The sequence below is a fragment of the Crotalus tigris genome, unplaced genomic scaffold (genome assembly GCF_016545835.1).
Source record: "Crotalus tigris isolate CLP2741 ecotype Arizona unplaced genomic scaffold, ASM1654583v1 scf7180000017735.2152567, whole genome shotgun sequence".
Lineage (NCBI taxonomy): Eukaryota > Metazoa > Chordata > Lepidosauria > Squamata > Viperidae > Crotalus > Crotalus tigris.
In genome coordinates this window covers 2,003,562-2,146,827 of record NW_024096601.1, presented here as the reverse complement: position 1 = coordinate 2,146,827, position 143,266 = coordinate 2,003,562, and the positions used below count along the sequence as shown (strand labels likewise).

At 43.8% G+C, this 143,266-nt stretch overlaps 3 protein-coding genes and 1 long non-coding RNA gene across 9 annotated transcripts; all 4 read left to right on the top strand.

Annotated features, from left to right (window-relative positions):
* The first annotated feature begins 8,114 nt into the window (after positions 1 to 8,114).
* Positions 8,115 to 28,857, top strand: LOC120306404 (tropomodulin-3-like). Of its 2 annotated transcripts, none has more exons than XM_039339604.1 (9): positions 8,115 to 8,348; positions 9,769 to 9,925; positions 18,180 to 18,302; positions 19,158 to 19,247; positions 19,778 to 19,908; positions 20,515 to 20,622; positions 22,325 to 22,468; positions 23,731 to 23,875; positions 27,003 to 28,857. In XM_039339604.1, exons 1-9 carry the CDS (start codon positions 8,223 to 8,225, stop codon positions 27,035 to 27,037), a joined length of 1,059 nt encoding a protein of 352 aa, XP_039195538.1. In that variant the 5' UTR covers positions 8,115 to 8,222; the 3' UTR covers positions 27,038 to 28,857. The 2 variants fall into 2 exon arrangements, with proteins under 2 accessions (XP_039195538.1, XP_039195539.1); XM_039339605.1 differs by lacking the exon at positions 27,003 to 28,857 and adding an exon at positions 25,933 to 26,994.
* A 1,983-nt stretch (positions 28,858 to 30,840) lies between these two features.
* LEO1 (LEO1 homolog, Paf1/RNA polymerase II complex component) lies at positions 30,841 to 47,189 on the top strand. The gene is made up of 12 exons (XM_039339603.1): positions 30,841 to 30,980; positions 32,826 to 33,599; positions 36,108 to 36,212; positions 37,275 to 37,369; positions 37,692 to 37,837; positions 38,289 to 38,373; positions 39,045 to 39,139; positions 39,337 to 39,471; positions 41,392 to 41,527; positions 42,631 to 42,817; positions 44,158 to 44,255; positions 46,918 to 47,189. The coding sequence occupies exons 1-12, from the start codon at positions 30,923 to 30,925 to the stop codon at positions 47,023 to 47,025; spliced, it is 2,022 nt and encodes a 673-aa protein (XP_039195537.1). The 5' UTR covers positions 30,841 to 30,922; the 3' UTR covers positions 47,026 to 47,189.
* Positions 47,190 to 55,435: 8,246 nt separating this feature from the next.
* Positions 55,436 to 86,801, top strand: LOC120306402. 4 transcript variants are annotated; one of them, XR_005556270.1, is made up of 8 exons: positions 55,436 to 55,760; positions 57,640 to 57,779; positions 59,598 to 59,787; positions 59,958 to 60,148; positions 63,653 to 63,727; positions 66,041 to 66,226; positions 67,448 to 67,580; positions 85,631 to 86,801. It is a non-coding gene; the product is annotated as an uncharacterized LOC120306402 (long non-coding RNA). The 4 variants fall into 4 exon arrangements; XR_005556268.1 differs by lacking the exon at positions 85,631 to 86,801 and adding an exon at positions 72,972 to 77,462; XR_005556269.1 differs by lacking the exon at positions 85,631 to 86,801 and adding an exon at positions 69,904 to 70,098.
* A 14,012-nt stretch (positions 86,802 to 100,813) lies between these two features.
* MAPK6 (mitogen-activated protein kinase 6) lies at positions 100,814 to 130,066 on the top strand. 2 transcript variants are annotated; one of them, XM_039339602.1, is made up of 6 exons: positions 100,814 to 101,020; positions 120,482 to 121,741; positions 123,632 to 123,776; positions 124,443 to 124,607; positions 127,044 to 127,245; positions 127,917 to 130,066. In XM_039339602.1, exons 2-6 carry the CDS (start codon positions 121,187 to 121,189, stop codon positions 129,001 to 129,003), a joined length of 2,154 nt encoding a protein of 717 aa, XP_039195536.1. In that variant the 5' UTR covers positions 100,814 to 101,020; positions 120,482 to 121,186; the 3' UTR covers positions 129,004 to 130,066. The 2 variants fall into 2 exon arrangements, with proteins under 2 accessions (XP_039195536.1, XP_039195535.1); XM_039339601.1 differs by lacking the exon at positions 100,814 to 101,020 and adding an exon at positions 114,150 to 114,334.
* Positions 130,067 to 143,266: the final 13,200 nt, after the last annotated feature.

Below are 143,266 nucleotides of genomic sequence, written 5' to 3'. Positions count from 1 at the left end.
TACATTCCACCAGCTGCTGCTTAAACTGTAAGTTTTGGGAGAATCCACCAGGAAAGTAGCGGCCCGCGCGCCGTTAGGCGCGCGAATTATATAACTATATAACTAAAAATCACAAACAGTAGCAGTACATTCAGGGCAAGTGTGTCTGACATCCCCTGTATCTAAGATGTCCGGCTTAGTTCAGTGCAACACCTGCTTTGCAGCCGTCCTTCGCAGTACCCTTTTCAAACTTGGAAACTGTCCTATCTGTAAACAAATCACTAGCCTACAAGGACAGATCATGTACCTAGGGTCTGTAATCCGTGCTCTTCGGGCAGAAATTAGGTGTCCAGTTCAGCCCCTCTACTCTAGTAAGCCTCCCTGCTATCAGCCCCCTTTACCACAAAGATCCTGCAGGAAAAGGGCAGTGCGGACAACCGTGGGATCTGGCAGGGTGAGAGCTGTGAACCATAAACACAAAGCTTTCGCTGTGTCCCTGCACAACAGCTACAGTGCTCTTGCTGACCTTAATAGGGACATTAAGGAGACTGGTAAAGGTATTTGTGAAGATAACTCCAATAAGCAGGGGATTGTGGTCCGAGATGAAGAACTAGATTTTGATAGGGAGAAGTGTGAATCAGGTATTGCACATCAGTCATGCAAGAATAGAAAGGCTCCCAAAAAGAGAAGCTACCTTCTGGTAGGTGATTCACTTATAAGGGATGTAAATTTAGGAAAGGACACAGAGGCTTTGAAAGAGGTCAGGTGTCTTCCAGGTGCTACCGCCAGTAGGGACAAGAAGCGTATTTCTAAAATAATCAAGAATGGCAGCAAGGACTGTGATGTGGAGGCTATTGTACACCTTGGCACTAATGATCTGTCCCAAAAAGATGTACTCTCTGTGCAGAATGATTTCCCGAGCTTGGGGAAGGAACTTAGCAGAATAGGCTGTAGGCTTACTTTCTCAGAGGTTTTACCAGTGTATAAGGAGCAAAACGGAAAAGGCCAGCGCATAGAACAATTCAATATGTGGCTAAAGGAATGGTGTAAAGGGGAAGGCTTTGGATATATTAGTCACGATGTCAGTAGCTGGTCCAATCAAAAGATGTACAAAAGAGATGGATTGCATCCATCAAAAAAAGGGACTGAGTTACTCGGCTATAAATTCACAGATTTTCTGGAGGGAAATTTAAACTAAACAGCGGGGACAGGGAGTTAATTGATACGGAACAACCCTGTCCCCGGCAATTAAAAAACTATAGGGCTATCAGTGCATGTAGCATAGATGTGTGTGTGGACAAGAATACCAACCTTGCTACCAATCAAAATGAAGCCTCTAATAGCGAGTGCCATATAAAGTGCACTAACCAAATAGGTGGTAAGACAATAGGCACCACACAGGTTATGTAGAAAGGAAACACAGGGCCACCCACAAAGGACTCAAATGTTTATACACCAATGCACAAAGTATGAACAGCAAACAGGGTGAACTAGAAATTCAGGTTAATGAGGGCAGATACGATAGTGTTGCCATTACGGAAACATGGTGGGATGAAACTCACACATGGAACACACAGCTAGAGGGATTTAAATTATTTAAAAGAAACAGACCAAATAAAAGAGGAGGTGGAGTTGCTCTCTATATAAGAAATAACTACATCTTCACAGAAATAGAGTACAACAATGATAAAAACTGTCTTGAATGCATTTGGGTCAATATAAAAGGGGGGGAAATGACATTGCCATAGGTGTATACTACAGACCACCCAACCAAACAGAGGAAATAGATGAACTTTTTGCTAGTCAGCTAACTAAGGTATGTAGGAAGCACATCACAATAGTAATGGGGGACTTTAACTACCCTGACATCAACTGGGAGACAAACTCCGCACCAAGTGGAAGATCAAACAGGTTCCTGGCAAACCTAGCAGACAACTTTGTCTCCCAAAAAGTAGAGAAGGGAACTAGGGGATTAGCCATTTTGGATCTAATTCTCACTAACAGAGATGAAATGATAGACGGTGTTGGAGCCATAGGAACCCTGGGAGGAAGTGATCATGCAATATTAGAATTCAACATTATAGAAGCACAACCAATAGAACACAGTCAAACTAGAGTCTTGGACTTCAAGAGAGCTAATTTCAATAAACTTAGAGAGGGCTTGGGAAGGATTCCATGGATGAGAATCCTCAAGGGGAAAACAACTCAAGAAGCTTGGGAAATTTTGAAAAATGAGATAATAAAAGCACAGTCTAGCACAATACCAACAAAGAGGAAAAATAACAGCTCTCAAAAGAAACCAGCATGGCTGCATAAAGAACTCTCTGACAAATTGAAAGATAAAAAGGACAAGTATAGAAAGTGGAAAGAGGGGAACATAACTAAGTCAGAATATCAGCAAATAGCCCGAGCCTGCAAAGATGAAGTGAAGAAAGCCAAGGCTCAAAATGAACTGAGGCTTGCGACCAAAGTCAAAAATAACAAAAAAAGCTTCTTTCAACATGTAAAAAACAAGAAAAAAGTGAAGGAAATGATTGGTCCATTAGTGGGTGGAAGTGGCAAGAAGGTGACAAGCAACAGGGAGAAAGCAGAACTATTTAACTCATTTTTTGCATCTGTCTTTACACAAAGGGAAAAAACAGACCAACCTATCAAAAATAGTGCCACAAAAAACAAAACAGAAACACAAGTTAAGATAGGCAAGAAAATCGTTAGTGAGCACCTGTCCAGCCTAGATGAGTTCAAATCGCCAGGACCAGATGGATTACACCCCAGAGTTCTCAAGGAACTGGCAGATGTGATATCGGAGCCACTGAACTATATTTTTCAAAGATCCTGGAACACAGGGGAACTACCAGAGGACTGGAAAAGAGCTGATGTAGTTCCCATCCTCAAAAAAGGAAAAAAAATGGATCCAGGAAATTACAGACCTATCAGCCTGACCTCAATACCTGGGAAGATCCTGGAAAAGATAATCAAACAACGAATCAACGAACACCTAGAGGCAAACAAAGTCATTACTAAAAGCCAACATGGGTTTGTCAAAAATAGATCATGCCAGACAAATCTTATTGCATTCTTTGACCAAGTGACAAAATTAGTGGATCAGAGGAATGCTGTGGACATAATTTACTTGGACTTCAGTAAGGCATTTGATAAAGTAGATCACAACCTACTACTTGACAAGATAGAAAAATGTGGGGTAGACAGAACCACCACCAGATGGATCCGTAGCTGGCTGACCGGCCGTACTCAGCGAGTGGTCCTCAATGGAACTGCATCTATATGGAGGGAAGTGTGTAGTGGGGTGCCCCAGGGCTCTGTTCTGGGCCCAGTACTCTTCAACATCTTCATCAACGATTTGGATGAAGGGATAGATGGGGAACTCATCAAATTTGCAGATGACACCAAGCTGGCAGGAATAGCCAACACTCCAGAAGACAGGCTTCAGATACAGAAGGATCTGGACAGACTTGAACACTGGGCACTAACTAACAAAATGAAATTCAATGGTGAAAAAAGCAAGGTTCTACATTTAGGCAAGAAAAACCAAATGCACAAGTACAGCATAGGTGGCACCATGCTCAATAGTAGTAACTGTGAGAGGGACCTCGGAGTCCTAGTAGACAATCACCTAAATATGAGCCAGCAGTGTGCTGCAGCTGCCAAAAAGGCCAACACAGTGCTAGGCTGCATTAACAGAGGGATAGAATCAAGATCACGTGAAGTATTAATACCACTCTTCAATGCCTTGGTAAGGCCACACTTGGAATACTGCATCCAGTTTTGGTCACCACGATGTAAAAAAGATGTTGAGACTCTAGAAAGAGTACAGAGAAGAGCAACAAAGATGATTAGGGGACTGGAGGCTAAAACATATAAGGAACGGTTGCTAGAATTGGGTATGTCTAGTTTAACGAAGAGAAGGACAAGGGGGGACATGATAGCAGTATTCCAATATCTCAGGGGCTGCCATAAAGAAGAGGGAATTAAGCTATTTTCCAAAGCACCTGAAGGCAGGACAAGAAGCAACGGGTGGAAACTCATCAAGGAGAGAAGCAACCTAGAACTAAGGAGAAACTTCCTGACAGTGAGAACAATTAATCAGTGGAACAGCTTGCCTCCAGAAGCAGTAAATGCTCCAACACTGGAAGTTTTTAAGAAGAGACTGGACAGCCATTTGTCCGAAATGGTGTAGGGTTTCCTGCCCGAGCAGGGGGTTGGACTAGATGACCTCCAAGGTCCCTTCCAACTTTACTTTACTACTACTAACTCAGTGGATGTCCTGTATTGAAGCTGAGAGGAGAACATTTGTCAGTGTGTTATGTGATCGCTTTCAAGTTGGCTGGGTTTTTTTGTGTTCTTTCACTTAGTGAGCTTGTAAAACATAATAAAATTAAAGTAATGGTGCAAAGAGTCGACCAGTCGCCCAGAAAGCGATGTAAAATAGCATTATTAAGCAAACAAGGTTACAGTTATAAAGAAATTAGAAGAAAAATGGGTGGAAACCTAACCAAAGGTGGCATTTCTACTGTACACTTTTCCCAAAAGGTTTCCCCAATTTTGGCCACTACTGTAGTCTGTATATTCAAAACACTTTTCTTCCAAAATAACATTCAGATGATGCAGCATTCTGGCTTGTTAGTTGACTTCAGCTAAAAAGCCAAGAATAACCAGGAATCTTCTCCCCTTGGGAAGTTTTCTCTGGCTGTCAAACAGTGCTACATCAATCGTTGAAAGAAGAAACATAGCAGGATCACAGATAAAACCTGTTTAAAGCAAACAGACAATATCACAAATCCTTTGTTCATTGCAACAGGGCTCCTTTAAGCATAAAGTAGAAAGTCAAACCTGAAGTGACAATTTACATACCTGTTGAACAGGTTTGCAGGGCGGCCTGCAGGTTTCAAACTGGCTAGGGAAGCAAGCAAGGGAGCATGTTAAAAAGGAACCCCAACCCTCCACGCTACAGTATGTTGCGTTTCCACGTTAATGGATTTAATGGTAATAATCACACAGAGAACTTTGCTGGGCCATGCACAGCGCAGAAGTGAAGAGTTAACTTTTCTACCCTTGAAAGAGTCTAGAGGGAGAAATGAAAACCTCTTAAGATTAGTCTTCCTGAACTACTGGCCCCGTTTCAAGTCTCTGATTGATGGTGGAGAACTGATAAACACTGAAAGCTTTCTTTAGTGAAGGTTCATCTGGAGATGGGTTAGCAGAAGATGTGCCGCTAGAAATAATGATAAAGTGTACATTTTGGGGCACGCTGGCCCGAATTAGCCGCCCCCCCCCCCATTTATTTTCCTGTGAGGTTATTTTCTATTTCAAAAAAGGAGTAGTGGGACCTGACTGGGACATTCAATACCTCTTTAAAGGTATTCGGAATGGGGGAAAAAAACAACACTCCAAGATTGCAACGTGCCTCTCTCGATAACCTGCTCCAGGACTTGAGAACACGCCAGGTCAAAGGGTCCTGGATATGGGCATTTTGTCAACCTGTTTGTTTAGATTTTAAATCAGGAAGGTTGGGGGGTTGCTGCCTTCATCCATCACCTGACAGATAACGTCCACTGTGCAGATGAGGGATTAAAACATTGATTTTTATGCCAGGAATTTGCCTAGGGCAGTGGTGGCGAACCTATGGCACACGTGCCAGAGGTGGCACTCAGAGGCCTGTCTGTGGGCACGCGCGCCATGCCCTGGAGATGGCAACCGTGTCTCTTCAACCAGCCGCCTGCTAACTTGCCGAGGTCCCACATGGCCGAATGTATCCCAGCACAAGGCTGGTTTCCCTCCCTCCATCCCATCCCTCTTGGCCTTGCGTGCTCTCCTTTTCCCAGGAGGACCCACTGCAGCTGTCGGCCGTCCATAATACTTGTAGACAGAAAAGCGAGCCGCACACCTCCAGAAATCTCTTCCTACTTTTTCCGTGGGCCGTCTTCATGCATCTGGATTTCCAGCAGCGAGACTACCTTGTTTACTTGGCAAAACGTGGATTTTTTTTTTTTTTTAAACCACTGCCACCTTGGAGGATGCCTTGGGTTTTTGGTTTTAATTTCCCAATCCTAGCATTTTCTAATGTCGTCCAAGCACTGGGGAATGTTGGGAGTTGAAGTGCAACAGGTCTTAAAATTAGCAAGGTTGAGAAACACTATATGCTAATCAATCTGATTCTGCTTATCCTTCGGTGAGATCAACCAGATGTGCTGTCTGCTCTATTTATAATTAGGCCAGGCTAATTTGGCTTAAAAGTCAGCCTGTAGTACTCCCAACACACTGGTGAGTATTATCAACCCAGTGTGGAGAAACAGGAGAGTCTTAAGGTTGTAGTCAGGCTGGATTGATGCCTATTTATCTAGAAGAAAGGCTTGCGGAGTCTGGCTTAGCAACTGAATTATTTCCAAATGATTTTATCCAGGACGATTTGCAAAGCAAAGCATGCTCTGACTCGTTTGTAGGTGGTTGCGGCTCAGCATGGTGTGGAACTCCACAAAAACAGCCAGCCACCCATTTCTCTGTGTGTTGGGCCAGTAACACCCACACGCCAAAGAGGGAGGAACACGGGGGGGGGGGAGCAGAGGGAGTACATGGCTGGGCTTTGTGGTAGGGCAGTAGCCGTCACGTCTTCTTCTGGAGAACTTCCAAAGCCTCATTCGGTGGAACCAATCAGAGGTGCCAAATTTGCCCACGAGGAACAACTTTGCACGCTGAGCCAGTTCCAGATATAACTGAGCATTTTCTTTAAACTGGCTTAAGACAAAACTCCCGCTAGCAACCCTCGATCAGCGAAGAGAACAGAATTGTTCTTGTGTGTGTCCAACCCATTGTTGAAAGGTCTCTTCCGTGGGGAACGCCCGCCCACCAGTACTGTGATCTTCTGTGATTCTAAAACATAGGCCCTGGTGCTCCAGGGGAGGGGAACACACAAACACACACAATGGGGGCTTGGCACAGGCAGTGCACAGCTTGACAGCTAATGGTGGTGCCATGCCTGTTAACCACAGGAAGCTGTTTTCTTTTGAGATACTGGCTTGAGCTGAACAGTAGGTTCAGGAAGAGGAGAAAAACACTTGTGGGCAAGGGCAGGAAGTCTGGCGGGCTCACTATGTGCAAGATGGGGGTGCTTCCATTTTTTAAGCCATTATATTGCATTGGTCGTTCCTTGATTGGGGTGTTGTTGGTCTAGTGTTAGTCTTCCTATTAATCTCTCCTCATATGTGTGTGTTGCTTGCTGGGGCGGAGGTGTTTTGGTACCAACAGAGATGAACAAGCTAGCATTAAGTCCGGGGTCTCCAACCCTGGCAACTTTAAGACTTGTGGACTTCAACTCCCAGAATTCCTCAGCCAGCAAGGCTGGCTGAAGAATTCTGGGAGTTGGCGTCCACAAGTCTTAAAGTCGCCAGGGTTGGAGACCCCTGCGTGAAGCAACAGCCTACTCAAGGAACCACCAAGAACACTTCCAACAAGGGTGACTAGGCAAACCAGTTGTATATAAAAATAAGAGCAAACCCCCCCACTCCCTTCTAGCACTGATCACATTATGTAGTTGGGTAATGAAACATCTGCAAGAAAACAACCAAGTTCAGACTGCACCAAGATCCCCACAGAACGTGAAGTGTTTTGTGTTGCCCTGAAGAGCACCAGAGTTGATTATGATGTTGACTGGACTTGTGGAGCCAAAGACTTGGCTGGCTCTCCTATACAACATCCGTTTCTCTGTGTGATATTGTGCAGAATCCCTGACTAACATAACAGGAAGTGCAATGAATATTGAGAGAGAGCCAGGTTGGATAAGGTTGATAGGAAACGTGTGCTTTTTAGCAAGAGAACATTCTGGGGTGGCTGAACTAGAAGGCCAACATCTTCTCTGTGGCTGACAGGGGGAATTCTGGGAGTTGAAGTCCCACACCTTAAAGTTTATCAAGGCTGTTCTAGATGCATGTTAATAATGCTTGGGATAAATACATGCCCACCATCCGATAATTGTTGTGCATCGTCTTAAGTTTTGGGAGGCATACTTAACCATCAGCATAGCGTTAAGCAGTTGTAGATAACTTCTCCTGCGCCTTCAGACGAGTTGCTCATATGAATTACACCCAGTTTGTGGAACTTTGCAAAAGGTTCAAGACTATGAGTACATTTATTTTTCCCCTTTCTGTCCTTCCAGTTAAAAACTCAAAGCTAAGACCTTGGTCTTGCTATTAGTTGGTCAAGCTACTGAACGTTGGTCTGCCAGAGTGATGGCACTCCCTTTCCGGAAAGACTTGGACAAATACAGGGAACTTGATGAAGATGAAATTTTGGGCAAGTTGACGGAAGAAGAACTGAAGCAACTGGAAACTGTCCTGGATGACCTTGATCCAGAGGTGCGTACATGTGGCTCCAGTGCTTTGTTAGCATTTCTATAGTGTTTCCAGAGGTTTCTGGATGGAGGAAGGGTTCAAGTGAGGAATCAGCCTAGACTCACTATGTAAGCACAAGAGAGTTAGCTCTGACTTAAATCCCATAGAGCAGGGTTTCCCACCTTGGCAGATTGAAGATGTGTGGACCTCAACTCTCAGATTCCCCATGCTGTCTGGGGGAATTCTGGGACTTGAAGTCCACACGTCTTAAAGTTGCCAAAGTTGAGAAACTCTGCCTTACAGCCTTATCTGCTCTTTCCCAGTGAAAGCTGCCAATCTGGAGAGATTCCTGTATTATGGGCAGAGAACAATGAAGTAGCTAGTTTGAATGTGAGTCTGGTTGTTCGCGCCTGGCAGTTCTGTAAAGCACACGGTAACTTATGGTCTCCTGGCTGTGGTTGAACTACAACGCCCAGCATTTCTCACCATTGGCCCTGTTGTCTGTTGGAAGCGGTGGTTGAGCAACATCTGGAATGGCATTATGTCAGAGCATGCACAGTCTTATTAGGAGTTAAACTGGTCTATATTAAATGATGATTTATCTTACACTAGCTACAATATCATAGACCAGTGGTGGCGAATGTACGGCACAGGTGCCAGAGGCGGCACTCAGAGTCCTCTCTGTGGGCACGCGTGCCATCGCCCTGGTCCTAGGCCTTCAGCTGGGTTTTATAAAACCTTTTCGCTTTAGGCCTCTGCCGCAGTGTACAAAAAAAAAGGTTCAATCACTCAATTTCACCTTCTCGTGGGGAAAAAACAAGATCTTGTCAAGTTGGAATTGATTGATTGAACTTTTTAGTCCCACCCAGTCTGCTGTTACCACCGCAGCCACGCCCACCCAATGGGCCACACCCACCCAATGGGCCACACCCACCCGGCACCCGACGATGCATAAGTGTGTTTTGGGTTGCAGTTTGGGCACTTGGTCTCTAAAAGGTTCGCCATCACTGTCATACACCAAGAACAATATACATACACCTGTTAATATAGCAGTCTCCAACACACAGCAGTTACAGCAGGAAACAGAAGAGAGAGAGAACACATTTGCAGAGCCTTCCCTTTTATACAAGGCTCCTAAAGAGATACAGACCCAGCTGGCCCTTAAAGGGACACAGACCCTGCTGAGTCATTCCCAACATTACATCTTACATCAGCTGGTTAGCTTTTAAATCATTACCGTGACACATTACATTTCATGAATGCCTCTGTCGGCCTGCCAGTGAGAATGGGCAGGAGATATTTCCTCAGCACCAAAGCCTCTGATTCCAATTCCTTCTCATGATACATTTGAGGCTTTATACTGAGCAGCCTCAGAATAAGGCTGGCCCTTTGGTTCACTCCCTGCGGTAGTGCAAGAAGATTCACTCTTCTTTTCATTTCACAGAATGCCTTGTTGCCTGCGGGATTCCGGCAGAAGGACCAGACTTTGAACAAACCCGGTGGGCCTTTTGACCGAGAGAAGCTGCTTTCCTTTTTGGAGAAACAAGCCCTGGAGCAGAAAGACGTCGAGGACGTTGTGCCTTACACGGGAGAAAAGAAAGGTAGTGGCTTCCACTGAGCAACTTGGCTCATCCAAGCTCCGCTTCCTTTCTCTCTGTCCCCACTCGCAGGCTGGATTCATATGCAGGTGGTCCTCACTTTACGACCACAGTTGGGGTCGTAACTTCCATTGCTAAACGAGGCAGTTGTAAAATGAGTCATGCCTGATTGAATGGCCTTTTTTTGCTGTGGTCATTAAGCGAATCAACTTCCTTGGTTGCCTTTGTCAGAAGCCAACTGGGAAGGTCACAAATGACAATCGCGGGATCCCAAGATGCTGCAACCATTGCAAATCCATGCTGGTTGCCGAATTTTGATTCCCATGACTGCGGAGAAGCTGTCGCAGTCATAAGTGTGAGGATCAATCCTGAGTCAACTTTTTTCGGCACCATTGTAATTTTGGTTCTAAGTTGAGGGCTGCCTTTATCAGACTGAGCTATTTTGGGCTTATTAAGCCACCATCAATTGGATGTTCCCCCCCCCCCCATAATTAACAAGCCCGGGGGGGGGCTGAGTTCCCTCAGAATCACACTTAACCTATTTTATTTTATTTTTTTATTTTATTTTATTTTTTATATATATATTTATTTTATTTTTAATATATATATTTATTTTATTATTTTATTTTATATTATTTTATTATTTTATTTTATATTATTTTATTATTTTATTTTTAATTTTAACTTTTATTTTACCACCCACTTATATGCCCAAAGTGTGAAGGCATATTTCATGTTTCTCTTGCCTTCCCTCTCTTGAGTTCTCGGCAGCACAATTCCATCTCCAATTGATTCCCAGAACAACAGCCCTGTGAAGTAGGCTGGGCTGAGAGGAGGGAAGTTCCCTCCTCCTGTCCAATCCCTTCATTCTAGTACAGGGGTCCTCAAACTTGGCCACTTCAAGACTTGTGGACTTCGACTCCCAGAATTCCCCAGCCAGCAAAGGAATTCTGGGAGTTGAAGTCCACAAGTCTTAAAGTAGCCAAGTTTGAGGACCCCTGTTCTAGTAGGGGGAAGGAGTTGTATTAATGTATTTCCCCCAAAATAAGACCCAGCTGGAAAATAAGCTCTGGCCTGATTTTTCAGGGGGCTCGTAATATAAGCCCCACTCCCAAAATAAGCCCCAGTTAAGAACATCAGCCAGACCAGTGGTTCTCAACCTGCGGGTCGGGACCCCATTTGGGGTCGAACGACCATTTCACGGGGGTCGCCAAACAACGCAGTCCGCCATTTTTTTCCCCCTTTTCCTTAGCTGTGCTACTCCCTTTTATTCTATTGGCTTTTGAAAGCCAATAGAATAGGCTCTCTTGAATAGAGTCTAATTTTATTGGCTTTCAAAAGCCAATAGGAATTGTCCAGGCTGTCTCTGCCCTGCTGAGCCCGCCAAAAGTCCCATTCTGCAAACGGTGCTGTACCAGTTGAGTAGTTCTTGACTTACGACCGGTTGGGGGTCGCGGCATTAAAAAGGTTGAGAACCACTGAGCCAGTCGGACATTTAGTACCATATTTCCCCAAATATAAGCCCTAACCGGAAAAATAAACCCTACTTCCTCTTTTGGAACAAAACTAAATATAAGACCCAGTCTTATTTTCAGGGAAACATGGGTAGGGCGAAAGCCCCAGAGGTTCTGAGTGAGGGTTGTGGTAATAGAAAGCCTGCACAATGAGCTTCGCTGGAGTTTAAAAAAAAAAAGAAATGGGCCAAAAAAATCCCCCCATCTTTCCAAAAGATCAACCCTTTTTTTTTTTTTCTTTAAATCCAGCATTGCTACGCAGAGGCTTGACCCTTTTCTCCTCTTGTTCCAGTTTGGGGGAAAGGAACAATGAGCCACTGTTGCCCGCAAAGAGAGCTGATGCAACAGAGTTTCCTTTCACAAGATGGCATTTGTGATGTAAATTTTCACTGAACTGACAAGGGCAGCTTTGTGGCTAAGAGGTCGCTGAGTTCTCAAATGGGTAGTCTGGGAAAAAAAACTGGCCATGACCCCAGTCAGACAACCCTGGTCTGTGTTGGTAAAACTAGGTTAGGTGGACCATGTCTGATGAGAAGGATGGGATGGGATGGGATGGAATAGAATAGAATAGAATAGAATAGAATAGAATAGAATAGAATAGAATAGAATAGAATAGAATAGAATAGAATAGAATAGAATAGAATAGAATAGGGAACGGAACGGAACGGAACAGAACAGAACAGAACAGAACAGAACAGAACAGAGAATGGAATGGAATAGAATAGAATAGAATAGAATAGAATAGAGAATGGAATGGAATAGAATAGAATAAGAGAAGTGGAATGGAATGGAATAAGAGAAGAGAATAGAATAGAAGAATAGAATAGAATAGAATAGAATAGAATAGAATAGAATAGAATAGAATAGAAGCTGGAAGGGACCTTGGAGGTCTTCTAGTCCAGCCCCCTGCTCAAACAGGAGAACCTACACCATCTCAGACAGGTGAATGTCCAGTCTCTTCTTAAAAACCTCCAGTGATGGAGCGCCCACGATTTCTGGAGGCCAGCTGTTCCACTGGTTAATTGTCCCCACTGTCAGGAAGTTTCTTCTTAATTCGAGATTGCTTCTCTCCTTGATCAGTTTCCAACCATTGTTTCTCATCCTTCCATCTGGTGTTTTGGTGAACAACCTGACCCCCCTCTGCCTTGTGGCAGCCCCTCAAATACTAGAATAGTATCATGTGTAACAGCTTCCTCTGTATCTCTGATGGTGCAATTTTGAGATAGGTGTGGTCGCCCAGTGATGCAACTGGTCTGAAGCCGCTTAATCGCTTCCGGCGCTACACGGAGATTTGACTTTGGCTTGGAAAGTTGATGATGGATGGAAGTGCCTTGCTTAACTGCTTCTCATGAAGGGTGCGCCCAGACTCGCCTAAAATGGAAGTGGATCAGTGGTTGCTGCTGTTGACATTAGCTCAGTGGTGCCGTGTCTCCCAAACACACCTTCAACTCCAGCCAATCACTTGTGAACTAATCTTGAGGTCCCCTTTCTCTACCCTGGTGTGACCAGAAGCCTTGGAGTTAATAATAACAACAACAACAACAACAATAAAGTTGGAAGGGGCCTTGGAGGTCATCTAGTCCAACCCCCTGCTCAGGCAGGAAACCCTACACCATTTCAGACAAATGGCTATCTAGTCTTTTCTTAAAAAACTTCCAGTGTTGGAGCATTCACAGCTTCTGGAGGCAGGCTGTTCCACTGGTTAATTGTTCTAACTGTCAGGAAGTTTCTCCTTAGTTCTAGGTTGCTTCTCTCCTTGATGAGTTTCCACCCGTTGCTTCTTGTCCTGCCTTCAGGCGCTTTGGAGAATAGCTTCACTCCCTCTTCAACTCCCATAATTCCTTGGACGGTCAACACCTCAGGATGGCACTGCTGGATGGCATCGTGTTGAATTGTGACCTCTGTATGTGTGTTTCTATAAGGGTTCGTCTCTGTGAACCTCCTTTAACTGGATGAAGAGAGAAGCAACTTAGAATTAAGGAGAAACTTCCTGACAGTGAGGACAATTAACCAGTGGAACAGAAGTTGCCTCCAGAAATCGAGGGCGCCCCATCACTGCAGGTTTTTAAGAAGAGGCTAGTCACTTGTCTGAGATGGTATAGGTTCTCCTGCTTGAGCAGGGGACTGGACTAGAAGACCTCCAAGGTCCCTTCTAGATCTATTCTATTCGACTAATGTCTTTAGGTCAAGGCTAGTGATCTTTCTCAAGGAGAAAATATTCTAGGCATGTTATAAAGCTTTATATGTGCATGCTAATAAAATTAATGCACATGCTAATAAAATAAAAATAAAATAAAGCCAGCCGGCTTGCAGAAGATTCAAACTGCAGCTCCCATTCTCGATCAGTAGCTATATTGGCTGGAAGTGGTGGTCCCAATAGTAGAGAACTACTGGATCCTTATCTCTACAATTGGACAGTAGGGTAGAATATTACAATGGCTTCAGTCTGGGAGTCTAGCTAAACCCTGAATTGACTCGTTGCTGAATTTTATCTCATTTCTGTTTGGGTGGATAATGGGATTTGATTTGAGCTTTGTGCGTTGCATGAAACCAGCCAACTCAGGTTTTTGATGAATATAGAATAGAATAGAATAGAATAGAATAGAATAGAATAGAATAGAATAGAATAGAATAGAATTAGTAGAGTAGAGTAGAATAGAGTAGAGTAGAATAGAATAGAATTAGTAGAGTAGAGTAGAGTAGAGTAGAATGGAATGGAATGGAATGGAATAGAATAGAATAGAATAGAATTAGTAGAGTAGAGTAGAATAGAATAGAATAGAATAGAATTAGTAGAGTAGAGTAGAGTAGAATGGAATGGAATGGAATAGAATAGAATAGAATAGAATAGAATAGAATAGAATAGAATAGAATAGAATAGAATAGAATAGAATAGAATAGAATTAGTAGAGTAGAGTAGAGTAGAGTAGAGTAGAGTAGAATAGAGTAGAGTAGAATAGAATAGAATTTGTAGAGTAGAGTAGAGTAGAATAGAATAGAATAGAATAGAATAGAATAGAATAGAATAGAATAGAATAGAATAGAATAGAGCTGGAAGGGACCTTTGAGGTCTTCTAGTCCAGCCCCCTGCTCAAGCAGGAGAACCTATACTGTCCCAGACAGGTGAATGTCTAGTCCAGGGGTAGGCAACCTTGGCTCTTTTATGACTCGTAGACTTCAACTCCCAGAATTCCTGAGTCAGCCATTCTGGGAGTTGAAGTCCACGAGTCATAAAAGAGCCAAGGTTCCTATCCCTGGTTCCACTGGTTGATTGTCCTCACTGTCAGGAAGTTCCTCCTTAATTCCAGGTTGCTTCTCTCTTTGGTCAGTTTCCAACCATTGTTTCTCGTCCTTCCCTCTGGTGTTTTGGTGAACAACCTGGCCCCCTTCTATTCCTTTGGTTAGACATGGTTTATAGTTCAGCATAATATATGGAACAAACCAGAACACTTGCTTGACAAACCCCAATTAGCACGGGGGGGGGGAGTTTCCCTGGTGCTAATACTTTGGATATCTCTCTTCGTTGCTTTGATGCCCTTCGTTGCACTCAAGCAATCGTCAGTGCACAAACGTTGAGGCAATCTCGATGTATTTTTTTTTTCTGGTTTCCCAGCCGAGCAAAACTGGTTCTCGTTTCTCTGAGCAGCTTCCTCAGTAAATAATAGCAGTGTTCCCAAATTATCATCAAAACGTCCACGGCTTTTGTGAACGCCTGTGCAGATGTGTTCTCTGGGCAATGCTTGTGTGGCTTATGCATCAAGAAGGAAGAATCTGCACGAGCTTTTTGATCGTCTGCCAACTGTTAAGTCATTATTTCCAAAGGCCATAGAGGGTAGGGATTTTTTTTTTTTTTAAAAAAACATCTTTGGAGTCAGTAAACAATAAGCTTCAGATTTTTCCTTAAAGTGTTTGCTCATTACCTGGAAAGGCATCTGAATTTTTCTCTAAAGACAGGCCGAAGCGAGAAGAATCTTGCTAGCTTCGATTAAACAAACTTAGGTTTCAGGTAGGGCTCTTTTTACAGAGGGAGCAGCTCCCTTGCATTCTTAGGAGTTGAGTCACAGCATCTGGAAGAGAACAATAGCCCATCTTGGGTTTGAATCTGGTTCAGATGAGGTTAGCCTGCTGCGCTTCGAAACGAATCGTCCAATCTCCGCAAAAGTTACTTCTAAACAGAGCTGACAAAATATTTTACTCTTTTGTTTACTTTAAAAAAAAATCATAAAGCTTTGCTATTGCTAAGTATTTGTATTTGGAGCCAAGGTGAAAAGCAGGAAAGTCTGATTAATGAACCAATGATGGAGAATGCTTGCTTTGTTCTAGAACAGTGTTTCAGCAAGTTTAAGGTATGTGGACTTTAACTCCCAGAATTAATGGGGGATTCTGGGGAATTCTGGGAGTTGAAGTCCACACATCTTAAGTTGAGATTGTGAAACACTAGGGGTTTTTTTGGGAGGGGTTGTTGTTCAAAATTTAATTTCTTCAATTGTGCCTTGGCCAAGTCTCCTATATTGTTAGCAAAGTGACAGGTGGATTACACATCATTTGGAGCTGACAAAGAATGGGAGGCGAGTGAAATAAACAGCCTGGACGTTTCAGCCTTGAGGGTTTTTCATTTATTTAAATGAAAGTGCCTGGCTGAGGAATTCTGGGAGTTGAAGTCCACAAGTCATAAAAGGGTCAAGTTGGAAGACCCCTGTTTTAAATAAAACCACAGAGACAGTTGCAACACATTTTGTGTAAACTCTGTTTGGCTCCTGTCCTAAAGATACCAATCCTAGATTGATCCCCATGAAATATAGCAGCATGGGTCAAATGCAATCTAGACTGGCACAATTTTTTGTTCACTTGCTCAAAGTGCTGGGGGAAAAAAAATCCTGCCCTGATCATTGATCAATGGCGGTTGATGGCTTGACACGACACAAGCCTCGTGATTCGAGCTAATCATGGTTTATTCAACCAGCTATTTGTGACACTTGTGTGCCACCCAAGGGCTCTTTTTGCCCCTCCCCCCCAAGAAAACCCCAACCTTGGAGTCGCCTTCTGTCTTCCATTAATTGCATTATTGCTGAAATAGATTCCAGATGCTGCAAATGTTTGTTCTGACGTTTCAGCTTAAAATAATAATAATAATCCAGGTTAGAGCTGCCAAGGCTTGTGACGATGTGCAAGTAAATGTAAAAGAAACAGAAACCAGATGTTGAAGGGAGTTAAATAAGGAGAGCCACAGCTGTTTGTGCAATTCTGTTTCCTATTTTGGGCTAGTTTGGTATCGTTTAAAATATCTACATTTTGTCTTCCTGTAGGTGCCTAGACAGATGCCTGAGTACATAGACAAAAATCACTTTTTAGAGGCAACCTATAAGTGTAAACATACATACAGCTAAGTAAAGTAAGATTTAAACACACATAGATATACTTACACTTTATTCTGGGAAGTGTGTATGTGGTATAATGATAGAGTGTGGTATGATTATAGATAGTACAATTATAGAGTTGGAAGAGGCTGTTCAGAAATTCAAAATAAATTGTCCCTCTAACCAAGCACACTCAGTGAACAGGAGAAGCACTATTTTCCTGCGTTGTTGTTTCCACCGTTGACTTATTCTTACCGTTAAACGTATTTATTTCTGCCGCTCTACAATTTAAAACTCTTACTTCTTTTATTTATTTGCATCTGGCCTTTATTATTTTTACAAATAGTGCGAGGCGGCAAACAGATCCCCCCTACCTCCTCCTATTTTCCCCATAACGACAACCCTGTTAGGTGGGGTGGGCTGAGAGAGAGAGAGAAACTGGACGAAAGTCACCCAGCCGGCTTTCATGGCTAAGTTGGGACTTGAATTTCCATCCAAAATCCGGTCTCAAAAGTATTTGGTTGCTGAAGAAACGTTTCCTGGTGCTGATAAGAACGGCATTCCCAAACAGAGGTATCAGGTTACTTCTGCTTTAGAGCCAACTGTTCAGAACAAAGCACTGAGGCCATCCTAAATCAGTGGTTCTTAACCTGGGCGATATTGCCCCCCAGGGGGCGATTTCGTTTTTCAGGGGGGCAATGGAACAAAAAGAGGGCGATATGGGGGCGATGGAGTGAGAAGTTTTGGGGACACTTGAGACTTTTTCATACAGTGAATGGCTGTCTGTCTGTCGTACAAAAACATCAGATCGCTCGCTATTAGTGGATTGAATTGTGTTTTCAAATGTTCCTCCAACCAGCTTCAGTACAGAACGCCGTACATATGTGAATACGCATTGCTTATCTTCATGCGCGTTGCGCAGCAGCCTCTACCCTTTTTATATTTCTTTTTGCGTCTTAAATTTCACTTGTAATTCCATCATTAAATGTTACTGTTTTTCTTTTCGGGCATTTCACTTTCTTGCAATTGAATTTTGTTTTCAGTGGTCAGTACATTTAAGTGTCTTGAATAAATAAGATAATAATGAAATACATGCATCACGAAGTTTGGGAATAAAGTGACGGGTGGCACCAAAATGTTTCATACAGTTGAGATATGGGAAAAAGACTGGAAATAAATTATTTGCATCGATATGTCCTGATGACAATTTTAAAGAAAACAAAAAAAGTGTTTGCATAAATTGAATTATTTCCTATGTTGTGATTGAGAGGTTATGTTGGGGGAGGGGGGCAATGACAACTTCCTCATTGGCTCAAGGGGGCGATTTGTTCAAAAAGGTGAAGAACCACTGTCCTAAATTGTATGTTTTTATCTTCCCTTGAACAGGAAAAGTTTTCATCCCCAAACAGAAACCAGTACAATCTTACACAGAAGAAAAAGTGACGCTTGATCCAGAACTGGAGGAGGCGCTGACCAGCGCCAGTGACACAGAATTGTGTGATCTTGCAGGTCTGTCAGATTTGTGAATGTCTTACAGTGGGAGGGGGCTTTTGTTCGGAGCAGAGGAGTGAGTTGCTTAATTGTTTTGCTTATCGAGGATACAAATGCCGGTATATAAATATTCTTGACGGGATCTGTCCATTTTGCTGCTTGTTGTTGTTAGTTGCGAAGTCATGTCCGACCCATCGCGACCCCATGGACAACGTTCCTCCAGACCTTCCTGTCCTCTACCATCTTCTGGAGTCCATTGAAGCTCACGCCTACTGCTTCAGGGACTCCATCCAGCCACCTCGTTCTCTGTCGTCCCCTTCTTCTATTGTCCTCCATCTTTCCCAGCATTAGGCCCTTCTCCAGTGAGTCCTTCCTTCTCATTAGGTGGCCAAAGTCCTTGAGTTTCAACTTCAGGATCTGGCCTTCTAAAGAGCAGTCAGGGTTGATCTCCTCCGGGACTAACCAGTTTGCTCGCCTTGCAGTCCAGGGGACTCGCAGGAGTCTTCTCCAGCACCATAGTTTAAAGGCCTCAATTCTTTGGCGCTCAGCCTTTCTTATCCTCCAACTTTCACAGCCATACATTGCAACTGGGAAAATCATGGCCTTGACTGTACGTACTTTTGTTGGCAGGGTGACGTCTCTGCTTTTGAATATGCTGTCTAGATTTGCCATAGCTTTTCTCCCCAGGAGCCAGCGTCTTTTAATTTCTTGGCTGCAGTCACCCTCTTCTCTTTCCCTTTTCCTTTCTCACCACTAGCAGAAGTAATCATGGGAAACGGGAAGTTTGATTGCCCCTTTGTGCCTTGTTTAAAGTGAAAGGATAAAGTGCAATAAAGATTTATGCCTTCCCCACCCTCTTTTCTTTAATTCCAGCCATCTTAGGAATGCACAACTTGATAAGCAGCTCTCAGTTTCACGATATTGTGGGAAGCAGCAACGGTGTTGGCAATGAGAGCTTCACAAGTGAGTGTCCACTTTGAAAATCTGAAGATGAAGAGTGCAGCTTTTTGTTGAGCGGGTCAATGCGCTCTCAACACATAGGTGGGGCCAGCCTAAGCAGACGCACAAAACAAGTGTCTGATTAAATTAAATTTGAATGAAAACTCCGTTAATTAAATATGTTTCATAGGGTTACCTCCGTAAACTTAATTAAATTCCCTTTACTGCCTATTTAAAAATTGGATGTCAGCGTTTGGAGAAGTCCCGTTGACTTAACTATTGACAATCTGTCCCAGGATGCGATTTAGAAATTGGTTACCCTGAAAGAAATGTATTATCTTTTAAAATAATTCATTAACTTGCTCTTCACTTTCTGAGTTGGTACGGTAATAATGCAGCGATGCGTGAGCGTGAACAATATGGGTCATATACTACTTTAAAAAGTCCCATTCTGTATTAGTTGTACGAAGATTTGATTTAGCAGGGACTTTACTTGTAACGAAAATATATAATGAGTGTCTGTAATGCATGTTTTTTTTTACCTCTTAATTCAGATGTAGTTAAAGGTGAAAAGATAGTCCCACTCTTTGATGAACCGCCAAATCCCACCAATGTGGAAGACTGTTTGCAGAGGGTTAAAAATAACGATCCTCGCCTTGTTGAAATAAACCTGAACAATATCAAGGTAAGAATTGAGTAGAATGAATAAAACAGCCGTTCTCAACCTTTTTTATAGCCCGCACGCCTATAAGGCTTCTGATATATTCTCGCACCCCTTACAAAATATATGCAGATGTGAATATATGCATATACACCAGGGGTCTTCAAACTCGACCCTTTTATGACTCATGGACCAACTCCCAGAATTCCTCAGCCAGGCACGCTGGCTGAGGAATTCTGGGAGTTGAAGTCCATGAGTCATAAAAGGGCCGAGTTTGAAGACCCCTGACATACGCTATAATTTTGAAACTAAATCCAAGTTTCCACGCCCCCTGGAATATTGTCTCACCCCCAGGGGATGCGAATACCCCCCGGCTGGGAACCCCTGGAGTAAAATATTCCTTTTAGGGCAGAGCATCATAATTATAGAATTCATAGAATTGAAATTTATGAGGGTGATAATGGGGCCATAGTTGCTAGGCTGGTCCTCTGCTGTCATGTGTTGGAAGAGAATATTGGAAGCTGTAAATACACAGATTCTTTGCACCATTTAGAAAAGTAAACAGCACCTTTTACTGTAATAAGAGTTTCAGTCAATATTCACAAGCTTGCCTTTTTGCTTGACTTCCAGAACATTCCCATTCCAACCCTAAAAGAATTTGCCAAAGCCCTGGAAACGAACACCTACGTGAAGAGCTTCAGCCTTGCAGCCACTCGGAGCAATGACCCCGTTGCCGTTGTAAGCAAAGAGGCAAATTTGGCACTCACAACTATGTCTTTATATGAGATCATTGGAGATGGGAGAGAAAGGTCCAGCCCACTCAACAGTTGTTTATGTCTATTTAAACCAGGGGTCTTCAAACTTGGCAACTTTAAAACTTGTGGACTTCAACTCCCAGAATTCCTCAGCCAGCCCTTGCTGGCTGAGGAATTCTGGGAGTTGAAGTCCACAAGTTTTAAAGTTGCCAAGTTTGAAGACCCCTGGTTTAAACACTTAACACTGTTGTGGGTGTTGGATTCCTTGGGGAGTCAACTGTAACTGGTGGTTCAGATCCGATCAGGAGGAGATCCCAGCATGTGGTCCAAGGTACTGTAATGAGCCAGTTCTGTGATTGGTCCTTAAGAAGAGGCTGGCCAAATCTGCTTAAGCTTTCTCCCATTGGTCAGATCCCTCAAGTTGAGGAGTTGTCACGAATGTGAAAGTCTGACTTTTGTTTGGCTTGGACAAAGCTATTTGGTTAATTTCAGACTAATATTTAAACTTAAGAGGCAAGTTAGTAATGTATCACCAAGCCACGGTGGTCACCACAATGTAAAAAAGATGTTGAGACTCTAGAAAGAGTACAGAGAAGAGCAACAAAGATGATTAGGGGACTGGAGGTTAAAACATATAAGGAACAGTTGCTGGAATTGGGTATGTCTAGTTTTATGAAGAGAAGGACGAGGGGGGACAGGATAGCAGTGTTCCAGTATCTCAGGGGCTGCCACAAAGAAGAGGGAGTCAAGCTATTCTCCAAAGCACCTGAAGGCAGGACAAGAATCAACGGATGGAAACTAATCAAGGAGAGAAGCAACCTAGAACTAAGGAGAAACTTCCTGACAGTTAGAACAATTAACCAGTGGAACAACCTGCCTCCAGAAGCGGTGAATGCTCTGTCACCGGAGGTTTTTAAGAAGAGACTGGACAGCCTTTGTGTGAAATGGTATAGGGTTTCCTGCTTGAGCAGGGTGTTGGACTTGATGACCTCCAAGGTCCCTTCCAACTACTACTACTACTACTACTACTACTACTACTACTACTACTTCTTCTTCTTCTTCTTCTTCTTCTTCTTCTTCTTCTTCTTCTTCTTCTTCTTCTTCTTCTTCTTCTTATTATTATTATTATTATTATTATTATTATTATTGTTATTGTTATTGTTATTGTTATTGTTATTGTTATTGTTATTATTATTATCCAATTCTGTAAAGCAGGGCCATTCAGGAAAACAAGGCAATGTTTGAAGTCCCAAAAGGCAACTGGATTGTCTTGTTGTTGTTGTTTCCTTTTCTTGAAAACCTTTTGCTTCTCATCCAAGAAGCTTCTTCAGTTTGGTTCTTCTTCAGCATAACTAAAGAAGCTTCTTGCATGAGAAGCAAAATGTTTTCGAGGGAAGGAAAAAACAACAAGAAGACAATCCAGTTGCCTTTTGGGGAAAGCGCCTTAGGGACCACCATGACCTGGATGATTGAGACTCTCCATTGATGTAACGTTTGAAGGCACCAGGAAGAGAGACATTGCAAATACAGGACAGCCCCAGATATCGCAGTTTTAGCTTTGAGAGATGCCAGCTACGGGCAACTTCTTTCTCTCCTTTGCTATGCAGTATGTAAAGAAGCATGGGTGTTTTCTGCTGTGAATCCAGTCCAGTGTGGACTTCATTGTTGCTTTTTTGTCTCTCGAGGCTTTTGCAGACATGTTGCGAGTGAACCAGACTCTGAACAGCCTCAATGTTGAGTCAAACTTCATCACCGGCGCAGGCATTCTGGCCTTAGTAGAGGCAGTGAAAGAGAATGAAACTTTGACAGAGATCAAAATTGATAACCAGGTAACATCTATATGTCTTTCTTACATAAAGAGGGGTCTAAAAGGTGGGCCAACAAAGCCTTGCTTTAAAACTGAAGCCGGAAGATGCCTATTTTTTGAGAGCTGTTTTCCTGCCTTGTTGCAGGAGAAGTGCTTAGGAAACACAAGCAAGGTGCTGTTCACCAGTCTACTAAAAAAAAGGGGAAGTCTCTTTCCTTCAAGGCTTCGTTGTTGTTGGAATGGGAAGGAGCTAGGAAGTGGACTTTGTCTCCAATCCAAAATGTTCTGGAAGTTTGGGCAAAGGGTTTTGGGTCAGCTGTGGTTTGGCAGATGTAGGAATTGTGCCAAGTTTCAAACGAAGAAGCCCAAAGAATCCTGAAGTGATTTAATGGGGTGTAGAGGGTAAAGTAGATGCCTGGTGCCCCTCTCCCCCTCTTCTCTCGTATGGCCAGCGTGTTTCCTCCTTACTACAAGAGTCGTAGGGCTTCCAGCCTAGGAGATTCCCACTGATCAGCCATCTTGCCTGACTGCCTTCCTAAGTCAATCTTTGTGTAGCCTTCTTTGATGTGTTCAGAGAACACAATATTGCTTCTCTGACGTTACAATGGCCATCCAAGCCACTAGCCCAGGGGTGGGCAACCTTGGCTCTTTTATGACTCATGGACTTCAACTCCCAGAATTCCTGAGCCAGCATGGCTCAGCTTGGAAACCTCTCTCTATCTCCTCAGCATGGCTGGCTCAGGAATTCTGGGAGTTGAAGTCCACAAGTCATAAAAGAGCCAAGGTTGCCTACCCCTGCACTAGCCCCTCTCTTTTCCAACTTTTTCAGAAACATGTTAAGGACAAGGCTGCTTTAGTGAGTCCGCGGTGGTTCCCCCAACGTAACACTGCAAAAAGATACAGCCGCTTTAATGAGATGCTGCCTGCCCTTGAAGTTCTGAATGCTCCAAAGCACTTTTTTGAGTGTTTTTCCACCTAATATGAACCATACTGGTTGGGCCCACACAGTCCTCCAAGCCCAAATCAAACAAACTATACTACGACTCGGCTTGGGGTGCAGGTCTTTGAGCTTAATATGTCATGGTTCCTAACCTTAAAAGATGACTCATTTTGCCCTTGGCAATGAGAACTCTTTGCCATGGAAGCCATGCAGTTTGCTTGAGCCCAGGAAAAAGGATCTCCCAATCCTGACATTGCTTTTACTGATGCATCCCGTCAGCTTCAAACAACTCTCTTGTAACAAACCAGCATTTGTTGATTTCTACCTTGGATGATTTCTGACAGAGGCAGCAGCTCGGGACCCCGGTAGAAATGGAGATAGCCAAGATGCTTGAGGAAAACACCAAGATCCTTAAGTTTGGGTATCACTTCATGCAGCAAGGACCCCGCACCAGAGCAGCAGCCGCGATTACAAAGAACAACGATTTAGGTAAGATAAGCTGTGCCACAAAAGGAAGAAGGACGAGAGCCCCAAAGGTGCTTTTTTTCATGAGGCCATTGGACTTTCTTGTTTTTTCTTTAAAGAAGTTTCGCTTCTCATCCAGGAAGCTTCTTCAGCTCTGACTGGATGGTGGGTGATGGAAGGATTTATATCAGTCAGAATTGAAGAAGCTTCTTGGACGAGAAGCGAAACGTCTTCAAGGAAAAAGAAAAAAGTTCAGTTGCCTCCTGAAAAAGCACCTTTGGGTCAACCGTGACCTGAACGATTGAGAATCTCCATAGACCAGTGGTGGGATTCAGCTGGTTCGCACCACTTCGGCAGAACCGGTAGCTAATTTTTTGTTGCCGGAGCTCAGAATGGATTTCCGGAAGCAGAATCCACAAAGAGAACCCGTTGTTCACTGCCATAGACACTAGAGGGAGCCACTTTGGAGAAAGTGGCATGAAAGGACAGCCGTTGGCAGCCTCTCTGGCTCCCCCTCTGGTTGAGGTGGGAAGGTCCCATTGAGCACCTGCTCTGCAGGCTGGGTTCCAAGTTCACACCTACTCTTCTCCCGTCGATCCGGCTTGAAATCCGGAGCCTATTGTCTATGGCAGGGTAGGCAACCTTGGCTCTTTTATGACTCGTGGACTTTTATGACTCGTGCAGAGGAATTCAATGCACCCACCATACATCAGTGAGGGACACATAATTGCTAAAGATATACAGATCCTTGAAAAAGAGACGTTATGTGTTAATTTAAAAAAAATAACCCCATGTATCCAATTTCCTGCAATGATTTTTATTGTGCTATTGAAAAACAAAACAAAAAAAAAAACACAACAAAGGAAAATGCATCTAAATGCAAACAAGAGCCCAGAAAAAGAAAAAGAAAAACCCAATAAAAAATCCATCTGGAAATTGGTTGTTTCATATTTGGGAAAGATTCCATTTCTTCTGGGGAAGACTCAGCATTTTGGACAATCTACGGAATTTTGTCATCGTTGTTAGTTTTCCCAATCTGGAGTTCTCCTTGTGCAGGGGTAGGCAACCTTGGCTCTTTCATGACTGGTGGACTTCAACTCCCAGAATTCCTGAGCCAGCCATGCTGAGGGGAAAGGAGAGATTTCCAAGCTGAGTCATGCTGGCTCAGGAATTCTGGGAGTTGAAGTCCACGAATCATAAAAGAGCCAAGGTTGCCTACCCCGCCATAAACAATGAGGGTGATACAGAACTTCTTCTCAAGTGAGTCAGCAATAATAAACCACACACATTTTTTAAAAAAATAAATAAATCAGTTTCCCGAATGGCTTTCTTCTTCATTGATTCTTCTTAAATACAATCAAGCAATCAAGGTTTCCCACCCAAAACGAGGTGGAGACTTGGTTTAGTTACTAATAATCCCAATATGAATTTGTCCCAAAGGCACTTTTGCAAAAGCCAACTGGACTTTCTTGGTCATTTCCTTGAAAATATTTCAGATCTGAAGAAGCTTCTTGGACGAGAAGCAAAATGTTTTCAAGGAAAAAAATCCAGTTGGCTTTTGAAAAAAGCAGCTTTGGGACATCCCTGATTGGATGATTGAGAATCTCCATGGATAATATGAATTAGCAAATGCAGAGTCTTTTCACTCTTTTAAGCAAGAGTTTAAGCTAAGCATGGTATCTATTTCAGTGCATTCTGGAAAAACTCAAGATAGACCTATAGATTCATTCCGAAAATACTCCCTTTAGTGTCCTAGTTCAGGTGACATGAAAAATCATGCTTGATGAGAGCATTGAATTACGGCTCACAGCTGTGGCCATAGCAGTGGCATCCTGCAGGCCTGCAGCTTTTCATGCCCATCTCGTTCGAATCTGAGTGAGGACACTGAACTTATTCCACACAACCGTTCTGAACTGGAAAGCAAAATAATCTAAATTTTTTTGTTTGTTTGGGATTTAATGATCAGCTTCTGAGACCCGTTCTGCTCTCCTCCTCTCCCCTCTGCATCTCCCAAATTCCAGGACTGTGGAATCTCTCTAGTACTTTGCTCTTTTTTCCCCCCTTTCTTCTTCCACCTTTAGCCTGGCGCCTGAGAGTAAAAACCTCTGCCGACCTCCTTGCATCTCTTCAGCCCTGAAGCTTCTGAAGGGGTTCTTGCAAATGTCCGCTTGGTATTAAGCGCTAAGGGAGAAAGATCTCTTGAAAAGGTCGCCTGATTGTGTGTCTGCATGCTTCCCTCTCACAAGCCTTGCATGCATTTTTCCTTCTGCTTTTTTCTGTCGTTTGTTCCTGCACAACTCTCCTGTTCAGGGTGCGGTTTCAGCTGCTCCTAGCGTCGTGGTTTTGGCATGGCAGGGCTGTGGAGCATGGGTGGCAGAGTGTACAGATGCAGGAGCTTTCCTGGGGCTTAATAGTACAGTGCCGTTCTCCCAAATCACTGTAAAGGTTTGGTACATTTAATGATGGCGAAGAGGGGAAATAGGAATTCATTGTGAGCTTTTGTTGGTTTTAAATATTAACAGTATTTTTGTTTAAACATTAACGGTGTTTTTGTTTAAAGCTGAACTAAATCTAACTTGGTTTTCTTTGTCCCAACTCCATCCATTTCCTTGTCCTTTTGGGGTATAGTCCTCCCCCCCCCAAATATCCCATTGGTTTTGATTACAAGCAGTCCTCGACATTATGAGTCCATTTGGGAGCAGAATTTCCATTGCTAAGCAAAAGGGGATGGTTAAAAGTGAGTCACACCCATTTTTATGACCTCGAATCCCTGTGGTTGTTAAGTGAATCACACGGTCATTAAGCAAACCCAACTTCCCTCTTGGACTTCGTTTGTCGGAAACCAGCTGGAAAGGATCCAGATGGCGACCACGAGAGCCCAGGACCCCGTGGCCAATACCTACTGGTTGCCAAGCTCCCATATTTCAATGATGTGGCCTTGGGAACGCTGCAGCCGTCGTAAGCGCAAGGATAGGTAGTAGGCTGCTTTTTCAGTGTAACTTCAAACCTTTGCTAAATGAATGGTTACAAGTTTGAGGACTACCTGTGATCCCTCCCTTCTGATGAACGGAACATGATGAGTTCTCACCAAAGTTACCTCTCGCTTTACTCTTTTTTGTCCCTCTGCTCCGTCTCCTCCTCCTTTGGACAGTTCGCAAGCGAAGAGTGGAAGGTGACCAGCCATGAACCCTCCTGGCCGTCAGAAGCACAAAAGAGGAGAGATTCTGGACCTCGGTGAAGGGCGCCCCACTTCCCCTGGGATTCGGCAACCCCAAGATTTTTTTCTTACTTGCATAGAAGGGAAAAGACTGGAATCAGCGTTCCTCTTTTTGTTCATATGGATGAGCGTGTAAATATATATATAAATATATATATATATATATATATATCTTTCTCTCTATATATATATTTGATAAAGTTATATTACTAGTGCTGGTGTCCAATACACGATGTGAAAATCTGCCAGCCCCGTCTGTCCCAAGGCTGATTCCTTTATGTTTCAGGAGTTGGGACCCAAGGATAGATTAATGCCAACTCTAACATGGGTGGCACGGAAGCTGCAGAGTCAACAGCTACTGTTTAAGGGGGCAAATAGTGTCAATTCCCTGAGAGAAACTAATCCGATAGAAATTAGATAAGATAAGCACGGAGGCCTCAAACCCATGTTTTTGTGTGTGTCATGGAGGGAAGTTCTTTCGAAAAACAAAGGGAAATGGTGATTTCAACTACCAGTGATACACGTCGGTAATATTTCTTTCGTTCCCCCATTCTGGCCCACTCGAAATGCTTTTCTGAAGACAGCAATTATTTTTTTTGCTGTAAGAAGATTTAAGGGTGCTTCGGTTGCTGCTTATTTTCCCTCTTCGTGGTGAGCTCAGTTGACAAAATTGGTGCTGGGTGCCTTAAACCTTCCCCACCTGGGCAGCTTATTTCTCTGTGAATTTGCAGAACAGGGTATGTCCTCATTTTGTTCTGTCATGTCCAGACTGTATGTATTTGGATGCTCTATCATGTCCAAACTGTATGTATTTATAGATTTTTTTTTTTCCTACTTCATCAGCTTTGCATTGGGTTCTGCTACTTTGGTATTTAAATATGTGCATGAGAGAGGCAGAGAGAGAAAGAGAGAGAAAATATATTTGTATATATAAATTGCAGCATATCAAACCCTGGCTGCTAAGCTGTAACTCAAACATGCTGGTCCATCAGTGCTTAATAAGCCCTGTTTGTGGGTTGAAAATATCTTGTGACTCAGATTTCCTACAAATTTCACACATTCCAGCCAGCCACAATCTGAGACACTATTGCAGCACACCCTGATGTGTGCCTGCGGCTAGGCTGCTGGGTCAGAGAAAGGTATCCTTTCTGAATTCCCACCATGTCCTGTCACCCCTAGCTGAGCATTAATCCAAAGCTTTGTTGGGAATTCAGATTTTAATTTCCCCAAATGCTTTGGTCATGTTGTGGCATCTTAGGACATTCTCCATGATAAAGCACATTGATGGCTGTTGGAAAGGATCTAACGTGGCAAAGCTCTCTTGGAGCCATCCCATAATAGGCATTATCTCCACTGAGTATGCAAGGAGAATCCTTCATTTTAAAATAATGATATGGCACACCCTGGACTCATTTGCAGCAAAAGGCGAGTTCGGGATTTTAAAAATTTAAGGTTTATTCGAGAACAAGCATAATAGGAAGTGCTGCTCTGTAACTCTCGCTTGCTAACCAGCAAATGCTTACCGTTATGTCCAAATCAAGTTTATGGGAAAGCTATAAATTAGGAATCCCACTGTGTTTCTCGTTCCTATTTCCGCTTGTCAAAAAAAAAACAAAAACCGTATATTTCTTGAACTTACTACAGTTCCAACTTGTTCTTTGGGGACCCCTGGTTCAACTTCAAATGATAAAAAATGTTTTTAAATGATAAAAAAATGTTTGAAAATGATAAACGTGTCTTTTTTTAAAAAATCCTTGCAACAGTTGGAATTAAAGAGATGCTTTCACAAGCTTGGCTACCACTGTAAAATGTTGTCTTGCACTACAACGACCGCTAAAAAAGTCCCTGCTGCTGATTTGCAGCTTGACAATTTCATACTGTGTGGCCATTCTATAGCATAATAGCCCATCAGGCTGGCCTTGGGAAAAGGAGGATGAAGGCAATGAAATAGCAGCAGTAACATAAAATAAGGGCAGTTGTACCCATTTTGTATATAAAATAGGGTTCACAGAGGAAGCACCAGCTTTATATAATGTCAGATCTCTGTTTCCAAAAACATTTTGAAGGACAGTTATATATATATATATATATATATATATATATATATATATATATATATATATATAGATAGAGAGAGAGAGAGAGAGAGAGAGAGAGAGAGAGAGAGAGTTGAGCATGTCCATCCCTGGATGCAACTTTTTTTTTAAAAAAAAAAACTTTTGCAATCTTGAACTTGTGTTCAAGTCTCCTTCATGGCATTATGTGTGCTTGAGTAGTTTTATTTTTTGAATTTCTGGTGCTTTGCTGACATAACCAAACATGAGAGATAATTTTACTGCATGATAGTATATGTCCTTGATATTAGTGTGCAATTTCTGAAACCGGAGAACATTCCATTTTCTTGCCCTTCAATGTGTCTTGGTTTCTACCTGATATAGAGTTAACGTATCATACTCGGATCCTGGGAACAGCCTATTTGACTTCCACATGCCTAATATGATTTCAGTCATGCTCCTGAATCTTTCAGACAGCAAAATGGACATCAATGGATTCATAGTGCATCAGTATACTTAGGAAGGTGCTGAGTTTGGGAGCCTGCCCTATCTTTATTTCCTAGTAAAATATAGGGGGAAAACCCACTTAGGGTTAGTGTTAGGTCCCCATGAACTGGGAGAGCAAAATGGACATTGCCAATGGATTCATAACACATTGATATGTTTAGGAAGGTGTTGAGTTTTGGAGTCCACCCTATGTTTCCTGGTAAAATACATGGGAAAATCTCATTGGGGGACAAACCCACTTAGGGTTAGGTTAGGTCTCCATGAACTGGGAGAGCAAAATGGACATCGCCAATAGATTTTATAAGGTGACCAACCGTCCTCCTTTAGAAAATCCTATCCTCCCTCAAAAAGTGTCCTTCATGTCCTCATTTTTGATATTTGAAGACTAATCTGCAAGGCTTTTTTCTCCTTCATAGAACGCTCAGAACAGCGTTCCAGGACCTTTTTTTGATGTTTTTTTTCAACTTTTGCATGAGCTGTGCTACTCCCACTATTGGCTTTCGAAAGCCAATAGGAATTGCTGCTGAGTGCTCCAAAACACCCGGCTGGCAAACTTTAAACATGCAAATTGTCTGTATTATTGTTGCAATGAAAAAAAATGTTTCTTTTATTTACGATATTTTTTTCTTCAATTTATTTGTGTCCTCCTTTTCATTGTAAAAAAGTTGGGTCACCCTAAGATTCATAAAGTACTGGAGAAATGGGAGAGATTGGTTTTCCCATGCAAATGACCAATGGACAACGTACAAAGAGATTTCATGAAGTTTAGTGTATTGAATTTGTGCCTGTTATCCCATTAACAGCTGAGCTAAAACTCCTTTTCTTTTTATTGAGTCCGTCACGTTCAAGCTAGCGTGAAGGGAAAAAAAAAGTTAATTACGGATGCTTATTTTATATTTCAACACTACTTGGGTGAGTCTATCAATTTATCTCTATGGAAAACGACTTCCTATTGGCCGCTTATCCCAACGAGGAACGTTTTGCCATAGATATATTAAAAGTCAAGAGGTCCATCCCTAAAATAGTGGCAGGCTGGCAAAGCCACCGACCGCCTTTTTTAACCCCTCTCATGGAAACACGAATCCCCACGTCCATCTTTAAGACCAAGACGAAAAGCATTGCGGAACGTCCTGCAGGAATTACAGCGAGGGAGAATAAATCGCTGCGGGTAAAGCCCGCCTCTTCCGCTCACGGGACTGGTCGCGGCCCGGTGACGTCACCAAGCAGCGCCACTTCCGGGATCGCCCAGCGTTGACTCCGCGGTTCTGGCCTGGGAATTGGGCTTCCCTCGACATGGCGGACATGGAGGAGCTCTTCGGGAGCGACGCCGACACGGAACCGGAGCAAAAAGGTGTGTGTGGGGGGGAGTGGGGCGAGGGAGCAGGTCGCGCATGCGCGGGAGCCCTCCCCAATTTGGAAACGCCGCTCGGGAATTGTTCGGGCTTCTCTTGACGTGCACCGGGGCTTGCTTGCTAATAATGATAATAATAATGATAATAAAGTTGGAAGGGACCTTGGAGATCATCTAGTCGAGCCCCCCTGCTCAGGCAGGAAACCCTATACCATTTCAGACAAATGGCTGTCCAGTCTCCTCTTAAAAACTTCCAGTGTTGGAGCATTCACCGCTTCTGTTTCCTTCCTTCCTTCCTTCCTCTGAGCATGTGCAGAGGGCCTTACTAACCCACCTTTCAGGGTTCTGGTTAGCAGGCAACAGTATTAGGCATGTGCTCCTTCTTGAGTTATATTATTAAAAAAAGGCAGAATAAAAATAATAAAATTTGGTATAACGTTGGAAAGTTTTATTGGGAAAATACTGCAATTGTGAAACCAGCCTTTCTGGGGCTGGGAGGGTGTAGTAGGCACATGGGAAATACATTTCTTGCAGGTTTCCCCCCACATTTGTGGCCTTTTCCAGTTGTCCGTTTCCTCCTTTGCCTGTTCAGATATCTAGTAACCCCTCTCCTTTGACCTTGGTTCCGTTTCTTTCTACAGGAGGTCCTCGACTTACGACCGCCACTGGGCCCAAAATTTCTTTTGCTAAGCAAAACATTTGCTAAATGAGTTTTGCCCCATTTTACCACTTTTCTGGCCGCAGTTGTAAAGTGAATCACTGCAGTTGGTAAATTAGTAATACGGTTGTTAACTGAAACTGGTTTGTCCAGATCACATGACCCTGGGACATTGCATCCGTTGTAAATATGAGTCAATCGCCAAGCATCTGAATTTTGACCATGTGCCCACGGGGATGCTGCAGTGGTCACAAGTGTAAAGAACGGTCATACGTCACTTTTTTTCAGTGCCATTGTAGCTTTGGATGGTCACTAAATGAAATGTTACAAGTCGAGGACTACCTGTACTGTGCTGAAACACATCCTGGCATCATTTAATATTAATTTTCTCTATTAATATTTTTCCCCCTTCTGAGAATAGAGCAGTGGTTCTCAACCTTTTTATATGGCGACCCCGGACATAAGCAGGTGGCAGCATGCACGGCACCGCCCCCTGAGCGGCACGCATGCGCGGCACCGCCCCGTGCGCAGTGTGCATGCGTGGGCTGCCCCATGCACCGCCCCATGTGCGGTGCGCATGCGCAGTGCTGCCCCGCGCGCAGCACACATGCGCGGTGCCGTCGCGGCGTGCATGCGCAGTCCGCCCCCTGTGTGCGGCACGCATGCTCGGGCGGCGCCCCCGTGCGTGGTGCGCATGCTCGGCGGCGCCCTGTGCGCGGTGCGCATGCTCGGCGGCGCCCTGTGCGCGGCGCGCATGCTCGGCGGTGCGCGGTGCGCATGCGCGGCACCCCATGCGTGGCGCGCATGTGGTGCCGCCCTGTGCGCGGCGTGCATGCGCGGTGCCGCCCCATGCATGGCATGCATGCGCGGTGCCGTCCCATGCGCGGCGCGCATGCGCGGTGCCGCCCCCATGCACCGCCCCCTGTGCGGCGCGCATGCGCAGCACCGCCCCCTGCGCCGGCTGACAAAAAAACGGCGGATCGCATTGTTTGGCGACCCCCGTGAAATGGTCGTTCGACCCCAAATGGGGTCACGACCCACAGGTTGAGAACCGCTGGAATAGAGTATGCTTTCTTTCAGGCAGAAGGAAGGCAGTAATTGCAAAGTGGTGTTGTTACGTTTGCTTTGGAAGAAATCTGATCCTTGTTCTCTGATTAATACTGTGGTTTTCTCTGTCTTTTGGCTAGACTCTGATTCTGGATCTGACTCAGATTCGGACCGGGAGAACACCGGCTCTGTTAGCAACGTTTCCGGCAGCGAGAGCGACAGAGAGGACGATGCGTTAAAACCCAGCAACAAAGAGTTATTCGGGGAAGACAGCGAGGACGAGGGTGTTTCTCACCACAGCGGCAGCGACAACCAGTCTGAACGATCCTACAATCCTTCTGAAGCCTCGGCGCACTCCGAACACGAGGACAACGAGGACCAGTCGGACATTGAGCAGCACAGCGGCTCAGAACCTCCGCACGACGAGGAAGACGAGGAGGACCGCAGATCGGATGATGGTAGCCATCGCTCCGAGGCTGAAGGGTCCGAGAAAGTCCATTCGGAGGACGAGAAATGGGATAGAGAGGATAAAAGTGATCAGTCCGACGAGGACGAGAAGCTCCAGAATTCAGACGACGAGGAGCAGATTCAGCATTCCGACGACGAAGAGAAAAACTCGGACGATGAGGAGAGGGCACAGATCTCTGACAGCAAGGAGAGGCTGGACCAGTCCGATGATGACGAGGAGAGACCCCAGGTTTCTGACGAGGAGAAGCTTCAGAACTCGGAGGATGAGGAAAGGCCGCGGAATTCCGATGAAGAAAACATGCAGAACTCGGAGGACGAGGAGGAACGGGTGGCACGCTCGGAAGAGGAGAAGCTTCCGAATTCGGACGACGAGAGGCCTCAACATTCAGACGATGAAGAGCGCCATTTGTCCGAGGATGAGGAGGAGGAACGCGAGCACAAATCAGGTAAAAGAGTTGAGGATTCATGGAGAGGTGCGAGGTCTATTTATGACTTAGTCTTGTTGGCTTTCTTTGTTTTTTTTTATAGAGAGTTTTATTTATAAGGTTAAGAAAGGGGTGGGATCGGTATGGGAGTTGGGATTCGGGGTAGGGGACAGGGTTGGGGTTAAAACGGGGATGGGAATGGGGACAACGATGGGATTAGCCCCCATTAACATTTTCACGCTTTAGCAAACAGACTATTGTCCGGGTACATATTTATTTATTTATGAGACTTATATGCCGCTTTAAGTGCAAGCACTCTCTAAGCGGTGTACACCAGTAAGCAATGTATATATATATTTACATTGCCCCCAACAATCTGGGTCCTCATTTTACCTACCCCGGAAGGATGGAAGGCTGAGTCAACCTTGAGCCGGTGAGATTTGAACCGCTGACCTGCTGAACACAGTCAGCTAAAGTGGCCTACAGGACTGCACTCTAACTGCTGCGCCACCTTGGCTCATTCATATGTTCAATAACAATAATTAATATAATAGTAAATAGCTATAGTGAATATAAAAAACAATAGTCATGAATAATATCAGTTAAGCAATACATATCCTTCATCTTAGTAAAATATATTCGCCATTAAATATCACAATCCTTTCTCACTATTTCGTTTTACTAACCATTGATAGAAATTATCTCATGTTTTAAAGTAAACAGTCTTCTTTCTCTTTAATCTCTAAGGCTAATCTATCCATTTCTACACATTCTAAAATTTTCTTAATTATCTCTTCAGGAGGTAGGTTTTCATTTTTCCAATATTGGGCAAATGCTACTCACTGCTGTCAATATATGCAGGATTAAATACTCGTTCTCCTTCTCATACTTAGCTCTTAGTATTCCTAGCAAAAACAATTCTGGTTTAAATTCTATCTGTACTTTAGTCATCTTTTCCAACCATATATAGATGTTGGCTTTCTTTGTTGACCCTGTGAAAGATGGTTTCCCTCACCTCCCATAATTTCTAACCACGCTGTTTTGGAACGATGGAAGTTTTAGCTAAGCAAATCCAAAGGGGTGCATCGGTTGCTCTGTTAATCTTCATTATGCTCAAAATGATGCCAAAAAAAAAAAAAAAATGTAGCTGTTCCCCCAAGCCTTGGATTAGGGCAGTGTTTCTTAACTTCAGCAACTTTTAAGCTCTGAGGACCTCAACTTCCACAATTCCCCAGCGAACTTGGCTGGGAATTGAAGCCCTCACAGCTTAAAAGTTGTTGAGCTTGGAAAAGCGTGTATTAAGTTGAGCTGAGACCCAGAAGAATCTTATCTCTTAAAGTTTATTTATTTATTTATTTATTTATTTATTTATTTATTTATGAGACTCATATACCGCTTTAAGTGCAAGCACTCTCTAAGCGGTGTACACCAGTAAGCAATGTGTGTATATATATATATATATATATATATATATATATATATATATATATATATATATATATATATATATATATTTACATTGCCCCCAACAATCTGGGTCCTCATTTTACCTACCCCGGAAGGATGGCAGGCTGAGTCAATCTTGAGCCGGTGAGATTTGAACCGCTGACCTGCTGAACACAGTCAGCTAAAGTGGCCTGCAGGACTGCACTCTAACTGCTGCGCCACCTCGGCTCATTCTCGTCTGAGCTTTTATTTTTGCTTTATCTTTTTAAATTATTTTCTGCTTTTTAATGGGGTTAGAAGCCATCCAGAGTCTCGTGGAGTTGGGTGGCCTTTAAATTGCATAGATACATAAAATGAACTGTTGACGATGCGGGCATGTTTGTCCTAGGTTAGTGGTGGCGAACCTATGGCACACATGCTAGAGGCGGTACTCGGAGCCCTTTCTGTGGGCACATGCACCCTTGCCCCAGCCCCGGCTCCTCCCATGGCCCCCTCCTCACCAGTAGCCCCCCGGAGGAGAATCGCCCCCGGGCGCGGCCCGCACGAAGCAGCCCAGCCAAGGACATGGTAGCCGGGCTGTGGGGACAAGATTCCGCCCTTGCGCCCCGTCGCGCGCAAATAATGCTGCAGGGCACGGGCGGAGGGTGTGGTCGCCATGGCGCTGCTGTGATCTGTGGCGGGCCGTGGAGATGGTGGGTGGCCCAGCAGGCAGGGTGGAGCGGGGACGGGGGTGGGGGGGATGGTTTTGGGGCACTTGGTCTCTAAATGGTTCGCCATCACTGTCCTAGGTAAATCACGTCACCCTTTGCCACCGTACACGGCATGACAGACTTTGGTTAAGCAAAACTGGCCAGCAGTTTTTCTCAGAGATGAGCATGGCAAAAAGATCCGTGACCTTCAGACCTGCTTCTCGGTCTGCTTTATTTATGTGCCCCCCTCCCAAATTAAGTTTTAGTTTATGTGCAAATATGGGGGGGTGAGGATGCTGATAAATTGTAATCTCTAGCATCTGAGGGCTCCAGCTGGAAAGTTTGGTCCGGGTTGTGTCCCTGGAGAGCTGAAAAAAAAAATCTGCTTTCACAGAATCAGCAAGAGGCAGCGACAGTGAGGATGATATTCCCCAAGCAAGAAGCAAGAAGCAAATTATATCTGATTCCGAAATGGAAAGCGATACGGAAGGACAAAAAAGTAAGCAATGCGGCTTTCCCGTCTTCTGTTTGGATTGCGCTTTGATTTTCAATGGCAAGAGATTCTTCTCCTCCTCCAGTGGCCTAGCCCCAAAACCTCCAGGCTTAGCTGCATGTTTTTAGCCCCCCTTCCCCCCCCCAAGTGCCACAGGTCTGGCTGGAATGTTTCACGGGGCCCTATAGGTGACGTTGAAAGGAGGTTTGATGTTCAAGCATCGAAGGCTTCCTTTAAAGCAGGACTGGCCGCAATTTGTACTGTGGACTGGATCCTTCACCCTGCTCCAATTTCTCTGAATCTGGAGGTTGTTGCAAATAATGTGTAAGGTGTGCCCAGATGGCTACTTCGTTTGGAAGGGAAAGAGAAATTGTGTTAACAGATCTTTTTCAAAACAGTGAATTATTTCCTTCTCAGGTTTCCTCCAAAACAGTGGTTCTCAACCTGTGGGTCGGGACCCCATTTGGGGTCGAACGACCGTTTCACGGGGTCGCCAAACAACGCAGTCCGCCATGTTTTTTCCTCCTTTTCCTTAGCTGTGCTCCTCCCTTTTATTCTCTTGGCTTTTGAAAGCCAATAGAATAGACTCTCTTGAATAGAGTCTAATTCTATTGGCTTTCAAAAACCAATAGAATTGTCCAGGCTGTCTCTGCCCTGCTGAGCCCGCCAAAAGTCCCATTCTGCAAACGGTGCTGCACCAGTTGAGTAGTCCTCGACTTACGACCGGTTGAGTAGTCCTTGACTTACGACCGGTTGGGGGGTCGCGGTATTAAAAAGGTTGAGAACCACTGCTCCAAAGAGATTGTCTCACAAAGCCATATATATATATATCCCACTGAGCCCTTTAAAAGAAAGGATGGCCTTGTGAAGGGGTGTGTGTGTGTGTGTGTATCACTGTTTTGCCCATTTTGTTTACGTAGTTTTGTAGGTGTGCTGACAATGGAACCTTGTTCTAAACCTCCTTCTGACGACTCCCTCTCTGGTTTCATAGACCTCTCTCTTTCTTGTTGCCAGATTTGTCCGTATTTTTCGGTTCTCCTAATTCTTCTGTTTCACCTTCTGCTTAAGATAACAGAGACGCAATGGATTTGTTTGGAGGAGCAGACGATATCTCTTCAGGAAGTGATGGAGAAGACAAACCACCAACGCCGGGGCAGCCTATTGTAAGTAGGGTTGGTATCAGGGTTCCGGCACAGAGAGACGAATTAAAACAGAACTCCGAGGAGACTTTTACTCAAATCAATAATGCCCTGTTAGCATCTCTCCCCTTCAAGGCAAAGGATAGCAAGATAATTCTTTGTGGCTGCCTCACTTCCTAATTTAACAGGAAGCCAGTCTTAACTACCTTCCTCCAGCCAGTATTTTAAGCACGCCATGTAGATCCATCAGTATTCCCAATAAGAGACTGAACGAAGACCTTGGGCACAAATCTATGGACTGTTCAGTACTGATTTGGGCTCTTTCACCCCCCCCCCCCTTGATTAGGATGAGAACGGTTTGAATGAAGGGCAGCCGGAAGACGAGGCTATCCCTGAAACACGCATAGAAGTGGAAATCCCCAAAGTCAACACGGATCTGGGAAACGACCTGTATTTTGTAAAGCTTCCCAACTTCCTCAGTGTGGAACCCAGGTAAAGGAGGGGAAAACCGTAAGCTGAAGCTTGGAAAATGCAGGCAGTCCTTGACTTATGACCACAATCGAGCCGAACATTTCTGTTGTTAAGTGAGACTTTTGTTAAGTGAATTTTGCCCCGTTTTACCTCTTTGCTTGCTACGATTGTTACGCGAATCAGTGCAGTTGTTAAATTAGTGACACGGTTGTTAAGGGAATCCGGCTTCCCCCATTGGCTTGGCTTGTCAGAAGGTTGCAAAAGGGGATCACTTGACATCCCGGGAACGCCGCAACTGTCATAAATACAAACCAGTTGCCAACCGTCTGAATTTTGACCATGGGACCCATGAGGAGGCTGCAACGGTCATAAGTGTGAAAAATGGTCATAAGTCCCTTTTGAGCCTGGTCATTTGCTCCTAGAGTGAGAACTCTTTTGAGTCGATTCGTGCAATCTTCTTCCTGTCTCGCAGGCCTTTTGATCCTCAGTATTACGAGGATGAATTTGAAGACGAGGAGATGCTTGATGAAGAAGGCAGGACAAGATTAAAACTGAAGGTAGGGCTTCAAACTCCGGGCATTCCTGTTCTGTCCCAACCTACGTGAGTCTTTGTTATGCTCACAAAGAGAAGCCCCTCTTCCAAGAAACAGGCAGGAACCGCAAGAATAAAAACCAACCCCTTTTATTATTCACAGACCTGAGTCAGTGTCCAAGGCAAACAAACACAGTTCACAGAAACTCCATCCTCAACACGAACGGTTGCCTTCAACAGCCAGCACCTCCCACACCTTCCCTTTTATTATGCAGCCAAGGCATGGCTTCCTAATGCCTTCTCCTTTGCCTTTGGAGCCGCCCCATTGCATTCCTCTGTCCTATTCGCTTCTCTTTCCTGCGCATTTGTGCATCCGGGATTTGTCCCAGCTGTTCTTCATCACTGCCCAATTCAGACTCCCAGCACAGCTGTGTCTCAGCCTGAACGCGAGTAGAGGGGCCAGGCTCCTAGTCAGACTGCAAGTCTTGGAGCTCCTCAGAGCCTTCCTCTGACTCTGATGTCACTCCAGGCCCCTCCTCCTCCTCTGATTCCTCAGACTCAGCTGCCGGGTCCATTGGCTGGCGAGGAATCACAACAGTTCCTCTTCCCATACTTGCTTGCCTGCCTGCCTGCCTTTATGGACGTGGTCTTGGTGCCTTGACTGCCATCCTCTTGTCTAATTTTGTGCCCTGAAAGGTAGAGAACACAATACGTTGGCGAACTCGCCGAGATGACGAAGGAAACGAGATTCGAGAAAGTAACGCACGGATTGTCAAGTGGTCTGACGGGAGGTAAGCGGAGACTCGAAAATTGCTAATCTGAAAACGGGTTTGGGGAGGTGGAGGGTACAAAAGGTGGTTCTTGAGTGTGATTGCCTTGTATTTTCCCCTTGGTTTCAGTTGTTTGGTCCCGTTAATTGAAGGTGGGGAAAAATTGGGATTGTCTTGAATTGCACCAATTAATTATCCCCCCCCCCTTTTTTTTGAAGCATGTCCTTACATTTGGGGAATGAAGTCTTCGATGTGTACAAAGCACCCCTGCAGGGAGACCACAACCATCTCTTCATCAGACAAGGAACTGGGCTTCAGGGACAGGCCGTCTTCAAGACAAAGTTGACCTTCCGGTAAGCCTGGGAATTGAATTGAGTTGAAGAGTTTAGGAAGGGCTGAGTTGTGCTTGACCTGCAGTCAGATACAGATAGTCCTTGAAACTAACCAAAGAGAGAAGCAACCTAGAACTGAGGAGAAACTTCCTGACAGTGAGAACAATTAACCAGTGGAACAACCTGCCTCCAGAAGCTGTGAATGCTCCAACACTGGGAGTTTTTAAGAAGGAACTGGACGGCCATTTGTCTGAAATGGTATAGGGCAGTGGTGGCGAACCTATGGCACGGGTGCCAGAGGTGGCACTCGGAGCCCTCTCTGTGGGCACATGCACCGTCTCCCCAGCCCCGCCTCCTCCCACAGCCCCCTCCTCACCAGCAGCCGCCCTGGAGGAGAGTTGCCCCTGGGCGCAGCCCACACGAAGCAGTGGAGCCAAGGACATGTAGCTGGCCAATGGGGACAAAACTCCGCCCTTGCGCCCCGTTACGCGCAGATGATGCTGTGGGGCAGGGGTGGAGGCAATGACGCTGATCTGCAAAAAATATCATTTGCCTGTAAGCAAAAACTGGTGGGATCATAAAATAGAGAAAGTCATAGAAAATGATAAAATTAAACTGCTCTGGGACTTCAGAATTCAAACAGACAAGCACCTGCAACATAACACCCCAGACTTAACAATTGTCGATAAGAAAGACAAAAAAGTCTGGATAATGGACGTGGCAGTGCCTGGAGACAACAGAATAGACGAAAAAGAACTGGAGAAGATAACAAAATACAAAGACCTACAAATAGAAATAGAAAGACTGTGGCAAAAGCAAGCAAGGGTAGTACCAATAGTCATAGGCTCCTTGGGTGCAGTCCCAAACAACCGGAGCATCACTTGAACACAATTGGCATTGACAAATTCGCTATTAGTCAGTTGCAAAAAGCGGCCTTATTAGGAACTGCTTCCATCCTGCGACGATATCTGTAATACCATCAAACATCCACATCTGCCTATCCCAGGTCCTGGGTAAGGACTCGATAGGTAGACAAAATGCCAAACCCAGGCTGACTGTGCAATGATCCATAATAATAATAATAATAAGCAAGAACTGGTAAGATCATAAAATAGAGAAAGTCATAGAAAATGATAAAGTTAAACTGCTCTGGGACTTCAGAATTCAAACAGACAAGCACCTGCAACATAACACTCTGGACTTAACAATTGTCAACAAGAAAGACAAAAAAGTCTGGATAGAGGATGTGGCAGTGCCTGGAGACAGCAGAATAGACGAGAAAGAACTGGAGAAGATAACAAAATACAAAACCTACAAATAGAAATAGAAAGACTGTGGCAAAAGCAAGCAAGGGTAGTACCAATAGTCATAAGCTCCTTGGGTGCAATCCCAAAACAACTAGAGCACCACTTGAACACCATCGGCATTGACAAATTCGCTATTAGTCAATTGCAAAAGGCGACCTTACTAGGAACTGCTTCCATCCTGCGACGATACCTGTAATACCATCAAACATCCATATCTGCCTATCCCAGGTCCTGGGTAAGGACTCGATAGGTAGACAAAATGCCAAATCCAGTCTGAACATCTGGCTGACTGTGCGATGATCGACAATAATAATAATAATAAAGTTGGAAGGGACTTTGGAGGCCATCTAGTCCAACCCCCTGCTCAGGCAGGTAACCCTATATCGTTTCGGACAAATGGCTGTCCAGTCTCTTCTTAAAAACTTCCAGTGTTGGAGCATTCACCGCTTCTGGAGGCAGGTTGTTCCACTGGTTAATTGTTCTAACTGTCAGGAAGCTTCTCCAAGCAGTGTGACAATGACAGTCTTGCACTGGTAAGTCGATTCACCCAAATATTTGATGGCGTGTTGCCGTTTTTTCTTTCGAAACGCTCCTTCCCTAAGCAAAGTATTTCCACTGGGTTAATTTGTCGCAGGCCACATTCGACAGACAGCGCCACACACAGAAAGATGACCCTCTCCTTGGCAGACAGATGTTCAAAAACGCAGAAAATCCGTATTCTGCCAATGGCTGGTCGTGATCCAGAGTCCCAACGCACAGAAATGATTAAGGTACGCATGAATCAAACCCCATCCTTGAAACCTCCCTTGCCCTCTCCTCTCTTCTCTAGTCGGACTGTAAATTTAGGCTGGCTTGTCATCAGTTTCTTGGCCTTGCTGCTGATCCGTGACCTCCACCGTGTTAAATTAACCTAAGCTGTCATAGGGTGAAGACCCCTATACCTTGCTGAATATTCTCCTTGTGTCGTGCTGAGTGAGCAACTTCCAAAAATAAAATAAAATAAAGATCTGCTAAATGCATCAATTGATGTATCCCCATGCACCGTTTCCTTGCTTTGCCTGTTCTCTTTCTGTTCTGAAACACAGCCCAGGTAGATTCTCCCTTTATTTTGGGGCTAAGGTGCTGGCCTAGAAACTAGGAGATGGTGAGTTCTACTACTGCCTTAGGCATGAAAGCCAGCTGGGTGACTCTGGGCCAGTCATCTAAAGATGGAGAGTTCTAGTCCCCCTTTAGGCGTGAAAGCTGACTGGAGAACCTTATTTTATTTTATTTTATTTTTAAAATTTATAAGCCGCCCCACTCCCGGAGGACTCTGGGCGACTAACAATAAAAAACACATAAAACATAACAAAACAAACAGCACAAGAACAATCATCCAGGGATCAGGTTTTATAAACCCCAGGCCTGCCAGAAAAGCCAGGTCTTAAGTAGCTTACGGAAGACCAACAGGGTGGGAGCAGTCCTAATCTCCGGGGGGAGCTGATTCCAAAGCGTGGGCGCCATCACAGAGAAGGCCCCCCTCTGCGGCCCCGCCAAATGGCACTGCTTGGCTGACGGGGCCTGAAGGAGGCCCAGCCTGTGGGATCTAACCGGACGAAGGGAACTATGAGGTAGTAGGCGTTCTCGCAAATAGCCTGGCCCTGAGCCATATAGGGCTTTAAAGGTAATCTTGGGCCAATCAGCGGAAGAACTGAGATAAATAAATGAAAAATGAATTTTATTTGCACACTGGTTACTCCTCGTGAGCCAGGGTGGGCTTCAGTTCGGAGACCACCCTGGTTGAGAGTGTTTTTCGTCTGGGCTTGTCCTGATTCAGCCCCCCCAGCACAGAACCCAAGAAAACCACTCTGACTTCTGTTTTTGTCTCCTGCAGAAAGAGGAGGAACGGCTGCGAGCGTCTATTCGTAGGGAATCCCAGCAGAGAAGGATGCGCGAGAAACAACACCAACGGGGTCTGAGTGCCAGTTACTTGGAGCCCGACCGCTACGACGAGGAAGAAGAAGGAGAAGAGGCCATCAGCCTGGCCGCCATCAAGAACAGATACAAAGGCGGGATACGAGGTAGCCTTCTCCAGCTCTCCTCCGGAGTGGTTCCACTCGGTCACTCCCAGTACCTAAACCACTATGGCTGGTCCAGTACCTTGGGAGAGGCACCTAGTTGGGGAAGCTTTGAACTTATCATCGTGGTAACTTTGGTCACCACGATTTAAAAAAGATGTTGAGATTCTAGAAAGAGTACAGAGAAGAGCAACAAAGATGATCAGGGGACTGGAGGCTAAAACATACAAAGAACGTTTGCTGGAATTGGGTATGTCTAGTTTAACGAAGAGAAGGACGAGGGAGGACATGATAGCAGTGTTCCAATATCTCAGGGGCTGCCCCAAAGAAGAGGGAGTCAAGCTATTCTCCAGAGCGCCGGAAGGCAGGACAAGAAGCAACAGGTGGAAACTAATCAAGGAGAGAAGCAACCTGGAACTGAGGAGAAACTTCCTGACAGTTAGAACAATTAACCAGCGGAACAACCTGCCTCCAGAAGTGGTGAATGCTCCAATACTGGAAGTTTTTAAGAAGAAACTGGACAGCCATTTGTCCAAAATGGTATAGGGTTTCCTGCCTGAGCAGGGGATTGGACTAGATGACCTCCAAGGTCCCTTCCAACTTTATTATTATTATTATTATTATTATTATTATTATTATTATTATTATTATTATTATTATTATTATTATTATTGTCGATCATCGCACAGTCAGCCAGATGTTCAGACTGGATTTGGCATTTTGTCTACCTATCGAGTCCTTACCCAGGACCTGGGATAGGCAGATGTGGATGTTTGATGCATTACAGGTATCGTCGCAGGATGGAAGCAGTTCCTAATAAGGCCGCCTTTTGCAATTGACTAATAGCGAATTTGTCAATGCCAGTGGTGTTCAAGTGGTGCTCCAGTTGTTTTGGGATTGCAACAATTATTATTACTACTACTACTAGTATTATTATTATCATCATCATCATCTAATGGCCTGTTGCTCAGTTGGTCATCTGTCAGCTCCTTTAATAGCTGTTTGCCTTTGCAAACACTGCAGCTGGGTTTTATCCTTTTAATTTGTACCCTGCGAGTTCTTTTCACCCCGGCTGTTTGCTTTCCCTTCTTTCTCCTTTTTTTGCACAGCGCAGCCTTTGCTTTTGCTTGTACAAATAAGCTTATCAGTATCGTTGATCCCATTTGCTTGGTGGACATTTTCCACGCTTGGTTGCATAGCGAGGCTCCCCTCCACCCCCACCCCCCCCCACCCCCATCCTTGCTTATTCCAACCTGGTCTTTAATCTCCAGTTTCTGAGCTGCACTTGGGAGTTCTAAGATTTGTTTGGCCTTTTGGTGTGTAATGCGTGTTTTCTCTTCCAGAGGAGCGTGCTCGGATTTATTCATCAGACAGCGATGACGGCTCGGATGAGGAGAAAACACAGAGGTTGCTCAAAGCGAAGAAACTCAACAGTGATGAGGTGAGAGAATCCAGACGAGGCTGGACATCAGCTGATAGTTTCTTCATGGCTGTCGTTATTCTGGGTTGAGATAGAGCAGTGGTTCTCAACCTGTGGGTCGGGACCCCATTTGGGGTCGAACGACCATTTCACGGGGGTCGCCAAACAACGCAGTCCGCCATTTTTTTCCCCCTTTTCCTTAGCTGTGCTACTCCTTTTTATTCTATTGGCTTTTGAAAGCCAATAGAATAGATTCTCTTGAATAGAGTCTAATTCTATTGGCTTTCAAAAGCCAATAGGAATGGTCCAGGCTGTCTCTGCCCTGCTGAGCCCGCCAAAAGTCCCATTCTGCAAACGGTGCTGCACCAGTTGAGTAGTCCTCGACTTACGACTGGTTGGGGGTCGCGGCATTAAAAAGGTTGAGAACCACTGAGGTAGAGCGAAACTTTCATTTAAAAGACAATCTGATGTGTCTGTCCAAATTTGAATTCGGTCCCCCCCTGAAATAACAAGCAAGTATGTTGTTTTTCAAAGTCTTTGTGGACAGTCAAGCTAATTTACTCCATTCCGATTGGGTGAGGAACAAAGCCCGTTTCATGACTTGTGGACTTCAACTCCCAGAATTCTGGCTCAGGTATTCTGGGAGTTGAAGTCCCACAAGTCATCAAGGGGCCATGGTTCCCCACCTCTGATTTAGCTCAACCTGCATCCTTTATAAAAAAAAATAAAGGCAATAAATATGTGTACAGGGAATCCTTGACCTACAATCAGTCCCTTAGTGGCTATTCATAGTTGCAGCACACCTCCCCTGAGTTACTTACGATCTGGATTCCAAGTTCCAACAGCTGCACACGCGTGTGCATGCACACACTGCAGTCGCATAATTGCATTTCTGGTGCTCAGCAACTAGCCGGCATTACAGTGGCTTTGTTTTTTTTTTTGTTTTGTTTTTTTTTTGTTTTGACAAAAACCAGCATTTACCTTTGGTTTCTGACAGAAAAAATACCCATTGCGAACACTGGATTCATTTCCCTAACGACTGTCAGAAAAAAGATAAATTGGACATGGTCAGTTTGTGACCAGTCGAATAGAGTTGGAAGGGACCTTGGAGGTCTTCTAGTCCAGCCCCCCACTCAAGCAGGAGAACCTATACCATCTCAGACAAGTGACTGTCTAGCCCAGGGGTAGGCAACCTTGGCTCTTTTATGACTCGTGGACTTCAACTCCCAGAATTCCTGAGCCAGCATGGCTCAGCTTGGAAACCTCTCCCTTTCCCCTCAGCATGGCTGGCTCAGGAATTCTGGGAGTTGAAGTCCACAAGTCATAAAAGAGCCACGGTTGCCTACCCCTGGTCTAGCCTCTTCTTAAAAATCTCCAGTGATGGAGCGCCCATGATTTCTGGAGGCCAGCTGTTCCACTGGTTGATTGTCCTCACTGTCAGGAAGTTTCTCCTTAATTCCAGGTTGCTTCTCTCTTGGATCAGTTTCCAACTATTGTTTCTCGTCCTGCCCTCTGGTGCTTTGGTGAACCAACTGCCCCCCTCTTCTTTGTGGCAGCCCCTCAAATACTGGCATACTGCTATCATGTCTCCCCTATTTCTTCTTTTCCTTAGACTAGCCAAACCCAAGTCCTGCAGCCGTTCTTTGTATGTTTTAGTCTCCAGGCCTTGGATCATCTTAGTTGCTCATCTCTGAATTTTTTTCCAAACTCTCAACATCTTACAATGACTGACATATAGTTGTAAATTCGGGGTCCCATCGCAGTCATAAGCCGAGGATTACCTCCAATAACCACCCTGACATTTTTCAACAGTTTATACCATTTGCATCTGTATGTGATTCTACAACTGTGGTACACTGATGCAAATGGGGTAAGACCATCAATGACACATAGACCGAAAGACTGTTCTCTTCCCACAATTGGTCCATCCAATCAGCGTTTCATAATACTGTGGCCACGTGAACCACGGCTTTGTTTTGGCCTCTTTCAAGCTATCAAGCTATTCAGTTTGAGTGTTATTCAAATCCACCACAGGGTGGTGCTTCAGCATTAAAAAAAAAAAAAAACACAACCCATAGCATATGTGACACAAATATTGTGGTCCATCCAGACACTTGTGTGTTTTTATAAGAATCTCCTTTTAATCACAACTCATCATTGATTGCTTAAAAATTATTTAGAAGGGTTATGTTTTGGGAGACCAGTTACAGTGGGAAAACCTTTGAATTTTTCAAGATTTTCCTAAGAACCTAGAAGAAATGTGTCTGGAAGGCAACCATCTCTATTAAGATCAGGAGAATAACTCAGCCCTGGCTCAACTTGTGAAATTACTGTCATTATTCAGAATATATACCTATTTAGAGCTGTAAGCAGTTAATAACACTAATTGCCAAGTTACTTCACCCTGAGGATCTTGTATTTAATTAGAAACAGTTTTCCCACTCTGAAGAATACATTTCACTTTTTCAGTGTTTTAATATCCTGTAGCCTATTTTCTATCTTCGGCGTGTGTGAATTTAATAGTTCTGATGTTCACACACAAGTGATTCTTTTTCATTTCCCGCTAAAGAGAATGTTCGCACACAAATATTTGTTCCAGGATACTTTAAGGAAATAGATTTAGGAGGAACTTCATCCCCAGATCCTGCCTTGTGTTTTGAAATTTCTTTCTTTTTAATTCCAGGAGGGTGAGCCTTCCGGTAAGAGAAAAGCTGAAGATGACGAAAAGGCCAGCAAGAAACAGAAGAAATATGTGATCAGCGATGAGGAAGATGAAGATGAGGAGATGTAATAGGCATGGACTTTGAACATTGGTGATAGGGTGGTTTTTTAAAAAAAAAAAAATAGAGACTATATTGTTCTTTTCCAACCATGATGTAAGTAGATTCCATGAAGATTGGGGTGGGGGCGACATTTGTATTAATGATATTAATGTGAATAAAACTTTTTGTGGGATTTTTTTTTTTTAATGTGGTGGGATTGGTGTGTATGTTTGGTGACCAATTTGGGGGCCTGTGCCTCTTGCATTGTCTAGCACAGGGCTTTTCAACCAGTGGTACGGGTACCCCCTGTGGTACATTGGCACCTGGCAGGTGGTACGCAACCATCCTAGAAAAGTGGTAGCGGGGGAGGGGAATGAGCTGAACCGGTGGCAGCACCGCACAAGCCTGAGCGAGAGACGGCTGGAGCTGCAGGGCTGTCAGGGCTCAGCAGAAGCGGCAGGATCAGTGCCTCTTTCCAGATCGGCGCTTCTTCGGGGCTGTCAGGGCTCAGTGGAAGCACCAGGATCAGCGCCAGGCTCCAGCTGCAGCTTGGAGCTGATCCTGGTGCTTCTGCTGAGCCCTGAAGAAGCACCAATCAGCTGGAAAGCAGCACTGATCCTGGTGCTTCTGCTGAGCCCTGAAGAAGCGCCGATCAGCTGGAATGTTGCAGCCTCTCCAGGGTCTTGTGATTTACATTCAGATGCTTGGCAACTGATTCATATTTATGACGGTCACAGGGTCATGTGAAATGACAAAAACCTGCTGCAACCACCCAGCAGACAGGAATAAAAACCAAACACCCCCACTCCACCCCTGCTGCCAATCCTCAACAGAAATGCTCACAACAATGAAAACCTCGGACAGGAGGAAGAGCGCCACCAGGCGGGCAGGCAGGTGTCTTGCTCGGCTGTGCCTTGGGGGGGGCACTTTTTTCAGTGCCATTGTAACTTTGAACAGTCACTAAGCGAACTGTTGTAAGTCGAGGACTATCTGTACTTTATCACTTTTTTTTTTTTTTGGTCATCAAGTTTTTGACACCTTGCTAGGCGACTGGTGGTACTCGGATGTTGCCATATCCTAAAAGTGGCACAATGGGTGAAAAGGTTGAAAAGCCCTGGTCTAGCATAGCACAACCAGGATGGGCAGACTCCGTTGCCTGTACCCAGAAAAAAACGTCCAGAGATGTTTTTGACGTTCTGGTCACCTTGGGCAAAGACGGGTGGTACCTGTGGGCTCTCCAGCTTCAGTCAGGATATTTGTTGATTGGGGATGATGGAACATAGAAAACCTGATAGGAGTTTGAGGATTGTCAGAAGAATGGGAGAAAGGAAAGGCATCAAGCAATCATTGGACCAGGATGGTATAAGGCAGGGGTCTTCAAACTTGGGCCTTTTATGACTTGTGGACTTCAACTCCCAGAATTTTTCATGCTGGCTGAGGAATTCTGGGAGTTGAAGTCCACAAGTCATAAAAGGGCCAAGTTTGAAGACCCTTGGTGTAAGGTGTCCTGCCTTGAGCAGAGGATTGGACTAGAAGACCTGAGGTCCTCTCCAGCCCTATGATTCTGTGTTCTAACTGTGTAGCAGTGAAGGGATAACGACTCCCCTTGGAGTTGTTTTTTTTTAAAAAAGCATCATCGCCTGTCTGACCACAAAGAATTGGTATGTATTGCAAAGCCATCTTCTCACCCTTCCCCTGTATTAAACCATTATTCTCAGCGCCTTCATCGCTTAGGGCCAAACCACAGTCATTTTCCTGTGGGGTTTTCTCAGTTCCCCAGTAGCCTATCCAAAACCTGGCTTTTTCTCTACCCTTCCTCTTCTTCTTTTCCCTTTTCTTTTCATTTGGGGGCCAAAGTTAGATGGACACGTTCGCCCGTCTAATTGACTCCCAACTTGTGAGCAATTAAGATCCACGAGAAAGTCCTTGTGACTTTTCCCGGTGTCATTGCACAGCCATTGGGAAAGTCATGGGTTCCCTTAGGTTTTTCTTTTTTTTCCCTTTCTTAAAACGTTTTTAAAAAGTGCTCTGTAACTTGCTAGGAGTTTGACTTGGTAATGTGATGAATAGAGTGACTTCAGAAGGGATGTGAATTCTCTTCCTTTTCTCCAGATTTATCAACTCTTACCAGTTTGGGGTTGTTGTTGTTGTTTTTTTAATGGGACAGCTCATATAAACCTTACCCTAAACCAGTGATGGCGAACCTTTTAGAGACCGAGTGCCCAAACTGCAACCCAAAACCCACTTATGTATTGTTGGGTGCTGGGTGGGCGTGACCCATTCAGTGTGGGTGTGGCCTATTGGGTAGGCATGGCTGTGGTGGTAAAGGCAGACTGGGTGGGACTAAAAAGTTCAATCAATCAATTCCAACTTTGCGAGATCTTTTTCCTAGGAGAAGTTGAAATTGATTGATTGAACCTTTTTTTTTTTTTTTTGTACACGGCGGCGGAGGTCTAAAGCGAAAAGGTTTTATAAAACCCAGCTAAAGGCCTAGGACTGGGGCGACGGCGTGCGTGCCCACAGAGAGGGCTCTGCGTTCTGCCTCTGGCACCCATGCCATAAGTTCACCACCACGGCCCTAAGCTAATGTTTCTCCACCTCAGCAAGTTTTAAGATATGTGGACTGTAACTCTCATGCAGGCTGGAGAACTCTGGGAGTTGAAGTCCACATATCTTAAAGGTGTTAAGCTTGAGATGCCCTAATAAAACGTCTCAAATCCTTCTGTGCCCTGTTCAGTGTGAGTACAAACACCTCTATTTTGGGAGCTGCCTTTGCTATCTTCCAAAACATACTGACCTCAATTTTTTTCTGCTCTGGGTTTGAACTGTTCAGAGTCATTGGTTCAGGGAGGGTTGATCACTCTTAACTGTTAAGGATTGGTCGCAAAGTTGCTTCTTTCTCACCATCGCAACTGCAAATGGTCACTAAACCAGGCAGTCGCTAAACAAGGACTATCTGTATTTAAAACATGTTTATTCTTCCCAACCAGAAAACCTTCAGGAGCAGCGTGCGTACAACGTCTGAAAAGTCCATTTACGGGACACCACGCGGAACGAAAGAGGAGGCAGGAAAGGAAATACAGGTTTGCAAACCAGTTCTTAAGAGGTAACTACCATGATTCAGTTTACAGCTGAAAACTCTGCTGGAAATGAAAAGGGCCAATCGTTCCAAAGGGCTGGTGGATTGACCTTGTGGCTGTGTTGCCTCCCTTGGCTGCTCTTAGGTACAGTTGAAGGAAGAAGTAGATGGAGGGGGTCTTCCTGTAGTAGAGGAAGAGCTGGAGGGAGAAGACAACCTATCCTTCACTGGGGATCAAGTGCCAGGGAGATCAGGAGATCCAGGCTGTTCAAATGTATATAAAGATTTATTGAAAACTTAAGCTCTCTACAGTAGTGGTTCTCAACCTGTAGGTCGGGACCCCATTTGGGGTCGAACAACCATTTCACGGGGGTCGCCAAACAACGCAGTCCGCCATTTTTTTCCCCCCTTTTCCTTAGCTGTGCTACTCCCTTTTATTCTATTGGCTTTTGAAAGCCAATAGAATAGACTCTCTTGAATAGAGTCTAATTCTATTGGCTTTCAAAAGCCAATAGGAATTGTCCAAGTTGTCTCTGCCCTGCTGAGCCCGCCAAAAGTCCCATTCTGCAAACGGTGCTGCACCAGTTGAGTAGTCCTCGACTTAAGACCGGTTAAGTAGTCCTCGACTTACGACCGGTTGGGGGGTCGCGGCATTAAAAAGGTTGAGAACCACTGCTCTACAGGAATTTGAACTACTATCGGCAAGGGGAATTAACAGGAGTTAAGACTAGAAAGGCATTCAAGGTGGGCTGGATTTAGATCTCTTGTGAGCGCGCAGGGATTCATGATTGATGATGCATTTGACCCCCTCCCTCAGGCTCAGCCTGGTCGTCTCCTACACTGGGCTTATCCAGCGTTTTTCCTTATTACAGATCCCACCTTTCCTGCAAGGAGCTGAGTTTTGACATCAGTTCATCTCTCTCCCTGCCTTTATTTGACATTGCAATCCGGCTTCTCTTCTGTCTTTCCGCAGGGCATTCCTGCTGTTGTGTTGTAGCTTGTTTTGGTTCCCCCCCCCCCAAAAAAAACTCTTCCATTAAAGCAGGGCAAAGGTGATGTGATAGGACGGGAATGTGGCAGATTATCAAGATGTGTTTCTATCAGGTTTTGAAGTACAATGCCTAGATGAGTGTCGTAAACCTCAAGGTCACTTCCTTAAGATTCTGAAACCTGTCCTGTAATGTCCCAGACATCGAAAGGGGAAGTCAGCTCACTTTAAAACAGCTCTTATGTTCCCATTCAATGTTCTCCAGCTTTGCGGTGAATGTTCTCCAGCTATGGCTGTGAAAGTTTGACCATAAGAAAGGCTGAGCGCAAAAGAATTGAGGCCTTTGAACTATGGTGCTGGAGAAGACTCCTGCGAGTCCCTTGGACTGCAAGGTGTTCAAACCAGTCAGTCCTAGAAGAGATCAACCCCGACTGCTCTTTAGAAGGCCAGATCCTGAAGTTGAAACTCAAATACTTTGGCTACCTAATGAGAAGGAAGGACTCACTGGAGAAGGGCCTAATGCTGGGAAAGATTGAGGGCAATAGAAGAAGGGGACGACAGAGAATGAGATGGCTGGATGGAGTCACTGAAGCAGTAGGTGTGAATTTAAATGGACTCCAGAAGATGGTAGAGGACAGGAAGACCTGGAGGAACGTTGTCCATGGGGTCGCGATGGGTCGGACACGACTTCGCAATTAACAACAACAACAACAAGCTTTGCGGTGGAACAAACCTCAGCTGAACCTCTTTGACGTTTGCAGATGAGTCTTGGAACAATTCTGATCTCCATCACAAAGCATCACGATTGGCCGGCAGAGCCCTGTTAATCCAGATAGATCCTGGATCCAGGCTGGGGACACAGCAGCCTTGCATTGTCATTAACAATAGGCATACACACATACACACACACAAAAAAACCCTCTTTTTTCAATCTGGAGCTGTTACAAATTGTCTGTTTGGCAAACTCTCCCTAATAGACGCTTCTGTTGATTTCTTTATTTTGTTTTGTTTTGCTTTCCTTTGAGATTGAACTGAAAGTTTCCTTGAAAAGGAACCCAGGGTTGAACTTGGCCACCCTCTTAATTCATTGTGATTTCATGAGATTATATAAGAATCTGCTTCCCCCCCTCCCCCCCTTTCAGAAGGTGCCCTTTATGGGGGGGGGGGAGAAATGAAGCTGTTTTCAGAACAAGCAATGCCCTGAACCCTTTGCTCCTTTCTTTGTGCTGTAAGTAGGCCACAGATAACTAAGCAGTTCTCTGAAAATGGAGAATGTTAATTGCCTAGCAATTTGGGGTTATGCATACTTTCCAGGGGCTTAATTTAATTGTTGCAAAACTATACTTTGAGGCATTGGGAATTTCAGGTTTGAGATATGCCTGTATGAAAATAGCATTAGGGATAAGGGGGAGGGAGGGAGGGGCAGTCAGTCTAGACTGCATAAACCCTGTGTGGAAACTTTACACATGACGCGTCCAGTGTTTAGGTTGGGGAAAGGCTGGTTGAGCAATACGGATTCTGACTGGCAAAAATCGATATTGCCGCCTGGCAGAGTTCACAGAAGTTCTCGACTTCAGCTGCAGCAGCTTTTCAGTGTTAAGATTTATTTATTTATTTATGAGACTTATATACTGCTTTAAGTGCATGCACTCTCTAAGCCAGTGGTTCTCAACCTGTGGGTCGGGACCCCATTTGGGGTTGAATGACCATTTCACGGGGGTCGCCAAACAACGCAGTCCGCCATTTTTTCCCCCTTTTCCTTAGCTGTGCTGCTCCCTTTTATTCTATTGGCTTTTGAAAGCCAATAGAATAGACTCTCTTGAATAGAGTCTAATTCTATTGGCTTTCAAAAGCCAATAGGAATTGTCCAGGTTGTCTCTGCCCTGCTGAGCCCGCCAAAAGTCCCGTTCTGCATACGGTGCTGCACCACTTGAGTAGTCCTTGACTTACGACCGGTTGAGTAGTCCTCGACTTACGACCGGTTGGGGGTCACGGCATTAAAAAGGTTGAGAACCACTGCTCTAAGCGGTGTACACCAGTATATATATATATTTACATTGCCCCCAGCAGTCTGGGTCCTCATTTTACCTACCCCGGAAGGATGGAAGGCTGAGTCAACCTTAAGCCGGTGAGATTTGAACCGATGACCTGCTGAACACAGTCAGCTAAAGTGGCCTGCAGGACTGCACTGCTGCGCCACCTCGGCACACAGACAAACAAGCACACAGACAGTCCTCAAGTTCCCACCGCAACCGAGCCCAGGCTTATTATGTTGCGAAGAGAAACATTTGTTAACTGAGTTTGCCCCCCATTTTACGACTCCCCTTGCCACCGGGGCTAAGGGAATCACGCCGTTTGTTAAGTTAGTAGCACGATTGTTAAGTGGATCCGGCTTCCCCATCGACTTTGCTTGTCAGAAGGTCGCAAAAGGGGATCACATGACACACACACAAACCCCGGGACTCTGCAATCGTCCTAAATAGAAACCGGTTACCAAACATCTGGATTTTGACCATGTGACCGTGGGTTTCTTGCAAGGGCTGTGTGAAAAACGGTCATAGGTTGCAACTCTGAACGGTCACTAAATGAACTGTTGAGGACTACCTGTATTAAGGGAGAGAGAGGCGGGATGGAGAACACATGAGACTTAGTGGTTCCGGGCAAAGACTCTTAGCCAACACAGTGCTAGGCTGCATTAACAGAGGGATAGAATCAAGATCACGTGAAGTATTAATACCACTCTTCAATGCCTTGGTAAGGCCACCCTTGGAATACTGCATCTAGTTTTGGTCACCACGATGTAAAAAAGATGCTGAGACTCTAGAAAGAGCACAGAGAAGAGCAACAAAGAGGATCAGGGGACTGGAGGCCAAAACATATAAGGAACGGTTGCTGGAATTGGGTATATCTAGTTTAATGAAGAGAAGGACGAGGGGGGACATGAAAGCAGCCTTTCAGTATCTCAAGGGCTGCCCCAAATAAGAGGGAGTCAAGCTATTTTCCAAAGCACCTGAAGGCAGGATAAGATGCAACGGATGGAAACTAGTCAAGGAGAGAAGCAGCCTAGAACTAAGGAGAAACTTCCTGACAGTGAGAACAATTAACCAGTGGAACAACCTGCCTCCAGAAGTGGAGAATGCTCCAACACTGGAAGTTTTTAAGAAGAGACTGGACAGCCATTTGTCCAAAATGGTATAGGGTTTCCTGCCTGAGCAGGGGATTGGACTAGATGACCTCCAAGGTCCCTTCCAACTTTATTATTATTATTATTATTAACCCTTCCATCATACATCCGTCACCAACCAGACAGGATCCTGAAATCTCTGCATGTCAGCAAGTTTGACCTCCGTGCAAAGCTTCAGAGCATGTTGTGCTTCAACAATCCTTCAAACTGCCACGCGTGGAAAACAACTTGGAGGTCCTGCATCTCAAGAACAAACAAGGGGCTCCTTTTCTTCATCTTGTGTACTTAGACAACCTTATTTGCCACTTCAAGTGTTTTCAAAGTTGGCAGCTTTGCTGGCTGGAAAATTTCTGCCGTTGAGATCTTTACATCTCCAAGTTGCCCAGTTTGAAAAATCCTGATCCAATATATACTTCTGATGCTGCCACTGAGATTAGTAACCATTGGTGGCCTGGATGTCTATTTAAAATGGTGGCCAACACCAGAGCTGAGAGTAAGAAGTTCCAGAATTTAAATAGGTGTTGTTTAAATTAAGGGAGCAGAGCTGAAATCTTCATTGCTGAAGTATGCATCATGCAAGGAAGTACTCTGCTTTTATCAATCCTGAATCTCCCCACGGTTAGCTTCTATGGGTAACTGAGTTTAAATATTGCAAGGAAGGAAGAAAAAAAAAATTATTATACACACCTGGTTTTGTGTCTTCACTTAACCCACCTTTTCAGTGAAAGTCCCAAATGCTGCAATCTTTCCTCTTCAAGAGTCTGTGGGTGTACAGCGGCAAGGTTGCTGATTGGGCAATATTGGAAGAAGGACTCTTTGCCTACTTTAGAAGAATGGTTTCTTAAAGTTTCTTATTTATCCGAAATGGCAAAAATTTCGACTTATCTGAAAGATCAACCACAAGAGAAATATATTTTGGTGTGGAAAAGATGGGTGAATTTTATACAGAACAAATATGAGATTAGAAAGTATTATTTAGCTTTTGAATAATCTATGTTTAAGGGTAATGGTTAGAATCTTTGCTTTTATGTATTGGAGTTAAAGTATTTAAAATTTTGTTTTTGGGATGTATGTATAATTGTTTGATGTTCATTTAAGTTGTATGTTTTTTGTTGTTTTTAACCCTGTATTCAGCTCTGGGAAGTAGGGGAGAGGGTGATGGGGGGGTGGGAGGGGGGGAGTATTTTGTTGTAAAGTTTTAAAAACTTTCAATTAAAAAAAAAAGAGTCTGTGGGTGTGAGTGTGGGTGTGTGAGAGACAGAGAGAGAGAGTGAAAGACTGTGTGTGTGTATCTTAACCACTTCATCACTTTGGTTGTCCTTTAGTGTGATTAACTGTAAATTTTCTCTGGTTTCCTAGACTTGCTTGGCAAACGAGGGGATGCCTGTTTATAAGGTGGAGATAAAAAGACAGCAGAAAAGAAGACATTTCCAGGATGCAAACAGAAGCCTCTCCTTCAACGCCTGCCTCCAGTTCCCCTCGTTTACCCTCCTAATCTGGTCTGCTATTCAGAGTTACGTTGCTGCTAAAAGCAGAGGTCCAATCTAGTTATGGCTAATGAATCCTGACCTCCAAAGGCTACTGCTTTGTCTTTTTAAGCCATTGAAGCAAATGAGCATGACCTCATGGCAGCAACTACGGTTCCCTGACCGGGGTGGGAGGGCTGAAAACCTCACTCCTATCTGAAGCTCGCTTGGCAGGGTCCAAAGCGAGCAGAACTCGGTGATCTGAATAACAGGAGAAGCAAAGTTGTTCGAAATGACCCAGTTAGGCACTGTTGTTTTTGACGTTCCTGACTGATTTCGTGGAACATTCTGTGCAAAAATGGAAGGAGGTAAAGAGAGAAGAAGGGAGGGGGAAACACAGAACATTCCCCATAACAAGTAACTCTTGAGGATGAACACTTTGCTGCAGTCCAATGAATACATGATGGACTTGAAAGATCTGCCTAAGACAGGGTTTCTCAACCTTGACAATTTTAAGGCATGTGGACGTCAACTCCCAGAATTCCACAGCCAGCAATGCTGGCTGTGGAATTCTGGGAGTTGACGTCCACATGCCTTAAAATTGTCAAGATTGAGAAACACTGGCCTAAGATATGGACAGAAAAGCAAACCAGAAACCAGCTAAGCTTCTTTCACCAAAAGAAGAGCTCTGACAGTCCTTGAATTTGAGCAGTTGTGTTCTGTTTAGATCAGGAGTGTCCGATCCTGGCCACTTGGACACCTGTGGACTTCAACTCCCAGAATTCCTGAGCCAGCATGGAGATGTATCATGGCCGGCTGGGGAATTCTGGGAATTGAAGTCCACAAATCTTAAAAGTTGCCAAAGTTGGACATCCCTGGATTACAATGTCACAGTAGCATGATATCCTTGAGGTGTTTTCCTCCAGAAACTCAGCCTTTGCCGAAATCTCTCGATGCAATCACACCTCAGAAATGCTGCTGACTATTGAAAGGGACTAAAATGTGTAAATCGGTTGTTGCGTAGCTATTGCTAGGTTGCACTTTGACCTTTAACAGTTCCCTGGACATCGTAGGAGATGGCCACATCTAGCTTATTCATGGTTGAGCTAATCTTCACCTCTGCAAGACTGTTTGGTTACAGAGATATTGAAATAACTGATTTCTCCACTTTACTTTTCCTTGAAGACGTGTCGCTTCTCACCCAAGAAGCTTCTTCAGTTCTTCAAGGAAAAACAAAGCCCAGTTGTCATGGGACAACCATGACCTGGATGACTGAGAACCTTCTCAGACATTGCCTTCACCACCAAGAAGCTCTGGCATTACAGGCTTCCTGAACTGAACCTAAGGCCTAAACTGAAGCTCAAATAAAGTACATTTCTTTCTTGTCCATAAAAAACAGACAGTTTCTTGATCTAAAGAATGATTGACATGGTCATTAATGTAGCTCCTCTAGTTGTTAATTGACATGGATGGATGGATGGATGGATGGATGGGTGGGTGGGTGGGTGGATGGATGGATGGATGGATGGTCAGACAGAGACAGACATAGATGGATGGATGGATGGATAGATAGATAGATAGATAGATAGATAGATAGATAGATAGATAGATAGAAAGAAGTGTTAGACTGTTTCTTGAAGATGCCTTTTGAGGGAACATCAAAGGGAGACAATGAACAAAATTAAATAAAAACTTAAAAACTCCAGGACATGAATGAGATGTCCTAGCATCCAAGTGCAGATGCTCTTAGTTGTCCCTCCGTTCTTCCGGTCACCAGTTCAGAAAGCAAACCGAGGACCGGACATAGTTCCACATCTACTTATGGAACATGAAACACAGACACAACAATATTTGTGAACTTGGAAATGGGAGGGATTTAGAAGTGTCCAGCCATCTTTTTAACTTGGCTCTTTGCCTTCATTTCAGGGTGGCACTTTCTGGTTTGTTGACCTCAGAGCTCAAGAGTAGAGAAGGTCTTCACCAAGTCTACCTTCACGGATGGCTGTGCCACACACCAGCTTAAGCTCGGGTCACCCCCGAGAGCAAAACCATTTCAAATGCCAGAGGTGTTTGGATCGCTGGGAGGCAACCGGCTGTACCTTGCTTTTGACCTTTGAATGACAAGAACAACTCCAAGCTTAACACAAATAAATATTGGAGGGGCTTGTTTTTCTTGCCTGCTTAGTCAACTGCCTTCAGTTCTCTCTTTCTTTCTATCTTTCTTTCTTTCTCTCTCTCTCTCTCCTTTTCTCTCTCCTCTCTCTTTTCTCTCACTTCTCTCTCCTCTCTCTCCTCTCTTTTCTCTTTCCTCTCTTTTTTCTCTCTTCTCACTCTCTCTTTCTCTTTCCTCTCTCTCTTTTCTCTCTCCTCTCTTTTTTCTCTTCTCCCTCTCTCTTTCTCTTTCCTCTCTCTTTTTTCTCTCTTCTCCCTCTCTCTTTCCTCTCTTTTTTCTCCTCTCTCTTTCTCTCTCTTTTCTCTCTCCTCTCTTTTCTCTCTCTCTTCTCTCTTCTCTCTCTCTTTTTTCTCCTCTCCTCTCTCTCTCTTTTCTCTCTCCTGTCTCTCTCTCTCCCTCCCTCTCCCCCCCCCCTCTCTCTCCAGTTACAAGGAAGAAAAATGCTTTATGTAACAAGCTACTGGGGCCTTAAAGACATAAGCTTTAGTTGAGCAGGATGTTAATCCATTTGCTAATAAGCATGCTTGGCCTTTTTCATGTCCGATGTTTTGGGTGACATTTAGATTACAGCAGAAAGCAGCACCAAACGAAAATAAGGGATATTTGACTGAAAATAGTGAATTGCTAAATGAACAAAAAGCTTTAGTTGTAATTTAAAAAAACAAAAACCACTAGCCTTTGATTTAAAAGGGATAGTACTTTCCTTGTGAATAAATCGGTCTGACATTTTCTCTTAATACCACTTCAGTTTTATGTAGAATGAAAGAGAAATAATATTGCTCTTAGTACATTTGATCGTGCACTCCAATTCAGTCTCATGATTCCGATAAATTTTAATAAAGATGATGATGATGATACCTGGTTGACATCTAGGATGCTGGTAGCAACCCGTGTCAACCATCAGCACCAGCCAATTTGAATGTTCAGTTGACTGAGGTTCATGTCTAATGAATAATAATAATAAGCTAGAACTAAGGAGAAACTTCCTGACAGTTAGAACAATTAACCAGTGGAACAACCTGCCTCCAGAAGCGGTGAATGCTCCAACACTGGAAGTTTTTAAGAAGAGAGTGGACGGCCATTTGTCCGAAATGGTATAGGGCTTCCTGCCTGAGCAGGGGGTTGGACTAGATGATCTCCAAGGTCCCTTCCAACTTAATAATAATAATAATAATAATAATAATAAAGTTGGAAGGGATCTTGGAGGTCTTCTAGTCCAACGCCCTGCTCAGGCAGGAAGCCCTATACCATTTCAGACAAAGGGCTGCCCAGATGCTCCTGCCTTGAGAAACAGCTAATTTCAAATCAGCTTTACTAGTTGCATGCTGTACCAATTCTACTATTTATCAGCGGCCATTTAGAAAACTCACCAGATTAAGAACGGTAGCTGAATCTTGATGGGGACAGGAAAAAAAAAATAACTTGCAGAAGGGAACAGTGTTCCATCGCCCCCACCTTCTTGCCAGAACCAATGAAGCTTCTCGGATAAGAAGCGAAACGTCTTCTTCAAGAAAAAAACAATCCCATTGCTTTTTTTATTTTATTTTTTTAAAGGCACCTTTGAGACAACCATGGATGACTGGCAATCTCCACAGAGCTTTATCCCTATCCTTATACCGTAGGATGTTTGTTTTCCAACTTTGTGGGAAAATTTGCCAGTGCCAACTCTTGAAGATGGTTATCCTGCTTCTTAATCTCCTTTCCCCTCTAGGCAAAACCAGCTCCTCTTCCTTTGCTCATCGCAACGGGATTGCATTTGATCGTCGCTTTTCCTGCCTTTGGATAAGCTCCCATTTCTCTTCTCGTACCCCGGGGATGTGCCCACTATCGGGAAATCGCTTCGCCTAGAAGTGAAAAAATGCTGCACGGAGTGTTTTCACTCGCCAGTTTATCTTGCCCAGGTTTGTGTTGTTATTCTGACTGCCCTGTCTTCTGTTTCTTTCCTTTTTACAAGATACCTTCCATAGGTTTAGGCCTGTCCGTCTTTTTATTAGATACGATGCAGAGAAGTATATGTAACACTTGACTGCAAATGTTTACTGATCACGATTGCTGTTTAAAATGTTTTTAGGCAACCGGTCGGACGAAACCCTCCCACGGAGACTTGCATTGCCAAATTAAAACATGAACAAAATCAGAATGAAATCTGGAACACCCTGAAAGGAAATAAGCTCCCCCAAATAGCAACACTCCAGCTGAAACTCCTGTGAACAACAGGAAGTTCTTCTCTGCATATCCTGTTTGCGGAATTTTTAGATGCGGGTAGGTGGTGATTAAGAGAAACCCCACTTTCCATCACCTAAATTGTCCGAGGCCCAGCGATAACAACACGAGAAAGGGCTCTTCTCCAGGGTAGTACAGGGGGTCCTCTGCCTACGACCACAACTGAGCCCCAAATTTCTGTTGTTAAGTGAGACATTTGTTAAGTGAGTTGTTTGCCATATTCTGCGACTTTCCTGCTGTTGTTAAGTTAGTAAGAAGGTTGTGCAGTGAATCTGCCCCCCCCACTGACTTGGCTTGTCCAAAGGTCATAAAGGGGGATCACAGGACCCCCCCCAAGATACCACAACTGTCATAAATACGAGTCAGTTGCCCAGTGTCTGAATATTGATCATATGACCTTCGGGATGCTGCAACGGTCGTAAGTGTGAAAAAGGGTCATGTCCCTTTTTTCAGTGATGCTGTAACTTTGGTCACTAAATAGACAGTTGTAAGTCGAGGACTACCTATGTCTTCTTAGATACCCCTTGCACCAGGATTGTAACGCCCCAAATGCCTTCTTTCTTTCCTGTGTTCTTAACAATCTTGGTACGACCATCACATCTTTACGAACTGACTCTGAACGTGCGTTGCGGGTTTTAATTTTGGACTCTTCAGTCGGTCGATTGGAGGATTGCCCTCTTGTAGACGTCGAGGAGAGGATGTTATTGCTGCTTTTTCTGTGGCAACAGAAAACTGCATCTACCCTATTGGGGGTTGTACCCCAAACCTTTGAGATTATCACCTGAGACCCAAAGGATACCTTCTGGGGGCAGGAAGGGAACAGGCTGAATCTGATGGTTTTATTCTTGTGAAAGACTGTGGAGGATAAATAATAGCGTGATGGGTATTATTATGAAATTTGTATGAAGGCTGATGGCCCCACCCAGCTACTAGGAATATTTAGAGGAGGGTGAAATTGCCAAACCCCATGAATGCCTTGAGGCAAAGAGCAAAATAAAATTAACTTTCAGGTGGAACTCGGAAATGCTTTCCATGCAGTGCGAAAGAGTCATGTTGCCTGCTGCCGCTGTGTCAGCAAAGCCTCCAGATACACAGGGATGGATCCGTGTGCTTAAAAAAATAATATAGGTCAGTCACGGCAAACCTTTTAGAGACCAAGTGCCCAAAGTGCAACCCAAAACCCACTTATGTATTGTCGGGTGCCAGGTGGGCGTGGCCCATTGGGTGGGCATGGCCCATTGGGTGGGCATCGCTGCAGTGGTAACGGCAGACTGGGTGGGACTAAAAAGTTCAATCAATCAATTCCAACTTTGTGAGATCTTTTTTTCCCCCGCGAGAAGTTGAAATTGACTGATTGAACCTTTTTTTTTTTTTTACACACGGCGGCGGAGGCCTAAAGCGAAAAGGTTTTATAAAACCCAGCTGAAGGCCTAGGACTGGGGCGACGGTGCGCGTGCCCACAGAGAGGGCTCTGAGTGCCGCCTCTGGCACCCGTGCCATAGGTTCGCCACTACAGATATAAGTTTTCTCGGCTGGGAGTTAACCAGTCTTCCTTCTTCCCTTTTAAAACTTTCCAGTCTAGGCCTGCTGTAAAAACTTACCTACAGGTGGTTCTTGACCCACAACCATAACTGAGCCCAAAGGTTCCTTTGCTAAGCAAGTCAGTTGTTAAGTGAGTTTTGCTCCATTTTACGACCTTTCTTGGCTCCGCTGTTAAGTGAATCACTGCAGTCGTTAATTAGTAATGGGGTTGTGAAATGAATCTGGCTTCCCCATTGACTCAGCTTGTCAGAAAGTCGCAAAAGAGGATCACGTGACCCTGGGACACGGCAACCGTCATCAATGTCTGAATTTTGATCTCGTGGCCCTGGGGATGCTGCAACCGTTGTAAGCATGAAAAACGATAAGAAGTCATTTTTTTCCTGTGCTGTTGTAACATTGAACGGACATTAAAAGAATGGCTGTAACTCAAGGACTCTCTGTATAGCAGGGGTCCCCAATCTTGGCCACTTTATGACTTGTGGGCTTCAACTCCCAAAATTCCTCAGCACTTGGAATACTGCATCCAGTTTTGGTCACCATGATGTAAAAAATATGTTGAGACTCTAGAAAGAGTGCAGAGAAGAGCAACAAAGATGATTAGGGGACTGGAGGCTAAAACATATAAGGAACGGTTGCTGGAATTGGGTATGTCTAGTTTAACGAAGAGAAGGATGAGGGAGGACATGATAGCAGTTTTCCAGTATCTCAGGGGCTGCCACAAAGAAGAGGGAGTCAAGCTGTTCTCCAAAGCGCTTGAAGGCAGGACTAGAAGCAGCGGATGGAAACTCATCAAGGAGAGAAGCAACCTAGAACTAAGGAGAAACTTCCTGACAGTTAGAACAATGAACCAGTGGAACAACCTGCCTCCAGAAGCAGTGAATGCTCCAACGCTGGAAGTTTTTAAGAAGAGAATGGACAGCCATTTGTCTGAAATGGTATAGGGTTTCCTGCCTGAGCAGGGGGTTAGACTAGATGACCTCCAAGGTCCCTTCCAACTTTATTATTATTATTTCATTTTACGAGCAACAGTCATCATTCTATAAATTAGGATACCTTCACCATGTCATATAGCCTTCTAGGCACTAGAAGATGTTTCTGTGCACCTGATGGTATCCACAGACCACACACTGGGGAGAAACTGAGGCCTGTCGTCTGTAGATTAGGATGTACATTCACACGCTTCTTCTATTCCTTTAGGAATCTTTCTGTTTGGGGATTATTTTTCCCCGAGAAGTATTCCATCAGCTGGCACTTCTCCAAGCTGAATCTCTTTTGATTTCTTCCCACCTGTCTAGCCACTGGGAACGGTGTCTTCTTTACCTGCCCCCCTATCTCATAAGAGAATAGGTATTTTCTTTATTTTCTGGGGATGAATACAGAAGAGAAAAAAAATGTCCCAAGAGGAAGGCTGGTCCACCTGCCAACTGTCCTGGAGATATCATGATATGTTTGCCCTTCACTCTTCAGGATGTCTGTGATGTTCTTCAGATATCTAGGATAGTCTTTTACTAGACAGTACTGTCTAGACTATAATTCCTACTATACCTAGCCAGTTGTAAGAGAAGAGCGGGCAGAGCTGAGTGGCTGAGTTAAACAAGTCATCAGCCTAGTATTGTTACATTTCCACAAATGGTCTAAGTCAGGGGTCCCCAATCCCTGATCCGTGGACCGGTACCGGGCCACAGCGTGCCAGAAACTGGTCCGCACAAACAAGCAAAGCCCCATCTGTGGGATGCAGGCAACACACAAAACCACACACTCTCCGATCCGTGGAAAAACCTCTCTCCACAGAACTGGTCCCTGGTGTCCTCTGGTCTAAGTCCAACTCCTCGTGAATTTAATTGGCCCTTATCTAGTGCCAATTTAGTACTGAACTTTTGTTGATTAAAATTCTTGTATATAGCTCGAGCAAAAATCTTCTGAACTGTAACTTATACGGTCCTGATTCTCTGTGCCTGACAAAGCATCAGTATAACATTGTCTTTGTATACTGATTTGTAGGTGAATGTTTGTGGAGATGGCGTGTGACGCAGAGGCTGAAGCCAACAATAAGAATAGCTGTCCTCCAATCTTTCAGTAAGTTCATTGCAGTGGCACAGTTTGAACAGGGAGCGTCCTGATACAAGGATTTTCCCGTCTTTTCAGATTTATGAGTCTAGTCTGCCTTTTCTCTAAATACATTAAAGGTCAGCAATTTGGTGGAAAATGCTGATTTTCAGGAGCATGATTTTATTCGAGAGGATTACCACAAATAATGCATGAAATTCCAATAGGATTAACTCATCTATGTTATTCACACAAACAAAAGTTGATTTTTTAAAAAGGCAAAGAACTCCGTACCTACCAAAGAGAACATATCCCCACATCCCCAGTGGTCTTCGTAGGTACAAGAAAACCTTTTTTTTTTTACACAAGTGAAAAAAAAAATGGTTCCACCATTTACATCCATGGATAAGACATCACCAATAGATTTGTAGTGCATCGGTATGGTAAGGAAAGTTCTGATTTTTCAAGAGTGCCTTATCCAAGTTTCCTGGCAAAACACATGGGAAAATCCCATTGGGGGCCAAATCCATTTAGGATTAGGGTTAAGTCCCCATGAATTCAGACAGCAAAACAGACAGCGGCAATTGATTCGTAGTGCATCGGTATGGTAGGGAGACCTCTGACTTTTCGCTGCCTTATCCATGTGTCCTGGGAAAATACATGGGAAATATATGCATTGGGGTTCACTTGGTCCCTGTAGATGGTCGGGCTATGTTTACAGAATCATAGACTTGGAGAGAACCTCAAAAGTCATTCAGTTCAATCCTTTGCTCAGTGCTGGAATTCAGTATCCCCAATTAGATGGCTATCCAGTCTTTCATGAAAGTGCCCAGCCAACGGGAGTCAACCCCTTTGATATTAGCTCCATTGTTGCTGCCATTAAGATGCTTTTCTTTACTTCCCATTGAAATCTGCCTTCCTGTAAGTTGAGGCCATTATTCTATATCCTGCCCCTCAATCTTGACTGAGGTTGCGATGCTGTTTAATTATAACACGGAACAGAGAGAAACTTGGGGAGATTTTCAAGTACCTATACGCCAAGGCATCTGAAGGCAAAATAAGAAACAACAGATGGAAACTAGTCAAGGGGAGAAGCAATCTAGAACTAAGGATAAATTTCCTGGCAGAACAATAATTCAGTGGAACGACTTGCCTCCAGACGTTGTGGGTGCTCCATCACTGGAGGTTTAAAAGAAGAGATTGGACATCCATTTGTCTGAAATGGTGTAGGATCTTCTGCTTGAGTGGGGGTTGGACTAGAAGACCTCCACGTTCCCTTCCAACTCTGTTATTCTGTTAAAGATAGAATAGAGTTGAACTTGAAAAAACTTTCAAGATTGACGTAAGTTCTTTAAGATAGGACAGGTCAAGAAACAGACACTAGAGCAGTGGTTCTCAACCTATAGGTCGCAACCCCATTTGGGGTCGATCGACCATTTCACGGGGGTCGCCAAGCAAGGCTGTCCGCCATTTTTTTCCCCTTTTCCGGCGGATGCCTTACCACCCTTGGGCTGGGCCAGCTGCTCCGTCTCTGCCACTTGCCAGCTACGCCTCGGCCGGCGCAGGGGGCGGCACCATGCAGGCGTGGCGCTCCCGGGCAGGGAAAGTCCTCGACTTACGACTGGTTGGGTAGTCCTCGATTTACGACCGGTTTAGTCCTCGATGTACGACTGGTTTAGTCCTCGACTTATGACCGGTTAGGGTTGCGGCATTAAAAAGGTTGAGAACCTCTGCACTAGAGGGATTATTACTCTAGTAACAGAATCTTCCCATCCTATACTGAGAGGAAAAGACAGGCCCAAATTCAACCATGAGTTCCCGTGGTTGAGGATGGATTTCAAGGGAGTAGGTCCCCTTTGTTTCAAGTTACGCTGTTGGGAAATCTACGTAAGTGGATGATCTATTATTCTATGCCTATTGTACTGTCCTTATAATGGGCAGCTTCAAAGCCCCAACTCTTCCTTCTTTTTTTTTTAAAAAAAAGTTTTTTATTTGTAGTACAATTAAAACAAAAATGGACAAGCGTGACATTCCAGAGTAAGTATTCCTAACAGTTTGTTTCTCGTGGTACAAAAACATAATACATCATTCTTAACCTCTATATAAGCCTCATCCTTTTATGTAATACAATTAAATATACAATTATATGTACAGTTTTATATATATATATTTCAATCCTATCATTAACTTGAGATCCGAGCAGTTCTCCTTAATTCATACCAACGGTAAAATTTGTCCCAGATTTTGAAGTATTTGAGTTCTGCCTTGTCCTTCATAATCATTGTAAGCCTGTCCATCTCAGCACATGAAAGGATTTTATACAGGATCTCTTCCTTCTTATAGACCTTCTCTTTACATTCACATTTGGACCTGACAGCTGGAATTGGCAGCCTTTCCCAGCCTCCACACAAATAAAGGGGTATCGGAAAGAGACGTGATGGACTCTAAAGCTTGCAAATGAAACTTTTAACAGATCGGCTTTAAATGGATCTTGGGTGCTCAGCTGAAATTACAGGGCAAGATACAAAGGTAAAATTACTTCCGTGCCAGAAGCTGGTGTGTGAGAATGCGAGATGAGAGGAAGAGCTTCACTGTAAGAATGAACTCCCCCCCCCCCCAAACGCGCCTTTCCCTTTTCTGCCTTTATGAATCTATTTACTTAAACAAATAGAAACTTTAAGAGGCAAGAGAATTTGCAATGCAAAGCAACCTAGAGCTATCCAAAGGCAGTTCCCCCTGAAATTGAATGTTTGCAAATCCATAATGACTATGACATAATGACAAAGGAGGGCAGGGCAGAAAAGTCTTCACGTCTGAGAAAAACCTGTATCTGAAGCTCCTTCTTTGTGGCCAAATTCAATTGTTGACGAACAAATGAGCTGATAAAGAGATGGGCTGTTTATCTAGGAATCTTTCCCTGTTCTCTACGGCAGGGATCCCCAACCTGTGGGCTGTGGCCCATTATCAGGCCGTGGCCTCCTGGCCACCGGGCCACGGAACAAGCTAGCCCAGGGGTAGGCAACTTTGGAGAGCTAAGGTTGCCTACCCCTGGGCTAGCCAGTGCGCGCACATATGTGCGTATACTCAACTGTACTCGTGCTAGCGCAGCGGTTCTCAACGTTTGTGTGACGGCGACCCCCGTCACACAAACGTTCTGCGCATGCGTGGCGCGGCGCGCATGCGCGGTGGCGCCCCCATGCGCAGCGCGCATGCATGGCGCCACCCCCTCAGGAGAGAAAATGATGGATCGCCTTCTTTGGCGACCCCCGAAAAATGGTTGATCGACCCCAAATGGGGTCGCGACCCATAGGTTGAGAACCGCTGTGCTAGCGCCACCATTGGTACGAAAAATAGGTGTCACATACCAAAATCGGGCACCGTGCAGTGAAAATGCGGCACCGCGTAGTAAAAACGGGACGGTGCTAGCACCCGTGCAGCAAAATGGGTTGGTGCTAGCGAGTGTCACGCAGGCGCTAGCACTGCCCCGTTTGTGTCACGCGTGCTCACGGCCCCGTTTGTGTCTGTGTGTGTGCACACGTGCCTAAATGCTTCCCCCTCCCTTTTTCCCTGGTCTGCCAATTGAGAAAGGTTGGAGACCTCTGCTGTATGGCATCTTTCCAGAAGATCGATCTTCACTTCTGCCGTAACAGGCCCACCATTGTTGGGACCTATCCAAGTATCATCAAAAATCTACAGGAATAGCATACCCGCGATCAGTAGGGAAAACACCTCATTTCTCTCTTAATCCAGGTCTTGAGATCACAGTGGAAGGACCAGTTCTGCTGTTGGGTGACGATCCCAGAGTTGATGGAGCTCCCACTGAAAAGGCTCTGTTGTGGAAAACAGCTAAGGGTGATTGCCTTTTGACAATAATAAAGCACAGGTAAAGCTTTCCCCTTTCCAGTCATGTCCAACTGTTGGGGGTGGTGCTCATCTCGTCTTAGTCGAGGGAGCCAGCATTGTCCAAGGACACTTCTGATGTCAGGTGGCCAGCAGGACTACAGTAGTGGCCAAAATTGTGGAAACCTTTTGGGAAAAGTGTACAGTAGACATGCCGCCTTTGGCCAAGTTTCCACCCATTTTTCTTCTAATTTCTTTATAATGTAGCCCTGTTCACTTAACAATACTATTTTACATCGCTTTCTGGGCAACCAGTCAACTCTTTGCACGATTACTTTAATTTTATTACATTTTACAAGCTCACTCAATGAAAGAACACCAAAAAAACCCCCAACCAACTTGATAGCGATCACATAGCACACTGACAAATGTCCTCCACTCAGCTTCAATACATGACATCAATAACTGAATCCTACTGTGATCTGATTGGCTCATTGCCAAAACAAGAGGACATCCAATTGGCTCTCTAAACACTCACGCTCATTGGCTACAATCAGATGAAGGAAAGCTACCTGAGATCAACCAAAGCAAGTTGTGCTTCCTTTTTCTGGTTATTTGGCTATAACGTTTCATAGAATACAGTACAGATCATTGAACAAACTTTGTTGCATTACATTCTTGATTAAATTATCTTTCCATGGATATATAATTTTATGGTACTACTCCAAAAAAAAGGGGGGTGTTACTACCCATCAAACCTCAAAAACACACTTTTCCCAAAAGGTTTCCACACTTTTGGCCCTACTATATACATTAGGGATGCATAGACCCCGTTACTTCCCACTGAAGTGATACTTATTTATCTACTTGCATTTGCAGACTTTCATGTGGGCAGGAACTGAGAAAGGAACAGGAGCTCGCTCTGTCCCGCAGTACTCGGGTCTCAAACTGTCAGCTTTCCAGTTGACAAGCTCAACATGTTTAACCCCTGAGCCATCATGCCCCTTTTGGCAATAATAGCAAACTTTCTTTGCAAGTTGGGTCTTTCCAAACTTCACATGAAGTTTGAAGACTGCAGTTAACCCAAGCTCCATGTTTGATGGGATGGGGCTTAGCAAAGGACTTTCCAGCACCAGAGTTATTTGTCAGTGGTGGACTGCAGTTCAGATGGAGCCTATAAAGAGGTGAGGGGCAAGTTATTGACCACAGTTTCATCAATGGGCCTCTTTGTGAGAATACACAGCTAGCATGGTAGCCCCATGGAGCAAGTGTGTTGCTTAGTTTCACATTAAAATTGCATTTTTCTGAGGTTTTCGCGGGTGTTTGTATGTAGGTCTTTGGTTATTCGGGTTTCCTCCCGCGTCAAATTGGAAGTGTCTTGGCGACGTTTTGACGAAGTCTCATTCGTCATCTTCAGGCTGGTGTCTTCGGTTTCGTGCTTCTAGGAGCAATGTGTGATCGTATATATATTTGCTGTATCATGAGTGTTTGAACAAGACTGGGCAAACAGACATAAATTTCAATCTATAGTTTCAAAGTTCAGGAAGTTTTTTTTCAGGCAGCTCTAGTTAATCATCCAAGAGCAACGTCATGTTTGGTAATTTCCTAGTAAATATCCTCTATTTCTCAATTGCCTATGGCAAACATAGTATGGTTTCTGTTGGAGGAGGAGAACCGGGTTAGTCTGTGATAGCAAAATAATAACACCGAAACTGGAAGGTGCATCTAATGAAGGGAGTTGTGCCCCAGGAAGGCTTATGTCTTTCAATAAAATTTGTTAGTTAATATGAACGGGTGAAAATTTAATTATTTAGTCTACAGCCCTGCAGGAGTGAGCAAAAGGAAAGAAAAGGCCATCTGGGCTTGTTTAGAAGTCCTTGGTGACCAGCTTTGTTAACTCTCTCGATAGTCCTGATTTCTATCTGCCTGAACATGTTAAAGGTTAAACCAGGCGCCAAGCAACTAACCTTGATCTCCCTAAATTACATAACATACCAGAACTTGGTGGATTGAGCTGGCCCGGATCTACAAAATCTCGCCTGCCTTAACCTGGTCTATATGATTAACTTTATCTAGATCTAACCAGTAAAGCTTGTTTCTCTTTTGGGCTGCGGATTACAGGTCAGTGATTACATTCTTTAAGGTTCAAATCACTGAACTTTAAAAACAAATGGATATAATCAGGGAGAATTTTTTTTTCCATTTTAAATCTGCAGATTTTTCCAAGAGCATTCAGAAATAGAATTTCTAGCTGCAACCCTTATCTGATCGTAATTTGTTTTGATGGAAATAACGTTTCTTTCATTTAAAAGAATGAGGCCTTTCTTGAGGCACAACAAACTGGCATTATTATGCATTTTTCTTAGGTACTTATTCTTTGGGGCTACCATTTTTTCCTAGCTACATTCCCGTGGCTGTTGCAACAACCTAACACTGATATAATATATACGTAAGTAAATATATATTATACGTAAGTAAACACCCTGCCAACAAAAGTGTGTATAGTCCAGGCCATGGTTTTCCCAGTTGCAATGTATGGCTGTGAAAGTTGGACCATAAGAAAGGCTGAGCGCCAAAGAATTGAGGCCTTTGAACTATGGTGCTGGAGAAGACTCCTGCGAGTCCCATGGACTGCAAGGCGTTCAAACCGGTCAGTCCTAGAAGAGATCAACCCCGACTGCTCTTTAGAAGGCCAGATCCTGAAGTTGAAACTCAAATACTTTGGCCACCTAATGAGAAGGAAGGACTCACTGGAGAAGAGCCTGATGCTGGGAAAGATTGAGGGCAATAGAAGAAGGGGACGACAGAGAATGAGATGGCTGGATGGAGTCACTGAAGCAGTAGGTGTGAACTTAAATGGATTCCAGAAGATGGTAGAGGACAGGAAGACCTGGAGGAACATTGTCCATGGGGTCGCGATGGGTCGGACACGACTTCGCAATTAACAACAACAACAACAAACAGTGCCTTGCTTACTTTTGGTCAAGCTGCTGTGTAAGGACAAAAAATAATAGCAGGTTAAGCAGTTGGAAGGGACCAAGCCCAACCCCTTGCTCAGGCAGGAAACACTGTACCATTTCAGATAAATGGCTGTCCAATCTTTTCTTGAAAACCTCCAGTGTTGGAGCACCCACAACTTCTGGAGGCAAGCTGTTCCACTAGTTAATTGTTAATTTCTTCTTAGTTCTAGACTGCTTCTCTCTTTGATTAGTTTCCATCCATTTTTTTTTCCTGCCTTCAGGTGCTTTGGAGAATAGGTTGACCCCCCTCCTCTTTGTGGCAATCCCTCAAATATTGAAGCACTGCTATCATGTCACCCCAAGTCCTTTTCATTAAAGTGGACATACCTAATTCCTGCAACAGTTCTTCATATGTTTTAGCCTTCCTTCCCCTCAGCACCTTGTCTCAACATCATTCCTGCAGGAATGAAACTTTTTTTATTGAGATATTTAACAAGATAAGAAGGGGGTTCTGAATTTCTAGACATGGTTTGTTGCTCCAAAGAGGAGATCTTCAGCAAGTACCGTCATCCTTTGGGACAAAGAGTTGAGCCATGACACAGAGTAAATAACTTGATTAAGTTGGGACTCTGGAATATTCTTCTACTGATGTGCGTAAAAAAAATTATGCGGCATCTCCATATGCTTAGCAACCATTATGATGTCCCTCAGCATGAAGCTGGCACCCTCAGCGCATCCTGATCTTCCAGTGTTGCTAATGAATAGGTCGTTTGCCAGTCCCCTGAGCTGGCAGGCCCAACAGAAGGGATCCGCGTTGAATCCCTGCCACACAATTCTCATTAATGAAGGTTATGTAAACTCCTTGTTTACTTCTGCCAAAGGGGACACTCAACTTTCGGTGGTGGGTGGCAGCTTACTAATGAATGCCTCTCCAAGCTGAGAAAGATATTTAACAATGGGTCTAACATAGAGGGATGACTCTGTGATCGTCTGGGTTATGAAACAGGTGAGCAGCTAAATCTGCCCCAAATCCTAACCAAGTTTGAATGAAAGGATGGTTAAAAAAATCTTCATCATCTAGAAAGAGTGCAGAGAAGAGCAACAACGATGATCAGGGGAATGGAGGCTAAAACATACAAAGAACGTTTGCTGGAATTGGGAATGTCTAGTTTAATGAAGAGAAGGACGAGGGGGGACAGGATAGCAGTGTTCCAATATTTCAGGGGCTGCCACAAAGAAGAGGGAGTCAAGCTATTCTCCAAAGTGCCTGAAGGCAGGACAAGAAGCAATGGATGGAAACTAAGCAAGGAGAGAAGCAACCTAGAAATTTCCTGACAGTGAGGACAATTGACCAGTGGAACAACCTCCTTCCAGAAGCTGTGAATGCTCCAATACTGGACGTTTCTAAGAAGAGACTGGACAACCATTTGTCTGAAATGGCATAGTGTTTCCTGCCTGAGCAGGGGGTTAGACTAGGTGACCTCCAAGATCCCTTCCAACTCTATTATTATCATTATTATTATTATTATTATTATTATCATCATCATTATCATCATCATGTCCTGTGCAAAACACATTGGGCAGCAAGTGTTTTCTAGCGCTTTCAATCATTTGCAACGTTTTTGGCATTAATAATCAAGATCTTGCTTGAGTGTTTGGCGCCAGGTTTTCCAAGGCCACCCTTGTTTTCTCTTTCCTCCACGTATGGTGGAGTTGTGCCCTTCAAAGTCTTAGCCTCCAACTTTTTAAGTAGAGAAATATTAGTAGCCTCCCTTAGAAACACCAGCTAGGAAGATTAGGAAGATTCGGCGTCCAATAAAGCAAGAAACCACTGAGTTAGAGAAATCTGGTCCACGTTGACCGGCCAAGGATCCTTGTAGGATGGGATCAAGGACATTTTTTGCACGTTATAGAGATGCCAAGGCTTCTGTCCTAGGAACGTAGTTCGGATCAACTAGAGGCAGAATATCAATGTCTGCCTGGGAATTCAAGCGGCCGCGGGAGTTGGGATGAAAAGAGAACAAGGTCCAGAAACAGTTCTGTAGCAGCTTGCCTTGCAAGCAGGCAAGGATTGGTCCCTTAATTCCCCCACTTTCACGAAGCTATGGAGAAAGGAGCTTGAAAGGGAAAGTAGAAATCTAGGTGAAAGGCAGAGCAAGAGGCAATCCATGGTGGAACGAGTTGGTTGGAATCCTGAACATGATAGCATCTTTGAAGGGGGGGGGGGAGGAGAAAGACATTGTAAATATTTATCACAAGGCTTGTTGCAAGTTCTTATCAGTGGATTATGGCCCTTTCATCCAGACATTGTGATATTAGTTTTATATACCAGGCGGGGAAAAAACAGGTCTTGGAGTGGGAGGGGGAATCCTTGTGTACTGTTTCCAGGGCCTTTCGGTGGATCATTTTGCCTTGCAGAGAATCAGGAACTGCAATGTGCCTTAATTCTGTATTCTGTTCACCTCCCTGGCCAGCATCACCTACCGACACTTGTCAGTTGAGCTGAGTTTGCAAGTTGCTACACAGGGCTGGCTGGCACAGGCTGGAATGTGAGCTGCTTCCCCAAGACTGTCAGCCAAGCCTGCTACAGAGCTGGAGGACTCAGAGCACATTGAAAAACAGCAATGAAGCAAGGACTTTGTGTCTTGAGAACAGTCCATAACCGGAGTCACGCCTTGACTTCTACCCCCCCCCCCCGGTGCTATTTGGCTTTGGGGTAGCGTGATGCCACTGTGGTTTGAAAGTTGTGATTTATGACTTGGCACCTTATGTGAACTCAACCAAAGATCCTTTATTCAACCCATCAAGAGCAAACCCTGGCTTCATTCTGTGTGTAAACTCAACATTCATATCTCACACACTAAGGGTAATCTGTCCGTCTGAATCTTCTTTCCTTCCTTAGGTGGCAGGCCTGCATGAATTAATAGATTTGCCAGGGTCATGGGTTATTTTGCTCCTGTTAGCAAGCCACTTAAATGACTTTCCAACAGCTGCTTGAATAGCCCATAAAATGTACCTCCTACCGACAGATGCATAGACCCCTTGTGTAGATTTACGTGGAAATAGTCAAGATGGCAGCCATCATGATCTGATTGAAATCTTTTTTTATATGCAGAACACACACACACACAAATTCAACTGTGGCTGTCTTCTTGACCTGTTTTCCTCCCCACCTCATGCCATGGATGGTCCTACACTGGATGATCAAATTTAGGGGTAGGAGAAGCTTCAGAATCCTGCTCTGAGCATGGAGCCAGCTCCCAAACCCAGCTGCAAGGCAGATGTTTCAGTAGCTACACATCCAGCCAAAGTTCAAACACGGCCGTTGTCCTCCTGGCATAGGATGCTTGGAATGTGACATCTATTGGACCTCTGCCTGCTTCTCAGCTGTAGAAGCCCAAATCTTCTGGTAGAAGGTGCTCCTCTGCAGTGAAAATGGGAAGGTGCATGAAAGTACGTTAAAGGTGTTGGCAGGTCAGGTAAGGTAAAACCTGTCTTTGCAATTTGAATGGGAATTATAATTGCTTTGGAATCGCTTGCTATATTCAGCCAGGAATTGTTGGCACTGAACCACGTGGGGAATGGAGCAAAGGGAAGGCCAGGTCATGCCCTGATCCAATTTCACTCAAAACTCATCACCTGGGCAAGTTTTCTGAGGCCAAACAGATTTAAGTTCTCAGAATCCATTGCCATCCAGGCAGTATTTGTTAAGAAAAAAAATAGTCTATACAAATATGGCTTATTGAACCACAATGCAGAGGGTTCAGAGAATATGCTAAACCATGGTTGGCCAACCATGGGGCTGGGCTCAATTCTAGACAGAAGCAAACCAACGGAGTCATGACAGAAGCAAACCAACGGAGTCATGGGTTAGTGTGATGTGTGAAGACAACCAATACAATCTTAGTTTGTCATAGCAGGTTCTTTCAAGCCAGTCCTGTGAATGGTCAGCCATGATTTATAGCTTTGTGTTGGGTGAATCCAGGTCAGTTGGGCTCAATGCACAAACCATAGTTAAGTGAACCAAAGCTAAGTGAGTTATCTGAAAGTTGCAGGGATGAACTAAGGTTCAGGCTTGCCTGATCTGGCATCCTTCAGGTTGGACTCCAAATTTAGAACGTCAGAGCATAGAACCCCAGAGTTGGAAAGGATCTGGGAGGTCATCTAGCCCAACTCAAGCAGGAGATCCTATACCATTTCAGACAAATGGCTGTCCAGTCTCACAATAGCTGCCAAATGTTCACTCTTGACAAGGAGTGTCCCGTACCAAACAGCATCCTTTTGATTTTGGCACATTATGCTAAGCACAAAATTGGTATTACGACCATAGTTTTGGCGGATTTGGCATCGCGGTTAAAAACTGCCTGCCCTTGGACGTGCCCCAAGAGTCTCTGGTGGAGAAAAGAGTATTTTCTGCTTCCTTGTTTTTTGTTCTTGAGGAAACATTCACTTTCTGAAGAACTAGCCACCAGATCATTGAATGCTTCTCGGCCCTTGTTAGACTCTCCACCCGGGCCACGGTTGCTAAGCAGCTGTTAGCCAAACATCCAAAGTCAATATGTACTATCTCTCTGACGTCAGCTGAGTTAAAGATTATTTCAAATAAAGTTGCTGTGTGTATTAAAGGCTTTTCCTGTGTGTGCAACTTGCCAGCCATTGTCCATATTTTGGAGACTCCAGCCTTGCCCAGTCAGATGTCCTCTGCATTGTCCATCCTTCCCAAACAGGAGGGCCAACGTCCTGGGAGTAGCTATCCCTCACCACTCACCAACTGGGACGGCTAAACCTCACCAGGTTTATGCTGCTTATGTGTAGAATTATAAGTGTTCCACTAAGACAGGGGTAGACAACCTTGGCTCTTTTTTTATGACTCATGGACTTCAACTCCCAGAATTCCTGAGCCAGCATGGCTCAGCTTGGAAACCTCTCCCTTTCCCCTCAGCATAGCTAGCTCAGGAATTCTGGGAGTTGAGGTCCACGAGTCATGAAAGAGCCAAGGTTGCCTACCCCTGCACAAGGAGAACTCCAGATTGGGAAAACTAATGACGACGACAAAATTTCCTAAATTGTCCAAAATGCTGAGTCTTCCCCAGAAGAAATGGAATCTTTCCCAAATTGGAAACAACCAATTTCCAGATGGATTTTTTTTAATTGGGTTTTCTTTTTCTGTTTCTGGGCTCTTGTTTGCATTTAGATGCATTTTCCTTTTGTGTGTGTGTGTTTAGTTTTGTTTTGTTTTTCAATAGCACAATAAAAATAACTGCAGGAAATTGGATACATAGGTTTTTTTTTTTTTAAATTAACACATAACATCTCTTTTTTAAGGATTTGTATATCTTTAGCAATTATGTATCCCTCACCGATGTATGGTGGGTGCACTGAATCCCTCTGCATTATTATTTATTTAGGTATTCCATTCAGAACTTGGTTTTTTTTCCAGGTGCTGTCTGGGAGTTTCTCTCCACCACCACCCCCCCACTTTATCTCACAATATCTCTTTGTTTTCAATCCCAGTTTAAGGCCTTAATCTTTGTACTCATCTCCTGCTTTAAAAAACAACAACAACAGACCAACACAATCTTACAGTATTTAATTCATTTTACAAAGCCCTGTACGTTACTAAGAGCAATCTGCGTGCTTAGCAAGATCCTTCCTTGTGGTCAGACGGGGGTCAAACCAGCTTTTTCATGTCTGAAAATAATTAACCTTTCTTCCTCCTCTAAATTTTCAAAAACGTGGGCAGAGTTTGCCCAGTTTCAGCCCGATGTGGCTTTCCTTTTTTTTTTTTTTTACGGCTTAAAGGACGAGCACCTGCAGCGAAGGTTTATGACTGGAAAAACCATTTAACACTACGAACTCTCTTGAAATCCGATGGTTTAGTTGGTCAATTGTTAATGCAACAACCCCTTGGGGGCTTGGAATTTGCTTCTTGCAAATCAGTAAGGGTGTTTACCCTCTGGTAACACTGTGACCTTTCGGGGCACTGACCTAGTACAGAAATAAAATTTGGTTCACCTTGTCACAACTCAATGGCGCAACTTACTTACGCTATTTGCACAGACTGGGTGTCAGGTGATTCAATCCCAGCTCAGCTGAGCAAGATTAGAGAAGGTGGCCAGGCCAGGCCAGGAGAAAATCTACCCTGCTGGCAAAAGCAGAGCCCAGCCAAACACCCTTACCACCTACAACCGGTTGCAAACTTTCCTCTTAGGTTAATTAACTCACCCCACCTCTCTCCTCCATCAATAGGATTTTTTCATTTCACCCTCCCCCCCTCCAGCTGCTTCTCCTGGGGCTACACTTTGCTAACAATCAATGTTTGGTGATTTCCAAACAGAGATAAAATTCCAGGGCCTGTTTGGGACCGAGAGAGTCCTCCTATCTCCCCCCCCCCACCATAATGTAAAACAACAATGAAGGTGTTTCATGCATAAAGGTCACACGGCCGGGCGGTGTGAAACAAGCCTACTGTATTGCATTCTTTTCTTTTTCCTATTTGTCTCCCCCCCCATCTCTTAAAAACAACACAAAACGTGACACATCAAGCTATTTACACAAGAGTCCATTGGAAAATACGCCCCACCTGGACAATTAAAATCTACAAGGGAACAAGAGGAAACATGTATGTGTTTTTTGTTGTTGTTATCATGATTGCTTTTTGCATCACTGTGGTTTGGTGAAGAGAGCAGTGTCGGGAAGAAAAAGGATCTGTGCGTTAAAAGTGACTTTCAAAAGTTCGGACAGACCCACCTGGCCATTTGTGAGGGGTTGTGGGATCGTAACTCTCGTTATAGCTACTGTGGTAGCTTGGGGATAATGGGGAGTGTAATCCAAAGCATGGGGGGGGGCGAGAAGATTTCAGAAGGCGCCAGCTGCATGACAGGAATGAAACTCAAATACTTTGGCCACCTAATGAGAAGGAAGGACTCACTGGAGAAGGGCCTAATGCTGGGAAAGATTGAGAGCAATAGAAGAATGGGACGACAGAGAATGAAATGGCTGGATGGAGTCACTGAAGCAGTAGGTGTGAACTTAAATGGACTCCAGAAGATGGTAGAGGACAGGAAGACCTGGAGGAACGTTGTCCATGAGGTCGCGATGGGTCGGACACGACTTCGCAATTAACAACAACAAAAGATTATTTTTTTTATCCCACCTTTATTATTTTTATAAATACCTCAAGGTGGTGAACTCCTTTCTCCTCCTAGTTACCCCACAACAACAATCCTGTGAGGTGGGTTAGGCTGAGAGTGAGTAATTGACTCAAAGTCACCCAACTGGATTTCATGCCTAAGGCGGGACTTGTCCTCACTGTCTCCTGGTGATTAGTTCAAAATCACCCCGCTGGTTTTCATGCCTAAAATGGGATTAGAACTCACAATTTCCCACTTCCTAGTCTGGTGCTTTACCCTCCTAGACCAAACTGCTATATTGGCACACCATTCCAGGATGAATAGTGTCGAATTCTGGGGTTCCCTCTCTCTTCTGGTTCTCAAGGCATGTAGAACAACAATTTGTCATTTGAGGCGTTTTGAACCATTCTGGATACCCAGGATGTGTTCAGGAGTGTCCAGAAGCAAACTCTGGACAGATTGCTCTGTGTGGCAATCCAAGCTTTGCCACACTCAAATGCTGTAGGAAGGCCATCTTTCTTGAAAAGACTTCCAGTTGGGGTTCTACAAAAAGGGGGTGGGAGACTTCTCTTGGGATTCCATGGCTGTCATCTTGCAGATTTTGACCACCACTTCACATGCCCCTAATCCCAGTATCTTCCAGGGGCCTGTGGTTGTTTTTCTTCCTTTAAGTTGTTGAATTTTACAAAACAACACAATGAAGATCAATTGGCATTACCCTGGCGTTTCTGGCTTTGAAAATGCACAGACACACCAGATCTTAACAAACTTTGCTGGGAGGCAACAGATCCATCTAATCTCCACCCGTTTTGTTCTTCTTTCATTCCTTGTTTACTCATCATTGGCTCAGCCTGACACACACTGGGTGCTTCTTTTCAACCACCCATCAGCCTATTTACTGCTGAAAAATCAAGATGACCTTTTCTGACTTATCAGGAGGGAATAGATTTCTTCCAAGCACCCCATTCCAGGAATATTTGCTTTGATTCTCAGTATTTTAAAAAAGGGGCCCGGACAGGTTGCCTTATCTCTGTGGTCTTTATCTGGCTGGGATACTAATGGACCTTCGTTCTATCCCACCCATCCAGTCTCTATGTTCTTTCTTTTCTCCCCTCTGGGATTCATTCCTCTGCCTGTTGTTACTCTAAAACGAACTGGGTGGTTCCCAAAACAGTTATTATTACCTTGCAGCAATTTCAAAATTGCCATCTCTGCTAGGAAGGCTCACGAGTCAAGAGCTTGGTGCTCTTCAGCTTTTAGTGGTCCACAACTCGGTGAGAATGGATGGAGGGGCAGGATGGATTCTGTGAAAAGATGCATAACATAGGAAGCTAAAGGTGGGATGATGGAAGAAGGACTTCTTGATAAAATTTATTTACTTTTATTTATTCAACACCGCCCAACCGCCCAACTAATGGTGATTCTGGGCACCTTACAATGCAGAATTAAATGGTGGCATTCACTGCCCGCAGATGTTCCACTGGCCACCAAAAAAAAAAGAATTGGATGACTTTGCGGAGAACGTTGTGTTATTTCTCCTCCCAAATCACTTTTCTTTAAAAAATACTAGAGAACATAAATTTAAGGAACCAATCCAGTTGTGAACCAAAGACCCACATGTGACATAATCGCAATGTGACATGGAGGGGTTTTTTTTGTGCTGATGCTTAACAGCTGAAATTCTAAATGTCTACAGGACACCAGATTTTCTTCCCTTTGTGTTGCCATATGGAAATCAATTTCTCCAAAACTGAGCACTCCTAACAGAAGAGAATATCTGTAGCTCATGGCTGAACTGTGGAGTTCTTGATGTTTTCTGAGCTTGGTTGTTTGCTTGCAGATGTTTCATTACTCAACTATGTAACCTCACTGATACAAACACTAATGAGTGTGGACTTTGCTCCCTGACTATACACAGCAGCTTGCCCTGCGGTTTTGGTGGGGATGGGGGTTTCTTCTTGATTGTTTGTCTAGTGTTAATCCCTGCTTATCTGGGTGTTGGCTACTGGGGAGCAAACAAACAATTGAGCTCAGGGAAGACCAAGGACTCCACACTTTTCTAAACAAGCACTTATTGCAATGGGATTCTTTATGACTTGGATGAAGGCTCTTCCCCACCTCAGATACTTCTTCCCACGTGATCCATCTCTCAGAGGGTAGTCATTCACAGTTGAAGATGAATGAAGTATGGAATTATGGAATTGGGTATGTCTAGTTTAACAAAGACGAGGGGGGACATGATAGCAGTCTTCCAATATCTCAGGGGCTGCCCCAAAGAAGAGGCAGTCAAGCTATTCTCCAAAGCGCCTGAAGGCAGGACAAGAAGCAACGGATGGAAACTAATCAAGGAGAGAAGCAACCTAGAACTAAGGAGAAACTTCCTGACAGGTAGAACAATTAACCAGTGGAACAACCTGCCTCCAGAAGCGGTGAATGCTCCAACACTGGAAATTTTTAAGAAAAGACTGGACAGCCGTTTGTCTGAAATGGTGTAAGTTTTCCTGCCTGACAGGGTTGGACTTGATGACCTCCAAGGTCCCTTTCAACTTTATTACTATTACTAAGTTTTCTTCCATTAATTCCTTGCTCTTCTTTGAAAGGTAGATATGTCTAATGCTACTGAGCACAGATATTCTATATACCTTTCTTATCAAACATCCTTTCTTCTTCTCAGCCTCGTTAGATGTAGGGAAACATGTGAGAGAGTATCTATGATAGCCACAAGCTGTCTATTCCCAGATAATTGTGTTCGTGTGTGTCATCAGCATATGATTGTACCATATTTTTTTGAATAGCCATGTTGGCTGCTTTGTGAATCCTGAGAAAATGCAGACAACATTCTCGTGGACAGAGAAACTGACACATTCCTAAATAAAATGAATTTAGTCATAACCGTCATCTTTTGTGCAGCTTCAGGGTGAGTCACCATGGCCAAGACAGGACTTTTTCACAGTGGGATAATTTCTTTGCAAATTGCTAATTGTGGCTTTCAGTGAGTCAGGCTCGCTCTTGTCTGTTCATGATGGATGTGGGGGCATTTCCTGTCTCAACTCCCAACTCCCTTTTTCTCCACTTGGCAAACTCCACATGAAGAATGGCAAGAGTCCTCATCCTCAAACGTGATACTGCTGAAGAACATCTGCAGGGCAGCAGGACACCTTGGGTGTCAAAACAGATGTTCACATCTCCCTTGCAATGTCTTTGGACCAGACTAGATGAAGTATGGTAAAAGTTGCTGCAGCTGGCTGGTTCAAATTTCAAACTCCACTGACTCATCCCTAGCTTTCAAGCTCACTCGCTGATGTCAAAAAATTGGAAGCAAAGCCAGCTTCCCAAAGGAATAAAGCTTCAGTACAAAAGGAAATCCAGAGTGGGAAGCCGCACAGGAAATGAGCTCGCCAAAGCGGAATAAAATATGGACATAATTTATCATGCCAACAGGATGTCCCATAAAACCAATCGCAAAGTTCAAAAGACACGAGCATTAAAGAAAAACCCGGGTCAGAAAGTGTCAAATTCACCAGTCATCAGATCAATTATCCTTGCTGCTGGTCCATCAAATTATATCTGAGACAAAGAAAATAATAATTATGAATTTATGAGGATTCCTTAAGAGCAAATATCTGCTGTCTGAGAAGGTAATTTTGCTCTTCCCAAGAGTAGGGCTGGCCTTGGAACACCAAAGGACCAAGAGAGCAACAGAGTTTCTTGGTCTTCATACTTCCTTATTTATTTATTTATTAAGTGGATATGCAAAAAAAAAAAAAAAAGCCCCCCCCCCCAAATAGCGCTTCAATAGACAAAAATCCTAGTTGTGAACAGTTTGTGCTTCTAAATAAATCCTGAAACATTTAGTCCTCGTTGACAGATCTACATATGTAACATAATCTATGGCATTCTGCTGATTAAAATAGCAACATCAAACACCAAGGACTGTAGATAATTTTCCCAGTCCAATTTTTACAAAATGGGGAGATCTTTGACTTGAGCGGCTACATTTACAGTGAGAGAAACTCCCTATCCTGCCTTGGCTTCAAAAGTCAGAATAAGTTGAGAAAAACATCTCTCTCTGTGCGGTCTCTTTGACTGTATTTTGTACAACCCAGGGTTGCCCAATTTTGCACGATGGTGGGCCCGGCATCCCATTTAAAGTCCCATTCCTTTTGCAGGTGCATTGTTGAAACATCTGCAGAAAGGGTAGGACTTCACCCAGGACTTTGGAGATTTGGACACCCCTGTTCCGATGACCCTGTCAAGCACCAGGACAATCAGGAGATCTATATATTTCCCATGGGTATAAAGATTTATTGCAAACTTAAGCTCTCTACAAGAATCTGAACAACTAACAGGCAAGAGAAATTAGCGGGAGATAAGAGTCAACGGAATTCAAGGTGGACTGGACTTAAATCTCCTGTGGGTGCGAAGGGAGTCATGGCTGATGATAAGTTTGACTCAACCTGGTCATTTCCTACAGTCCCTGGTTCAACCTCTCAGCTAAGGGATGAGCAATTTTATTTTATAGCCCTTGAAGATGGGCTGAAACAAAGGTGGGCTGCTGTTGTGTAATTTTAGGGTTGGATATGTTAGTCTGGTAGATGATTCTTCTTTATAAAGCCATATCAGGAGGAGCTTCCCATATCTTTAACTTATTCAAGTTAAAGATATGGGAGGTTCCTCCTGATAATTTGGTTGACTGGAAACCCGAGCACTACTTCTAAAGTTTTATTGTGATAATGCCACTGGCTGATGATACCCATTCCTAAAATTGTGGCTCCAGTTCTGAAGCCTAGAAACCATTTAGTTGTTCCTCTTGGTTTTACACAGTAAGAACTAGATGATTTAGTATTGTGCTGTTAAAATCATGTGGGTTCTGCGTGAATACTCTTAGATACCTCTTGGGTACTTACTGAGATGTTAAGGCCTTGGTAAGACCATACTTGGAATACTGCATCCAGTTTTGGTCACCACAATATAAAAAAAATGTGGAGACTCTAGAAAGAGTGCAGAGAAGACAACAAAGATGATTAGGGGGCTGGAAGCTAAAACATATGAAGAAGAGTTGCAGGAATTGGATATATCTAGTGTAGTGAAAAGAAGGACTGGGATGTCATGATAGCAGTGTTCCAATATTTGAGGGGCTGCCACAGAGAAGAAGGGATCAACTTATTTTCCAAACACCAGAAAGCAAAACAAGAAGCAATGGTTGGAAACTAGCCGAGGAAAGACCCAACCTTCAATTTTCTAACAGTGAGAACAATAAACCAGTAGAACAGTTTGCCTTCAGAAGTTGTGGGTGCTCCGTCCCTGGAGGCTTTTAAAAAGAGACTGGACAGTCATTTGTCTGAAATGTTATAGGGTCTCTTGTTTGAGCAGGGGGTTGGACTAGAAGACCTCCAAGGTCCCTTCCATCTCTGCTCTTCTTGAGATAAATGATGTTCATTCAAACATCATCTTCCTTGCCTGCCCTGCTCAAAGTTTTGACCTGTAATAAAAAGTGACCTGCAATCTTTCAATGGTCCTTCTTTCTTTGATAAGCCTTTGCAATTGCTACCTTGGCCTGAGGGCATTGGTTGATGGAATTGGGCATGTCTAGTTTAACGAAGAGAAGGACGAGGGGGGACATGATAGCAGTCTTCCAATATCTCAGGGGCTGCCCCAAAGAAGAGGGAGTCAATCTATCCTCCAAAGCGCCTGAAGGCAGGACAAGAAGCAATGGATGGAATCTAACCAAAGAGAGAAGCAACCTAGAACTAAGGAGAAATTTTGTGATAGTTAGAACAATTAATCAGTGGAACAACCCACCTCCAGAAGCGGTGAATGCTCCAACACTGAAAGTTTTTAAGAAGAGACTGGACAGCCATTTGTCCGAAATGTTATGGGGCTACCTGCCTGAGCAGAGGGTTGAACTTGATGACCTCCAAGGTCCCTTCCAATTTTATTATTATTATTATCATCCCCAGAAAAAGCAATGGCACATCTTTTTCAATTCCTGCCCCCAAAACTTGCAGGAATGGAGGTTTCCAGTGAGAGGAACTCAACTGCAAAAAAAATGATTTTCCTTCTACCACCTGATCAAACAAGTTGTATTTAGGCAATGTGTGAAGATGACAGAGCCTGGCTGTTGAATGATCCATAAAGGGAAGCGGAAACCCCATTTTCCCTGTTCAAGTTTGCATCCTGTTGCCTTAAGGAAAAACATTCATTCATTCATTCACTAATGGGCTGTTGGAAGTTATGGAGAGCTCCCTGGACGACCAACCATCGCAGACACAAATAAATGCCAGGGAAAAATTGAATAGATGAAATGCTTGCAATTCCCTCATCCATTCCGGGGGAAACATGTTCCCGTCATTTCAGACAACAATTTCAACAATTGTAACCTGGCTATGTGCGTTTCAAAGGGGGGGGGGAATTCAGTTGCACAAGGCAGACAGAATATTCCTTCTGCTTTCTAGCACGCCATTAGAGCAGTGGTTCTCAACCTTTTTAATGCCGCGACCCCCAACCGGTCGTAAGTCGAGGACTACTCAACCGGTTGTAAGTCGAGGACTACTCAACTGGTGCAGCCCCGTTTGCAGAATCGGACTTTTGGCGGGCTCGGCAGGGCAGAGACAGCCTGGACAATTCCTATTGGCTTTTGAAAGCCAATAGAATTAGACTCTATTCAAGAGAGTCTATTCTATTGGCTTTCAAACGCCAATAGAATAAAAGGGAGTAGCACAGCTAAGGAAAAGGGGGGGGGGGAATGGCGGACTGCGTTGTTTGGCGACCCCCGTGAAATGGTCGTTCGACCCCAAATGGGGTCCCGACCCACAGGTTGAAAACCACTGCATTAGAGGAACACATAAGGCAAACATGTCTGCAAGGTTAAACTAAAATTGCATACTTAGAGCACCTCGTAATGCAAGCCACGTTCTTCCTTGCTAGCAAGGAGTTAGATTTCTCTTAAAATTCCATACGGATGTTTTTTAAAAAAAGTCATCTATGGCAGGGCTTTTCAAACTTTTCACCCATTGTACCACTTTTAGGATATGGCAACATCCGAGTACCACCAGTCGCCTAGCAAGGTGTCAAAAACTTGATGACCAAAAAAAAAAAAGGAAAAAAGTGATAAAGTACAGGTAGTCCTCGACTTACAACAGTTTGCTTAGTGACTGTTCAAAGTTACAATGGCACTGAAAAAAGTGCCCCCCCAAGCCACAGCCGAGCAAGACACCTGTCTGCCCGCCCGGCGGCGCTCTTCCTCCTGTCCGAAGTGCCCAACCCCCAGTCCATGAACCGGTACCGGACCACGGCATGCCAGCAACCAGTCTGCACAAGCAAGCAAAGCCCCATCCGCAAGATGCAGGCAGCATACCAAACCACGCACCCTCCGGTCTGCGGAAAAACCTCTCTCGACATAAGTGGTCCCTAGTGCCCAAAAGGTTGGGGACCTCTGATTTATGATCCTCTGAACCATCTGCTAAAATAGGTTCTGTCCCCAGCCCTGAAGCATCTCTCAAAGCATCCATTAGCATCGGTCTTGATCTGGGCAAATATTCAAGAGAGATCAAAAAACAGATTCGTCCGGAAATCTTTTTTTCTTAACACAATTTCGCCGATGTCACATCTCCTACGAAAGCCTTCAAACGAAGTGTACAGGTAGTCCTTGACTTAACGACCGCAATTGAGCCCAACAAAATTTCTGTTGTTAAATGAGACAGTTAAATGAGTTTTGTCCCATTTTAAGACCTTTCTTGCCACAATTGTTAAGTGAATTTGGCTTCCCCAATGACTTTGCTTGTCAGAGGTTCGCCAAAAGAGGATCACAGGACCACAGGAAACAGCACCGTCATAAATATGAGTTAGTTGCCAAGGGTCTGAATATTGATTACCTGACCATGGGGATGCTGAAATGGTCATAAGTGTGAAAAATGGTCATAAGTCACTCTTTTCATGCTGTTGTAACTTTGAACCATCATTAAACGAACAATGGTAACTTGAGGACTGTCTTTTATTAGATGCTGGTGCCTCCAAGATCTGGCTTTGATCCTTTGGCTTAGCCTGGGGCTGCCATATATTTCTTCCTGCTGTAGAAGGAGAATGAAGATACGTTGAGGACATTTCATCCTGGATTTGGTTCTCTGCAGCCTCCAGGTACATTTAGCCCATCTTTCAATGTAAGCTTGCTTTGGATGGCTTCCACCCTTGGGCCAAATTTGGACCTCTTCCCATCCAGCATCCAGCTGACAGGCAGCCGGAGGGATGGAGGGATGGAATCTCTAGACTATGTACATAATTTATTTTCCAAATCCCGTTGTGTTGAGAAGAATAAAAACCAGCTCACGTCAATCCTATGAAAAGACCCTGAGAAGTTCTCCACCCTCCTGTTCTGAAGGAACTAGGAGCTGGCAAATGACCCACACAAGCACACGAATTGTTCATTAGTGATTCTTTCAGTTTGTAGTTACAGCTGCAACATCCACACCTACGGAAGAGCTGGAGGAAGCACGTAGGTGTGAGAATATATGTGTCGTGTGGAGGGACAAAAACAAAGGTTTCCTGAAGTTCCTTGAAGGAGCAGAGGTCCACACCACGTGTCCTCCTTCCTCCTTTTGTTCTGAGATGGGCTCCTAGGAATTATTTTGTTGGAGGCATTCTGGACTCAGGCAGAAATATTCCTATCCGTATTGTACCCGGTGGACAGATTGATTGTCTGCAAGGAGTTGAATTTGTCTTCTCCCACCCTTCTGTGGAGGTCTTGGATACTGTTTTCATCTCATAACTCACATGGAAATTTAGCCTTCAACTGCTACTACTACCATTAACACAAAGAGCAATTGTATTAGCAATAGACGTGTCCACAGGAAAGGGTCAAAAGAATCAACTTGGTGACCCCAACTTTGCAACTGAAGCTCTGCCCCCTTTATGGTGCACTGTAATGAACAAAAAAGTAGGGGGGGGGCCTTTGATCCCATCATTGTTGCTGCCATGGACGACCTGATTAGTTAGTAATACCTTGTTGTATTTATGGATATTGATTTACAGAATACAGAATAACAGAGGTGGAAGGGAGCTTGGAGGTTACCACCTACTTGAATAGGAGACCCTGTAGCATTCCAGACAAATGGCTGTCCAGTCATTTCTTAACCTCCAGTGATGGAGCATCCACAATTTCTGAAGGGAAGCCATTCTACTAATTAATTGTTCTCACTGTCAAGAAATTTCTCCTTAATTCTGGGTTGTTTCTCTCTTTGTTAAGCTTCCACCCTTTACTTCTTGTCTTGCCCTCAGGTGCTTTGGAAAATAGGTTGACTCCCTCCTCTCTGTGACAGCCTCTCAAATATTGAGAAGACTGCTCTCATATCACTGCTATCCTTCTCTTTTTTAGTTCTAAGTTCATTCTTCTCTTTTGCAAGGAATCAAATGTATTTCTAACCCTCTTGTATGGCTTCAAGGCTGACCCCGTGGACAAGGATTCCTAGAGAGGGCCTGTCCTTTCCTGCCTTCCCAGGTGCTAGATCAGATTTCCCAAGATGTCTTCTAGATAGAATGGACGTCTACTCTCAACACTTCTTTGGTGGCTCTGCTCAGAAATTATGGGAGTGGCCTTTATAGCATCTTCATCCGAGCCCTCATGGTACCACAGTTACCATCATGGTGCTGTGGACAGACTGTGTATTCCGTTGAGAATGTCTGATGCTATGAAAATGCTTAAAGTCACTAGTGAGAATCCGAGATCACGATACCCGAAGGCCGTTGGATTTGGGCAAGATGTGTGAGATTGACATGTGTCTTTGAAGAGCTGGAAAGTGTGTTTGGTTGTGGCTCCTTGGAGAGATATTTTGGAATGTGTTCATTCTTGCTGCGATTCAAGGCTGCTGCTTCCCATCATGTGAAAACGAAATGTTTCTATTCTGCCAGCAATTAATCCATGTGTGAATATCAACAGCAGATTGTTATGTTCAGTGGGGTTTTTTTTTTCCTATTAAAATGTTATTTGGGGCAAAAGCAACATGTCATCTGAAAATATAATGTTGACTCATTGCAACCGAAAAATGAATAATGGAATCTTCCTTGATTAGATGACTTTTGACTGCTCTTAATGCAAACAATATCCTTCCATTTCTCTCTCTCTCTCTCTCTCTCTCTCTCTCTCTCTCTCTCTCTCTCTCTCTCTCTCACACACACACACACACACACACACACTTGCCTACAATATCTAGAACCTTTTCTAAGCAACTCTGCCAGGGTGGCTGGCATCTTTTCAGATTTCCTGACTATAAGGAAAGGTTCAGAATTTATGTGACAAGGAGCAAAGATCATTGACTCTTTGCCAAAAATAAAACAATTCTACCTCAGCCTTTCCTGTCCAAACTAGATCCGGAGAAGGACTGGGCAGATTTTGAGCTAGCTGATCTCATTTCTTATATGGTCTTACTAGAACCACCTAATGTTGATCAGCTGCTAGTGGTGGTGGCCAGGGGATGGGTTAAGCATCCATCAGCCACCAAATGGTGATGGCCATGGAGAAGGGCTAAATATAGCATTATCGTTCAGGGTAGAATCAATTTAATGTGGTTGCAAAGGATTGAACTCAAGTGCCAATAGGTGGCTTAAGTGAGGTCCCCGATGCTTTAAGTAATATATAATAATTGAAGTAATCTAAATACAGAGTCATCGACAATCCCTTTTCATGCTGCACCAGTTCCCACATTCAAGGACAACAGAATAATACTCATATTATGCAAACCAGGAACAATAGTTGAAAAAGATATGATTGGCATTTGCTTTTGAAAATCTGCAGTTTCACTTTTGAACATTGGAGTGTTGGGGATAAGAAGGACCTCTTAATAACCTACTATAAAACACTCCAGAATCTGCTTTCTGATTAATCCCATTTGTCTGCATTCAGATATTTTCTTGTGCAACTCTCATTAACCCTGGCCACACTGTCTGGGATTGGTGAGAAATGTATGACCCACACCCCCCAAGTACCACGACAAGACAGCTTAATCTAAATCACCCCGATCCATAAGTAGGGATCAAGAGAACCAATTGACTTCTGTAAGAAATCCAAGCTCCATTGTGGTTCTTGCCTTTGGCTTGGTGGGATTCATCTACCACTTGTCACCTCTAGTCTTGCTTCGAATAAGCTTTGAGTGACTTCTTCCGACAAGGTAACATCATCCTGTGTTTGATAAGACCAACTTTCCACATCTGAAGGATCTCCATCCTTCCATCTAAGATGGTAAACTGGTTCCAAGCTGACTGAAGGATCTGCTATATATTTAGTTCTTCTTTTGATCATTAAACTGGCAGGACTTTTATACAATTTCACTTGACCTAACGCAGGGGTAGGCAACCTCGGCTCTTTTATGATTCATGGACTTCAGCTCCCAGAATTCCTGAGTGTTGCCCATGTGGCTTTTAATCGGTTTCCCCTTAAAACTAACTCAGCTATGCTTAATTCGTATGTGTCTTCCAGCTCTCTGAGTTGCAAAACCTTCCCAGATGATGGCCTGGGCTTCTCTTTGAACAGCTGGCCGTTGGATGGCCAGTTTGTTGCCTGTCCAGCTGAAAAACAAAGAATTGGCCCACTCCCCGGCCATGTGAATTGACCCAGAGCTGGCAAATCAATAGGAAATGAGGCAGTTCTATTGAGTGCAGGAAGAGCAATTTCCTGCATCGGATCCCATTCAGAGAAGGAAATTGCACTGCTTCAGCTTCCATGGGAAAAAGTATTTATACTTTCTCCTTACTTGAAGATTGACACCTCAAGCTTAAAAATCCATATGATTTCCACTCACCAAAACTGGCCTGCTAGCCTTATGAAAATTGCACTGAGGCTTTGCTGGAACACAGAAACACACAAAGCAGGGATGGGCAACCAAGGCCCCTTTATGACCCGTGGAACTCAATTCCCAGAATTCCCAAGCCAGCATGAAGTCCACAGATCTTAAAGACACCATAGTTGCCCACCCTGACATAAACATTCACAAACAATGCTATGGAAGGGCTTGATGATCAAGATCATCAGGTCTTGATCTTGGTCTTGATTCTGCTGTTCTCCTCTCCTCTCTTCTCTACTACTTCCTCTCCTCTCCTTTTTCACTCCTCTCCTCTCCTCTCTTTTCCTCTCCCACTCTCTCCTCTCTCCTTCTTCCTCTCCTATCCTCTCCTCTCCTTTCTCCTCTCCTTCTTCCTCTCCTCTCCTTCCTCTCCTTTCCCACTCTCTCTCCTTCTTCCTTTCCTCTCCTTCTTCCTTTCCTCTCCTTCTTTCTCTCCTCTCCTCTCTCCTCTCCTTCTTCCTCTCCTCTCCTTCCTCTCCTCTCCCACTCTCTCTCCTTCTTCCTTTCCTCTCCTTCTTCCTCTCCTCTCCTCTCCTTTCCTCTCTCTTCTCCTTCCTCTCCTCTCCCACTCTCTCTTCTTCTTCCTTTCCTCTCCTTCTTCCTCTCCTCTCCTCTCTCCTCTCCTTCTTCCTCTCCTCTCCTTTCCTACTCTCTCTCCTTCTTCTTTTCTTCTCCTTCTTCCTCTCCTCTCCTTTCTCTCCTCTCCCACTCTCTCTCCTTCTTCCTTTCCTCTCCTTCTTCCTCTCCTCTCCTCTCCTTCTTCCTCTTCTCTCCTCTCCTCTCCTCTCCTCTCTTTCTTGGAAGAAGGCAATGTCAAGATAATTCCCTTCAGCTGCCTGGAGAGCTAATGGGACCTCTGTGTCTCTAAATGTCACCAGGAGTTCAGCTTATTTCAAGCGCGTCTGCCAGCATTTCATATAGTTAATAAGATCATTCTGTAGCGAATGCATTTAATCATTTTCTCCTTTGGCAGTTTTAAACATTGCAAATAGTTTGCAAAGTTTTCTGAGGACTCTGAGGGATGAATCCCAAGACTCTCAAGGACTTCCTCCATCAGAGCCTAGTGCAAATCCAGTCCGAATCTCAACTTTGCCAAGGCAGTTTCCTCCTGCCGCCTGCCTTCGCATGTGATACCAGACTCCCCTCCGCAGTTGCGTCAGCTTCAGTTTTTTTAAGGCGGTCTACGCAATCCAGTCATGCAGACGAGGCATGCAAGGGGCTGAGGGCTGAGCCAGGCATGCAGAGCCGATCCTGCGTGCTTTTTCCTTCACTCCCCTCTGGATTTCTTTTGCAGAGCAAAACCACGGGTCACATTTCTCATGCTGCAGCTTCCTTGCTTTTTTTTTTTTCTTCTTCATTTCCTTGATTTAAAAAGTACATATATTAAAAAGGCAGCAATTTTTCCAGAGCTCTATCTTGGCCTGAATTGCCTCTCACATTGGACAGAGAGGGTGGAGGTTTAGGAGAAGCCGCTATGCGGAACGGAGGGTTAGCCAAGTGAACAATATCAGGGTCCAAACATCACAACGCTTTACTGGGTAGGAGAGTGTGAGAAACACTTCAGTCACAGCAGAAGGGAAGAAGCAGGGCTTGGAGGTGATTATAAATACCCGTCGTCCTCAACGTACGTCCACAATTGAGCCCCAAAATGTATGCTGCTAAGTGAGACCTTTTTGAAGTGAGTTTTGCCCCATTGTATGGCTTTTCTTGCCACAGTTGTCACTGCAGTTGTTAAGTTAGTAAGAAGGCTGTTCTGGCTTTTCTGTTGACTTTACTTGTCCGAAGGTCGCAAAAGGAGATCACGTGACCCCCGGGGGACACTGCGACGGTCATAAATGGGAGTCAGTTGCCAAGTGTCTGAATGTAAGTCACGTGACCACGGGGATGCTGGCAAGGTCGTAACTGCGACAAACGGTCATAAGTCCTGTTTTTCAGTGCCGTCGTAACTGGAAAAACTAGGCGAAAGGGGAGCTGCTCCTGTGGATGCTGAGGCCTCTGCCTGATGGGAAGTCCAGAGAAGGTGGGAAGACCCTCTTGAGACATTAAATATATGTATGTATGTATGTATGTATTTTTATTTTTTTTATTTTATTTTTATTTTTAAAATTTATAAGCCGCCCCATTCCCGAAGGACTCTGGGCGGCTAACAATAAAAAAACACATAAAACATAACAAAACAAACAGTACAAAGACAGTCATCCAGGGGTCAGGTTTTATAAACCCCAGGCCTGCCGGAAAAGCCAGGTCTTAAGTAGCTTACGGAAGACCAACAGGGTGGGAGCGGTCCTAATCTCCGGGGGGAGCTGGTTCCAAAGCGTGGGTGCCATCACAGAGAAGGCCCTCCTCCGCGGCCCCGCCAAATGGCACTGCTTGGCCGACGGGGCCTGAAGGAGGCCCAGCCTGTGGGATCTAACCGGACGAAGGGAACTATGAGGTAGTAGGCGGTCTCGCAAATAGCCTGGCCCTGAGCCATATAGGGCTTTAAAGGTAATGACCAACACCTTGAATTGGACCCGGAGACCAATAGGCAACCAATGCAGCTCACGGAGGATAGGTGTAACGTGGGTGTATGTATGTATAATTATAGGTCTTTGGTTATTCGGGTTTTCTCCCGCGTCAAATTGGAAGCGTCTTGGCGACGTTTCGACGAAGTCCCATTCGTCATCTTCAGGCTGGTGTTTTCGGCTTCGTGAAATTGGAAGTGTGTTGGCGACGTTTCGACGAAGTCCCATGCGTCATCTTCAGGCTGGTGTTTTCAGCTTTGTGCTTCTAGGAGCACGAAGCCGAAAACACCAGCCTGAAGATGACGAATGGGACTTCGTCGAAACGTCGCCAAGACACTTCCAATTTGATGCGGGAGAAAACCCAAATAACCAAAGACCTACATACAAACACCCGCAAAAACCTCAGAAAACATATATAATTTTATATATATATATAATATATATATATATATATATATATATATATATTATATATATATATATATATATGGTACAAATAAAATACGAACACCAGGAGAGTATAAATATAAAAATATACTTTACTAAAGTAAAGTAGTAAAGTATATTTTTATATTTATACTCTCCTGGTGTTCGTATTTTATTTGTACCATAGACATGCCCAGGAGTCGTATTTTTATGCAAATTTTCCAGGATATATATATATATATATGAGATATATATATATATATGTATGTATGTATGTATGTATGTATATATATATATATATATATATTATATATATATATATATATATATATATATATATTTTCTGAGGTTTTCGCGGGTATTTGTATATAGGTCTTTGGTTGTTCGGGTTTTCTCCCGCGTAAAATTGGAAGTGTCTTGGCAACGTTTCGACGAAGTCACATTCGTCATCTTCAGGCTGGTGCCTGAAGATGACGAATGTGACTTCTTCGAAACGTTGCCAAGACACTTCCAATTTTACGCGGGAGAAAACCCGAACAACCAAAGACCTATATATATATATATATATATATATATATATATATATTAAAAAAGATAATTTAGCAGTGACTGTCCTGGAGCAGCCCCTTAGTTCAGAGAGCTTGTGGTCAGCCTTGAAGAGGGCAGCGTCTCTTGAAGGACCATCCAGTTTATCCCATTTAGGACTGTTGTAACTCGAGAACTAAACGTATTTCGATTTCTTTAGATGGAATAGGTGGAAAATAAAAAATAACTTATTTTTACCCGACTCCTAGTTTCAACCCACAGAGGGCACCTCAGGCGACCGGTTCATTTTTTATTATTCCAGCTAAGCGTCTGGGCCTGAGGAATTTGATGTTTTTCCCCACCGTTCCTTCAGCAACAGTCACTTCCATATGTACCGTACTCTTTTTACTTGCTTCGAAGAGAGAGAAAGGCAGAGGCCCAGCAGATTTGATTTGTTTGTTTTCCTTCCCCCCCCCCCAAAAGACTTTATGAAATACTGTATCATTAGGCTAATTGCCGCAGAGGTCCACCCCGGCTTTTGACTGTCCCTTCTATGTCATGTGTAACCTAATCATGAGTCTTTGGTTGCTGCAACGAAAAACTTGGCTTCTATTTTTAAAACTTGGATGTCCAAGCAGCACATCCTGCAAATCATATGATCCTTTTTAACGTGCAGGCAATTTGGGGCAGAGCATAAGGAGATTCGCTTTCCAGAACCATCTGCACTTTGAGCAAAGATTTCAAAAGTTGATATTTTGCTTTACGGGGATCCGTGGGTGAAGGGGCAGAAAAGAAGCATCCTTCTTTAACCTACAGCTGGCATTCCAAAAGGGGGACGACTCAGGAGAAAGAGATTGGTAGGGTAGAAGGAAAACCAAGTATAATTACGTTTAAATTTTCTGCACATTAGTCTGGTTCAAATTCAAGTATTATTTACACATCAAGTATTATTATACGTTCAGTGGGAGGTGTCCCATCTGAGCCTCTACGTTATTCAGGGGCCTCCCGGAGAACGGGGGGGGGGAGGTCCATTTGGGCATCCTGGAATGAGTGTGTCTTTCTTTAATGTCATCATCCCATTTCATGTTCAAGTTGGCAAAGGCAGCACAAAGAAAAGGAACTCTATGGAGATGGCATTCGGCACTAACAAACTGTTTTGCGGATTTGAAAATATACAAGTGAAATTGCTGACAAGCTACAGCCATGATGATGATGATGATGATGTTGGAAGGGACCGTGGAGGTCATCTATTCTAATCCCCTACTCAGGCAGGAACCCTATACCATTTCAGACAAATGGCCGTCTTAAAAACTTCCAGTGTTGGAGCATTCACCGCTTCTGGAGGCAGGTTGTTCCACTGGTTAATTGTTCTCACTGTCAGGAAGTTTCTCCTTAGTTCTAGGTTGCTTCTCTCTTTGGTTAGTTTCCATCTGTTGCTTCTTGTCCTGCCTTCAGGCGCTTTGGAGAATAGCTTGACCCCCTCTTCTTTGCGGCAGCCCCTGAGATATTGGAAGACTGCTATCAGCAACCGTTCCTTATATGTTTTAGCCTCCAGTCCCCTGATCATCTCTGTTGCTCTTCTCTGCCCTCTTTCTAGAGTCTCAACATCTTTTTTACTTTAGCTTTCTACTGCCTCTGGTTCTCTGGTGTTCAATCAGTGGCTTCCCAAAATGCCAGGGGTAGAAGTAAATTTGACTGGAAGACAATTTTTAAGTGGGTTGATACAGAATTCAACTGCGGAGGATCCGTCAGGAAGCAAGCTGTGAGGAAACTCAACATGTTAAGGAGACGATGCCTGCCTGAAGGAACATCATGAGTTTGACCATGATTCTGTTCTTGCAGTATGTACTTACAAGCAACACTGTGACACAAATACAGAAGACCTTCATCGCATCACAAGGCAGACATTGTGGCTAGGCATGGATACCATGGCTCTGGGTTCAGGATGTTGTCTAGTAGTTCACATGCGAAAAAGCTACCTACATGCTCCCTCCCAAGATATTCCCCTTATTTTTTAAATAGAATGCATTTTTAACTCTTGAGCTTTGCATTGTATTGGTGGGCTGCAAACTGCTTCACGGTTGGGGATAACGGGAAGTGCTAGAGTAAGCCATCATGATCATAACTTGTCCCTTTCCAGGTATTTCAGAACTACAACTCCTAGCATCTCTTATCTGGTGAGCAGGAGCTGAGAAGAGTTGTAGATCAGCAACATCTGAAGGACCACAGGTTGACCACTTTCATAATAAGGCAAAAAGCCATGATGATAATGCACTGATTGTATGATCCCGAAGCTGGCTAGATGACATCTCCATTTTTCACTTCCTGTATCTCACTCGGTGGTGGGATTCAGCTGGTTCGCACCAGTTCGGCAGAACCGGTAGCTAATTTTTTGTCGCCCAGCAGGCCCAGAGTGGGCTTCCGGAAGCGGCATCCACACAGAGAACCGGTTGTTCACCTATTTGAATCCCACCACTGATCTCACTGTAGGGTATCTAAGGCTACTTGGAATTGGTCGTCAACTGCATTTTGCGGGCTATTTCATGGCTTTTACTTCTAATAAGCTATTTCATAAAATAACGGGAGACAGCCGGGCTTTCAGCATTTCCATAATCTTTGGAGGAAGCTGTTCTTGGTCACTTTTCTTTCTCTGAAAGCTCTGTTGTTATTGGAATGGTTTGGCATCGGAGACATGGCCCTCAATTGCTTATTATTTTTAATGATGAATCGTGGAGGCCAAATGGATGATGTTCAGGACTTATTAGGGATAACAGGATGTTCCAAGCGAGGCTCTTTTGATCTTATTCATCATCGCTGAGAACTGGAGAGCACAGCTCTGGTAGGATAATTTGCCTGTGAGGTAAAAGCTTGGAAGTAGTTCATTTCTTTCTGTTTTTCTTTTCGTTCTTTTTTAAGATGTCAAGGTGACACTGAAGATCAAGTCAGCCTAGTGGCCTGTTGCACTTATGAGATGGAAGCAAAAAACAACGTCAGGCAGCTGGCTGCTCCAGACATTAGCTCAGTTCTGCTAGGTATAATAAGTTGGTCAAGCTGCCTTGGCTACTTAATCTGTCTAGCTCACCTGCTTCACAGCTGAAAAATGAAGCTGGAGGTATGTTGATAAAGATTTGCAGAGATCCAAAATGATGCTCCTTATACTGGCTTGAAGTATTCTTCTTTCCTCTGCTCAGTGGCACAAAGACCAGCTTCAGGAGGTATTTTATAATATAATAATAAAGTTGGAAGGGATCTTGGAGATCATCACGTCCAACCCCCTGCTCAGGCAGGTAACCCTATACCATTTCGGACAAATGGCTGTTCAGTCTCTTCTTAAAAACGTCCAGTTTTTCCCACAGTGTTGGAGCATTCATCGCTTCTGGAGGCAGGCTGTTCCACTGGTTAATTGTTCTAACTGTCAGGAAGTTTCTCCATAGTTCTAGGTTGCTTCTCTCCTTGGCTGGTTTCCATCCATTTTCAGGCACTTTGGAGAACAGCTTGACTCCCTCTTCTTTGGGACAGCCCCTGAGATATTGGAAGACCGCTATCATGTTCCCCCTCATCCTTCTCTTCTTTAAACTAGACATACCCAATTCCAGCAGCCGTTCCTTATATGTTTTAGCCTCCAGTCCCCTAATCATCTTTGTTGCTCTTCTCTGTATTCTTTCTAGAGTCTCAACATCTTTTTTACATCGTGGTGACCAAACTAGATGCCGTATTCCAGGTGTGGCCTTACCAAGGCCTTGTAAACATGATCTTGATTCTATCCTTCTGTTAATGCAGTCCAGCACTGTGTTGGCTTTTTGGGCAGCTGCAGCACACGGCTGGCTCCTATTTAAGTGATTGTCCACTAGGACTCCAAGATCCCTGTCACAGTTACTACTATTGAGCAAGGTACCCCTATACTATACTTGTACCTTTGGTTTTTCTTGCCTAAATGTAGAGCCTTAATTTTTCACCACTGCATTTCATTTTGTTAGATAGCGCCCCATGTTCAACTGTGGAAGAGGGCATGGAGATGTTGTTGGTTCTGTTTGTGTTGGCCTTGTAGGTAGATTGTAATCTGGAGGGCCTCAGATATGCTGGGTTCACGTCCCTTCCCTTTCCAGAGAAAGGAGCAGATGGAGAAAAACATCAAGAAAATGTCTAGGGGAGATTGCAGGTGGTTTCACACAGGGCACCTACCAGTGTTGCTGTCAAGATTATCAGGCAACACATATCAGTTGTTCAACAGCCTGCAAACATTTACAGATTTTATTCATTTATATGTCACCCATCGGACTATCAAGTGGCTCTGGACGGCTTTGGGGCTTTTGGAGAGGAGAGAATCTTCCGTTCTCAACCTGTATGGAGGAAATGCTCTAAGCCAGGGGTCTCCAACCTTGGCAGCCTAAAAACTCGTGGACTTCAACTCCCAGAATTCCTCAACCAGCCATTGAAGTCCATAAGTCTGCCACGGTTGCGGACCCCGATTCTAAGCTACCTAAACCAGTGGTGGCGAACCTATGGCACGGGTGCCAGAGGCGGCACTCAGAGCCCTCCGAGACTGTCTCCCTAGCCCTGCCCCCTCCTCACCAGCAGCCCTCCCGGAGGAGAGTTGCCCTGGACATAGTAGCCGGACAGCGGGGACAAGACTCTGCCCTTGCGCCCTGTCGTGCGCAGATGCTGCTGTGGGGCATGGATGGAGGGCCTGGCCGCCATGGCACTGCTGGGCTGCCTGGGTGATCTGTGGTGGGCCGTGGAGGTGGTGGGTGGCCCAGTGGGCAGGGCGGAGCAGGGACAGGGGTGGGGGGCAGTTTTTGGGCACTCGGTCTCTAAAAGGTTCGCTATCACTGACCTAAACGATGACCATCGCAGCTGGCTTGGAAATTTTTGTTTCAGCACAGTGTGTTCTTTTGCAATAATGAGTGTTTCTTATATCTTTGGACTTTCTTAATTCTTCCTTTCCTTCCCCAAGAAGAAGAAGGCAATAATAATAATAATATAATAATAGTAGTAGTAGTAGTAGTAGTAGTAGTAGTAGTAGTAATAGTAATAGTAATAATAATAATAATAATAATAATAATAATAATAATAATAATAATAATAAAGTTGTAAGGGACCTTGGAGGTTATCTAGTCCAAACCCCTGCTCAGGCAGGAAACCCTATACCATTTCAGACAAATGGCTGTCCAGTCTCTTCTTAAAAACTTCCAGTGTTGGAGCATTCACTGCTTCTGGAGGCAGGTTGTTCCCCTGGTTAATTGTTCTAACTGTCAGGAAGTTTCTCCTTAGTTCTAGGTTGCTTCTCTCCTTGATTAGTTTCCATCCGTTGCTTCTTGTCCTGCCTTCAGGTGCTTTGGAGAATAGCTTGACTCCCTCTTCTTTGGGGCAGCCCCTGAGATATTGGATCACTGCTATCATGTCCCCCCTCATACTTGGAAGCTCCAATTATATCTCAGCCAGAGGTGCTTAAGTAACATTATTTTCCAAGCAAAATATGAAGAAGCTGAATCAGTGTGGAACGAAAGACAGGGAGTAATATTTATTTATGAAGCTCAGCTGGATAAAGTCAGGCTATCTTAAAAACCACCCAACATGGGCAGATTTACATTCTCATGGCACTCGTCTTTCTCTGCTTTTCTTCACCATTCGTTTATTTCCCTGGCTCAAGGCAGATTTTTCCATTCCTTGGGATGGACGAGAACCAAGACCTGTGTGTCAAACTCACAGAGACCTTTCCAAATGTAGCTGTAATATTTAGTCAGTACAATACAGGCCCTGGATCAAATCTTGGAGTGCCTGGGCCCCTGTTAAGGATCTTAGGAATCCACGTAGAACACATCGTTGAGGCATGTCTTGGGCCTCCCTTGGGGAAGAAATATATTCAGACACTCCAAATGACAGACATAGATAAGATAAGATAACCTTTATTGTCACTTTTTTACCGGTGGGCACAACGGCACACATCAAAAATAAAATTTAGTTGCCTGCTCTCAAAGTGAAACACATACACGACACACACCTAAACATACTATGTACAACATATGTATAGATGCACACCCCTACATATACATAACAAATAAATATTAAATACTGTCCATCTTGAATATATAACAGAAGGAGGAAGCTTGAGAGTTCACAAGGTTAATGCTGTATGGGATGAAACTATGGCTGAATCTGGATGTTCTGCTACAGATACCACAAAGTCCCCTTTCCAGAAGGTAACAAGGAAAACAGGTCGTGAAAAGGATGTGTAGTGTCCCAGATAATCTTACGGACCCTGCTCAAGCAGCGCTTCTGTGCTATGTCCTGGGTGGGAGGGAGGGAGCTGACATTTCTCTAAAAGCATGATAGATGATCAACTTTGGCCAATGTTCTTTGAAGATTTATTTGACTTCAATTCCCATTATCCCATAATTCCCATAAGCAGTCTAGGATCATGGGAGTGAAGTCAAATTTCGTAAGAGAGAACCAGGTTGGGAAAAACTGGCTAGTCCTAAGCTACTACTTTGCTTGCTTCTTTGTTCAACTAAAACCCATACATTTGGCCCCAAAAGAATGCAAAAATGGTTCAGCACCTGTGCTAGAATTGATTGCCGTTAGTCAATAGTTCAGGCTATGCTAAAAAGCCAAGTCTGGAAAACCAGCCACTCGCCTCTGGATTCTTAAGCTGGGATTGTGTCTTGGTGGTTGTTTTAAGAGCAGTGGTTCTTGTGAGATGCACTTAGGGAAAAGTGGCGTGCAACACAGCTTAGGTTTGTGCAAGGAAATCTGGACTCCCTTTTCTATAACTGAGAAAATTGTTCCCATGAAATGAAAGCAAAAATGAGCCCAAGTTTTTTCTCTGTGGCTTCATGTCTGCCTCTCCTGTCTTCTAACATACCCATCTAGAGTCTTGGTATTACATCCCCAGGAACTTTGGACTAATCCAGTGGTGGCGAACCTTTTAGAGACCGAGTGTCCAAAATCTTGGTGACCTGAAGATGAGTGGGCTTCAGTTCCCAGAATCCTTGGAGAGGAAGTTCACACATCTTTAAGTTGCCAAGGTTGAGACCCTTCACCCCCCCCCCACCCAGTATCCAACCAACATTACAGAGGCATGGAAGGACCTGCTCTTATTTTATCACCTAATAAAATTGGGTATTTTTTAAAAAGTGACCCAGGCAAACATCAGTGTGCAATAAATTGTTGCTGACTGTTGATTTGGTCTGCTCAGCACAGATACTTCACTCCCAGTTGCTCTTTCTTTCTTAGCATGCATTGATTTTTTTTATTGCATACAGCCCTGAAAGTCTTTCTTTCTTTTTCTTTCTTTCTTTCTTTCTTTCTTTCTTTCTTTCTTTCTTTCTTTCTTTCTTTCTTTCTTTCTTTCTTTCTTTCTTTCTTTCTTTCTTTCTTATTATTTCTTCTCCCTCCCTCCCTTCCCCATTTCATCTCCCTCCCTCCCTGTTTCTCCTTCCTTCCTTCCTCCCTCCCTTCCCCATTGCAACCCCTCCCTGTTTCTCTCTCCTACCTTCCTCTCTCCCTCCTTCCTTCCCCATTTCATCTCCCTCCCTCTCTCCCTGTTCTTCTCTTCGTTCCTTCTTTTCTTCCTTCCTCCCTCCCTTCCCCATTTCAACCCCTCCCTGTTTCTCTCTCCTTCCTTCCTTTCCCTTCCTTCCTTCCTTCCTTCCTTCCTTCCTTCCTTCCTTCCTTTTCACCCACTGTCCGTGCACCTTTATTCATCCTTAATGACCTCCGAAGCTGCCCCTCATTTAAAAGCTGTGATTTCTCCACCTCCATTTCTCCTGCCTTCCAGGATTGGATGGGCTCGGGCTAATAAGTGGGTGGTTTCAGGGGAGGAAGACATAGGCACAAACGGATTGCCCACCTCTTCTCATTTAAATATTACAACGAATTGTGCTGATATAGAACCGGGCATCTATTTCACCTCTTGAACTTTTCTGTCTCTCTCTCTCTAGACCAGTTATTTTTGATCAGCCATCTTCTGGCTGAGCTTTTCTTATATTCTGTGGGGAGATTTGGTTTTAAAAATTTCAATCTGGGGCTCCTTTGGGTCATTTATTTTCAAACTCTTGAGACCCAACCATGGGATCCAAGCAAGTCCTAGTCACTTACAAGAGAGGTAAGTAAATCTCCTTGGCTTTCTATCTTGCTGAAACCCCAACTGGACTAAAGAGAAGGAAATGTGCTGGAGTTATAGATAGGCATTGCCAGAGAAGAAAAATACACTTGCGTCATCATAGCAGATGCTGATCTCCAGGTATCACAAGGAATGCTATTTAAAAAGAGCCGAAGGGGGAAGGGAGACTTATAATCAGAAATGCTCATTTGCTGTCCAGGAGCTCATTCTGGTTAGGTCCCGCCAAGGGTTGATTCTTCCAGTTTCTTGTGGTCCTTTATCCTCAAAATAGACTTGAAATGGACAGTCCTAAGTTAAGTCAATCTTCTTCACAGTCAAAGACCCAGGCACGCATTTGGTTTCAAAGCCACTATTCAAAAATAGGGGGGGGAGCTGTCTTAGGCTATGCCAATCTTTAGCTATTGGCAGAGGAAAAGAAAGTAGTCTCCCCGCCATTATTAATGGGGAAGGCAAAGGAAGCTTGTTGGCCTCCAGACATGATGTGAAGGCTTTTGTTTGCGAGATACAATGAGAAAAGGGACTCTGGTTACAGTCCAAACACTGTTCCAGTGTCACCCAGATGTCTTGTGATGATAGATAACTTTGAATGCAATGTTACAAATGACAGAATGATCAGCGTCAGTGCCTTGAAAAGCTTCCAGAGACAAATTTGCAGAGTAAAATGGCTGGTCTTTTTATTTGCAAGCTTTTTTTCTTCTTCTTCTCCTTTTTAAGTGGTATTTAGTCTCGCCGTCTGTGAAAGCAGAAAATAGCCTTTTGCTGAAAATGGACTTAATAACTCTTGGGTATTTATAGGGATGTAATGTCCCCTGGATAGCTTTCTCTGTGCATTAAAAGAGTGATTTGGTTAACTATGCTTTACTAGTTTGTGCTACAGCTGGCTTGGTTAGCACAAAGCTCAGCTGTAAAACATGGTTTATAAGCCACAAGATCTGGGGTTATGTTACCTGCTATGTCTTTGCTGGTTTAGTGCAAAGTTGTTCTTCTTCTTCTTCTTCTTCTTCTTGTTTTCCTCCTCCTCCTCCTCCTCCTCTAATAAGCGATGCTCTCCACTGAAGAGATACTACCTCAAGAAGAGAAAAGAAGCCCTTCCTAAGAACATCATGATGCCCAATTGCTACAATGCATCAATTGATCCAACCTCAGTTGTGTTCCTCTTGTTTGTCTTCTGTTGACAGCTCCTTGCAGGTATTCTGCTCTTCAACAGGGAGAATTTTTTCCTGACACAGTAATGTACCCTGAAATTTTCCTAAACCTTTTAAGCGAGTAAGATCCAACAGATTCTTCTCTTCCCTTCAACCATAACCACTTTGGTGGTTCAGAAAACATTAATGCAATCAGCCCAACATCTCTTGCTGTTCCCACCTCCAACAAGGAATAGTTGAATATTTTCCCCATCCCAGGAAGTTCTATTTAACTATATTAAATGATAGCCAGTAAATGTTACCACCTCAAATATGTTTACTGGACCTTGAAAAAAATACCCCAAGGAAGGATCCTAACTTGAGTGCATGTATTGGACAATCATTTTCAGACTAAAAGTCACTGTAATTACAAAGAACAGGATGATGCGCTGAATGATCCATTGGCATCTTATGACTTTTCTCATTGGTTTGAGAGAGACAAAACATCACGCCTTGAATTATTTTAATTCTCTCTGACTCGCCTGCATTTCCTGAAGATATGCAGGGAAAGGTTTACAGGAATTCTCCGTGTCTTGTTTGCATAGCTCATATCTGAAACCCAAATCAAATTATCTTTACAACAGAATGAGGGGCTCAGAGATGGCAGAACACTCTGTACTTCCCTTGCGTGCGGAAAATGAATACGTGAAGTGATACAGACAGAGGCAGGGAAGCCATGTCAACGAACACAGATTATCAAGATGATCCACTGAGATAAAATCATAAAAACAATAAAGATGTAAACAAAAGCATTTGAGGGAGAAAATATCCTTGGTTTCCTGATGCACTATGATCACCACGCCGATGAAACCTGTGGTGCAACCATTGGAAAATATGTATTTATGTAAGCTGTAGTTAGGACTTTGCTCGGTGCAAAATAATTCCAGTATCAGGCACTTGATGGATTCAGGTCAACATCCAAACTTTGCTTTTTCAGAAGACCCACCCTCTGCCTTTTGAGTTGATGGCAACATAGATCAAAGCTGGGTTGTAAAGCAGCAATCGGAGATGGGACATCCCATTCCGTGCAGTGTCACCTAAATTAAGCTGTCATAAAGGTTGACATGTGATATGGCAGCACACTAGGAATAGAAACCTACAGGAGGAACAAGAGAATCTACTTCAGTGGTTCTCAACCTGTGGGTCGGGACCCCATTTGGGGTCGAATGACCATTTCACGGGGGTCGCCAAACAACGCAGTCCACCATTTTTTCCCCCTTTTCCTTAGCTGTGCTACTCCCTTTTATTCTATTGGCTTTTGAAAGCCAATAGAATAGACTCTCTTGAATAGAGTCTAATTCTATTGGCTTTCAAAAGCCAATAGGAATTGTCCAGGCTGTCTCTGCCCTGCTGAGCCCGCCAAAAGTCCCATTCTGCAAACGGTGCTGCACCAGTTGAGTAGTCCTCGACTTACGACCGGTTAAGTAGTCCTCGACTTACAACCAGTTGGGGGGGCGCGGCATTAAAAAGGTTGAGAACCACTGATCTACTTCAGTGGCAATGCCTTGCGCCCAGAAAGTGGCCAGCAGAATCCAGGAAAACATTAGAAAAGGCATGTCCCAAAGGTGCTTCTTCCAAAAGGGAACTGGACTTTCTTGTTTTTTTCTTTGAAAATGTTTCACTTCTCATCCAAGAACTGAAGAAATGTCACGGATGAGAAGTTTTCAAAGAAAAAAAAACCCCAAGAAAGTCCAGCTGCCTTTTGGAAGAAGCACCTTTGGGACAACCACGACCTGGATGATGGGGAATCTCCATAGACATTGGAACAGGCATGTCTGTTCTTCAGAGAGGAAAGGTTGAAGGGCCCAAGGGGGTGAGGAACAAGAGGAACAGTGGAGAAATGAGAACATTCTAGATCAGAGGTCCCCAAACTCTTCAACTGATCAACCTCTTCAAGAAGTTGCAGGTTGTTCATCAACCCCCAAGCATTTATTATATGAAAATAATTTAATAGTACTGTTTTAACAATTAGTACTATGAACAATAAGAACAACACTGACCCCTTAGATAGGCCCATGAACCCTTGGAGGTCAATATTGAACACTCTTGAAAACCTATTTATTGTTCCTTCTCTCCTTAGCACCATTTCTGAAAAGAGAAAATGTATCTCAAAAGGGAAAGGCTTTAACAGAATAACAGAGTAACAAAATTGGAAGGGACCTTGAAGGTCTTCTAGTCCAACTTCCTGCTCAAGCAGGAAACTCTATACTGTATCAGACAAATGGTTATCCCCAAAAAAATTTTTTTAAATCCCCAGTTTTGGAACACCCACAACAGCTGAAGGCAAGTCATCCACCGATTAATTGTTCTAACTGTCAGGAAGTTTCTCCTTAGTTCTAGGTTGCTTCTCTCCTTGAATAATTTCCATCCATTGCTTCTTGTCCTGCCCTCAGGTGCTTTGGAGGTTTACTCTCTCGCGACATAATATGCTACTCCATAAATATAACTCTTTCAAAAAGTTTAACTTCCGGGGGTTCCGTGGACGAATTCATATGATTTCCATACAGAGGTGGTTTTCTATTGCCTTCATCCAGGATGACAATAAAATTGATTGATTGCTTCTGTTTCAAAGAGGTCAGACTGTCTCAAGTGCCGTGGAACAAGCTGATCTTAAAGCTGGCCCTATTTAACTAAAAAAAAACCCAGACCACCTTGGATAACAGATCTCCACTGTTGGGGATGGAGTATTGGCTTTGCACAGTCCTAACAATTCGACTTGAGTTTGCTAGTTTCACTTAATGTGAATCGGGAGAGCATCTTGTTTCTCACAGATTCACAGTTGAGATTTCCTTCAGGGCTTACTCTAGGCTGGTTTAGTGGCGTCCCGTTGATTTCTGCAAGAGATGCTTAGAAGTGTAATTGATGCCCAGTAACTCAGTGGTTCTTAACCTTTTTGAACGAATCGCCCCCTTGAGCCAATGAGGAAGTTGTCATCGCCCCCCTCCCCCAACATAACCTCTCAGTCACAACATAGGAAATAATTCTTCAATTTATGCAAACCCTTGTTTTGTTTTCTTTAAAATTGTCATCAGGACATATCGATGCAAATAATTTATTTCCAGTCTTTTTCCCGTATCTCCCATATTCTGGCCAATGGTGCGCCACTGTATGGGTAGAGGCTGCTGCACAACGTGCATGAAGATAAGCGATGCGTATTCACATATGTTTTGTACTGAAGCTAGTTGGAGGAACATTTGAAAACACAATTCAATCCACTAATAGCGAACGATCTGATGTTTTTGTACGACAGATATGCAGCGATTCGCTGTACGAAAAAGTCTCAAAAGTATCCCCAAAACTTCTCGCTCCATCGCCCCCATATCGCCCCCTTTTCGTTCCATCGCCCCCCTGAAAAATGAAATTGCCCCCTGGGGGGACAATATCGCCCAGGTTAAGAACCACTGCAGTAACTAAATCTATTGTTGCCTTTTCTTTCTGCTTTAAAAAAGCCTCTACGTTTCCAAACAGCAACTGGGTAGGAGCAAAGGTGATTACCTAATAAAGCACTTGCATCTGTTTCCTTAAAGGGAATGCTTGCGTTGCAGATACCAAGGGCATTTTATAGCCATCTTTCCTTGAGGCTCTGAAATCCAGTTTCTCGACGGTTTCGAAATGGGCCTTTGGCCTGAAAAAGTACAGCAATTCCCTTCTCAAGCGATAACTTCCTGACAATGAATTTTATCTGGGTAGTTCAATCCGGCGGTAATTAAATTGCAGTTAATGTTACATCTTTTACCTAGAAGAAAGTATGTTTCTTTCCCAATAATGTGATATTGCTGCCATAAAACTCCAGATAAGGGGCTGGATTTTGTTACCGTTAAATGCCTTGAGTTTGAGACATAACAGCTTTTCTCCCTCTCTGCGTTTTAGTCTCACGCTTAGGTGGGCCACCGTAAATTTCTCCTGAGCGGCATTGCAAACAAGTGAGAATACTGAAAACTGAACACTTTGGGGTAAGGAAGGACGTCAGCAAGACGGCTTGCTGTCCCGTGAACGTTGAATCCACCTTGGAGGAAAGGTGTAGTAGTGGGGAGAGGCTGAGCAAGGAAATTCTTTTCACAGTTTTGAATTGTCTTGAAGCTGGTAAAGTAGGTGGGCAAGTGTCTGGAGCCTCAAATAAGAGAGAGGGGAGCCATGCAAGCAGTCCTTGATTTATAACCACATTTGGGAGCAGAATTTATGTCGCTAAAGAAGCAGCAGATGGGCCGTGCTAAATTTTATGGAGTTTTTTTTTTGTCACAGTGGCTAAGTGAATTATGTGGTTGTTAAGTGAATCTGGCTCCCCCCCCCAGTTGACTTTGCTTGTTGAAAACCGGCTAGGCAGGTTGAAAGTGGCAGGAAATTAAACAGCGTTTGAGAAATAATTTGCTTATTACAGTGCGGTTGTTACCAAAACCTCTGATACTTATCACAGATGTTCCCAGGAGAAGAAATGTAACATGTTTCCTCCTCTGGAAAGACTTAATGTGTTGTTAACCAACAATATGTCATAATTCTTTGGTCAAGTCTGGATTTTCTTTAATGTGACCTTAGGTTTCTGGGAATAGAATAGAATAGAGCTGGAAGGGACCTTGGAGATCTTCTAGTCCAGCCTCCTGCTCAAGCAGGAGAACCTGCATCATCTCAGACAGGTGAAGATCCAGTCTCTTCTTGAAAATCTCCAGTGATGGAGCGCCCACGATTTCTGGAGGCAGGCTGTTCCAATGGTTGATTGTCCTCACTGTCAGGAAGTTTCTCCTTAATTCCAGGTTGCTTCTCCCTTTGGTCAGCTTCCAATCATTGTTTCTCGTTCTTCCCTCTGGTGCTTTGGAGAATAATGTGACCCCCTCTTCTTTGTGGCAGCCCCTTAAATACTGGAATACTGCTATTATGTCTCCCCTATTTCTTCTTTTCTTTAGACTAGCCAAACCCAAGTCCCGCAGCTGTTCTTCGTATGTTTTAGCCTCCAGGCCTTGGATCAGCTTAGTTGCTCTTCTCTGAATTTTTTCCAAACTCTCAACAACTTTTTTGTGATATGGTGGCTGCAGCATTCAATCCATTTCTGCTTTAAAAGAAATTGCCCTGCAACTCACACAATCGAATCAACTACAAATCTCTATGCAACCTGTTTTGCTAGTTGGCCGATGTGGTTGCACCACGATCGGGAAAAATTGCCGAAGACTAATAAGATCAACCTGAATATGTTTACTCTGAAATAATTGCCACCGAGTCGAATGAAACCTGCTCCATTAAAAAAACGGATTGCATTTTGAGAAGAGTATTAAGTAATGACCTGGCATGTTTTCTTTCCCATTACGTGCAAAATGCAATAAGGAAATGTGCACCCCCAATGGATGCTACTTCCTGTAGCGTTCGTCTCTCATTTTGGACACGCACACACAAGTGCGCACACGCATATATTTAAACAACTACACAGCTCTAATTGTCCTTGGCAACTTAGCCAAATAAGTTATCCCCCTCCATTCAGTAAAACCTACCAGATAATCTGATTATGGCCCCTCTTGTTTGAAAGGGGAGGAAAGATTGGACCTGTTTTCTTTATTGGTGAAGACGTTCAACAATGTGGGAGAGCTGGAACACAATTGCAGACATCTGCCAAAAATGTTTCCACCTCAGTCTTCAGGGAACTCTCAATGCAAGGGTCCCCAACTAAGTTCTTTTAATCTGAATAACCTCGGATACTTGCAAAGAGCGTTTCTTAGCAAGCAATTGAACATACAATATTATCGACACTGCACGTAGTTGAAAATCTCCAGGCAAGCAGTCTTCTCAACTTTAGTGGACATTTGAGAGGCCATGATGATGATGATGGGCAAACGTAGTCAGAGTAATGAGCAGTGCTGGATCAAGGCATTTTTCTGCATTTCTTTCCCCACCAAGTCTCACTCACTCTGGCGAAATCAGCTTTAGGAATGTCTCTTAGGGAGAAGGGAGGGAAATTCTTATGGGGGAAAAATTGTGTTATTCTTGTACTTCCCTAGTGACCAGCTGACCAAAGGGAATGCATAAATAGTCTGCAAACTCAGATAATGGATTAAGGTACTAACAACATTAAGGCCATGGTGTAAATCCAGTGGTGCTGGAGAAGACTCTTATGAGTCCCTTGGACTGAAGGGAGATCCAGTCAGTCAAGCCTAAAGAAAATCAACCCTGACTGTCCTTTGGAAGGACAGATCCTGAAGCTGAAGCTCAAATACTGTGGCCACCAAGGGAGAAAAGAGGATTCCTTGGAAAAGACCCAGATGTTGGGAAAGATGGGAGGCAAAAGGAGAAGAGGACAACAGAGGAGGAGATGGTTAGACAGTGTCATCCGTGCAATGGAAGATGAATTTGGGCAAACTCTGGGAGGTAGAGGCGGGGATTGGAAGGCTTGGTGTGCTGTGGTCCATGGGGTTGCGAAGCGTCAGACACGACTTAGTGACTGAACAACAACAGACGAATCTAGTCTCAATAATCCCACTTATGTATTACCTCAATCTCAACCACAGCCAGCTTCTGAGTACAGTACGAGTTGCTGGTGCCTACATGAGAGCTGTTGTGCTTTCACTCTACATCACATTCCTTCTGCATGGCTGTTTCGTTCTTCTGGGAGGCACAGCAGGTTGAGTCCTTATTTTGTAACTAGACTTGATTAACTAAGCTGTGGTGGCTGAGTTTCTCCATCCCGTAAAGCTGCAAGTCAACCAGCCACATGCTAAGTTTGTGTGAAGAACCTAATAAAGGTTGGGTCAAAAGCATCCCAGTTCTAATACATCATAAGACTTCTAGGCCTGAGGGTGAGTTGCTATATACTCTTGAGTTGAGAGTAACCCCATTCAACACATGAGGACTAAAGTTATAAGGACAAATTTAATGGGAGGATGTATCTATGGAGGTGTTTCTCCATCTCTGGAGGTGTTTAATTTTAATTATTTTTTTCTGTACGTTGGCAGAGTGTTCCACCAGCTCTGCAATTCTGAGATTCTACAGATGTATTCTCTACTTAGGATTGTGGGTCCCTTAATTTTATTCGGAGAGAAAAGCAGTTCGCATTGGATAAAGGCCATGGGGCAAAGTCTTGTAGAAGAAGACCTTGCAATGTTTACTGTGGGCCACTGAAGATGGAGCAGATGGGTCCAGATGGGTGCAGCAAATAGAGTTGAGGAGAAGCTGTTTTCTTTGCTTCTTATGCTACCTTTAAGTCTACTTTAGGGCTGTGCAAAAGGTAAACCTCGGGTTGTTCTGCAGAAGGTGCCCTATTGACAGGCTGGGAGACTAGGAGGTGAGCAGGGTTAATGAAGCATTAGGGTCAACAGAAGCGTGTACCGTGGGAGAGACGGAAAACATGAGTCACCTGGAAAAAAAATTGAAGAAAGCTACAAGTTATACAGGAAAAGCCAGTCACTGAACTTATTGGCTTCCACGCTAAGTATCTCTTAAATCAATGGAATAATCACCAAAGATCACAAAATCTCCTTTGGGACCAACACTTTTGGATTCTCCACATTGCATTGCTAAGTAGCTGCAATTATTAAACACTATCAAATCTTTGACATCAGTTTGGTCTACAGGTTAAGGCATCAGGCTAGCAAACAAGAAGTGGTGAGTTCTAGTTCCACCTTAGCCACGAAAGCTGGCTGGGTGTCCTTGGGCCAATCATCAGGAGACTGAGAGTTCTAGTCCTGCCTCATGCATGAAAGCCAGCTAAGTGACTTTTGGCCAATCACCAAGAGACGGTGAATTCTAGTCCAGCGTTAGACACAAAAGCCGGCTCGATGACTTTGGGTCAATCACCAGAAGACTGAGAGTTCTACCTCATGCATGAAAGCCAGCTGGTTGATTTTAGGTCAATCATTCACTCTCAGCTCAATTCACTTCACAGGGTTGTTGTTGCTGTTGTTGTTGGAAAAAGAAGAGGAGGAAGGAGTATTAAAGATACTGCCTTGAGCTATTTATAAAAACAATAAAGACAGGATCAAAATTAAAAAAAAAACACCAGGCTTATTCCACTTGTCTCTACCTTTGGCCCATCCCTTTTAAATTAAATATAGCCTATAGATTTCTGTTACGCACTGCTGGAAATTTTTGGAATCTTCCTAATCTAATTCAACGCGGGTTTTGCAGAAAATATGTGCACATCTCTGACCACCTGGCCATCTTTATCGCCCTATCATTTTCATTATCTGTTAACTTTCTGCAACAGCTTTGAACTGTGATCTTCAACTGAGCTAGGGTGGTGGTGGTTAAGAAGCAGTATTTTTCTGGAGACGTAATTCAATGCTTCAATTTGCTAGGAAGCTGGTTGACAGTTGCAAAAACAGTTCATACTCAAAGGATACCAAGTTTAAACTCAATCCGGTCCAAAATGTTGAGCCAGCTGATTGATTGATTTGATTGATTGATATTCATCCACCATTTGACGCAGTAGTTTTTCCTGCCTTTTTCAACTGGATTGGTGGCATAGAGAAGAACCCATCAGCCCTAACTCTTTTTATGATAAAATTATTTGCCTCTTTATCGGTTGGCTTCTAATTTCCTTTCTTCCAGATTATCCCTGACGGGGTAACTTCAGCAGTTGTGAGCAACTAGGATACTCCACTGCAATATTTTTCAAGCATTGTTTGAAAAGCATTGTTAAGATGTGTGGACTTCAACTTCCAGAATTCCCCAGCGAATTGTGAGAGTTGAGGTCCACACGTTTAAAGTTGCTGAGGTTGAAAAAAACGCTATCCTAAACTTTATTGTTATTTATTTGGTGTGACCTTGGTGTGTGCTATATAATGCCTATGTTTGTGACTGGCAAACCATGTTTTAGACTTAATGTGATTTGTGGACACTGCCAACCCTGGTTTAATTAAGCAATCATGATAAGAAAAAGGTGTGTATGCAACCTCTGAAATTTATCACAGATACTCTTTTTTATTCCGTAGCCAGCAAGATGGCGTGAGATGATTGTGATTTGTTAAAATGGTCAAATCTCCTGCTTTGGAACATCTGTCTGGTCCCTTCCCTGATGTGGTTCTAAAAATATCGAGAGAGATCTTTTTGTGCCAGTTTAATTTGGCCTTGCCAGATATTGGATTGTTTCATTTCTGTTCTCTGACCCATGGCTTTGATTTTAATGGACTGGAACTGTCATTTGTTGTAAAGCCTACATTCAATATTCTTGATTTGATGTTTCCTAAAAGTGTTATGACCGTCCTTGATTAGATAACAAATGTTTTAACACAATAATAACACCATTTTTTTTTATTTGTAGGAATAGACTCAGCCCCAAACTTTGCACACTGTCTTCCTATCAATCCGCCATCATAAAAATCTGATAACAGAAAGAATTCCAGATGATTAGGTGTTACTTTCATGGAGCCATTTTGCCAAATGGCCAGATATACCAGATATACAATCTTAAGGTCATCCAAACCCCACCCATTTTAATCTTCTCAGTCATCCAGGTCATGGTTGTCCCAAAGGTGCTTTTTCAAAAGGCAGCTGGATTTTCTTGAAGTCACTTCGCTTCTCATCCAAGAAACTTCTTCAGTTCTGAACTGAAGAAGCTTCTTGGATGAGAAGCAAAACATCTTCAAGGAAAAACAAAGGAAGTCCAGTTGCCTTTTGAAAAAGCACCTTTGGGACATGGCTTGCCAAATTCTGCAATAAAGACACATCTTGGCATCTGAATATCTTTTCCAAGATCTTCCTGGCCGTTCTATCAAGTGCTAGCTTGTGGCATATTTCTTGACTGCTTCTTCCTGTACTGTTGATGGGTGATGCTAAAGGCAGAAGATACCCACCAATTTGCTACTTTCACTGTCAATTTTAAGGTGGGTCATTCTATCTGTTGTCATTAGTTTAGCCTTTTTATATTTAATGTTGTGGTTATATTTAGGTTCGGCTTAATAAGTGACATAGCGTTGTTGATTGCATAATATGACCCCACATTGTTCTGTTATGAAGTTTATTCTTGTTTGGGAGCAGGGGATGGTTAGAAGAGGTTAAAAACTCATAAATGCCCTGTTTTGGCACTTAGTACCGGCAAGATCATCACCTCAGGGAGATAGGGAACTGTTTTCCTACCTCATCTGGCAACCGTTCTGTTTCAACCTGGAGTTTTTCCAGCTCAGTCAAAATAGTTCATGTTTAACAAAACAGTTAAACCTTGGACTTGCACGCAAAGCATGTCCCGTTCTTCCAAGTGACTTTTTTTTTCTCCTCCATGAATGACACAGCACTACCACTCAGAAAACTGAATTAAATAGTGTAAAAGATTGCACTGCACCCATTTTATACCAGGAGTTCCATCCAGCAGCCGTCAAGAGCTGCTGTTTGGAAAAACAGATGGATCAGGGAGGAAAGGAAACGCATGAAAGAAAGCAAAGGAGAACCTGAAGTTCTTTCAGATGCAAGGGTTTATTTAAAAGATTTGTTTAGATTACAGCCCTATTTGCGCTAACCCCAATAAGCCGGGCTAAATGCAGCCGGTTTTTGAGTCACCAGGCAACAGCAGGTAGGATTATGAATGGCAAAGGTGCGGTAAAGATGAGAGCTGCACCCGCAATCCTAAACTTGTTTACGCAAAAGTAAATGCCACCCTGGCAGCCAGGTGCACTGCTTTGGTGCACCACCCAAGGAACTGTAGTTACCAACCAGTCAAGAAGTCTAATAAACAAGGAAACCGAACCGGACAGCGAGGTAAGGCCTTCCATCGATCAGTCCAGCTTTAACCAGAATAGAGCTGGAAGGGACCTTGGAGGTCTTCTAGTCCAGCCCCCTGCTCAAGCAGGAGATCCTATAGCATTTCAGACAAGTGACTGTCCAGTCTCTTTTCCCCTCAGCCCCCAGCCATGGCATCTCTCCTTAGGGATCTTTCTCTTGCCGACTTTTCCTGCTTTTCAGTGAGTTGTTTTTCCAAAAAACCTCAAAAGGCCTGGCCTTGATTACCCTCAAAGACAAGTCCAGCTTTTCTACACTTCTTTGGACAGTCTCCATGTTGGGATTGGGAGAAGCTGAGATCAGCAGCAGCTGTTTCTCAGAAACCAGCTGATCGTTTCCCTTCTCTTCGGAAGGGCTGCAGAGCTGCTGACCGCCAGGTGTTGTGTTGAGGGACAGACAGACAGACAGATATACAAGATATACAAATACATACAGCCCTATCATCTGTGGGTATCTTCTACATTTATGGAAATATGAGAAAAGTATGCTGTCGTGTACATGTGTGTATACATATATATGTGTGTGTGTGTGTACATGTGTGTGTGTATGTGTATATATGTGTGTATATAGAAAGTTTTTTTCCAGATAGACCAGTCTGGTTGATGCACCTTGGTATTTTGACTGCTATACTCCAGTTCTACTTATAATCACACATATGTGTGTATGTGTGTGTAGGTATATGTGTGTTTATATATGTGTGTGTGTATATAGTGTGTGTGTGTGTGTGTTTATATATGTGTGTGTGTGTGTGTTATAGGCTATTTTACCTTATGGAATTATATAGATTATGTTATACACATATATACTTCTGTACACGTGCATCTTTGTGAGTGTGTTACAAGTATTTCATCTTATGTCGTATATTCACACACACACACACACACACATATATATATATATATATACACATACATACACACACACACACACATATTATATAAACAGACACATATATATTTGTGTTTCTATGCCAGGCTATTCCTGTCGCTCATTATTTTCCTTCTCTTCCGCTTCAGACGCGCGGAAGTGCGCGTGCGCGAGCTGCCTTTTCGTCTCTCTTCCCCCCCCCACCTCCACCCGCCCGCGCTCTCTTTTCGAACCACCTCGCGCCCAACCGCCACGTAGCGAGCGCGCGCGCGCGCCAGCGCGGGTCAGGGAGGGAGTCGAGCGGGCGGGGCCTTCCTCCCCCTCGGGGGGCGTTCCCGCGCGCGGCCCCGCCCCGGGCCCCGCCTCCCCTTTCTCTCGCCCTCTCCGCCGGGTTAGATGGCCGGAGCCGCGGAGGGAGCCGCGCCGCTTGCGCCGAGCAGATCTTTCGCGCGGGGCCCGGCAGCTGCTGGAGCGGCGGCGGCGGCGGCGGTGCCGTGAGCGGCGTGCGGCGCTTCGCCTAGTCCTGCTCTTCGTCCTCATGAGCCTGGGCAGCCCCGTGAGTCGGGCGAGTGGGCGTCGCGGGCGGGCGGGCGGGCGCCTGCCTTCCTTCCTTCGCTGCCTCCGCTGCACAAAGGCGCTTTGTTCTCGCGCGCCCCGCCGGGCCCGAGGCGCCGGGAAGACCGGCCGAGCCAGCCTTCCGCAGTGCGGCGAAGCCGGGCGGGCGGGCGGGCGGGGACGGCTCTGCCTCTCTCCGCCGGCCGGCCGGCGCTGCCCGGCTGCTGGGGGAGCCTCCCGGGCACGGCTCCCCGAGCGTCCCGCCAGGCTCCCCGGGCGCCCCCCCGCGGCGTGGTCACGTCGGGCCGTCCCTGGCCGCGTTCCCACGACCCGGGGAAAACCCGGGTTGGCTGCCCCGCGGTCGTGAGAATCTGGGTTAAGGGAACCTGGGTTGCGATTCCGGGAAGCTGGGCGAAGCGGCATCTTGGCGCTGAAGCAGAAGACGCTCCGACGCCACGTGTTTGCCTCCCGAATCCCCCCCCCTCCCCGGGAAAGGTGGTCGTGGGGACGGAGGGCGAGGGGTTTAAACGGAGGGGGGCGTTGGGCAGTCTTTGGGACCCCCCAACTCAAGGAAAGACCTATGCCCCCCCCCCTTTATGTCGCTTGCCCACTGGAGTAAGTCCTGCTTCTTGGCCATGGAAAGGCCAGGACCAGCCTGGAAGGGACCCCCAAGATCTGTGGCTGAGCCAGGGGAGGGTAAGGGAGGGGGGACTTCAAGAAAGGCTGGTGGGCTTTTGGGGAAAGCCACAATGCCCCCCAGAAAGGCTCCAGCTTCCAAGTGGCCGCTGGCTACCAAATGGTCAGCAAATCAATTCAATTTAATGCAGGATGGTGGTGGTGGGGGGACGTCTCTTTGCCTTATTGCCAGAGACGGAGCCCCAACAGATGTTGGGGTGGCAGATGTGACACGTCCTTGGCAAGAGTCTCCGTCGTTCCTCCTTGTCTCTGCCAGTTCCTTCCCCCCCCCCCCCAGCCAGCCACCCCGCCACCCCCTCCCTGGCCAGTCAAGACTGCGGCATTGGCGGCTTCCCCTTTGCCTTTCGGACATCCTTCATTCATTGCTGGGCCTCCTAGGGGGGGGCTCTCCTTAGCCCCCGCAGCAGCTGCGGGGGTCTGTGTCAAGTTACAGAGGGATCCAGTGTATGTGTGTGTGTGTGTGGGGGGAAACTTGGGCTCTGGTACTCTTTTAAGTCGCTGCTAATTAGATCTCTCCTCCTTGATGTTGCTGTGGTATTGCTCTGCAGATTAAAATTAAAAAAAAAAAAACCCAACCCAGCCACCCTATTGCCTTCTTGGTCCTGATGGGATTAGGAACTGCCTTGATTGGGTTTTCAAAAGGACCCCATTGGCTCTTGCCACCCTCCCATTAGAGAGCCCACCCTGCTAATAGAGAGGGGAGGGTGTCTTTGCTCTGGGTGACTCTTTCAGAAGACCACTGCACCCTCCCTTGCAAGGAGAAGCAGGTTACAGCTGGGTGAGTGTTGTGCTCCTAAGTAGGGGTGGATAGGTAACTGTGTGTTTGAATTCATCTTCTCTTAAGAAAGTGCCATTCTTTGGGTCTTTAATTCAAACACTCTCGGTCTTCGGTAGCCTTTCCTCCCCCCCAAAGGGTACAAACCAAGATAGGGGTTAGATCCCTCCAAACTCTAAAAGGCAGCTCAAGGTCCTCCTTTAGAAGGAAACTATTTTTAAATTTATAAGTATCTTTACAGAATAGTTATCATTCTTGGTTAAAACTATCTCCAGAGACCAGTGGGATTTATACATGACTGGGATATTTGAATAAATAAATGAATAAGTTGCTTGTTCTAAACGATCATTCGTTTGGAAAGATAGGCACAGTTAAGAGCCCTTAGTTTTAAGGTAGGGTTTGATTCCTGGTGTGACTGCCTAGATTAGCTTCTATAGTTTCCTTGGTATTGTTTTTCGGAAGTGGCTTGCCATTGCCTTCTTCCTAGGGCTGAGAGAACGTGACTGGCCCAAAGCCACCTAGCTAGCTTCATGCACAAGGCAGGACTAGAACTCCCAACTTTCCTGGTTGAATCCTGACACCTTAACTACTACACCAGACTGGACACAGTTAAGTAGGAAAGCTGAACTGTGACAGCTTCTTAGGCTAGGTCGACTAATAGTTGCTTAGTTATTGTCTATTTCTTAGCTTGGCATCTTCTACAGTTCAATAAACCTTGGTTTAGCAAGCTGTGTGATCACAGTACTTTCTCAAGACTAAAATCAGACTCAGTTCAGGTTTATTTCAGTCCAAGAAATTTTCACTAAAATATATATTAATTTCTAAAGTAGCCTACCTATAGCAAAGTAATTCAGTTTAGTTGTAGTTTCTGTTATATGCTGCTACCTTTTTTTTTTTTTTTGTGGTCGGCCTCGCTTTCTGAAAGAGTGGGAAACTTGTCCCAGCTATTCACAGTTTACAAAGTAAAAGTTTATTTGGAAGTAAACTGGGCAAAGATCAAACCGCATCTCTTTCTTCAAGAGCTTGAAATCGGAGTGTTGGCGGGATGCATAATCTTTAGCTTACGATGGGGAAAGTGAAGTAATTTAATGACTTTTAATCAGAGGGAGCATGTGTAAATTAACAGTAACTTGGCCTTCAGAATGTGTGGGGACTAAGTGGGAGGTTGAGAAAGGGCTGCAGTTTCAGGAATCCTTACAATGACTCACTGCGTACAGCTTGCAACGTGGCTGATATTTTTTTTTAAAAAATCCACCTAAGCGCTCTCACTGTGTTACACAAATGGGGCTCGGGAATTTTATCAGGTTGTATAACAGCTTTTTTTCCTTCCCAATTCTTCTTTGTAAAAAGACATTGCTGCTGCCTGTCCAATAATCTTCTTTTAAAAAAAAAAATCTAATAATGCTAGAAGCTTTTCATCCTTTTCAAGTTTTCTAAATAAATCAACCCTAATACAGCCCGTCCTCGGCTTACAACCACAACTGACCCCAAAGTTTCTGTTAAGTGAGATGCTTGTTCAGTGAATTTTGCCCCACGTTAACGACCTTCCTAAGCAAATTGCTGCAGTTGATAAGTTAGTAAGAAGGTTGTTAAGTGAGACTGGCTTCCCCCCCCCTCCATTGACTTTGCTTGTCAGAAGGTCGCCAAAGGGAATCACGTGACTCCGGGACATAGCAGTGGTCATAAGTATGAACCAGTTGCCAAGCGTCCGGATTTTGATCATGTGAGCAGGTTGCTGCTACGAAGGTCGTAAGTGTGAAACACGGTCCTAAGTCACTTTTTCAGTGCTGTGGTCCGTTTGAACGGTCACTAAATATGCTGTTGTAAGTTGAAGGCTACCTGTATTTGTCAGCCTGCCTTCCCTAGGGTGCAGTGTGTGGGAAATGGTCAGCTGCAAGTAACATTTCCCAACAAAGATGGGCAAGAGAATTAAGGTTAATTTGGAAGGATCATGTTGTAAAGAATGCAGAACTCTTTAAAGCTGTGTGTGTGTGTGTGCGTGCGTGCGTGCTTGCGTGCTTTGTGCCTGACATGTAAATCTGTATCCAGAGCATAAATAAAGCTGCACAACACCATGTATGTGGCTAGTTGTTCTCTACTAGAATGGATGTATTGTTGGGCTGCTAATAATAATAATAAAAAAAAATTGCCTGACTTACTGACTACACCAAGGTTGGCCAATTAGGCAACTTTATGACCTGTGGACTTCAACTCCCAGAATTCCTGAGCCAGCACAGCACAGTTGGCTCCGGAATTCTGGGAGTTGAAGTCCACAGGTCATAAAGTTGCCATAGTTGCCTTCCCCTGGACTACACTTTTAAAACAGCTGAGCTGAAAATGAAGGGCTGCAAATATTGTAAAGATTGGTGTGCATGTGTGTGAAAGAGAGATCCATTGTGGCCTCTGCCGTAAGTCTAGACATCTTTCATTAGTCTGTTTATTCTTGAAGGATAGCTGTGCTGTACAGTGACATAACTCCCAAAGTTTTGTTGTGGGCCAGCCATGGGTGGTTTGAGCAAACAAATGTAGGCCATGAAAATTCCAGCTTCTAATCTCCCTTGGTTCTTGTTGTCTTCAGGCAGGTAACACAATTTGTCATGACCTTTTGTGGGTTTATTGTAAATGTAAGAGAGGTGAAAATGGCAGAGGACAAATGTTACTCATGCTTTCTTTCAGGAGGTTTTTAAAGTTGGGTAGGGCCGTTCTTAGAATTTGAGAGTTGAAGCCTAATGACTCATGATGTCATAAGCTCTGGGTAAGTTTGAGTAGCTTCTTCCAGGTAGAAGAACCAGAAAGCTATGTTAAAAGCTTTTTTTTGTTTGTTTGCTTGCTTAATATATATTGTGGTCACAATATGACTTGGGGGAAAAATGAGTTAATGAGCCATATTGAATGGTGTTCTTTCTCGCTGTGACATATGCAGGAGCATCTGACTCAGAGGGAAACTTTTAACTCCGTGCCCTGCCGTCTTTGGTAAAAAAAAAAAATACTTTTAAGCCGTGATTGAAGTATAGCTAGCTTCAGAACGAACAGCCCCAAGGTTTTGCTAGGCCCACTTTGTGAGCAAATAGGCAGCGAGAACTTGTGGCTTACTGGAAAACAGTTGCAAACTGAAGTTCAAGTTGTGTGAGATGATGATGAAAAGGTGAACCAGGCAGTGTCCTTGAGTGGACAATCTGCATAGTTAGCAATAAAAGGCAGGGAAAACCTGTTCATTAAATGGCATATCTTTTTATTTGACTACCAAAGAATAGTTAACCGCTTTCCTTTCTATCAAACTGTAAGTTAAGAATTTGCCCGATTGGCGGTTGATTCCGTTTTCATGCGGAAAAAGCAGTGGGCTGCTGTAGAGACAGTTGTTTTTCTGACACCGATATTACTAGTTTTTCAGTAGCGGTTCAGCAACAAGCTGAGCCTTTTCTTCCTGTTAAAAAACCTCAGCCACATTTGAGTGATACTATTTCAGAACACCCGGTTTGGTGCCTACAGCCAAATATGGAAGGTGGAAGTTCTTGAAGAGAAAAGGAATAGAGGCCAACAAGAGAGCATTGTAATGTAACAGAAGACTTTCTAAAATAATGGCATCTCCATAGAAAGTGACGTCATCAAGCGAAGTCATAATCCAGGGGTCTTCAAACTTGGCCCTTTTATGACTTGTGGACTTCAACTCCCAGAATTCCTCAGCCAGGCACCTGTGCCTGGCTGAGGAATTCTGGGAGTTGAAGTCCACAAGTCATAAAAGGGCCAAGTTTGAAGACCCTTGTCATAATCTATGAAACTGAGCCATTGGAGAGGAGCATTTGGAAACCAGAGCATGTAGCTGGTATATGGGGGATCCACAAAAGGGTTGCTTTAATTGTACGAGCAGATAGTTTATAGGTTTTTCACATTCCATGCAGCTATGATCCACTATTGAAAATGTTTAACTAAGATGTACCTAGAAATAATGGCTGTTCTTTGCTCTCCGCTTTCTTTGCTCTCCACTTTCATCTAAAATAGCATTTATTATTGAGGGGTATGTATTTCCTGGAATGTGCTAAGCATGCAAAATACCTTGATTTCTAATTCTGTTTTTACCCCAGTTGATTATGGATGCAGAAAGTCCTGTCCAGGACCGATTGGCAGACTGAATTATTTCAGATTCATTCTTCTTTGTAAAATGTGCTTAATCTTTTGCTTTTTACAACTGGCTTCTTCACGCTTTTTTTTTTTTGGTTAGGAAGTATCCCCCCAGCGGGACTATGTTTTATTATTTTATTTTTTAAAAAAAATATGAAATTATTTTACATAGCGACTCATCTCAAGGAGTGAAGTGACTTCTTTATAAAGTTTCACCTTTTTGAAAAAGTCCAGAGCAATACCAGGTTTTTCCCCAAGGGATGGACGATATATTTATTTAGACAGGCAAGGATTTGTTTTGACTTTATAGCTTTTTATAGAAGCTCCTATCCGTGAAAAGCACATAATGAGATAGAATCTTCTGGGTTGGAATGAGATCAGTGATGGATCCGGTCTATCCAGCAGATCAAAAGGTTCCTAATGTCTAGTTCTGTGTGCGATTTTAAAAAAAGAAAAGAAAAAAAGTTTAGTTTGCGGTAAAACCACGATGCCATTTAAAGTTGAAGCCTGTCTAATGATTTGGGGTGCTGACGTCTGGCTTCTTTCTTTTTCCTTCAGTGTTTCACAGACTAAGATGGATGGTAGCTTTGATTGTGATTGTGGTGAGCTGGAGCCACCTGATCATTAACTAACAGCACCCCTGCAACACACACACACACACACACACACACACACACACACAAAAGGTCCCCTCTTCCTTAGCGAACGAGACTGTAAAACAGAGGCGGGAAAGAGGAAGACCATCCGTAGAATGAAGCTGCTCAGGATCAGTCCAACACTGAATGTATCTGCACTGTGAGGAGGATGTTAACGCAAGCCTATTACATGCCTATTTATTCACATTTTCGTTAAATGTTGACCAGTTTGGCACAGTAGAGCGAAGGGCATAAGATGCCACTTCGTTCCATTTGATTTTACCCGGCGTTTCTTTTGGATGTCTGCGGATGTGCTGCACCTTCCTTCAAACTATGAATGCTGCGACCTCTTTCTCTCTACTCAGCCTGATCTGTAAAGAGTGTTAAGTTCTTAATTCTAAAGAGGAAACCATCAGGCCTGACTGGCTGACCATGGAATGAGAACCCCAAGAAGCCACCCAGCAGTCAATCTGGCCTTCTTCTATTCTACAAGAACCCGGCAGTCCACCAGTGGAAGCATCTCTCTATACTTGTAGGAGCGGTAATAGTTTTAAGAGGGAGGAAAAAGGATACGGATTCTCTTTCTTTCTTTCTTTCTTTCTTTCTTTCTTTCTTTCTAAGCAAAAAGATGGCAGAGAAGTTTGAAAGTCTGATGAACATTCATGGCTTCGATGTAGGTTCTCGGTATATGGACTTAAAACCCCTGGGCTGTGGTGGCAACGGCTTGGTTTTTTCTGCTGTTGACAACGATTGTGACAAGAGAGTGGCCGTCAAGAAGATCGTCCTCTCCGATCCTCAGAGCGTCAAGCATGCTCTGCGGGAGATCAAAATTATCCGGAGGCTTGACCACGATAACATTGTCAAAGTTTTTGAAATCCTTGGCCCCAACGGGAGCCAGCTGACCGATGACGTTGGCTCTCTGACAGAACTGAACTGCGTTTACATTGTCCAAGAGTACATGGAGACCGACCTGGCGAAGCTGGTGGAGCAGGGGCCCTTACTGGAAGAACACGCTCGGCTCTTCATGTACCAGCTGCTACGGGGGCTCAAGTACATTCACTCGGCCAACGTCCTGCATAGAGACCTCAAACCAGCAAACCTGTTCATTAATACGGAAGACTTGGTGCTGAAAATCGGGGACTTTGGTCTTGCGCGGATCATGGATCCTCATTATTCTCATAAGGTAAATAAAAACAAGCAGCTGTTTTCTTTTAAAATGGGGGGGGGGGCAGTCACATTTCCAGACCAGTTTGTCACAGGTGATGCTTAATATCTGGTGTAATGATGATGATGATGATGATGGAAGGGACCTTGGAAGTCATCTAGTCCAACCCCCTGCTCAGGTAGGAAAGCCTACGGCATTTCAGACAAATGGCTGTCCAGTCTCTTCTTAAAAACTTCCAGTGTTGGGGCATTCACCGCTTCTGGAGGCAGGTTGTTCCACCGATTAATTGTCCTAAGTGTCAGGAAGTTTCTCCTTACTTCTAGGTTGCTTGTCTCCTTGGTTAGTTTCCATCTGTTGCTTCTTGTCCTGCCTTCAGGTGCTTTGGACAATAGCTTGACTCCCTCTTCTTTGGGGCAGCCCCTGAGATACTGGAACACAGCTGTCATGTCCCCCCTCATCCTTCTCTTCATTAAACTAGACATACCCAGTTCCAGCAACTGTTCCTTATATGTTTTAGCCTCCAGTCCCCTGATCATCTTTGTTCTTCATAACTTTGTTGCTTTCATGCTTTGAATGTTTGAATCTTGGCAAGACCACGTGCGCGTCTTAAGCAAGATTCTTTATCCTTTCTTAAAAGCGATGTGCAAAATCTTGTTCTTCGGTCAACATGTTTAGCTCCTTTACATTAGTGTGGTTAGATAATGTACAATCTCTTTCTTGGACAGTCCTATATCTCCGGCATTTGTTGGAGGTGTTTTTAATCACTGGTGTGAAGACCAGCCATCAAGTCTAACACTTTGGAGAGGTGTTGAGGAAGGCTGCCCTTGATAGCCTTAGAAAAGACAGCTTCCGTTCTGATGTTTGATTGATTTATGAATTTTGCTCCACGAGGGCTCTCTTCCATTGCACAAGAATGTTCTATAGCTTTAGAAGTCTAGCTGGGATTATTATCTATAAAAGCACTGCTAAAACCGGTCCCTTCAGCAGAAAATATGGTGGCATTTGCTGTAGACTTTGATGCTCCTGAAGGCTTTGAAAATAGATATGCTGGCTCACTCTTAGAGGCCAGGGATTGTCACCTGTCTGTTTCTAGGCACACAATTAAATAATTGGTTCTCAGTTATATATCTGTCCCTCCTAAAGCAGGCTAAAGCGTTTGAGGTGTAGAGGGCTGCAGCTATCTGGATTCCATGTATACAGCAGTAAAGTGTTAAAAAGTCCCTAATGGATCCCATATAGGTTTTTGTGCACAAACGAAAAGTAATTTGAAAGGCTTTCGTGAAAAGCAGATTTTATTATCTGGCCTGCTTGCACCATCATCATCATCATCATCATTAGATTTTTATTCTGCCCTTTTTTTATGCATAACTTAAGAGGGCAAACATACATAATGCTCTCACTTCCTACTTTCCCTACAGCAACAGCTCTGCGCGGTGGGCTGGGCTGGTGCAAAATCACCCAGCCTGGTTTTCATGCCTAAGGAGGTCTGATTTCTAGGCCAGCCCCTTCACCACAACGCCAGACTGGCTCTCATGTTTACCTAAATGGAAAAAAAAAATAGCGCAGAATTAGTCTGCAAACATTGTAAAAGATTTGGATGATTATACAAATATTTCATGACGTAAGAAAACTCTTCCAGAGAATGACTAAAAACCACTCCGGCCACCACAATAACCCTATGAGCACAGGCTAAGCTGAGTCAGAATAGAGGCTTGGTACTGGGGTGGAATTGGGCCCATTCCCCAGAGCCCGCGCAACTCACGGAGACTGGAAAGACTCACTGCCACGTCTCTCTAAAAATGCTTGCGGCAACGCAGCAGAATAAATGGCAGGAGGAGCTTGAAGGAAGGCGGAATGCACGTGGCTCCAATCGAAAGCAAGCAGCGTCTCTCTCTCTCTCTTTCCCAGGGCCATCTTTCTGAAGGACTAGTAACTAAATGGTACAGATCACCTCGCCTCTTGCTATCACCCAACAACTACACGAAAGCCATTGATATGTGGGCTGCAGGTTGCATCTTTGCTGAAATGCTGACAGGCAAAACTCTCTTTGCAGGTTGGTGAAGACAAACAGGTACACGCCTGCCCCTTAAAAACGGGCTGATGAATGCCATGGGTGGCAGGCAAGCCCCTTTGCCCCAAGAGATGGGTGGTGGATAGCGACATCCCGGCTATGGGAAGGTTCCAGGGGGCAACAGTGCCTGCTGAGGGTGCCATGATAAGGAATCCCAGAGGACTACCATATTCATTCGTTTATTTAAAGGTATCAATCATCCAACACCAAGGGAGTAGCCTTGAGTTAGAACAGTGGTTCTCAACCTGTGGGTCGGGACCCCATTTGGGGTCGAACGACCATTTCACGGGGGTCGCCAAACAACGCAGTCCGCCATTTTTTTCCCCCTTTTCCTTAGCTGTGCTACTCCCTTTTATTCTATTGGCTTTTGAAAGCCAATAGAATAGACTCTCTTGAATAGAGTCTAATTCTATTGGCTTTCAAAAGCCAATAGGAATTGTCCAGGCTGTCTCTGCCCTGCTGAGCCCGCCAAAAGTCCCATTCTGCAAACGGTGCTGCACCAGTTGAGTAGTCCTCGACTTACGACCGGCTGAGTAGTTCTCGATTTACGACCGATTGGGGGGTCGCGGCATTAAAAAGGTTGAGAACCACTGAGTTAGAAGGTTCTCAAATGTAGCTGACGTTTTTGCTTCTTGTCTGCTTCTCTAGGTGCCCATGAACTTGAACAGATGCAGCTGATTTTGGAATCTATTCCCGTTGTGCATGAGGAAGACCGTCAGGAACTTCTTAATGTAATCCCAGTTTACATTAAAAACGACATGACTGAGCCACACAGACCTTTAACTCAGTTGCTCCCAGGCATTAGCCCCGAAGGTAACATAGCTCTTCTCTCTCTCTTTTTTTTCCCCCCCTTCCTCACTCCTCCTTGTTTACGTTAGACTTTGAGCCTGTGGTCAGGATGACTTTGACTGTTGTGGTGCACAATGTACAAGGCCCTCTAAAACAAAGAACAAACCTCTGGGCATACCGTGTACTGCTCTTTTCCAGTTCTGGAACATCATGGAGCCAAATGTATGTCTGCATCTATTATTCTCCTTGGGCTGTTAACTCAAAGAGTTACAACAGAAATTCAGCACTTTGCATGGAGGAGTTGATTTGTTCTCCATAAAGGGCCGAAACATTTGCATCATAATGGGCAGTGAGCTTTCAGTGATGAACAAACAAGTCTCCAAACATATGCCTGCTTTTCAACACATTTGATATTACTCATCTGTGGCTGAAAAAAGAAAAAGAAAGACAGCTTTGTAAGTGTTTCTGCCCAGCTACACAGGTGATATTTTAATGGCAAGGGCTACCAGGTGAATAGGTAGATAAAATAGATAAGATAACCTTTATTGTCATTTTTTTTACTGTGGACACAACGGCACACATCAAAAATGAAATTTAGTTGCCCGCTCTCAAAGTGAAACATACATGACGCACACCTAAACATACTATGAACTACATATGTACAGACCCACATCCCTACATATACGTAGCAAATAAATATTAAACACTGTCCATCTTGAATATATAACGGAAGGAGGAAGCTTGAGAGTTCACAAGGTTAATGCTGTATGGAATGAAACTCTGGCTGAATCTGGATGTTCTGCTTTGGATACCATGAAGCCCCCCCCCCCCCCAGAAGGTTACAAGGAAAACCAGGTTGTGAAGAAGATGTGTGGTGTCCCAGATGATCTTACGGACCTGCTCAAGCAGCGCTTCTGTGCTATGTCCTGGATGGGAGGGAGGGAACTGCCAATTATTTTTTCGGCCATTTTCACCACTCTTTGCACGGCCTTCCTGTCTGAAGCAGGGATGCTTCCAAACCAGACCGTGATGCTGTATGACAGGATGCTCTCCATCATCCCCCTGTAGAAAGTGGTCAGGACAGGGGAAGGAAGATGTGCTTTTCTCATGCGACGCAGAAAATACAGGCGCTGCTGTGCCCGCTTCACCAGTGTCTCACTGTTGAGCGACCAAGTCAGCCTACTCGTTTGCTGCACACCCAGGAATTTGACGCTGGTAACCCTCTCCACAGGTGAATCATTAATCCACAGAGAAGTGTGGGTGTGCCTGCCTTTTCTGAAATCAACAATGATCTTTTTGGTTTTTCCGATATTTAAAACTAGGCTGTTTTCCTTGCACCAGTTCACCAACCCCTCAATCTCCTTGCGGTAAGCTTCCACCTTGTCATCCTGAATAAGGCCCACTACTGTTGTGTCATCTGCGAACTTCACAATATGGTATTTCATAAAAGTACTGTTTTAACGTGGACCACAGTGTTAAGCTACTCGCCGTGTCTGATATTTTAGCTCTCAAACTGTTCATTTGTCTCATTGCCAATCCGCTATTATCTGTGCCTTTTATTTTCTGTTGCTCCATCATATTCATTGCTGGTTACAGCAGTGAAAGACATAGCCAAACAGGTGCTGCACAAATGCCAGGGTGGAGAAGATGTCCTATGTCAGAAGAAAAAAGGAAAAAAAAAAAAAAAAGGAAAAATTCACTTATTTGCATTACATTTTAATCATTAAATCTGTAGTGGTGCAGTAGGTTAGAATGCAGTATTGCAAGCTGATTGTGCCCACAGCCAGGAGTTTGATCCTGACAGGGCTCAAGGTTGACTCAGCCTTCCATCCTTCTGAGGTCAATAAAATGAGGACCCAGATTGGTGTAGGACAATATGCTGACTCTGTAATTCTCTTAGAGACGGCTGCAAAGCACTGTGAAGCGATATATAAGTCTAAGTGCTACGGTTATTGCTTTTTCTGGTTTCAGAAATATGAAACACTTAACAGTGTGGCACTAGATAGTAAAAGATGTAGCCTTGATATTGTGTTCAAATAAATAATAATAATAAAGTTGGAAGGGACCTTGGAGGTCATCTAGTCCAACCCCCTGTTCAGGCAGGAAACCATTTCGGACAAATGGCTGTCCAGTCTCTTCTTAAAAACTTCCAGTGTTGGAGCATTCACCGCTTCTGGAGGCAGGTTGTTCCACTGGTTGATTGTTCTAAGTGTCAGGAAGTTTCTCCTTAGTTCTAGGTTGCTTCTCTCCTTGATGAGTTTCCATCCGTTGCTTCTTGTCTTGCCTTCAGGCCCTTTGGAGGATAGATTGACTCCCTCTTCTTCGTGGCAGCCCCTGAGATATTGGAACAGTGCTATCATGTCCCCCCTCGTCCTTCTCTTCGTTAAACTAGACATACCCAATTCCAGCAACCGTTCCTATGATTTTATTTAAAAAAAATGTTTGGCTTTATCCCTGTAGCTTTGGACTTCTTGGAACAAATACTGACCTTCAGTCCCATGGACCGATTGACAGCAGAAGAAGCCTTGTCTCACCCTTACATGAGTATTTATTCCTTCCCAACTGACGAGCCCATTTCAAGTCACCCTTTCCACATTGAGGATGAAGTGGATGACATTGTGCTGATGGATGAAACTCACAGCCACATCTATAACTGGGAAAGGTAAACTTTTTGGGAAATTATTCTGGATACTTGTAGTTTTGTTTGAAATACCAGCTGATGATAAAATAGTTGGAAGCCATGTGGTGTTAGATCAGGGGTAGGCAACCTTGGCTCTTTTATGACTCGTGGACTTCAACTCCCAGAATTCCTGAGCCAGCATGCTGGGAGTTGAAGTCCACGAGTCATAAAAGAGCCAAGGTTTCCTACCCCTGTGTTAGATGCTCCTAAAATACACATCTGGCACAAACATTTCAGGGCATCTTAAAGAGCAAGTATTTTCTCAAGTTCCCTGCAAAGATAGTCCTTGGTTTACAGCCATAATTGAGCCCTGAAATAATCATTAGTTCTTGCAGTTGTAAGCCAAGGCAGCAAGTGACCAGCACTTCTTGGGGCGGTTGTTAAGTGAACACCGAGGTTGTTAAGCAAAAACGGGTTGTAAGTAGCTTTCGTGGGACTCTCTTGTAACTTCAAATAGTCACTAAGTGACTGGTCATAACCTAAAGACTACCTGTATGCTATCACTGAGAAGTTCTCCCAATTAAAACTGCGAGAAACGCACCTATAAAACGGTTCGGCTTAAAAATTGTGGTGTTATACCCAATTCTTACGAAGCTATTCTGAAATTAAACGGATGCTTCTCGTGGACTCATGTAAGGTATTCGCGATTGCAGGTATCACGACAGCCAGTTCTCAGACCATGAATGGCCTGTTCATAACAACTTTGAAGCTGACGAAGTTCAGCGGGATCCGAGGGCTCTTTCGGACGGGACCGACGAGGAGGAAGTCCAAGTAGACCCGCGGAAATATTTGGATGGCGATCGCGAAAAGTACCTAGAAGATCCGGCTTTTGATACCCACTTCTCCACCGAGCCTGCTTGGCAGTACCCAGATCACCACGAAAACAAGTATTGTGATCTGGAATGTAACCATACTTGTAATTACAAAATGAGATCCTCTTCCTATCTAGATAACTTAGTCTGGAGAGAAAGCGAAGTCAACCATTACTATGAGCCCAAGCTTATCATAGACCTTTCTAACTGGAAGGAGCAGAGTAAAGAGAAGTCAGATAAAAAAGGCAAGTCCAAGTGTGAAAAGAACGGATGGGTGAAAGCTCAGATAGCGCTCAAAGAAGCCTCCCAGCAGCTTGTGGGAAAGGAGAAGAGTCAAGGCTTTGACTTTGATTCCTTCATAGCGGGAACAATTCAGCTTAGCTTGCAGCACGAGTCGACCGCGGTCGACAAGTTGAACGACCTCAATAGCTCCGTGTCCCACCTAGAACCCAAAGGCCTCTCTAAATCGGTCAGCAGAGAGAAACAGCAGAAAGGGATGGCTAACTTGGCCCAGCTGGAGGCCCTCTACCAAAACTCCTGGGAGGGTCAGCTGGTCGGCGGCGGGGAAGAGTGCTTCCTCATAGATCAGTTTTGTTGCGAAGTCAGGAAGGATGAGCAGATGGAGAAAGAGAACCCCTACCCCAGTTATCTCGACAGGTTTTTTAGCAAGAAAGACCCCGAGATGCTAGACGCTGAGCCAGCCGAAGATGGAAAACCTGGGGAGAAAGAGAGAGAGGGGAACATCCCGAGTAACAGCGGAGAATTTCTCTTTAACAAGCACCTTGAAGCTATTGCGATCCCCCAGTTTCCCACCCCTGTTGGCTCACCCCTTAAGTCCTTGCAGGCTACCCTCACCCCTTCTCCTATGAAGTCCTCTCCTCAGATCCCCCATAAGACCTACAGCAGCATTCTGAAACACCTAAACTAAACAGCAGACATTTCTCTCTCTTTTTTTTGTACTCGCGAAATGTGTTCCTTTTTATTATTATTATTATTCTTATCCTAAGTAGTCTTTTTTTTTTTTACTTGAAATCAAATGATGTAACTTCGCTATGGATTTCCTTAGTTTTTCTGTTTACCATTGTTTTTTAAACGATCCGAAATTCCTTTTTCTTAACATGACGATGTTTTGTTAAAACCGGCATGTCGTTTGCACACAAGGGTATATTAAAGAAAAGAAAAAAAAAAGAAAAAAGAGCTTGACAATGCAAATTAGAGGAGGGGGGGGGAGAAATGCACTAAACCAGTAGAAACACTCTTCTTTTGAACAACTCGTCCTTTGCAGAGGAAAAATAAGAACCTTGCCTTGAAAAAAATCACACCGTGAAGACTCTTCTTAGTTGCATGAAAAAAATATCTATCCCTCCCCCCGAAACATTTTTTCATTTGTATGTATTTTAGAATTTTTCATACTGTACACATTTCTTCAACACATGATACCAGCAGCAACTGTAAACGAATGCAGAATTTGGTACGCATGTGTGTTCTACCTCAAGGTAACCGCAGTATGTGGCAAGCATCCAACCACCCCTAGTGCTTATCATAATGCACTTCTGTTTAGCCAGCATTATTGTAGTAGGTGGTATTATGGAGAAGAAGAAGAAGAAGAAAAAATACATTCAATATTTATAAATATTCTGGTATGCATACTTTATAGTGGAAATGTTAATATGCAGCGTTTTTATTTATTTTAGCAGATTATATTTTCTGTAACAGTAGAAAAAGTCGAATTCTTTTGACTTGCTTTACAGATGAAGTTCTTACTAGCACTGTGGTTTGTTGCCTACATAGCTGAAATAGAGATGAAATAACATCCCCCTATTTTGAGGTGATCCGTGTGAGTTTTTTTTTTTTCCAAAGAGATTCCCCTTCAAGTAAAATGTGTATAGGAATTTGCAATCTGGAGGTTCTCTCTCTCTTTCTCTCTCTCTCTCCCTCCCCCCAAAGGAATTAGGAATTGTTTTATCATAAAATGCTCTTAGAAGTCTTAATTGTGTTATCGTTTTTTAAAAAAAACCAAACAAAACCATTTTTGTAATGTTAGTTGTGTGCATGGAAAACAATTAAGGTACAACATTACTGTAGGTTAAAGTTCTATATGGTCAGGCCTTTTGTTTTTTAATTGTATGTTTTTATGAATGACGCTTCTGTCTCACCTGCCCAAATAAGCATGAGTATTAATTAGGTTAAATGTAGCATGTAGCATCTCCGTCTTCTGGCAGTTGGTTTTGCCTTCTGGGTTTTGGGGTGGGTGGGTTTTGCTTTCATATTTTGGGAAACTGATGTACCATTGGCTCCCCTGTTTCAAAGAAAGAAACGAATAAAAAACACGGCCAGCAAAAATGAATCTCGTGGTCTCCACAGGTAAATTGCCTCAGGTAGACTTGCCGACCTGAGCGGGCAATATCGGAGGCCTGTTTGGAGGTCTTGAAACTGGACACAAGGCCCTTCATAAGCAGCCCTAGCAGACAAGGTTTCCTCGCGTGTGTTTTTTACCCAGTTTATAGAGCCTGCTGGCTGGGGAATTCTGGGAGTCGAAGTCCGCTCAGCTTAAAGTTGCTGAGGTGGAGAAACACTAATTGACAGCACGTGGCCACCGTTGCAGTGCTGTGCAGGGGAGGTCGCTCTTCCCTCACGGCCGGCGAGTCCCATACCCACGCCTTAAATCCAGATGTTCTCTTGTGTTCGAAACCGGGGTGAACATCTGGAGAAACTGCATCTGATTGGGATGAATGTGTCACAACCTGCACTGCAGTGCTATGGAGATGGAGGCATGTCTACGAAGAGGTTTATTTTATGTGGGCTCTGCCCTTTCAGTCGCAGAGTTTTGTCCGAAAGAATAAACACAGGACCGTAAGGAGGATCGATTGGGCTCTTTTTGCCGCTATAATTTGAAAGAAAGAAACAATCCTTGGCATCCCAGAAATCTAAGTTGCCCTGAGTGTTTACCTCATGAGTTTCCTTCCTAAGCCGTATCCGATCAAGAATACGATAACAGCAGATACGACATCTTAACTGGGTTTGTTCCAATCTTTGGCCCATGCTAGAGGGTCAATAGCTGAAGAACATAGTTTTGTGGACGAACATTAGAGCAGGGGTTCTCAACCTTGGCAACTTTAAGACTTGTGGACTTGTCCACAAGTCTTAAAGTTGCCAAGGTTGAGAACCTCTGCATTAGAGCTACTTCCTGGTTCGATTTTGCACCTAAGCTTACTCTGAATTTCTTAAGTGTGCAGGAACACTTGATAAAAAAAAAAATATTTAATTTTTTTTTGAGACATTGGCACTGAGCCATTGTCTGATGACCGAATAGCTTTATCCATGAGTATTCCTGGCCAAAGTGAATGACACTCTGTGCATCACCATGGCACAATTGTATTTGTGGCACAATTACTCCATTGGTATCAAATCTCATCATTCCGTCCGATGCAAGGGGGTCAGTCCTATCATTGCAAGAATGCCATGGTGCATGGATCGTGTTTGCACTCTCTACCAATGGGCATCTGTGGGGAGGGGGTGCCACTGACCAGTTTCAACATAGCTTGCATAGCTTGTTCACCGTCATCGGACAAGATGCTACTCGGATTCCTTGTACATTACAAAAATCTCTTCCTGCAACATCTGAAAATCATCCCCTTTGCAGCCTCAGGTGGTTCTGCCACTTAACCCGGAACAATTGGTGGCCTTGGTGTTGGTAGATGAGTGGAAACCTATGGCTGGCAAGTCCTTCCCCCCCCCCCAAGTGATGCCAATTTGAGAACCAGAAGAGAATGGAGTTTATCTAATAAAGTTTCCAGTTTAAAACAAGTGAATAATAATCTTCAGTCTCCTGGATAACTTGAGACAACTGACACAGTAACTCGTAGGTATAAACACCCAAGAAACGTTCAGAGAAAAGCAAGAGTGGAAAAGTAAATAATTTCCCTGCAATATTTTTATTTCTTCTGCTCCAATTTCAGCTTTTCATGCAGTGGTGGTGGAAATCCTCTTCTCCAACTCTTGTTTTGCCCTCCTTTCAATCAAGTTTATTGTACGGCTTTTACTACGGAGACGGACACTTTCTCTGTAGCTGAGTTCTCTGTAGATTGCTATATTGTCAGTCAGCTATATTGCATTATCATTTTTAACTCTAAGCTGCAAAGAGGCCCCAATAGTCAGTGGGATTAAAACAAATCTAATATAATGGACCCAAAACACACCATTTGTAATTAAATTCAGGGTTTTTTTTTTTAAGCTAAATCCCCTTTAAAACAAAATCCTTTATTTTTCTTTAGTTGGGCAGTAAAGATACTTCATTTGAAGATGTTTCAGTCTGTGGCAGTGCTGCCATATAAAGTCTCCTTATGCTCTTGACCCTGGAGGATCTAGCACAGGACCTCCGATGCTTAGTGGGATCTATAGGGCAAAAGATTCCACGTTGTTGCTTCCTTTTTTAGACTTGGAAAGTAGTTAATTGCACACACCGGACAATATTGGCCAGAAATCTCTCCTAGTCTAGCAGGTTCTTTGTGAGCTTCACCACAGTGCCCATCATTCCCCATCCCCACAGCGAATGGATTGGGCTGACCTCTGCCTCATCGTGATGGCTCCTGCACATAGCTTCGTGGGAAAAAAATGTACATTCCTTGTAGCAGCAAAATGAGATCTAAATAAAATTCATTTTTGTGACAGGAATGAGTGAAGTTGTTGCTTCCATACTTTGTAGCTAACCTGGAAACATAGTTGGGCTTGGCTGAAATTCGAAGTGACCCCTTTGATCCCATTCGTCTTGCATGACTTAGTTAAGCTGAAGTATTTCTGTTCTAACAGCTGTTGCTTTAAAAAAAAAAACTATGGTAATAACCCCTAGAGATTAGGCTGAATGTCTCCAGGCAGGTATAAGCCTGAGAAGTTTCCAGGGAGGACAATATTAAGAAAATCATCCTGACTTTTGAATTTTCTGAGATGTATTATAACTACATGCCAGAGAGTTTTACCTAAAACAAAGTGAACAGCTGCACAACTCTGTGTGACCACTAGATGGTGATAAAGTGAGAAGAGAACTCTATGGCTGCCATCTAGTGGCTGATTAGATTTCTGCTGCTCTGATTTTATATCCTCCATTGCAGTGATAGCAAACCTTTTAGAGACCGAGTGCCCAAACTGCAACCTAAACCCTACTTATTTATCGCAAAGTGCCAGGGCCACATCAGCATTGTGTCTTCGGGGGGGGGCAGCAGGATAGGTGTGGCCCACTGGGTGGGCATGGATGTAGTCATGGCAGACTGGGTGGGTGTGGCCACCTCGATGTTGCTCATGGGAAGGACGCCTGTGAGGGCCGGGCAGGGTTGGGGGAGATCTAGAGGGTCTCTGGCAGGCGGGGCGGTGGATAGGAGGCTCATCCTGCAGGATGAGGCAAGGTGAGGCAGAGGCCAGGACAGGGGTGCCATTGCCATAGGGCAAGGCAAGGCAGGGGCCGGGGCGGCTGCTGCCTGACACCATCGGCCCCCATATACAGAGGCCAGTGAGCGCATGGAGGTTGACGGTGTCCGTCAGCCACAGCCTGACGGCCCCTCGATTGGTGCACTCTGTGTGGCCTCCCCATCTCTGCTGGGCCTGGGCAGCCATAAAACCAATGGGGATCCAGCTTTTTCCACTCAAGGTCGCTTTTTGCCTGCTGGCCCTGGGCATGCTCTACCACCTCTATGTGGGGCTTCCTAGCTGACCGCTCCACTTCCTTCATGCTGGGTGGGCCTGCAGTTCTGTGCAGCGGCCTAATGGATCTGCGTGAGCAGCTGGCAGCCGTGGTAGGTACGGAGGTCCGCAAGGGGAATGCGCTCCACCCGTGGGCCAAGGGCAAGACCCTCAAGGGGGTAACGGCACTCGTGCCCACAGAGAGGGCTCTGAGTGTCACCTCTGGCACATGTACCATAGGTTCGCCAACACTGTCCTACCCTATTTGGAGGGCGCAACATGGTGGGAAATGTTGAGAGAGGTCTCATTAAAAGTTATTTAAACCCTTATGATGGGGATATAAATGTATCGGACTTCTTTTGAAAACATTTAACTGTGACTAGGGAAGAGTTCCAACAATAGAAAAAAGGAAGAAAGAGTTTCAAATTTGAATCCATTTCTTTCACTGGGCAAGGCACTATGTATCAAAACCCTGTTATAACATTTTAGCAGAATCCCTAGAAAGCAAAGCAAAGCAAAACAAACCAATCCTGGATTTTTTTTCTTAAAGAAAAAAAAGACTGAAAAAAAAAATAACAAATTCAAAATAAAACCAAGGGCTGCCTGGCAAGATTATGACAGGGTGAAGAAGATGCAAACAAAACAAAAAAAACCAGAAAAAGAGCTTTGAATTTTAGGTGGCGGGGATGATCCACCAACAGAAGGGCAATCTGTTGCCTCTTTTGTGAGGCAATCCCCATCCCCATTACCCCACCAAGGCCGGCTAATGGGACCTATAATCCAAAGTATCTCCTATACTGTACATATAACCATAATTTTATTTTTATTATTTTTTGTATGTATTACATTTTCAGATTTATTTTTTTTTTTTTTGTAAAAACAGCATTTTAAGCAGGGGGGAACCTGCTCAATATGAGCAAAAAAAAAAAAAAAAAAGCTCTCAGTTGCAAGAAGGGACCATCCTTATCAACACCCCTCCATCCCGGAGGTGGCTGATAGGACTTGTAATCCAACACATTCCTCAGTAGAAGCTCAAAGTCACCCTCTGGATCTCTCAATCTTAAAAAGCACTGTTGCAAAAACGATGGGGATCTTTTAAAAACTGGGCCTTTGCAGCGGGGGGGGGGGGGAGCAGCTGGCGGCCATGATAGGTACTGAGGTGCGCAAAGGGAATGCACTCCACCTGTGGGCCAAGGACAAGACGCTTGAGGGGGTGATGGCACTCGTGCCCAGAGAAAGGGCTCTGAATGCCGTCTCTGGCACGCGTGCCATAGGTTCGCCCACACTGTCTTAGAACCAAAAGTAAATCTGGCGTCAAACTTTGTTAATGAGGTAGTGCCATCTTAATAAATTAATAACTAGATTTTTTTGCTAGGGTGAGATATTAGATCCTCAAACTGGAAAATAAATCTGTGTGACCCTTTTTAATTCTAGAGGTGGCCACTGAAACCCTGAGTAGATTTCTTGCCTGGCTTAATTTAGGCATGAGGTTGGTTCTTGGAACCAGAAAACATCTCAATGGCCCTTTTTAATGCTGGGTGTGCCGGTGATTGATAATAGATTTTATAGTTTTCTGCCTGGCGTAAATTTAGCCATGGCAGCGCTGCTTAGAACCAGGAAGAAAACCTCAATGGCCCTTTTAAATGACCAGTGTGTGGCCAGTGCCTGGTAATAGATTTTATATTTTTCTGCCTGGCGTAAATTTAGTGATGGCAATGGTTCTCAGAACTAGGAAGAAAATCTCAATGGCCCTTTTAAATGATTAGTGTGTGGCCAGTGCCTGGTAATAGATTTTATAGTTTTCTACCTGGCGTAAATTTAGCAATGGCAATGGTTCTTAGAACCAGGAAGAAAACCTCAATGGCCCTTTTAAATGACCAACGTGGCCAGTGATTGGGAAAAGATTTCTCTATTTTTCTGCCTGGGAATAATTTTATCCTTGGCTGTTATTTAAAATGTGTAAGTGATGTTTTGACTGGTAAATAATCATGACACACAGTATGTGGCTATCACCTCAATAATTTTGATTTCTTCTGTCATGCACATTTATTTTTTTGTTTCTGAAATATCTCTAAATGGGATTGAGACTTGGTAACATTCTGTTTGGTGTGTGTTTTTTGTAATAAAGGTGAGTTTTACTCCTGATTTACTGTTGTTAAGTAGTTGTGATGCTTATGGTAGACAAGATATTTTATTTGTTGCCTGTTTTTATGTATCCTTTATGTATCTGTTCTTTTCACCATCTCTTCACCAAGAGATACCAGTTGTGATATTCATGTATTTGAACACTGAAGTTGCGTTTTCTTTCTTCTAAGGGAAATCTTTTGATGACAACTGTTGTTTCTTTTATACCTCACCTTTGGATCAAAGATGTCATTTTAAATTAGTGAACTGTTTAACCCATCATGGTATTTTATCATTGCTTTTTGAAATTTTTACAATGATAAAAATGCAACTTTTTATCCTTAAAATACTGGATGATATTTTTATGTATTTTATCTTTAGGACTGTATTATGTTTTAAATTGTACAAACTGTTGCAGCTGGGTTATGCTTGGAAGATGTGATGCTTGTGTTAAACAATAAAATATTTGGAACTATTTTCAAGCCTTCAAGCCTTCCTTGACTATATTTGTGATCCTGCAGTGAGGAGCTTGGACCTGTTGGGCACCATCTTTTGTAAGGATTTGGGGTTTTGGTGTATTCAGAAATGTCCTGTTCTACCAAAATAAACTTCCAATGAAATTATTTTTGCACTTTTCATAAAATTATTTTTGATCTCTCTCTCTCTCTCTCTCTCTCTCTCTCTCCCTGTCTGTCTATCTATCTATCTATCTATCTATCTATCTATCTATCTATCTATCTATCTATCTATCTATCTATCTATCTATCTATCTTATTCTATATAAAATCATTTTATTTTGACTATTGTGCAGATTCACATCAATTCAGATAGGGAATTCTGAACTATTTCATAACAACAAGAAAGGTGTGTTCTACAAAGTAGACATATTGCTCTTAATTATTTCCCTGGTATTCCCCCAAATTATACTAGTTTTATACTATGTCCAATTCAGGATTCTCCAACTCTTAATTTTCTTAATCTCTCTTCCCCTCTCCTCTGTTTTTCTTACTAATTGCAAGTTTACATCCTTTGATCCATTAGTAATAAACATGTACTGGTTAGTACTGCATTTATAAAGTGTTTCAGTTCTATTTTCCTACCGCAAGATGCTTCCAGTCAGATCACAGATTGCTTCCAAAAGTCTTCTGTATCAACACCAGTTTGTTGTGCCTCAAATCTATTTAGGCTCTCGTAAAACCAAATAATGTCATTTGGTAGATACTGAGAGCGTATTGCCTTAATCCAAAGATCTGGATTTGGGCAAGATTTTCAGAGAGCGTTCTCATCAACCAGGTTTCATGTCATGCATGCAAATAGGCAAATAACCTGCTTCATTTGCAATGATAATCTGATCACTGTGTGTTAGCAAACTGCACAAGTTGTGTAATTTGATGCAATGCAGTTGTTTCTATATCAAAAGATCAGGTTAGCCACCGGAGATATTCCTAAAAGCCATTGCTTTGAAGTGTACATTATCAGTCTCTTCATTTTTTAAAAAAAAAAACAGCATTAAATAAAATCCATTATGATTATATAACTTTTACTTTAAAAAAAAAAGACTTTCTCAAAGCAGTCTAAAAACAGCAACTTTTTTTCCCCACCTCTTATATAAAATACTGTAGGAAAGAAACTGAAGAAATTACTTCCATCGTGTTTTCCTTCACACTTCACTAATTATAGTTTTGGTGTGACTGAAAATCATATGAACAGACCTTAACAGATTTATGATGACTCAGACGTTGGTGTAAGCAAAGATTTCGAGCAGGTGTGCTTTTGCAAAGTGGCACAAGAGCGTTTCTCAGAAATGATTCGGATGGAGATGAGTTTGTTTGCTTAAGTTGGGCAGCCGGTCTGTTGCTCCCACTGAGGTGGAAAGTGTTGCGTTGTCTGAATTTCCATTTTTTTTCTCCCCTTCATGTAGCAGCTGAGTATTCCTCACTGGTGGAATCACATAGAAAACAAACTCTGTCCTGTTTTTTTACTATGAGGTGATGGGACAAGAGCTTAAAAGTAGGCAAACAAGGATGGGTGTAAGTTACTATGGCAAGGTTATTACTTTGTGCTGATACTTTAGAAAGAGTACAGAGAAGAGCAACAAAGATGATTAGGGGATTGGAGGTGAAAATATATCAGAAACGGTTGCTGGAATTGGGTATGTCTAGTTTAATGAAGAGAAGGACGAGAGGGGACATGATAGCAGTGCTCCAATGTCTCAGGGGCTGCCCCAAAGAAGAGGGAGTCAAGCTATTCTCCAAAGCGCCTGAAGGCAGGACAAGAAGCATCGGGTGGAAACTCATCAAGGAGAGAAGCAACCTAGAATTAAGGAGAAACTTCCTGACTGTGAAATTTCTTGCTGTTTGGGATAAATGGATAAAATTCATACAATTTAAACTTGATATAAAAAATATTATATAGTTTTCTCATAATTTTTAATTATATATACATATATTTTTCATTTTATATTCTTTTTTTTTAAATATAATTTTTTTTTAATTTTTTTTAATTAAGCCTATATTCGGCTCTGGGAGGCCCTGGGGGGGGAAGGGGGGGTTTGGGTAGGGGTGGGGGAAGGGGGTTTTTTGTTGGGTAATGTTTGTTTTTTATTTGTATATGTTGTTTTTTTGTTTCTGTATTGTCTTTTATTTTCTGTAAAATTTATAAAACTTTTTAATAATAAAAAAAAAAAAGAACAATTAACCAGTGGAACCACCTACCTCCAGAAGTGGTGAATGCTCCAACACTGGAAGTTTTTAAGAAGAAACTGGACATCCATTTGTCCGAAATGGTGTAAGGTTTCCTCCCTGAGCAGGGGGTTGGACTAGATGACCTCCAAGGTCCCTTCCAACTTTATTATTATTATTATTATTATTGTTATTATTATTATTATTAAGTCACAAATGCTGGAATGACAGGCCACCGTTTCTCAACCTTCACAACAAAAAGTACAGGTCATCCTGGACTTACAACAGTTCATTTAGTGACCGTTTGAAATTACAACGGCACTGAAAACAAGCAACTTAACGGCCCTTTTTTCCCGCTTATGGCCAGTCATGTGATCAGAATTCAGATGCTTGGTAACTGACTCACATTTATGACGGCTGCAGTGTCCCAGGGTCTTGTGATTGCCTTTTGCAACCTTCTGACAAGCAAAGTCAATGGGAAAACTCAATTCATTTAACAACCACGTTACTAACTTAATACCTATAGTGATTCCCTTAACAACAGGGGCAGGAAAGGTGGTAAAATGGGGCAAAACATAAGTGAACAAATGTCTCACTTCGCAACATAAATTTGGGGTAAGTCAAGAACTACCTGTAGCCACACAGCTGGTTGTCCCACACGTTGAAGTTTTTTTTCCCCTCACACTCTCATTCCCTGCTGTGTTCTTCGACACTGTGGCAACCAAAATGTGTCAGTAACTTCTTCTAGAAGCTGACCTTTGTCAGAATTCCCTGGAGGTCTTCGCAAGCATAAAAAGTCCTCATTGACTCATCTTGAGCAGCTACTAAAAATACGTTCTTAGTCACGATGAGGTTTTCAGCCTTTGTGAGCCTATGGGCTGCAGCGGCTCCGTTCCAGATAATTTAAGAGGAAATTGCTCAGTCTTGAACAACTTAAAATAGTGTTCAGGGCAGCTAATGGATTTGCCTTGAACAACGTTGTGCAGGATATGGAAAGCCCAAAAGCAGGCAAGGCCATTAACAATTTATCCAGAACTAGATTCAGTGATAAATTAACACACAGCAATTGGGATGCTGAGTCTTAATAATAACAGGCTAATCAATATCTCATTGATTCATCTTTCTAATTTAAATGTCTCTGGCAGACAAGAATTGCTTCCTTTTATAATCCAGGCAATTATTCTAGGAATGTTGACTTTCCATAATTATACATAAGAATGCAATATTGGAGAGAGGATGAAAAGTTAACTCCTCGATTTAAGAGATTAATGCACAGGTCTTGTAACCCAGGACTCATTAATCACCTCTAAGAAACATATGCTGGCAACGGTAGTTGTGGGATCATGGTTTTAGCAGGCATTTTTACACTTTTCCCAGTTGTTGCAACCTACAAAAACCTAGACAGTTCAGAACATAGAACATAGAATAATAGTTAGAAGGGACGTTGGAGGTCTTCTAATCCAACCCTCTGCTCAAGCTTGAAACTGCCATGCCATTTCAGACAAATGGTTGTCCAGTCTCTTTTTGAAAGTCTCCAATGATGGAACACCCACAAGAAAATGCTATCAGGATGTATTGAACATCATTAATCCCAAACAGTGAAATTACCAATATTTCTTACCAGAATTCATCTGAATGACATCAGTTTCCAAAGAGTTATAAAGCAGATCAATTAAGTAATTGAAAACTAACCAACCATTGATCTTCTCTTGAGTGAGCCATAAAAAAAAATTAGATCAATTCTATAAGCTGACCAAAACAATTCTACTTTGATCATGGTTCCTGTAATGGTGAGAACCACAAACCTCTGCAACAAGTGTTTTTAAAGTGGTTGTAAATTGAGAACTTCCTTTATCAAAGGAATCTGCTCCCTAACGTTTTCTTCTACCTTTCTGATGTGAAACATTTCTGCTGGGAGGTAAGCCACAATCCATCAACTTCTTTGGTTTTCAGTGCCAGGTGATGCCATTGGAATAAGATAGTTTTCTAAGCCAAGGTTCAACCATCTTCTGCAAAAGTATAATGGACAATCCTAGGCACACAAAAGCGACTGACAACCTGCCCTCACAGAGTCATTCCAGCATCTCTGTCATGTGATCAAAATTTGGGCACTTGGCAACTGGAATCTATTCACAACATGCCTTGCTTAGCAATGAACATTCTGGTTGGAATTGTAGGTTGTAAGTGGAGGACTACAGTACTTACTACCTTTGATGGGCAACCAAGGGAGATAGGAATGGGAACGGGAATGGAAATAATGAATAGAGTAGAATAGAATAGAATAGAATAGAATAGAATAGAATAGAATAGAATAGAATAGAATAGGATAGGATAGGATAGGATAGGATAGGATAGGATAGGATAGGATAGGATAGGATAGGATAGGATAAGTGGAATGGAGTGGAGTAGAATGGAATAAGAAAAGAGAAATAGAGTAGAGTAGAGTAGAATAGAATAGAATAGAATAGAATAGAATAGAATAGAATAGAATAGAATAGAATAGAATAAGTGGAATGGAGTGGAGTAGAATGGAATAAGAAAAGAGAAATAGAGTAGAGTAGAGTAGAGTAGAATAGAATAGAATAGAATAGAATAGAATAGAATAGAATAGAATAGAATAGAATAGAATAGAATAGGTGGAATGGAGTGGAGTGGAATGGAATAAGAAAAGAAAAATAGAATGGAATAGAATAGAATAGAATAGAATAGAATAGAATAGAATAGAATAGAATAGAATAGAATAGAATAGAATAGAATAGGTGGAATGGAGTGGAGTGGAATGGAATAAGAAAAGAGAAATAGAGTAGAGTAGAGTAGAGTAGAGTAGAGTAGAGTAGAGTGGAGTGGAATGGAATGGAATGGAATGGAATGGAATGGAATGGAATGGAATAGAATAAGAATGAAGAGAAGAGAAGAGAATTAGAATGACGAGAGGAGAGGAGAGCGGAGAAGAGAGGAGACGAGAGAAAAGGAGAAGAGAATTCCTTATTGGCCAGTTGTGATTGGAGAGACAAGGAATTTGTCTCTTGTGCAAGCAACAAGTGATAAATCGTGATCATAATCATAAAATAAATCATAAATCATAAGATACAACGTTCAGTGCTAGTAATAGGATACTAAATAAAGCAATCATAAGATACAAAGAACAAGTTATAGCCTTATGATGCTAAAGGAACAGATAATAGGAAAGATGAGAAGGACAATAGTAATACAGCCCTACTGCTGTATCGAGTTGAACCCAACCTTTGAAGGGATGTGCAGAAGGATTGCTTTCCCTCGCCCAAACCCTGCAAGCTGCCATCTGAATCACGCACCGTTTCTAAATATGTCGCTGGGGCTGTTGCATGTAAGGCTCCTGGCAGGAGACTAATCTTGAAGTTGAAGTGTGAGTGACAATGCTCAGTTGAGAAACTGGTAGGACCCTGCCTGGGACCCTGTGGAATATCACCTCACGCTTCCCTACTGCAGTCTGTCCTATCAGGCACCATGGATGGACTTTCTAAATTCAGAATCTTTCTTTGCTTTCTCCAAGATGCTGGGGTGGATGAACCAGCAGGCACGTTTTATTCTGCCCTGCCCAGATGTTCTGCCTCTGGGTCAGGGTTTTGTTGTGCTTTGTTTTTCCATTCCCTTCGCTGATCGGCATGCTTGCTATTTGCTGCATTTTCAGTTTGCCTCAGCCAAGTTTTCAAGGGCTCTTCATTTTAAACGGAAAATAACAGAATAACCAAGTTTGAAGGGACTTTGGAAGTCTTCTCGTCTGATCCCATGCTCAGGCAGGAGATCCTACACCATATCAGACAACTGGCTGTCCAATCTCTTCTTAAAACTCTCCAGTGTTGGTGCACGCACAACTTCTGGAGCAGGATGTTCCACTGATTAACTGTTTTGTCAGGAAATTCCTACTTAGTTGTAGGTTAATTGGCTTTTTGTCCTGCCTTCTGTTGCTTTGGAAAATAAGTCAAGTCCCCCTCTTCTTTGTGGCAGCCCTTCAAATATTGGAACACATCACCCCTGGTCCTTTTCTCTGACTTTGTTGACTCCATCCAGCCACCTCATTCTCTGTCGTCCCCTTCTTCTATTGCCCTCAATCTTTCCCAGCATCAGGCTCTTCTCCAATGAGTCCTTCCTTCTCATGACTTTGGACTATTCACTGTCTTTCAACCAGCCTACCTCACAGGGGTTATTGTTGTGTGGAACATAGGAGGAGAGAGAGCATTGTGCTCACTGCCCTGAATGAAATAAGGACAGAATATAAATCTAGTAATTAAATAAACTATGGCCTCACCCATTTTGTATAACTGTTGCAATCCACTGCATTATTTGCCAAAAGTATATCATGCCCCTTTGATCATTAAAATATCCTCTGCTGTAAAATAAGTGAATATTAATACAATAAGCTCTGCTTCGGGGTATCTCTAGATCAGGGCTCTTCAAACTTGGCCCTTTTATGACTTGTGGACTTCAACTCCCAGAATTTGGGAGTTGAAGTCCACAAGTCATAAAAGGGCCAAGTTTGAAGACCCCTGCTTTACTTGTTGTTGTTGTGAAGTCGTGTCTGACCCATCGCGACCCCACGGACAACGTTCCTCGAGGCCTTCCTGTCCTCTACCATCTTCTGGAGTCCATTTAAGTTCACACCTCCTGCTTCAGTGACTCCATCCAGTCACCTCATTCTCTGTCATCCCCTTCTTCTATTGCCCTCAATCTTTC

Bases quoted from the DNA above. Each gene is read 5' to 3' on its own strand.
- MAPK6 (XM_039339602.1), top strand. From the start codon at position 121,187: ATGGCAGAGAAGTTTGAAAGTCTGATGAACATTCATGGCTTCGATGTA. The intron at 124,608-127,043 runs GTAACATAGCTC...TTATCCCTGTAG, and splicing joins CCCAGGCATTAGCCCCGAAG to CTTTGGACTTCTTGGAACAA. The intron at 127,246-127,916 runs GTAAACTTTTTG...TCGCGATTGCAG, and splicing joins CACATCTATAACTGGGAAAG to GTATCACGACAGCCAGTTCT.
- LEO1 (XM_039339603.1), top strand. From the start codon at position 30,923: ATGGCGGACATGGAGGAGCTCTTCGGGAGCGACGCCGACACGGAACCG. The intron at 33,600-36,107 runs GTAAAAGAGTTG...CTGCTTTCACAG, and splicing joins GGAACGCGAGCACAAATCAG to AATCAGCAAGAGGCAGCGAC. The intron at 39,140-39,336 runs GTAAGCGGAGAC...TTTTTTTTGAAG, and splicing joins GTCAAGTGGTCTGACGGGAG to CATGTCCTTACATTTGGGGA.
- LOC120306404 (XM_039339605.1), top strand. From the start codon at position 8,223: ATGGCACTCCCTTTCCGGAAAGACTTGGACAAATACAGGGAACTTGAT. The intron at 18,303-19,157 runs GTCTGTCAGATT...CTTTAATTCCAG, and splicing joins AGAATTGTGTGATCTTGCAG to CCATCTTAGGAATGCACAAC. The intron at 22,469-23,730 runs GTAACATCTATA...GATTTCTGACAG, and splicing joins AGATCAAAATTGATAACCAG to AGGCAGCAGCTCGGGACCCC.